The 116390-nt window shown below is 41.2% G+C and overlaps 1 protein-coding gene across 1 annotated transcript; it reads right to left on the bottom strand.

Moving 5' to 3' along the window:
• Positions 1-33615: 33615 nt before the first annotated feature.
• LOC131234453 (autophagy-related protein 13b) lies at positions 33616-68988 on the bottom strand. Its single transcript, XM_058231344.1, has 4 exons — positions 68796-68988; positions 67085-68526; positions 66810-66991; positions 33616-34320 (listed from the first exon to the last, which is right to left on the bottom strand). Exons 2-4 carry the CDS (start codon positions 68516-68518, stop codon positions 33900-33902), a joined length of 2037 nt encoding a protein of 678 aa, XP_058087327.1. The 5' UTR covers positions 68519-68526; positions 68796-68988; the 3' UTR covers positions 33616-33899.
• Between the last annotated feature and the right edge of the window lie 47402 nt (positions 68989-116390).

Below are 116390 nucleotides of genomic sequence, written 5' to 3'. Positions count from 1 at the left end.
ATGAGGTCACGTGGATATGGATGAATGGAAAAACAAATATTAGATTCGAACCGAGGAATTATAGGGTCTGGATCCAACAGAACATTGTACTATAGTGATACACGGTTCATTAGACCAGGTCCCATCTTTAGGTGATTCAAACCGTTGATCTTCAATATTGGAAGTTACTAGCCATCCAATCTTTGATTCATTACCTGGATTGTTGGATTTTTCAATAATCTCTGTAGACCACTGATTGAAGGGTTAGGATCATCCAATGTACAATTTTGGGGCATTCTAAACAACAGTTTGGTCCATCAGATTAATGGTCTGGATTATTGAGAATCCTTGTAAATCCTCCTCCATTGACCCACGGGATCCTCCTTGATTGTAGGAGATGTCACACAGATCTGTTTTGATTATTTCCTTTTATTGTAGATACCATAGCTGTGTAATTAGATTGTACAATTGAACAATATTATAAATAGAAATACTCACCCACGTAAAATGGTGTGGTGATTTGTAAACCTTTTCATGGTATCAGAGCCCTCACGGGTTCAACCTCCCACTGATCCCCATCGCTGTCGATTCCTCCAACTCTTTCCTTTCCTTCAACTCCATGATTCATATGGTGACCATTAAACTCTCTTCCTCAAACTATCTTCTCTGGTGCAATCAACTTATTCCGCTTCTTAACTGCCAGGGACTTCTTGGCTATGTCGATGGGTCCATTGTTGCTCCACCCACAAACTCCACCTCTGCTACTGAGTCTTCTACATCAACCCAGAAATACATGGATTGGAAACTTCAAGATCAGTGCATCCTCAGCTTGCGTCTCTCCTCCCTCACCGAAGAAGCTATGCCAAAAGTGCTCGATCTCACCACTATTGGAGACGTCTGGCTTGCCTTAGAAAACTCTTTCAGCCATTGTTCCAAAACACGTGAACTCCATCTCAACGATGAGTTGCAACTGATCAAACGAGGAAACCGCAGCGTCTCTGAATACTCTCGCTCATTCAAGGCGTTATGTGATCAGCTCTCGACGATGGGTCGTCCGATTGATGATATAAACAAATCTCATTGGTTTCTTCGAGGGTTAGGTGCTAATTTCTCCACATTTTCTACTGCCCAGATGTCGCTCACACCCCTTCCCCTCTTCACCGATCTGGTTTCTAAGGCTGAAAGCTTTGCCATTTTCCAGAAATCTCTTACGCAATCTCTTATTGTCCCTGCTGTGTTCACTGCCACCCATGGTTCCTCTTCTAACTCTCACGGTGGTGGTCACTTTAAATAGTTTCATGGCCGTGGAGGACACCAGCGAAACAGTGGACATGGTCGTGGCCATCGTCATTACAATCCCCGTTGCCAGATCTGCAAAACTGAGGGCCATACTGCTGATCATTGTTGAAATACATGGATTGGAAACTTCAAGATCAGTGCATCCTCAGCTTGCGTCTCTCCTCCCTCACCGAAGAAGCTATGCCAAAAGTGCTCGATCTCACCACTATTGGAGACGTCTGGCTTGCCTTGGAAAACTCTTTCAGCCATCGTTCCAAAACACGTGAACTCCATCTCAAAGATGAGTTACAATTGATCAAATGAGGAACTTGCAGCGTCTTCGAATACTCTTGCAATCCCACGCTTAGCTTGCAGGGGGTATTGAGAATTGACCCACGGGATCCTCCTTGATTGTAGGAGATGTCGCACAAATCTATTTTGATTATTTCCTTTTATTGTAGATACCATAGTTGTGTAATCAGATTGTACAATTGAATAATATTATAAATAGAAATACTCACCCATGTAAAATGGTGTGGTGATTTACAAACCCTTTCATGGATCACCAAGAAGGCTTTAATCATTTGCTAGTATGCTATTCGTGCATAACACCTGAGCTACATAAAAGGTGGGCCAACCTTGAAAATCAATTTCCTAAAAAATCATGCACATTCTTGCGTCAAGTGTAAGGGTAGTTTGGATATAACACATACCTCATGATAAGACCCACAGAACTTGCTGGCGCCAATACAAACAGCCACAACAGTGCTGCCCGAACTATCCAGCGGGCGGTAGTACTACCATTGCCGTGAAAGGAGGAAGCAGATTAGCTGGTGTATTGCACACCAACTATATAGCTGGTGTATTGACGTCAGCAAGTTCTGTGGGCCAATCATGAGGTATGTGTTATATCCAAACCGTCCATTCATTTGGTGAGCTCATATTAAGGCTTGAGACGAAAAATAAGGCAGATCTAATTATCAAGTGGACCACACTGTAAAAAGAAGTGGGGATTGAACGTCTACCATTGAGACCCTTTTAGGTGTCACAGAAATTTTGGATCAATATGAAATTTGTTTTTCCTCTTCATCCAGGTCTTTGTGACCTTATGAATTGATTGGATGGAAAATAAACGTTATGGTGGGCCCTACGAAATTTTTAACGGTGAAAATCAATATCCCTGCTGCTATTTGTGGTGTGGTCCAATTAATCTTTGGATATATTCTCTATTTTTTTGGATAATGCTCTAAAATGATCTCAAAATACGGGTAAATGTTGTGAATATAATAAATACATAACCGTGGGGCCCATGTAACTTTGATCTCTTTTGAACTGTTCCTACGACTTGGAGTTCGAGGAGGAGATTGAGGAGCGTCAGTGCTCTTCTTCACACACCGGCCAATCTGCTTCCAAAAGGAATGGTAGGGGTATTTTGGTCCGGTGAAAAGTCGCCCATACAGTAGGGGTGTAGTTTCGTATAGTAAGTTTGGACGGGCGTAATAAGGTAGGTGGCTTAAAAGTGAGGCGTATAGTGGGAAAAAAACTCTAATAAAATTATATGATTTTATTTCACATAGATTCTAACTATCATCAATGCATAAGTCATGATCTTCTATTTCACTCTCTCCCCAATGCTTTTTAAACATAGGCACCAAACACATTCATATAAATTTTTGTGGATTTCGGTATACACTACCAAACACAACAAGTTATTTTAATTCACATTAATTCTATAGTAATTGTCCACGCATGTCTAATACACTTTCCCAAATGACTCTTTATAGACACGATAGATGGTAAATAAATTATAGTAGGCGGCCCAATAAGGCTTTAATAGTGGGTGACCCATCTTCATTTTTTGTGGTATGACCTTTTTGAGGTTTGGGAATTTTTTTATTTTAGGCTTATATCCTGATGTAGGCTTGCACTAGATAGAGTGAATGTCACAAGGACATGAGCCCACAATAGGAGTGGCAACGAGTTGAGTTTGGGTTACGTGTTTTGTTTGCCTCTAAGTGCTGAGGTTCATAAGTAGTATCCTGTGAATACTGAATACAGGGTCGATCACATAAAGAAATAGTTTGGGAGAACGAAAAAATCAAATGCAAAACTAAATAAGTAATGGAAACTAAACGAATGCAATGATTTTGAAAGTTTTGAAGGTATAACTTTTAAACAGAATTCAATTAAATTAAAAACAACACCCAAGCTTTAGAGTTCCACACATAGGTTAATAATCCATAAATCATGATGACTTTGAAAACACAATTAGGATCCAAGCACCATTGTAACAACCCCAAAATTTTGATAATTAGTGCACACAGAAATGCTTCAAACAGAAAATAGTAAATGAATAGAAATATTAAAACGGATATTCATGTTCCTAGGAATAATAGAAATGATGAATTTCGAGGACGAAATTCCCTTTAAGGAGGGTAGATTGTAACACCCCGTACTTTTAGTACTCATGTATTACTATAAATACTTAACCTTTTTGAGTCATTCATCCACGAATCAAACTAAATGACTGTCTAGCTATAAAATTAATATTTAAATTTCCACTTAGACAAATCTTTAGACACATGGGACCAGTGTAAAGCGAATTCGAACAATTTATGTGTTGAACGTCATGATCTGACCATTGAGATTGAAAATAAATCATTAGGTTGGAAATTGATCATTAGATTAGACCTCACATCATATGATAAAAGATCCGACCATAAAAAAATAATAAAAATAAATAAAAAATAAATAAAATCAATACCAATTCGTAAATTATCATTGGTATTACTAATTTATCCCTTATGTAAGAAATTAGAGTTTAAGCTCTAAGACCTACACTTAGATCTAGATTGTTGGATAAAGGCCTAAAAATTTACATAACCTAAACCTTTAGCTGTAATCATAACCATATAAATTTTGTTATGTTGTAATCTAACCACACGAAGTATTCTAATTTTGTTAGATTTTGATCCTAGGGTATGTACAACTATCTCTAGCATTACCAGGAATGAACCGACTCTTGAAAGGTGAGGACTACCCTTCAAGCTTTTCTACGTCATGATAGTTAACTTAGTTCATTTAGTTGTTTATTTCTTAATATAGTGCAATGTGGAAATAATGATGAATGTCAATTCCATTTGAGTAATCCTTTATAAATCCAACATGTTTAGATTTAAATTCAAGTAATTTAATATGCTATGGATCTCTAGTATCCTTATTCTGATTTAAGATGTGTACCTTATATGTGTATGTGCTAACGACATTGTATGTGGCTTATTCTACCACTTGTGCTTGCCTAATGGTGTTTTTAGGAAATCCTCGAACTAGTGGCCACCTATGTTATGGATTAAATGAATTTACGTTATGGGTTTATCATCTTGGGGAATCATTTATGCCTACATGGCTTTTGGGGAATAGTCCCTTTTAATCACACCATTAGGTGGAATATTTGGCTCTTGTAGCTTTTATCGAATACTGGCCCTTTTGCGGCTTTAATGGATTATTTTATACAACCTTGCTATGGTAAGTTCCAATTGTTAGACTACGATTGGCCACTAGTCGAGTAGGTTACCTTAAAACATCTTATTTGTTAGCCTCATGAGCCAGGGATGGTGAAATGGGACACTATGCCTGAGCTATCAGCCTATGTTGGGTGACAAACCCTTCATAGTGACCTTTAAACTTTCTTAAAATGATTGTTTGAAATTAGAATAATAATGGTTGGGCTAATCATGCATTTTCATAGCATATGGTCTTTTCCGGGTAACTAGTTCTCCTTGGGCGTATCTTGAGTACTTTTTCGGGTGGCTAGATTTCCTTGGGCGATCTATATATTATTATGGTCTTTTCCGAGTGGTTAGTTCTCCTTAGGCGTACCTTGAGTACTTTTCTAGGTGGCTAGATCTCCTTGAGCGATATATATTATTATGGTCTTTTCCGGGTGGTTAGTTCTCCTTGGGCGTACCCTTGTGCACTTTTCCGGGTGACTAGTCCTCCTTGGGTGATTTATATATTATTATGGTCTTTTTTATGTCGTTAGTTTTTCTTTAGCGTACCTTTGTGTACTTTTCTGGGTGACTAGTCCTCCTTGGGCGATTTATGTATCGTAGTCCTTTTCTGGGTGGCTAGTTCTCCTTGGGCGACTTTTTACCAGCTCGATGTGCATCCCCAGGTCTGTGAGCATGTGCATACATCTATGCATTTAAACAAGATTATCTTGTGTGATTTATTTAATGAATGCGTATCTAATGAACCTTATCTGATTTTCATGAGAATCATTGTGCAATATTTGTTATACACTGCCTTTGTTAACTATGCTTAATTATCTTGATGTTGCGATAAATCTTGGGGGTTATACCTCACCGGATAGTCATTGACGCTACTGAACCGTATATAATGTGCAGGAGACATAGATGATATGCATACTGATGATCATGTGGATTAGGAGGAGCCAGAGGACCTTGCGACTCTCTTTCCTAATTTCATCTCATTTAAATTTGTACTATTTGTTTTGTAACAAGTTAAGATGTTAGTTTGTATAAGTTTTTGGGTAACCACTTGAAATCTTGGTTATGAATATTGGATTCCCTCTAACATCTAATTTATTTCCATCCTGCTATATTATTAACTTTGATAAAAGAAAAAAAAAGGTACGTGAAATTGGCGATCTTTAAAGGTTAACACTTGGGTTTTGAGAAACGAGTAGAGTACTTGGGTTTCAGGAACCGGGGTGTTACAATCATGGTCGGCCTAATCGAAAAATAAAACAGTTCAAATATTTTTAGTAAATGATATAAGAGATTAGAGAATCATGGATTAACACCATTAACATATATTCTCAAGTGCCAGTGATTTTAAGCATTTAATATCCATGAGATAATAAATCAAACAATGTAGCAGGTTGAGAATATCTCTCATTTAAGAAATCTAATTGATCCAAGTTAAGCCTAAACATCCACCATATGAATCTCACATGATGGATCAAAAACCTAAACCTAGATAATTGATAACATGCGTACACCATTCATCTCATTATAAAATTAAAAAAAAAAAAAGAATCAATTATCATAACTTAAAGAATCATTAAACCCAGGTGCTTCCCTTCTAGCTTGGGCTAGAGGGAATTAGAAAAATATAACTAAATAGCAAATAAAAAGCAATAAGAAAGCAAGAAAAAATTAATAAAGATCTAAAAAGTTATAAAGAAAAATAATTTCTAAAACTATGAAACTTGACAACTCTCTAAAAATCCTAGATATCCCCAGAAGTCTTTAGAAAACTCATATTTATAACCTTGTCCACATAGATTCTCAAAACTGCCTCAAATTTATGCAGTCTGGGTAAAATCTACGTAACGGTTCGATGTCATCGAAGAATGCATTCGGTTTGTTCAGTGACCAAACTCAATTTTTCTGTAATTCTTCAATGTCATCGAACAGCCTTCGATGTCATCAAAGACTGGCCTTGATATCATCAAAACTTCTTCGATGACATCTAAGCTCAGATTCTGTGAATTTCTGCACTTCCTTCTTTACTTGATTTTCTTGAATCTTAGGGTCTTGAAATCTTCAATCTTGGTCTCCAAAGATCCATTCTTTGCCTTGGTGATTCTTAAGCATCAAATCCATGCTTTTAACATTCTTTTTAATATAAGCTCTTAAACTCACCATGCAACACAAACATGTATAAAATATACTATTAAGCATTATCATACTCATAAAATCAAGATATAATTGGGGAAAAATATGTAATATTTGAGTCTCAACATTAAACTAGGCTAAGCTTGGGCCCGACCCTAGTGACCTAAGGCCCTAACTCAACCCAAGCCTAAGATGGGTCTAGCACAACAAGATAAGCCTGAGCCTAAAATTTTTTATTGGTTAGCCTGACCTAACACAAAAATTAATCAAATCATTATTTCCCACTTAAGTGTTCCTAATCCATTCATTGCTCAAGTGTGCCACACGTCTAGTGAAATTGACATTTTGGATAAATGAAATCAATAGTTTATATTGAATAGGATGTTTAGGATTGGAATGACATGTTTTAATATATGAGTTGTGTATATATGAAGTTGGGTCAGGTTGGATTGGGCTAAGCTGAGTCGGGCTAAAGTGACTTCAGCCAAGCCTAGTGTGAAATTTAATCAAATCATGCAAGCAAGGCTCAAGCCTAGCCCGTCGTCAAACCTAGTAGGTCCAACCCCAACCCAATGCTAGGTTAATCTCATCAAGTCATGCAGGCTAGGTAGCCAATTGTCACCCTTGCCCACTAAACTTTTGGTTACACAGGCTCTTTGTATCCATTATTCAAATTATTGTTATTATTACATGTGTCAATGATTGGGGATGCAGAAACTCTGTATTGATATCGCTAATGCTTGAAAAACTATCACTAATGAGAGCATTGGGGGAACATTGAAAAAAAGAAAGTGAAAATTTTCAACGAAACTTCAATAGATGTTAAAAGTGTTGGAGTAATTTGCTCATGTCTTACACTACTTTGATGTAATTCCAAGCCCACCATAAACCCATATCAATCCTGGGTATTAAAAAATTCAGATTTAATACTACTGTTAATTTGTGCACTTTGTAGAAGTATGTTCAATGAATATAGAACAATTAAAATGTCCAGGACCACCAAAACAATCAAGTAAACACAGAATACACCGATTTTATGTGCAAAATTCTTGTGGGAAAAAGTCACGGCACAAAAGCAACAGAGATATCTATTATAATAAAAAGTCTTAAAGTTTATACCACTCACTTTCTCCGATTACCGAATAACTCGATCCTCCTTGTGATGCGTACCTGTAACGCCCTGAAAATCGGGTGTCGAGTAAAAGTCCAACTCCCGAGTTCCAACGCATCACTTATGCAACATATTTAATGATGATTAAATGTTGTCTATATTAGTGCATAAAACATGAATAAGATTAAGCCAGAGCAGCAAAACATAATCCAGGGACAGTTGTAATACGCAAGCAAAAGACTTACTCAAATACGTATAGCATTATAACACAGTATAGGTTCCCAAAGTATGTATGCATTGCCAGGTCAATAATTACATGTATTGTTTTCGAATACAAAACGTAAAAAATGTAATAGTCTACTACAAGTATAACCCTGAAGCCCCGTCGATCCGGATGGCCTAAGCGAAACCACCGGAGAATTGCATATATGAGAACTCATCCAGATCGTCATAATAATCAGGCTCCACCTCCTGAGTCGCATCCTAATCTACAATTAAGACAGGGTCTGGTTGGTGTTTAGAACACCGTCCCGTAACGTGGGAGTGAGTAATCAACTCAGTGGAACAATAGAGCAAAGGTTAACATGTTATCAATTCAGTCAAGCAGTAATGATAAAGCAGACATATCAGACATTTCTAGATACTCTTATTAATGCAAGGATGAAATGTAAGCATGATGCATGCCCTTGCCTACACTCCCTCGTGCGACACCATCTTACAGTCGCGGCATGCTTTCTTCCCTCTGTGCTCTTCAACCCCGGGCACATGCAGTGCGATCGAATGAGCGTGATTACCGAGTTATTATTAGTCTTTTTCATACAGCAGGATTGGGAAGCTAAGGTACCTCCCTTATATCAATTCCCAAACAATGATCCATTCTAGGGTTGTCAATCCTAGTAAATCTCATATGATGTTACGGTTCTAGGTCGCTACAAATGGCTCATCACCTTATCATTGCAGGCTTAGTGTACTCTTGTTGCTACATAAGGGCTCATCGCTTCTACGCAGTCTTAGTGTACACTCAAGGTCACTACAAAGGGCTCATCACCTTATCAGCGTAGGCTGAGAGCTCGAATAAAGTGTCTCATACCACCGTATTCGGCTCACAACTCTGGGTTGCTCACTAGTCACTACGGGGAGGCTCGTCACCCCAGCGTAGGCTGACAGCTCGACCATGGTGTCCCATACCACCATGCCCGGCTCATGAGTTTTAGCAGATCGAGGTACCAAGGTTAAAGGGGTTTCCACTGGTGAGTTTGGTACCTTAAATTCAAGTAGTAGTGTCCATACATGGTGAACATACATCGGGTCAGTCGGGTTATTTGACGAGCTCGACTGGTACGAGCACACATCGAATTAATTGACATGAAGTGCACGAGCACTCCGTGTGGCCTAACCACTGTCGACAACCGAAGTACGGCTCGGATTCATCGAACACGTCAGCGAAAACAACCTTGGCCACCAAATCAGGACTTGTTACTGATTGCCTAGACTATATCATAGTCCCAAACACATTTAATTATAACGGATAATCATATAAGATATTTCGAATAGTAATGGATCAATAATTCCAATCATACAAGTATGTGAGCATTTGATGGATTTCAACTTAAACATGAATTCACACATATGCAGTCCCCAAGTAAACCAGACAAAGAATGTAAGTTACATGAAGGAAATCATATACATCATTAAGGTAGTTGAGAATTTTATCTCAATACCCAAATAAAGTACAATTTATTACACACTTTTTTATTCAGATATTTCTACAAACACTTAGACTACATATTCCAACATACATGACATATGTTGGTGATAGCATGTATTAGGGCAAATCCTTACACTAAAGAGTTCTCGCATATATAACAAGCATATATCCACAACAGATAATCATGTTAGGCACAATTCAAATTCCATACGTATTCGAATATCACAACATATACATAGAATACACTATATGTCACATAGTTCATATATACTTGTACAACGAAACAGACGACGCATTTCGCATATAAAATAGCACCCACGTCAGTTATAAATCATTAACCGACATTGAAAGCTTTGAAAACCAAAACCTATACGTTTATAGTCCGCACCTTTCACCAGTAGACTCGTAACGAACTCAGTTTTAAAGCTAAGTCTTTATCTACGGCAGATTGACAACCTACAACATAAATTAGGTTAGCTATTTCATAACTTACACTATCTAAAACCCTAAAATAGATTAGGGTTAGGTTTTTTTACCTAAGAACGGAATCGGAATCGCCTGTATAGTGATACAGGAGTGCTGGTTGAGTGCATGGAATAGCAGGATTGAATCCCAGGAAGAATCTCCAACTCTCACTCTCACTTTCTCTCTTTTCCCTTCTCTTCTCTCTCCCCTAAGGTTTTTCAAATTCGTATAGGGTGAGAGAGAGAGGGTTTAAGGTCCTAATATAGGCCCAGGTTTGATGGGAATGGCCCCAAGGCCAAGGTATACTTAGGTTATATCCAAATACGGACTGTTCTGGTCCAACGGAGCACTTTTGGTGGTCCCTTTTTCACGTGCGGTCGGACTTAAGCTCCCTGACCATGGATTTAGGTCAGGCTGAGTTTTCGTTCCGATCGAATTTACAGATCAGCCGTGACGGACCAGTTTCAGTTCAACGGTCACGGTCACTCGATCGGGGGCCACAAGTACATCGACATGTGTGAGACATTTCTCATGATCCGAGGGTGTATTTAGGTAAGATTCTGACGGTCTGAATCCTTATTTGGCCCGGAAGTGACACAACTCGGTTTACTTAAATTCAGATTTTATTTCTAAATATTTTCACGTTTCTCACACTCTTTGCTCCGGGCTCAAGTTGTACATTTATATAAACAATCAAGACTTGATTTCCGAGGGAGTTGTCAAATCCAGTAATATGGTCATATCCATATAGTTTCGGGATAATCGGACTTTCGACGTGTGGTCCAGGTTCGATACGGAGTTTCAAGGTGCTCGCAAGAGCAACTTAGTTTTGAGATGGATCCTAAGTTTCAAGATAATGTAGCATTAATAATTTTATACATTTTGAGTCTTTTAGTTCATATTTAAAGTAGTTCGAGTTAATTCTATTGATTGTTCAGTTTAACACTTAACTAAATCGTGCCCTAATTATGATAGAATAAGGTCTTAGGGCAGTTCTACGCCCCTTTTTGGCACTTTTAGTTTGTATATTATTGTAATTATTTTTCTAATAGTTCTTCATCAAGTCCACTTCATTCCTATCAAATTTCATTTGATTTTGTATTGTAGAAAATTTCTAAAAATTCCAGAAGCAGCTGCTGTCCAAACTAATGATTTTCAGATAGTTTTCAAAATGACCTATATTCAACTATATTATATATTTTATTATATTTTTTACTTATTTTTATATAAAACTAGACTTATCAAGCTTTAATCTAGCTTTTGAATCACCTAAATCGGAGTTATAACGAGGGAGATATGACTTTTCAAAGTTGGACGAAAGTCATAGAAATTTGTGAAAAGCGGATTGCCCGGCTCGATGCGGCCCGATCGGGCCCGCTGTACGGATGAGGCCTTGCCGGTCGCTGGACTCTGGGGTGATGGCTCACCCTAGGGGTGATGTCCTTCCCCCCCTGGGGGTGCCGGATACATGCGAGACCCACCTCGAGTCCCCCCGAATTATGTTGTTTGGGCCCTTGAGTCCGTCGAGGCATTATCAGGTCTCATTTGTAAAATAGTATGATTTATTTGATGTACAATATATGATTTTAGGGTAGGAGAAGCTAATCTATTTAAATAATCTATTTATTTCGTAAGATTCCAAAAGGTTAATAGTCAAAAGCCCATTTTATTTACGTATTTACCATTTACAGTAAGTTTTAGTTTAAGTATTGTTCTTCATCATTTAAACTTTAGGATTAGTATCTAATATGAAAGTACTTAGAAAAATTTGAAGAATAAGGTGGTGAAAGGTGAGATTTTTGAAGGAAATGGGAGATTTTGAAGGAAATGGGTTGAAAGGGGATTTGAGACTTTAGGATTGAGTTTTTGAGAAGTAATTAAGGTTTTAGGATCGACCCATTGCCTATGTACATCTAACTCTAAGTTGGCAAAAATCTGGGGTATTACAATCTACCCCCCTTAAAAATAATTTCATCCCCGAAATTGGCTAAGGGTAATAAGGATTCCATTATTTCTTTTGCCTAAACTTTATTGGTTTCAAGTTTATATGCATGGCAGGGTGTGCACTATCTATGCTAGTCTGGCTCATTTTAGTTTACCCTCCATAAAATTGTTTCGCCCTAAAATTGGCTAAGGCTCCTATTAAGTTCGCATTCAACAAGCACATTGTAGATACACTGACCTCGGCGATTGTAATTCAACTCGTACCCATTATTAGGCCTATTCTTTAACATGAATTAGTTTAATACTTGAACCCTAATTGCTTTCCTTCAAAGACTTCATTATAGACATTCTAAGAAAGATTCGGATCCTATTTAGTGACTTATCCCTTCGTACAGCCTGGATCAATTTCCTTCGCCCTGGGGGCGGAGGGGAGGGGCCCACCACGCTTCCACTGCGCCACTCTGATCCAATGGATGTATAGACTGATGTAACTAAATTGGGCTCATAATGTTCTACCCCCCTTAAAAATTATTTTTACTCTCAAGGCTCAAGGATCTATGTCCTGATCCGTATGTCAGAACAAGGTGTAATTTGGGACCTATCCTCGACACGAAATAGGAAACGATCTCTCAATACATTGGTCTTCCTTTCATCGATGAGGTGTACTATGGCGTTGGTACCTATGTTTATAGAAAGGAGCTAAAAATGATGGGTGTTGCATTTGATTTCGGGAACGGGTGCAAGTTTATGGCAAGATGCCTAATTCAACCAAGGAGTTTTGTCACGGTCCAGACTTACCCTCTTTAATCATGTCTAGTTTAATATTGTAAGATAATCTATACATTATTAGTACATAAGAAATTTGGACAAAATAGGTTAACGGGCAGACTATCCTTCTAAGTTCATATGCACAATATGTATGCCAAAATGGTCTGTGATTCGGGACCTAATTCCTAACTGTCTATTGCCCCATTTGAGAAATTACTTGGGCCTAAAAAGAAAAATCTCTATTGGCTATATGTTCTTAACACTTCTCAAAGACGAAGTAATAAACTTTAGTTGTAAGTGGTAGGGCCAACACGGAAGGAAAGTTGTGTAATGGGTCTGAGCCGGATACACAGACCTTCTGCCTTGCGAGGATAGAAAATTTGTCGTATCAGTTCTTAATCCTAGTTGATCCCTATCTTCTACTTGATCAGAGCATAGAGTTCATTGATAACTACCAAGATTGAGAATTCGATTCAAACCGCGAATACTTCGCTTATATATAGTTTCTCTACTCCGTGTTCCCGATTGTAACAAGTCCTTAAGAAGGTAATTCTAAGGGGTGTATTGATTTGACCTACGTTAAATCCAAGGGATATATAAGTTTTTTCTAAACGTGACTAGTTTTTAAGTCAAAACAGCTTCCTAAGAGTTATTAAAGAAGCCTATAAGTATTAAGGGGATTCAACGAAGGAACGGGGTCTCACTCTAACCTAATCAAAACAAATAAGTCTATATTCCAATTTTTCTTAGTATAATCGGTCCTTTTATATTCCTTATTATAACTAGTATCCTAGTCTTAACTTGGGAGTAGCTGTAATCCAATAGTTGTAATCCAAAGTGTATGCTCATACGCTAGATGATTTCATACCATTTCCAATACAAGAAATTGTTTTATCACTTAGGGTCGAAAGTTGTTTGATTGGAATTGAGTTGTCCGAACTTGAATGTATTTGCACTCGTGCACTTCACACATGACCATACCAGCTAGGGAGGTCCTAGGGTTTACGTTATTAACTTATTGAATTTCCTATACTGTCAGATCTTTCGAAATCTAGGAGTACCAACTATAGGTTCAAAACTCTAAATGTCCCAACATTTGATGGTCATTGTTGTTTATATAATCTTCATTCCCAAGGTCCTAGTTTGGATTATCATCTAAATGCATCGATTGATGGTCTAGAAAAGAACTGGGATCACCTTACATGATCACAGATCATATAGGTCTGATTTCAACGGTAAGTTTCGCCCATTGGCGAAACTTGGAATCCTACGATCGTTTCTACGTTTTAACGCTCCCTCCTAAGTCAAAGTACGTCAGTGTGCGTCGTGTGTCTATAACCCAGGTCCAATTTAATCCAAATCATGCTCTGATACCAACTTGTAACGCCCTGAAAATCAGGGGTCGAGTAGAAGTCCAACTCCCGAGTTCTAACGCATCATTTATGCAACATAATTAATGATGATTAAATGTTGTCTGTATTAGTGCAAAAAGCATGAATAAGATTAAGCCAAATCAGCAATACATAATCCAGGGACAGTTGTAATACGCAAGCGGAAGACTTACTCAAATATGTATAGCGTTATAACTCAATATAGGTCCCCAAAGTATGTATGCATTGCCAGGTTAATAATTACATGTATTGTTTCAAAATACAAAATGTCAAAAATGTGATAGTCCACTACAAGTATAACCTTAAAGCCCCGTCGATCCGGATGGCCTAAGCAAAACCACCGGAGAATTGCATATATGAGAACTCATCCTGATCGTCATAGTAATCGGGCTCCACCTCCTGAGTCGCATCATCATTTGCAACTAAGACAGGGTCTGGTTGGTGTTTAAAACAGTCTCGTAACGTGGGAGTGAGTGATCAACTCAGTGGAACAATAAAGCAAAGGTTAACATGTTATCAATTCAGTCAAGCAGTAATGATAAAGCAGACATATCAGACATTCCTAGATACTCTTATTAATGCAAGGATGAAATGTAAGCATGATGCATGCCCTCGCCTACACTCCCTCGTGCGACACCATCTTACGGTCGCGGCATGCTTTCTTCCCTCTGTGCTCTTCAACCCGGGGCACATGCAGTGCGATGAAATGAGCGTGATTACCGAGTTATTATTAGTCCCTTTCATATAGCAGGATTGGGAAGCTAAGGTACCTCCCTTATATCAATTCCCAAACAATGATCCATTCTAGGGTCGTCAATCCTAGTAAATCTCATACGATGATACGGTTCTAGGTCGCTGCAAAGGGCTCGTCACCTTATCAGTGCAGGCCTAGTGTACTCTTGTTGCTACGTAAGGGCTCGTCGCCTCTACGCAGTCTTAGCGTACGCTCGAGGTCACTACAAAGGGCTCGTCACCTTATCAGTGTAGGCCGACAGCTCGAATACAGTGTCTCATACCACCGTATTCGGCTCACGAGTCTGGGTTGCTCACTGGTCACTACGGGGAGGCTCATCACCCCAGCGTAGGCCGACAGCTCGACCACGGTGTCCCATACCACCATGCCCGGCTCATGAGTCTTAGCGGATCGAGGTACCAAGGTTAAAGGGATTTTCACTGGTAAGTTTGGTACCTTAGGTTCAAACAGTAGCGTCCATACATGGTAAACATACATCGGGTCAATCGGGTTACTTGACGAGCTTAACTAGTACAAGCGCACATCGAATTGATCGACATGAAGTGCACGAGCACTCCGTGTGGCCTAACCACTGTCGACAACCGAAGTACGGCTTGGTCTCATCAAACACGTCCTGTGGGCGAAAACAACCCCAGCCACCAAATTAGAACCTGTTACCGATTGCCTGGACTATTTCATAGTCCCAAACACATTTAATTATAACGGATAATCATACAAGCTAATCAGAACAGTAATGGATCAACAATTTCAATCATACAAGCATGTGAGCATTTGATGGATTTCAACTTAAACATGAATTCACACATAGGCAGTGTCTAAGTAAAACAGACAAAGAATATAAGTTACATGGAGGAAATCATACACAGTGTTAAGGTAGTTGAGAATTTCTTCTCAATACCCATATAAAGTACAATTTATTACACACTTGTTCATCCAGACATATCTATAAACACTTAGACTACATATTCCAACATACATGACGTATGTTGGTGATAGAACGTATTAGGGCAAATCCTTTCGCTAAGGAGTTGTTACACATACAACTAGCACAAACACATGACAGATAATCATGTTAGGCACAATTCCAAATTCCATACGTATTCAAATATCACAACATATACATAGAATACACTATATGTCACATAGTTCATATATACTTGTAAAACGAAACAGACGACGCATTTCGCATGTAAAATAGCACCCACGTCAGTTATAAATCATTAACCGACATTGAAAGCTTTGAAAACCATAACCTATACATTTATAGTCCGCACCTTTCGCCGGTAGACTTGTAACGAACTCAGTTTTAAAGCTAAGTCTTTGTCTACGGCAGATTGGCAACCTATAGCATAAATTAGGTTAGATATTTCATAACTTACACTATCTGAAACCCTAAAACAGATTAGGGTTAGGTTTTCTTACCTAAGAACGGAATCGGAATCGCCTGTATAGCGATACAGGAGTGGCGGTTGAGTGCGTGGAGTAGCGGGATCGAATCCCAGGAAGAATCTCCAACTCTCACTCTCACTTTCTCTCTTTTCCCTTCTCTTCTCTCTCCCCTAAGGTTTTTCAAATTCGTATAGGGTGAGAGAGAGAGGGTTTAAGGTCCTAATATAGGCCCAGGTTTGATGGGAATGGCCCCAGGGCCAAGGTATACTTAGGTTATATCCAAATACGGACTGTTCTGGTCCAACGGAGCACTTTTGGTGGTCCCTTTTTCACGTGCGGTCGGACTTAAGCTCCCTGACCATGGATTTAGGTCAGGCTGAGTTTTCGTTCCGATCGGATTTACAGATCAGCCGTGGCGGACCAGTTTCAGTTCAACGGTCACGGTCACTCGATTAGGGCCACAAGTACATCGACATGTGTGGGACATTTCTCCTGATCCGAGGGTATATTTGGGTAAGATTCTGACGGTCTGAATCCTTATATTTGGCCCGCAAGCGACACGACTCAGTTTACTTAAGTTTGAATTTTTATTTCTAAAACATTCACGTTTCTCACTCACTTTGCTCTGGGCTCAAGTTGTACGTTTCTAGATACTATTAGGACTCAATTTCTGAGGGGGTTGTCAATTCCAGAAAGGCGGTCATAACCGTATGGTTTCGGGGTAATCGGACTTTCGACGTGCAGTCCAGGTCCAATACGGAGTTTTAAGGTGCTCCTGAGAGCAACTGGATTTTGAGATGGATCCTAAGTTTCAAGATAATGTAGCGCTAATGATTCTACATATTTTGAGTCTTGCAATTCATATTTAAAGTAGTTCGAGCTAATTCTATTAATTGTTCAGTTTAACACTTAACTAAATCGTGCCCTAATTACGATAGAATAAGGTCCTAGGGCAGTTCTACGCCCCTTTCTGGCACTTTTAGTTGGTATATTATTTTAATTATTTTTTTAATAGTTTTCCATCAATTCCATTTCATTCCTACTAAATTTCATTAGATTTTGTGTTGTAGAAAAATTCTAAAAATTCCAAAAGCAGCAGCTGTCCAAACTAATGATTTTCAAATAGTTATCACAACGACCTATATTTAACTATATTAAGTATTTTATTATATTTTTTAATTATTTTTATATGAAACTAGACTTATCAAGCTTCAATATAGATTTTGAATCACCTAAATCAGAGTTATAACGAGGGAGATATGACTTTTCAAAGTTAGACAAAAGTCGTAAAAATTTGTGAAAAGCGGACCGCCCGGCCTGATGCGGCCCGACCGGGCCCGCTGTACGGACGAGGCCTTGCCGAACTGGCGAGCCCCTCGCCGGTCGCTAGACTCTGGGGCGATGTCCTTCCCCCCTGGGGGTGCCAGATACATGCGGGACCCACCTTGGGTCCCCCCGAATTGTGTCATTTGGGCCCCCGAGTCCGTCGAGGCATTATCGGGTCTCATTTGTAAACCAGAATGAGTTATTTGACGTGCAATATATGATTTTGGGGTAGGAGAAGCTAATCTATCTAAATAATCTATTTATTTCATAAGATTTTAAAAGGTTAATAATCAAAAGCCCATTTTATTTACGTATTTACCATTTACGGTAAGTTTTAGTTTAAGTATTGTTCTTCGTCATTTAAACTTTAGGATTAGTATCTAATATGAAAGTACTTAGAAAAATTTGAAGAATAAGGCGGTGAAAGGGGAGATTTTTGAAGAAAATGGGTTGAAAGGGGATTTGAGACTTTGGGATTGAGTTTTTGAGAAGTAATTAAGGTGTTAGGATCGACCCATTGCCTAAGTACGTCTAACTCCAAGTTGGCAAAAATCCGGGGTGTTACAGTACTTAAGAAAACTTTTGCCCATTGAGAAAATCCATTCCCAAGCATTTATAAGTGTGGAAAACCCTTTTCACCTTGCAAAATTTTCATGGCCTTTGAAATAAAACACTCGTATTTTCAAGCCATAATCGTAATTATGCTTAAATACCTTGATTTGTGCAAATCTGTGTAACTTAATTGGAGTTCGTCGAACCAATGGCACCGTCAGTCGAACTGACAAACCCCTATTAATTGGATTGACTTGTATCGACAAAACATGCTTTGTTCCTAAGAAAACCCACACTCTATTAATTTGATTGACAAAACTTTGTTAACCTGAATATAGAGTATTCCATACAACAAAAGATGTGTGCTTACACACTTAGAAACGAAAAGCATTAAAAAAAAAAAAGAAAAAAAAAAAGCTAAGTGCACACAATAAATTTCCATTTAATATAAGTCTAAACCATGTGTTATAAAAAAAAAAAAAAAGTAAAATCGTAATAATAATGAATTTATATAATTCACATATCATACAATTGAAGTAATAAAACATTTAAAAAAGTGATCGATATCATCCAAAGAACAAAATGAAAATATTAAAATGAATTTTTTGAAGAATTTCTCTTGAATATTTGAATGTCTTATAAGTCTATATGTGGTATCACGCCCCAAACTCAGAAAACGGGCTCACAGAATTTTCGATCGCTGAATCCGATGCCGACAGCCTTCGTAGTATCCCCATTCTCGGCTCCCAGCGCCCATACACTAGGTTCCGATAATGGGATCCTGCAGGGAGGATATTCAGTGTGATTTTTTTTTTTTGTAAATAAAGGAGCATAACCACAATTGAACCCAAATTATAAAGGCAACATCATCATCACATATCCACTAATATCAAAATCTTGAGTACAATACATGATAAATGCCAAAACCTCCAAAAGCTCTGCCGCACGCTCCTGCCTTAGCTCGACTGCGTCTTATCGTCACCTGCACGCATCTATCGTGCATAAGCTTATAAAAATCTTAGAGGGTAGTGTACATATGTGCGTGAAATAAGTGCTAAGCACACAAATATCAGCATAAACGAAATACTGACAAGAATATAAGTCATTTAATATCAGAGTATGCAATGCAGATCGGCTATGCAATGCGGAGTCATAATGAGCCAAATATTAGATACCGAGGATGTAATACGGTATGCAATTCTGAAGAGCCACGGATACCATCAGCCTCGTCTAGGCCATATAAATGTAGAAACGTAACAACTTAAATACCAAATGTCGTGGATGTAATGCAATATGCAGATCCTGGCGAGCCCATATATAACGCCCCGATTTTCGAGACCTGAGTATACGAATCGTTTCCAGAAACCTGGGTGTTAACTGATAATCAAAAAGATAATCAAACCAGATCAAAGTATGATTAACGAAACCAAGCGTAATATAAATGTAGCTCAAATAATAACAATATCCTGGGTCACTCAACTGGAGTCCATATACAAAACCTCAAGAACTCAATGTACTGAAATAAATCTAAGCAAATAGACTACTGATTTAATAAAAAATAAGCAGTCGCCTCCTGGTACGACTCCTTATCGTAAGGCTCCTCCTCGACTGTAGCCACCTCCGGATCCATTGCGAGTCCATCCGCCCCTGCATCCTCTGTACGGTTGAACATTGATGAATGAGTGGGCAGCTCAGTGTGATCTCCCTTCAAGATTACACACTGCCGCCCTAGACAAGAAATAATATAAAACATCTAGGCAACCCAAAACATAGTAGATGCAATTTTATTATATGCATGGATGCGTGAATGCAATCATCGCCTCGGGGATGCTCATCTGTGCGGACATTAGGCTCGTCACCCATGCAATCATCAACCTGGGAATGCTCATCCAGTCGGACAAAATACGTACATCACATATGATAGCAATAGACGCTGGTCTGTGCCATGTATGCATAATTAGCAAAACCATTATTAGTCCAGTTATAATCAGCCAGTTTAAATAAGCTCAAGGTCACTACGGGGGCTCATCACCAGCATAGGCCGATAGCTCAAACATAGTGTCCCATACCACCATCCCCAGCCCATGAGTCTACCGCCTTAGGGTGTGTGTAGAACCCATCAACACGTGGCCAATCAACTTTCCATGTATAGGATTACCACTATATGCCGACTAGGAATGAGATGTTGAAAACATTAAATACGATGGTTAAAGTGAGACGGTATGTATGATTCAATCGTGAATAAATAGTGATAGTAACAAGTGTTTAAAGGAGTCATTCCATATTCAGATAAGTGGAATCACTCCATAGATGGTAAACCTCATAACTCAATTGCCACTAATCATAACCTCCATGTTGAGGGTCTACTTTTATCACAATTCGTTCTGTTGCACCCTAAGCTCGGACTCTCTTAAAATAGGAGTTTCATAGAGAGGTTTCAAATAATGTATGACTTAGAACAATACAATCTTATGAAGTTCCAGGCATGCTTTGATATTTGAAGTAAAACTCATATATTCCTAACTTATCAAATTCTAAAGCATATGTCTCAAGTAAACAATCGAGTATTTTAGTAAATCCACATCATGCTTTCAAGTTAAACTAATCAACAATTTAATGAATTCCAAGAACATGTGGTAGAGTAAACAATTGCAATGGTTGGCCCTATGACACGTGGTGAAAAAAATCAAGGATTTTATTAGTTTTAAAATACATAAACAATTGCTAATCAATGGTTAAATGAAGTAAAAGAACATGTACTCAAACATATAAGTTGAATGATCATCCACTCCTAGGATATCATTTGCAACCATTATAAGAGACTACCCCTAATCCAGTTTAGAGGTGGAAAGCTTAAGGGGAAGAAAATCATCACCAGAAAAATCGTACTACGTCCCTTGATATGAATTCCCTCGAGAAGTTAGCAGCTCCACGTTACTCAAATAGTCTCCTAGAGAAGTTTGCTTGCATTAGACAATAAGTTCTAGAGCTTTAAGTACATAGAAAGTTGGTAGGGGTTTGGAAGGTCTCATGTATAAGGCTATTTGGGTCTGTCTTAAAGTAACTAGGCCCATTAGACTCTCGTCATAACCGGTGGAAAGCTTAAGGGGAAGAAAATCATCACCAGAAAAGTCGTACTATGTCCCTTGATATGAATTCCCTCGAGAAGTTAGCAGCTCCACGTTACTCAAATAGTCCCCTAGAGAAGTTTGCTTACATTAGACAATAAGTTATAGAGCTTTAAGTACATAGAAAGTTGGTAGGGGTTTGGAAGGTCTCATGTATAAGGCTATTTGGGTCTGTCTTAAAGTAACTAGGCCCATTAGACTCTTGTCATAACCGGTGGCCCGGCTTTGGGCCTAAGCCCATTATTAATTAAGAGCTGAACTGGGCTTAGGCCAGGCCCACCCACTGGCGTGCAGTAGTGGCCCTGAAGATAGGCCTATACTAGGCCAGATTTGGCCCACCAGCTATTAATGTGTGGCCCACCTACTGTTAGTGTGTGGCCCACCCACTGTATGATGAGGCCCATAGCAAGGGGGCCTGCTGCATCCCATGGTGAGGCCCACTGAACCTTTGGAGCGGCCCATCTGTTTATATGGTGTGGCCCACCCGACTCTATATGGTACGACCCACCTTTATATATAGTGAGGCCCACTGCATTTTAAGTGTGGTGTGACCTGCCCATTTTGAAGGTGCAGTCCTCTGAGATTTGCAGTGGGGCCCGCTATAATATGGTGCGGCTCACTGTAATATGGAACATGGCCTACCAACAATGCAACCCACCCGTTCACACAGTCCAAGGCTGGCCGCCTAGCCCACTGTCTTGTCTGGTGTGACCCACTATGATCTAGAACAGGGCCCACCAGCAGTGCAGCTCAATACAAAGGCTGTTGAAAGCCTGGTTCCAAGTTGAACTCACAGCCCAGTTGGAACTTGGTTTCAGCATAGCTTCAGGCATAGTTTTAACTGGGATTAAGGCCCAAATGAAAGCCCAACCGAGGTCAGGTTTGAGCTTGATTCAAGGCTCGGCTGAGAGTTCAAACCAAAGCCCATCTGAGGGTTATTTCCAATCCAACCAAAGCTCATTAGAGGACTGATTTCAGCCTGGTTTTAGTCCAGCTGAGAGTTCATCTTGGCTTCCCTTGAAGGCCCTGAACTTGGTTCCATTTGGAGGCTCTATTCGCTCCCAGAACATGGCTTAAAAATGAGCAGATCCTTGCTCGATTCGAGGCTTGTTTTCAGTCTTACTAAGGGGCGGTTTCAGTCCCCTATTTGAACCAGCAAGAGGTTGATTTCACCACCTACTTATGGCCCAAACATGGCCATTATCTGGCTTGATTTCAGCCCGAGACATAGCCATCATTTGGCATGGTCTCGGCCCAAAAATACACCCATCGCTTGCCTAGATTCAGCTCGAAACACAGCCATTGTTTGGCCTAATATCTGCCTGAAACATGGCCATTGTTTGGCCTAGATTCAATCCCATATCTAAGCCTTGTTTGAGAGCTATTTTCAACTCCTAACATGGCTCGATCAGAAGCCGCTTTTCCTCCACAGACTATGGCAGACGCTTGGCCTAAACACAACCATGGCGAGGGCTTGACTAGGCCTTGCATTGCTAACTACGATCCTAACGACTAGGTGTAGTTGGAAGGTAGGCCGTTACCTGATGGTTTCGGTTTTTGGGAGTGGACACAGCTCTCTTCTTCTCTCTCTTGACTGAGTCGACCCACAGACAGGCCGAGTTGAGCTGACCCGTTCACTCGGCTCACTCCTCTCCCCCCCCCCCCCCCCTCTCTCTCTCTCCGGTACAAATCCCGAGGTCTACAGGGCCTTTATTTATAGTGATGGGAGGGAGAGCTCTAACGGTTGGAAAAATGACCTACATTGCAACGGTTGTGCTCGAAGACAGTCATGCATGAGGCCAATCCAATCCTAGGGATGGATTACTGATGCCCTGACTCACCAGAAAAGTAACTTTTCTGATCTGGTGGGGCCTATCTCATGATCTCATTTGGATGGGTTATTGGGGAAGATGAGTGGCCTTTAATGTCAGGTTGTTACCTTATGTATTTTGACATGATCTGGTCTGATCGACGTGGGGCCCACTTTTTAGACCCCAGACATTAGTTTTGGTTTATCTCTTGAGATCGTCCGATTCTCACCGCTTTCTCACGAGATGAGATGTTTCTCACTCTCATCTCGTACTATCCTGAGGTGGAGGGCTGGGATGGTTCCACATGGCCCTAGGGACGGCTAGGAGCACGCCAGCAACCCATTCCCAAAGAGGGATAATTGCTTTTCGCTTTTTCCCTTGCTCGACTATTTTTGGCAGTGGGAGAAAAAGGTTCCCAAAGACGAATGGATGGTCGAGATTTCATGGCCAAGTCAATCCTCGATCGTCCATGCAGTCCCAGATTGGTCCCATGCCTCAAATCTTGACCACTTGTCAGTTTTTGGATGGTTCTGTCCAATCTCTTTTATCCTTATGCATGGGTTTAAAAGCCTATACGTTTGTGGTTAAGTGGGGCCCACGAACCTAATGGATGATTTTGATTGCTTCAAAAGTGCCCAGGGTGGGCCACTTTGGAGGTCATCGATTGTCTATTTTCAAATAGGGCACTGGCGGGGGAAATTTTCAAACAGGTCATCGATTGTCTATTTTGGTTTTGGATCGGTTAAGGCTGCTTTGACCGATTTGGTCGGTGCGGTGCATGTCGTGCACGGGCGTACATGGTGCACATGCATTTCGCATGGGGTCCACCGTGATGTTTGTGATAAATCTACCCCATCCATTCGTCGTGGGGGCCCCATATAGGGGCCCTGGCCCAGTTTGGGGTAGATGTGAGGCCCAGGTGGACCATATCACACGTCCCAACCCTTCATTGGTCAATACGCCTTGTTCCAAGGGTTGGATTAGTTTGAGATCTAATTTCAATAGCTAATTGGGGTTTTAGGTCACGTTGAGGGTTTGGTTGGCCACTAACTAACCCTCAAGAGTCGATTGTAAGTGTGTTGTGCTAATATTCTTTGATCAGGTGATTTATAATGGCTATAACTTAAAGTGTTCAGTTAAGCTTACCTTCCTTACTGATGTAGGGTTCATTTCAACTCCTGATGGATGGCCTTAATGTTGACCAGAAGTCCCCTCTTACACATGTTAAGTTCAAGTCGTCTAGTTAATGTAGATCCTGGTGTTACACCATAATGCCATCAACCTTATTCAGGCTATGCAATACAGAAGCATAGTAAACCAAATGCTATATGCTGAGGATGCAATGCAATATGCAGTGCGAAAGAAATGACTAAACTGGAGTGTGAAGTTGGGATGATAGTACGTAGTATCGCAAGCCGTGGGGTCCATCACAAGGGACTTCTATCCAAACTAGTCTCATACCTAAATTTGGATAGCTAGACTCAATGTAGCAAACTCCTAATCTCAGGTTGGTCGTGCGCCCTAATCGAAATCATGGCTATTGTGAAGGTACACGTAACAAATTAGTTGTGCACCACCAGCCCGAGTGGATAGTGAATGAATGCATGAATAATTAAAATGATGAGTATGCAACTCCAGGTTAATAAGTCCACATATCAGTACCGTACATCTATGAGATCATCGCCGGAGTCTAGTACACTCTACGCTAGCTTGCCGGCCCATCAAGCGCATAACTTGGTAAGTGGAAGAGACCTCACTATCCGCCTACTAATATTGGCCTGGCCCGTCGATAACAGACCCATTTATGAGCTGGTCAGACTCAGCCTAACATTGCCTACTCCCTCAAGCAGATAAGGCCACACCCCCTCCCAACCTACCACGATATAGTGAGAGACGCGACCTACTGGTATACGACCCTCATGCACTCATATATATCCACTCGGTCTAGACGTTGGGGCGTCCCCTGGCCTCGGGGTTTTAGGGATTTTTACCTACGGACATCTATCGCACCCGTATGCTAGAACCAAACATTTTCGGTGTCCCATCTGGCCATCCACAACATACTTGTGGAGGCCATGGCCCTGATGTCGCTAGTGCGTACGCTGGTTATATAACAAAATGTGAGATGCATGAGTCATATCATTCAGTCATACATCAAACCTGCGCATATCGCGCGCTCATATGGGGCAACTCCATCTCTCAGGGAGTCCCATAAACAATCAACCCAATGGCACATGCAATGCTCAATCACTCCTCATAACAAGCATGCGAATGATGCGTATGGGCATGTATCATGAAGTATACCAAGAATGATTATAATCACATACATTATAGTGGGCTTGTGTAAGACGGCCCATGGCCCGTATAGGTGAATGGGTGGTGTGCAATAATCACCTATACATGGTGGTCCTCACACATACAATAGGCCTCATGCATATGATGGGCCTCTTACATCATAATGAGCCTTATATAATCACAACGGGCCTCATACAATCACAACGGGCCTCGTACCATCACAATGGGCCTCATACAATCACAACGGGCCTTATATAATCACAACGGGCCTCGTACCATCACAATGGATCTCATACAATCATAATGGACCTCATGCAATCATACAATGAGCCTCATGCAATCACACAACGGGCCTCATATAATCACAACGGGCCTTATACAATCACAATTAAAATGACCTTATACAATCATATGCTATACTAACACATACTCAGTGCGTATACTAACATAGTTGTAATCAATAATCGACCTATATATGGCGGGGTCCATATAAGGACAACAGATCTAATCCATAACATGAGGATTGATCCTCAATAGTAGATATACCAAATCTAATACCACAGATTCTTCTACCTATGGTTAGAGGTGATGACGCATCCTCCTCATAACAAGTATGGGTCTAGATGGCCTACTCATGGGCCTAAGAGTGGGCTTCTAGGTTTGGGTACTTCTACTAGTATCAATGAGGACCTAAAGAATTGGGATATCCCAATAAGCTGAGATGTATCATACTAATAATAGTAGGGGCCCATCAATTTGGGTTAGCCCACTAAGGGGGAAATGAGAATGAGCCTAATACAATCACAAGGGGCCTCATACTATTTCAATGGCTTGTATCATGATGTTATACTAGCACGTACTCATAGTCGGCATCGATAATCGGCCTATACACAAGGCAGGGTCCATAGATGGACAACAGATCCATAACATGGAGGGTCAGTCCTCAACGGTAGATATACCAAATTTAATAACACGGATCCCTCCATTTATGGTGAGGATGAACTCTCCTTATATCAAGGTTGCGCCTAGGTGGCCTACCTATAATCCTAAGGATCCAGAACGGGCTTCCTTCAACATACTATCATATGGCCCGCTAGATGCCCTAGGGCGCCCAAATAAGTCCTAGATGGACTCCAAGATTAAAAAGAAATAATTCTACAAGCAACCAATGGGGGCCCAACATTATGGGCTATCCCAATATGAATAGATGGGTCATAAAAACATCAATAGGACCCAATGATTAGGGTCAACCCGTTTAGAGAAGGATGAGAATATGCCTAACAAAAGCCTAAGGGAAGGTCACAATGTAGACATTTAACTATCGTTGCCCATCAATGTGGTCATTTAACCAACATTGCTCCCAAAGAGTGGCCCATTTAATGCCAACTAGAAAGATGAATGGGCATCATGAACATCATTACATATATCATGGTGGAATCACACATCACAATGGGCCTTGTATCCATTACATTGGGCCTCATACAAGGGCCACATACACATCACATTGGGCCTCGTTCATGGGCCTCACATACATCACAATGGGCCACATCCCATGGGCCTCGAATATATCACGATGGGTCTTATACCTGGCCTCAAAATACATCACAATGGACCTCATATCTGGGCCTCAAACACATCACATTGGGCCTCATATACGGGCCATACATACATCACAATGGGCCTCATGCCCGGGCCTCATACACAACATAATGGGCCTCATATAGAGGGCTTAATATACATCATGATGAGCCTCACACAAGGGCCCATGAGCTAGGCACAAGGGATGGATGGGGGGTGTAACACATACATCATAGTGGGCCTTATGGGGCAGCCCATATGCTCCAGAAAATAAATGGACAACATGAAAAAATAGAGCATATACAATATGGTGGGCCTGAAGCCCCGCACGGGGTGAATAAAATACATCATGATGGGCCCATCTAATGGACAGTGTGTATGCAACACACAGATCACAGTGGGCTTGCTGGACGTCTAGCCCATGGACAGCTTGAACAAAACAGATACATCAGCAGGTCCCACGTCCGGCCCTTGGATGGCGTGAAATAACACACATCCATCAAGGTGGTCCCATGGATGGACGTTGTGCATATAACACATACATTACTATAGGTCCCACTATCCAGAGGTCTGGACGGTGTGGATACACACATAAATCATGGCAGGCCCCACAAAACTTGGTGACGTCATTACAACAGCTGTTTAACTGGTGGGGCCCACACTGATGGACAGTCTGGATTTAACACATACCTCAGATTAAACTGGCGTAATACAGCAGTTATGCAGCTCGTGGGTCCCCACCGTCTAGATGGACAGTGGGATATAAGATCAGACCCACAGAGCTATTGACGTCAATATACGGCAGCTATATAGCTGTGTAACTTACACCAGCCAATCCTCTTCCAAGGTAGGTGGGTCCCACGTGGGGCCCACCATATAATATTATTATTATTATTATTATTATTATTATTTTGAAGTACTCCAACGTCCAGGCCCTGGACATCTAGATGGATGACTAGGGATGAAATACATACATTAAGGGTGGGTCACACCGTCCAGCAATAAATCACATGCATCACGGTGGTCCCACGCGGGTGGGCCACATGTGTTGGATCAAGCTGATATTTATGTTTTCCCCTTGGTCCAGGCCAGTCCAAACGGACAGCAAGTGTGGGCCCCGAACATGGCAGCGAGATGGGCCCCGCTTGGATAGCGGTGTGGCCCACTAAATGTATGGTGTGAACAAAATGCTTACATCATGGTGGGCCACAAACAAGGAAAAGAGAGAGAGGGGGAACGTGTGGAGGGGAGGGACTTCGCCACTATGAGCCCTCCTTATCATGATACATAGCATACATCAAATGGGTCCCAAAACATGCGGGCCCTCAAAAAAAAAAAGGAAATCAAGGTGGGATACCATCCCCACCACAAACTTAAGGTCTAGATGACCTCTACATGTTGATCATCAAATAAACATCATGGTGGGGTCCATGGAGAATGGCTCTATCATGGATCTACGTATATGAATTATGGTGGGCCATTGGTCACACTTTGGGTCCCAAATAGGGTTCATACCATCAATCAGTAGGCCCCACTTGGCCTATCATTAAAATCACAAATCTAATCCTATAAACACCCACCTATGGTTCTCTTCTTTAGCTCCTTGAAATCCTAAACTCCTTGGCTTCAACTTTAATGGAGGATGATGAAGATTGAAGGGTTTGATGGTGAGATGTGGGGGTAGGAAGTGAGCCTTGATCTTTTCTCTCCTTAGGATTTTCTCTCTTAGTTGCTTGGAATGGTAGAGAGAATGAGAGGGAGAGAGAAGGTGATGGGATGAAAGGGATGGGATGGATGGGAGAGAGGGATGGTGTGGTGTAAGAAAGGGATAGGTGGAGAGAGAGAGAGAGTTGACTTTGGGAATGGGAGAGGGATGGGCCAGGTATGGGTTGAGATGAGATGTGTACTTGATTATTGATGTGATAGATTGGGTAGAGATTCTCTCGGGATTCGTAACTCGTAGCGTTTCCTTGAAATAAATGTGGGCCCACAACTCCTGGCCCGAGAATCGCATCGGTGCGAGAGACGTAGCGTTGAAATCGCGGTGACAGCGCGGTCGCAAGGGTACAAGTCTCGGGTTGAGTTGACTCGGGTTGACAGGGTTTAACTTAGGGTCGCGCGCAAATGCCGACTACAGGTTACTAGTTACCGAAATTCGACGGAGAGGATCATGGGGGTCTTAGGAACGGTACGGACTAAGATACGAGCCTTACATGCGGAATTGCATCAGATATAGAGATATAAAGAACTATAGGGCGTACCTTGTTGGGACATAATTGTTACTATAGGTCGGATGCTAGTCTTCCTCGCCTTACACCCTTAGAGAAGCTCTGATGAAATTGTTGCTTCTGTCGATGGTGTTGGATTGGGGACTTAGCCCTGATTTATAATGCAGGGGTAAAAGAGTTTGAAACCCATTAAAACTTTCTCCTTAAAGGCTCCACATGAATTGCAATCCCAGTTCCACTTGATCACTATACGTGTTATAGTTCTGGCATTCCACTCCTACACGAATTTTTGGATGTATCTCAACTTAGTGGGGCTTACTGGTACACCCGATCATATTATCCAACCCTTAGAACAATTCAGACCGTCGATCAATAAGGCCCACCTTATAATTCTTACGTGTCTCTCTGATAATGACAATACTGATGGTTTGTCAATAATATCACTAATATTTTTAATACCAAGAAAAGTATAATAGGCTCGAGCAAAAATATTAATGAAAATGATATCACTGCACAACATCGTTGATATTGTCAAATGTTTCAATGATATCTAAAAATATATAATTACCTGACGTTTCATTATTTCTAACTAAATGAAAATGATATTATTTGCGAGATCATTGATAAAATTATCAACAAGCCATATATTGTTGCGTCCAAGAGGGTAGGAAATTCCGGCTCTCATTACTACTAATGCCAATTGAGAGTCACTAGGTTGAACTTTGATATGATCCACCCCGCCTATTCGGCACGCTGGCTTAATCACTATGGAACCAAAAATCGGGATTATTTAACCCTTGGGTGGGCCATACCTAGGCAATGGCTGGGATTAGACGCCCTCCATTAGCTATGTATAAGGCCTACCGTGGTGTTAACATACCATCCAATCCATTTACTTGAAGTACATATGAAGATGAAAGAATTGCCCAAAAATAACAATACTCCATAATGTATAAAGTTTAAAGGTTTTGGGTATAAGTTTATGGACGCAAATTATGTGGTGATCATGTAAAGACATCCACGATGACCCAACATGGTTGGATTGAATTGGGCCACGTCGTACTATCAAGTATAAGGACCTGATCAAGTACCTAGAGTGGAATCCACTGTCTGCGTGATAAAGGGCAAAAAGGACGCGGATTTCCTGGAAATCCTTTCCAGGAAGTTCCTGCGCTGGAAAACTGGGTGGGGCCCAACGTGATATTTTTAAGAAATCCACCCCGTACATCCGTTTTCTGAGCTCATTTTAGGAGTTGAGACCAAAACTGAGAAGGATCCAAGACTCACTGATCTCATTGTTGGGTTGACGCCACCAAGTTGTGTGGGCCCCACCATGAGGTATGTGTTATATCCAAACTGTCCATCCGTTTGGCGATATCTTTGTAAGGCTTGAGAATAAAAAAAAATAAGACAGTTCTGAAGACAAAGTGGACCACACTGCAGAAAGAAGTGGGGGATTGAACATCTACCATTGGGGTCACAGAAGAAGTTTTGGCTCAATCTGGTAGTTGTTTTTTCTCTTCATCCAGGTATTTGTGACCCTATGAACAGATTGGATTGAAAATAAACATTATGGTAGGCCCTATAAATGTTTTAACTGTGAGAATTATTGTTTGCATTTTATTTGTGGTGTGGTTTGCTTGAGTTCTTGGGTTCATGATCTAAAATGATCTTACTAAATGAATGGACAGTGTGGATATAATCATTGTGTGTCTCACGTAACTTTGATCTCCTTTGAGCCGGTCATACATAATCGGACCTAGGGCTCTCGATGGGTCGGATCTAGATGGGATCCTGATGTAGAGCGGGTCGTAGATAGTTTCATGACCAAAATGGATCAGAAAAGGCCTGGTGGATGACAGAAGTGATCCGGACCATCAAAACTTAAAACGGACGTTATCTCGCAAATCAAAATGAACTATCAGACGTACCATATATGATTTTGGGGTAGGACAAGCTACTTTAGCCACCCAACTAACTATGTCAGGTTGCCCATACTGAATTTGTGAAACAACATTAGATTGACGGTTAAATTCATATTTTTATTTCATTTTTACTATTTATAGTAAGTTTTAGTTTGAGTGCAACTCTTTGTTCATTGCGCTTTAAGAGTTGCACCCAACATGAAAAGTGCTTAGAATAATTAGGAGAGCAGCATGGTGAAGCCAAATAGGACACTATTTTTTGCCAAAAACCATGCGCACCTGTCTGAATCATGATTGTCTATAAATAATAATTTACTATTTATAGTAAGTTGTGAATTCTATGAGTTTTAGTTGTAGTTTAATTCCAAAACTTCTTCCATGGCTTTTTTTCATCATCAATCAAATTATTTTGAATTTTTTAGAATTATTTCTATTTTATTCTCCTCATGGATTCAAAGTTTATCTGTGAGGAGTCCAGAAAAGTTCCGTGGATTTGGAACAATTATCCCTTGAGGAAGACGATGCTCGACCTCACTTCCTTCCTCACGTCAAATTCAGTTGCATTCGGCTCCAATTTTGAAATCGTAGTCGAATTCTGATTTAGATTTAGATATGACTTGGATAAAAAATGTGATATCCATACCCGATCTACTTATAAATAGCCATATCCATTTCCGATTCAAAAATCAACATAGTCATAGAATTCGGGTTGGATCGGGTCCGAATCTAACACATCACAAATATAGAAAGATATAAGATAATATATTTAATTTAGTAATAAAATAGTGCAATTGAAATATTTTCAATTTAAATCATGCATGAGTATTGAAGTATGAAGAGCATAAGTCGAAACAAAATTTACTACTGTGGAAGTTGAAATGGTTGACAACTTCAAGCCTACAATAGTAGGGATCCGATCGAATCTAACCACTAGATCCAGATTCGACCCGAATATGATTCGGATTTATTTTATTTTTATGAAACTGAGTATGCTCTATTTAATTAATCAAATCTATTTTAAGATCCAACTCCCTGTTATACGGGTTAGGAGCGAATCAAATATCGGATCTAACTCGCTCCATTAAGAGCCCTAACTAGACCTAATGCTCGTCTTTACATGGCACGCATAGGTGGTGCATGTATGGTACACCAGCCAAACCATTTCCCCTGTTATCAGGGTTATCGGTGGTTACTGATGAGTGGGATTTGATTGGGCATGTGATGTTGACAAATATGAGCTGGGCTCCATATCTGATTGTGATCAATCAAATCTCACCACATCATGTCAGGGCCCCTATTGTGGCAAGGTCACTACCTAATCTATCTGTGGTCCAGTTGCACAGATAACGCAACCCCTTTGGACCCACCTGCTTCATCTATCCGTTCGGTTCCTTGGTTTAAAGACACCGGAACAAATAAGAAAAAGGTAATATCACGAGAAACAATTGGAATTCAACGCAAACTATTGAAGGTTGAAACCTTCTTGAGGCTATACAACTTTACGTTTTTCCCTTTGTCAAGATTCACGTGAGCACATGCATTGACAACAAAAACATCACTGTTGAGGTAAAAGGTTTTTTCTACGATAATGAGGGACGGGGCCCTATCTTGGGACCTATCTTGTTTGGGTTGCCGTGATGTATGGGTTTTATCCATACGGTTCATCCATCTTGCTATGATGTATGGGTTTTATCCATACCGTTCATCCATCTTTCTATGTCATTTTATGGTACAATCCTAAAATTGATTAGATTGAAGGCTCAAGTGGACGACACCACAGGAAGCAGCGATGCTTACTGTAGAAATCTTCTTAAGCCCCACCGTGATGGTTAATTTCCATCCAACCTGTTAATAAGGTCATATAGACCGAGGAAAAATGTACATATCATTTTGATCCAGAACTTGTGTGGCTCGTAAAATGTTCTCGACAGTAGATGTGTTTAATCTCTATTGTGTGGTCCACTTGAGACTTGGAACTGCCTCATTTTTGGTATCACGTACTAAAATGATATGCTAAAGTGGAGGGACGGTGGAGATAAAAACCCATACTTCGGGGTGGCCTTGCAAAGTATCTGCTACTTCCTGTGACCCCGGAGACATATATTCCTGTGCCGCGGCTGGGTGAGACGTTCCGAACAAATTCACTCCCTATATGGCTATATCTATTTTCAAGGAGAAATTTACAACTGTACGACCCATTTATGGCTCATTTTACATTTTTAAGCCCACTTCTTTTTACCTTGCGAGAATAACCCCCATACGTACGGATGACTTGCCAAAGGTCGAAAATGCCCCTGCTTTTTCAGAAATATGATTATAAGCAAAGCGAACAAACACAACTGATAAAACTAAAATGAAGAAACCTTAAAAGTCTCAGCTGTACATTGCATCCATTAATAGCAACCACCTCTCAATTCCAATTACAGTGATATGATTACCGGCCCCATGCATAAGAGATGAAATCAACGAATGCATGCACATAGAAAAACCCTCAAAGATAATTACATTATAGATACATGGACTAGAGTTTCAAGGGCTGCCAGGCATTACCTTGTATATACGCATGAAAACTAGGGCGCTGTCAGTAAAGAAACTCTGTACATATGTACATAACCGAACTGGCATCATCAGAATTCTGTAGATCCTCGACCTAGGGTTTTTACCACTGGGGCAGCATCCAACGATTGGTGTCCACCTTGCCTAAGTAACAGTTCTTTCATTTCTCTATAACCCCTCAACTCCTCCATTGCTTCCTCTGTTGTTTTCAACATGAGAAGCCTGGATTCCGTGATCCCTGCATCTGAGGCAGCATTCTGAATGACAGCCTCTGCCCTAGGTTCTGAGTTATCATTGGTTTGAATCCTTTTGCTCCAAGATTCAGCTTTGGAGACTTGTTCCAAGTTAGAGCAATCCTGACGGAGGGGTGGTGCGGTATTTAGCATGTGTACAAGGGCGCCGACAGCAGCATCTTGGGATTTTCTTATTGGTAACAGAACTCCAGGTTCTAGTTCCTCGCCAACATGCCCTTTCCCATCAAATGATTCAGATCTGTAAGCAAGAAAAAAATGTCTCACATGTTAGTTGAGTGCATCCTGAAAGGTTAATTGCTCACAAGGAGCACTGTTTTTGTGTGTGTGTATGTGTGCGAGCGTGTGCTCGTGCAAGCTTCATGTGCAGGTATTATGAGAAATCTTCCTAGATCTTCTTGTATAACAAGTAGGGCTGCAATTTGGCTTTGGGTAAACCTGGACCCAAGCTCAGGTTGGGTTGTCAAGATCCTAAGTTCGGGTTCAGGTTGGAAAATGTCAATCTGGTTGGAAATTGGTTCGGGTTCGGGTTGATTTAGGTCAGGTTGGGAATAATCAACATGTATTTGTGTCGGGTTGGGTTGAGTATAGGAATATGGGTCAGGCACCTCAGGTTGGAATTCGGGTGGGGGCGGGTCGGGTTGCACGTTCAATGCTCTTGAGGTCAGGTTGACCCCCAACTGACCCAACCTGCCTGAGTTGGACCCATGATAGCGAGGGAGGAAGAGAGGGCCGCATCCACTACTAGGCTTCGGTAACAACATGTGGGGCCTACCGTGATGTGTGAGTGGCATCCAATCCCCCATCATGTGCGCCCCCCTCATTTTCAAATCAGGCGGATCCAAAACTTAGGTGGGCCACACCATTTAAAATCATGCCTTTAATCACATGGTGTGGACCACCTGAGTATTTTAATGGATGGATTTTGGGTTGTCCATTAATCCTTTCGGCGGCCGACCTTCTAATGGTTAGATAGTGTATACAAAAAACGGTGGCACAACACAATCTCGAATTTTTTTAATCATGTCCCCATCCGAACTGTTCCCTGTGGTGTGGCACACATGAGTTTTGTTTCAGCATGATTTTGGGGCAGCTATGAGAGCCTGAGAGCCCAGACATGATGGATGGATTGGATATCATGCACACATCAAGAGAGGGAGCCCACAAACATCGAGTTGTAGGTTAACCTTAAACTACAAAGCTAATGAAGTCGAGAAGTCGCATTAAGTTGCAAATGGGCCAGACCAGTCCATGTCTCGTATGTGTACAATCCGACGGATGAGGACCCAATTTAGGCCCAAAATACAAATGGCAGGGAAACCCAAATAGCCTTTTGGTATTGCTATTAGAACAAAATAAAGAAGATCACCCTTGTAACATCATTAACTAAAGAAACTCAAAGAATAACTTCAACTTAAAGCCATCAATTGGGCCTTGAAGCTTCATGTTTATTCATACCAAAGATTCTCGAATGAACTTAGTTAATTCATGTCATAGTTCATACTTATGGCCTCGTTGGCCTTTATATAGTTCTCAATCAATCTAGAAATCTTCTATAGAGTCCTATTGACCCCACATATGCCAGCCAAAATAATCGAACTACTCCGAATTAATCTTGGGGGAAAAAAAAAAAAGAAAAGAAGAAGAAGAAGAAAAGAAAGAAAAAAAGCAGAGAAAAGAAGAAAAGCTTAGTAGTGCAAATAAAAGAAACAATTTATAGAGTCCATGATCTACTAAAACCCCTTCTATATACAACTCATTGTTTTATATAGCCACTACACGTTCACCCCTCTTTAAGGCATGAAGCTTAAGCTAAGCATGTAGTGTAAGCTACATGCTACTTCTAGATTTTAAGTTAAGGTCATGCTTGGTTGTGCCAAATATCATGAAATTTCATGATATTTTGCACCAAATTAGTCTGATTATGAAATTTAATGACATTTGGTGCAACCAAACACAACCTAAAATAGTAGGAAAAATAGGTAAAAATTAAGTATCAAGGTAAAGGAATAGCAACCTGACTGCTTTATATTGTTACTTATATACTTTTACTAAAATCACTGAAATAACTAATTTTTGTTAAAAAATGAAAAATGTAACAAACCAATGGAAGCATTAATTGATTTTGATGTTTTAGTGAAAAATAACTTGTACTGTAAGCTATGTAGCGTGTACCATAGGCTATATAGTGTGTAGTGCATGCAAAATCAGCATGCAACATAGACTATAAGTAGTGTTAGAAGTATTGGCATTGCTTCATGTTTTGTTGGCTGGGGATACGGAAACAACATTGTTGTTGCTAATAATATCCCCAATTTCCAAATATGTGGGGAAACATGGGGAACCGTTGGAATTTTTCAGTGAAACTTAAGGAGATGCTAAAATACACATATTTGCATATTTAAGAATCAAATAATAGCGGAAAAAAAAGAAATGCATATTTACGTACTTATGAATCAAATAATAAGTTTCCCTTTAATGGGGCCTAAAAGCATGTATCGTTGACTTAGGGAAACATTAGAAAAATATGGGGAAAATGGTGGATCCATCCATCCATGCATGCACGCACGTGCATACATACATACAAACAAACAAACAAACCATCCAACCATGCATGTATGCACACACACACATCCATCCATCCATCCAACCATCCATGCAAGCATACACAAAAACACATACAAACATGCATTTCATCATAAACCATGCACCCATAAAAAAATTATATTTGAAATGATTTTTTTTTTTAAATAAATAGATTTTTGGCGATATTGATATAGTGGCCATATTATCGAAATATCGTTGATACATTGGTGATACAAGCAACACCTCGAATTTATACAGTTGAAAATGAAATTGCGTGGAATAGTATACCATGGCGCGTGCGGAAGCATGGCAGAGCTATAAAATTATGGTTAAGTCTTAGGGGGGGTGAGGATTAGGACCAATTTAAAATTCTACAATTAAGATTTAATTGCCTACTCTAACAACTTACCAATTTAAGCTAAGAAGGAAAAGTAAAACTAAGGCTTCCATGCCAAAGTGGGTCCAATCATATAGACTACAAAAGATATGCCAATTAAGCAATTAGTCTATAAGGGAGATAGTGATCTTGTTTGTGAGATGTGCTAATCATTCAACACCTAGCATTCATAATTCAACAGTTAAGATTTAATTGCCTACTCTAACAACTTACCAATTTAAGCTAAGAAGGAAAAAAAAAACCTAAGGCTTCCAAGCCAAAGTGGGTCCGATCATATAGACTACAAAAGATATACCAATTAAGTAATTAGTCTATAAGGGAGATAGTGATCTTGTTTGTGAGATGCGCTAATCATTTAACACCTAACATTCATAATTCAACAAATTAACTCATAACTATAAATAGAAATGTGCACAAATAACAATCCCAAACACAAGCATGTATAGTTGTTCGGTTTCCCTACTCTACTCCCGACGGACGCACTCTCCTCGAATGTACTGGTGTTCATTATCTTAAGAGTTTTCAATAGGTTCACCCCTAACCTTTACAAACGCACACTCCCGCTGGAGGTTTACACAAGGACTTACAAACATACACTCCTGTCTGGGGGGGGGGGGGGGGGGGATTAAGACCAATTTAAAATTCTACAGTTAAGATTTAATTGCCTATTGGAACAACTTACCAATTTAAGCTAAGAAGGAAAAATAAAACTAAGGCTTCTAAGACAAAGTGGGTCCGATCATATATACTACAAAAGATATGCCAATTAAGCAACTAGTCTATAAGGGAGATAGTGAACTTGTTTGTGAGATTTGCTAACCATTCAACACCTAGCATTCATCTAATTATGTATTCATAATTCAACAAATTAACTCACATGCATAAATAGAAATGTAAACAAAAAACAATTCCAAATACAAGCATGTATAATGGTTCGGTTTCCCTGCTTCACTCCCGGCAGACGCACTCTCCTCTAATGTACCGGTATTCACTATCTTAGGAGTTTTCAATAGGTTCACCCCTAACCTTTAAAAAAGCACACTTTGTTGGGGGCCTACACAAGGACTTATAAACGTACACTCCCGTCGGAGGCCTACACAAGGACTTTGACACATGTACACTCCCATCGGAGGCTTACACAAGGACTTATTAAGCGCACACTCCCGCTGGAGGTCTACACAAGGATTTACACATGTACTCATCTGTGTTGGTGGCGATACGATCCTACACAAGAACCTATGTGAGTTTGGGTCACAAACTCTATACTCAATCCTATATAAGGAAAAAGTATGAATAGACTTTACAAATGACATTTACTTGTCGGATTGAGCCTCTTTGTAGCGCCTTCCTTGGGTTGCTTGATCGATGCTCTCTCGTGCTTTAATTAGCTCCCTTTGTGCTCCCCCGATCGATGACGCCGATGCTTCAGCTCCTACAATCGTTCGTCTTGCATGTGATGTGCCAATAAAGTGACCAAGGCAAGAGAGGTAGTTGATTTCCTATGGAATTCACCTAGATGGGTGTTCTAGAGGATTTAAACAGAATTTTGACTATAGGTTTAGTATCTAATCTCTACAATATGGAGGAGATCAAGTTCATCTTCAAAGGGAGCTTAGAATGCTCATTCAAGTGATAAATCACAAGGAAGATAATTTAGATCTCTTTGGTTTAGAGGCTTAGGATGAGGGATATGAGTGGGGAATCACGTAGGCTTCTATTACACCAAAAACCCATCAAAATGCCCAAGAACCGAATGCCCATTTTATAGAGTTCATGTTGCAATAACTATAAAACGGCTAGTTAATAGCTCTTTCGATAGGATCGAAAGTCTTTTAATAGGATCGAACTATCCTTCAATCCCATTGAGAAAATCCAGGAATATTTCTATTAGGTTGCTAGATTGTTTCTTCGATTCCATCAAGACCCATTGACATTGAGGACCACTCGAAAACTGTTGTTTTGGGCTATGTATTTTACAACACCTTAGCACCTCTTTTAGCCTTACTTATCATGTTCAATTTGAATCCTAAGGCTAAGGGATGATCAATCAAGGTTTACCTATTAAGATTAGAATCATCTATAGGCTAGGTTGTTTTGGTTCTAAGGTTTGGGTCACTAAGGCACCTCAATTTATCTGTTTCTTCAGTCCTTGATGCTCAATGTCTTCATGTATCTTCGGTATTCAGCTTCCAAGGGCTTAACCAACTCACTGATACAGACACACGCGATTGACAAAAAGGTGCACAAATCAGTGCACTATTAGAAAATATTAGCGTTACATTGTTGTTACAAGCGACACATAGAATATATACAGTCGAAAATATTGGCGATATATTGCTGATACTTAGCGATATATCGCTGATACTCGGAATTTCTGATACCACAATTGTCATTGGTATCACCGAGATGGAGATCGGATAATATCAGGGATATTTTGCTAATATCAGAGATGCTCCGAACAATGGCTACACGCGACTTAAGCTATTTTCATGAGCTACGTGGTGTTAAGGCTAAGCTACGCTACACAACATAAGCTACTCATTACATAACGAAGCTATTTAAAACATTGATAAAACTATATGGGTATTTCTGGGCCTATGCGGCTGTACAATGCTCTCTCTCTCTCTCTCTCTCTCTCTCTCTCAAATGGCTTGTGTAGAAAAAAACTTAAAGAGGTGTAAGAGTTGGCTTGTGGCCTTAGTTGTCAAACTAGCCCGTTGAATTGGATATGTTGTTTGATAGATCTATCATACCGTTGACTCAATCCTGATATTTCATCAAGAGACTTGATCTGGTTGATATTTTCAATCAGGCCAACTGAACTGTTGATGTGATCCAAATATCAATGTGGACCATTGCATGGACCTGATCTTCAATATGGACCCTTGGTGGGACTGATCTTTAATCAGCCAACAATGGTATCCAATCTGGATCTTGATTAGATTTTCCTTTATGTTGCATCTTCTATGCTTGGTGCACTTGATGATGTAATCCTATGCGTCAGATCAGCTTGATGATCGTTGGGCTTCAGATTGTTGTGCATTATTTGGTTCTTTTGCACCTTTACGAGTAGAGATCTTCACTGCATTGTCCACCTAACTATTGATCTTCAATCCATCCACACCGATGGTCATTGGAATGGAATTAACAAATCACTCATGACTCAAGCACACTCCTCAGAGCTTGCTAATTTGACCATGGAGTTGTCCATCAATTTCTCAATCAATCTATTCATTGATGTACCCTTGTTTAGTTTCAATGCCATCCACAGATCCTTTTGTTGGTCCTCCAAATCACAAGTTGATCTATTACCGATGATTCCTTAATTGATCCATAAGTGAATGCATTGATGGATTAAAGAGTTGATCCATCAATAGTTTTAAAAAAACAAAAAAAAAAAAAGGAAGAAGAAAGAAAAAAGAAAAAGAAAAAGAAAAAGAAAGAAAGATTCATTGGTTCACTTAATCCATCTATAGAGTCATCAATGACCCATCCATTGATCTATCGATCAATCCAACATTGATCCTTCAAGTTCACAATAATGGATGTGATGCTTTCTTCAAACACACCTTCATTTTCATATCACACTTTCTTCAATCAGGGCCTCAAACTCCACCATAGCAACATGTTCTCTTTGAATTGCCACCTCAGAATAAGATTCACTGTGATGTTCTCTTCACTGGCCATAATGCAATCTTGGCACTGTTCTTTGAATTTCTCATCTTTTCACACGATCTTTGGGACAGTTTTCTGGCCAGCTAACGGTCAGAAACTGGAAGTGGACAGATTCTGGGACAGTTTTTGGGACAGTTTAATAAAATGGGTTAGGAGTTGGAGGTGGACAGATTCTCCGACAGCTTTGGGGGCAGGTTTACGGGATTGGTGATACAATGTAGGGCTTGGAGATGGAAGCAAAACAGTGGCTACAGTAGACTCTAAGAAGTTGGGTATATTGTTTGGGGAATTTGGGGAACTAGGGTTTAGGGTAGGGTTTGGGGAATTTGAGGACAATTGGGATTTAAGGTTTCGAGGTTGTGATAAAGTTAAGCACAATTCTCATTAGGAAACTCGCTCATCATCATCATCTAAACCTTATCCCAACTAATTGGGGTTGGATACATGAATCATGTTCCATTCCACTCTATCAAGGGCCATAACTTCAATTAGACGATAGGTCATCAAGTCTTTTCTTACTACCTCCACCCATGTCCTTTTGGGCCTTTCCTTGACCTTTTAGAGCCTTTAATTTGCACCAACTCACTCCTAACTGGTGCAGTTCTTAGTGTCTGTTGTCCATGACCAAGCCATGTCTACTTTCCTTCATCTTACTACCTATTGGTGCTACTCACAGGTTCCCTCGAAAGCATTCATTTCTAATTTTATCCTTCATCGTCTTGCCAGTGATCTATCTCAACATCCTCATTTCAACTACACTCGCTCTACGAACATCTTGTTCCTTAACTGCCCAACATTCTGTCCCATAAAGCATGTCTTGTCTTATAGCTATCCTATAAAATTTCCCCTTTAGTTGAGTGGTACACAAAGATGACATAAAACTCCCATGGCACATCTCCATTTCTTTTATCCAGCTTGAATTCAATGGGCAACATCCTTCTCAACCTCTCGACTTTCATGAATTATTGAGCCAAGATATTGGAAGTGATCATTTTGGGAACTTCTTGGTCAGTAATCTTAATTAATTGCCCATATCCACTCTTATTGTTAGTCTTAATTAATTGCCCGTATCCACTCTTATTGTTATGAAAAAATTGTAGTCCATATACTCTGTTTTAGTCCAACTACCTTTAAATCCTTTAGATTCTAAAGCACTCCAAAAATCTAGCTTTGTGCTTACGGCTTTCCTCGTCTTGTCAATTAAAACTATCATCTGCAAACAACATACACAAGTTGATCTCTTCCTGCAGATGCTAATGCAAAAAGGTATGGGCTTAATTCCGAGCCAAGGTGCAAGCTTATAGTAATTAGGAACTCACTCGTCTCTCCACTAGTGGTCCTCACATTTGTTACTGCTCCCTCGTAGGCTCATACATATCTTAATCACGTCAATATATATCTTCTTGAAAGTCTTTTCCCCCCCAATACTACTAGATTAACTCTCTAGGACCTTGTTGTATGCTTTCCCTAAGTCGATAAAGATCATATGGAGATCCTTCCTCCTCTCCCTATATTTCTCCATCAATTGTTGAAGTAGGAATATAGCTTCAGTGGTAGACCTCCTTGGCATGAAATGAAACTGATTTTCCAATATATTTGTCTCATGCCTTGATCTTTACTCAATCACCTTTCCATAGTTCCATAGCATGGATCATAGGTTTAATCCCACGATAGTTAGTGCAATCCTATATATCTCTTTTATTCTTATAAACAGGTACCATGATACTTTTCCTCCATTCGTTTGGCATTTTCTTTGATCTTATAATCTTGTTGAACAATTTAATCAACGAAATAACCCAATATCTCCCACGCACTTTCAAACCTCTATTTGTATACCATCTAGCCCAAGGGCCTTTCAAGTTTTCATCTTTCTCAAATCTTCTTTCACTTCAAATATCCTATTCCCAAGTACCTATGATCTCCGACGTCATTTGATTTTATGGTTACTCCTATCCCCATGCTCTCAGAGTGGTTGTAACTATAACAAATTTTGAAAATAGCTTCTCCACTTTAATTGATTTCATTGTCCTTGACTAATATATTCTGGTCATCGCTCTTGATGCATCTAACATGATCTAGGTTCCTACACTTCTCTCTCTCATTTTTACAAGTTCGAAGACATCTTTCTTACCTTGTCTCCAATCTATTGGACAGATCATCATAAGCCTTAAGTTTAGCCTCATGACTTTCTTAGCAATCTTTTTGGCATTTTTATAATGCTAAAAATTTTCATCATTTCTAGTCCCTTGCTAGGCTTTGAAACGAGGAAACTTGCTCTGGTACAAAAAATGATGTTGTAGACTAGAGAAATTGAACTTTAATTGAAAGAGTTGAACAAACTTATCACTTAGGATGATCAGTTCCTCCAATGGATGCACTAAATTGATAAAGAACACCCAAAATTGATGTTTATGCCCAAACTATGAACTACGAGGGAACCCAACGGCTTTCTAATTGATGCTAGAGCCTAGAACAAAATGAAGAAGGATCAGCCAGCTAACATAATTAACATCCTTAAAAAAAGAAGGCTCACCGTTAATGTCGTCATCCTTTAGTTTTAAAGTTTTTTTTTTTTTTTTAAATTTTTAAATTTTTTTTTTTTTTCCGTTGGATGAAGGAGATTAGGGAACGCGATCTTTGTTTCCTTTGTTCATGGTAGTAGGGATGCCAATGATGTAATTGATGATTGGCCAAGTTAGGTTCTAATCTCCAAATCCCTTGGTTTGAGTGTCCATTACCTCTTTTGTAATTTACTTTTATCATAGGTTTTTTTTTTTGAAAAGCAAATATATTATTAAGAAGGCCAAGAGGCCAAAACACAAAACAAAGGCAAACTAAGAAAAAAACAAACCCAAAAATAGGAATCCCGCTCACGAATATACATTGTAGCCCTTGTAATAGCATCCAAGAGATGACCGCCTCAATTCCGAAAACAACAATTATTCTTCTTTCTCCAAAGGGTCTAGAGATCAACGAGCAAGGCCAACCACCATCTCAATCTACCTTTTTCCAGTGGCCACCTTCATGCCAAGCGATGAAAAGACCCTATATAAAGCTTAGCGTCACCCAAGGAATTGAAAGATAGGCTAGAATTTCATCCCACACTCTTCTACCAAAAGAGCAGTGAACAAAAAGGTGGTCTGTCGATTCCTCATCTTCCATACACAAGTCAAATATTCAGAAGCACCATAGCCCTGTTTTGCAGGTTATCGATGGTAAGCCCCTATTTCTGCCGATGACTTGGGCAAAGGCCGGGGGGGTGGGGATGGCTCTATAATGCCAAATAAGGCCCGTGTGACTGCACCTCGTACCCACATAAAACTAGAGGATTAAAAAAAAAAGATTGCACCAAGAAATCTCTTGATTAGTCTTTCAACCAGATCATCAAATCCTTCACACTTGGAGAAGGTTGAATACCTTGTAGACAGGAGAGAAGCCGATCCAGGTCTTCAACCTCGATGTCTGAAAGAATGTGCTTACAAGGTGGGAGCCAAACACCATCAAAATCCAAGCCAATGAAGCATCAGGCTATAGAGAGCATCCATTCAACAACCTTGTACCAAAAGTGTTTAGCAGGCGTGCTGACATAGAGGGAAAGACCAAGATATGAAGAAGGAAAAGACCCTGGCCGATAGCCAAACACTTCGACCATTGTAGCGACTTCCTCCACAGACAAGTGAATCCTGAGGATTTTGCTCTTGAATAAGTTGTGGCCCTCAAGCCTAATACTGCCTCGAAGCACCTAACAAAATTTCTCAAATTTCTACCATAGGTTCGTTAGCCTCATAAAAGATGAGTGTATCATCAACGAATTGGAGATTGGGGGATGTGAAGGACGGCGTCCTCCACCTTGAACCCTCCAAACAAACCCAAAGACTAGCCATTGCTCAGCATCCTGCTGAGAGCTTTCGATACAACCACGAATAGAAAGGGGGAGTAGTTGATGAGGACAAGAAACTTTGTAGACCTATCATGGGCCTATATCCACTTCATCTATCCCCACATCCCATTTGGCCCAGCAAGTAGTCCAAAAACCTCTAGTCTATGTACTCATAGGCTTTCTACAGGTCCAACTTGCAAATTAAACCCCTTTTGTTAGCCCAATGACACGAGTCAATGCACTCGTGAGCGATTCTGGGATAAGCGCTATCAAAGAGTTCCCTATCTCTAGCAGAAGTTGGCCGGAATCAATGAACTCGATAGCAAAGTACAACAAATCTGACTAATCACCTAACAAAAACTTGGAAAAAATGCAAGGGGGAACCCATGTGGTCTCAAAACTTTATCTTTGCCATGTGCCACTAGCGCTGCCTTTACTTCCTCCTGTATGATGTAGGACAATTGAAACTAAACTAGGATGCAAGATGTGAGATCAATTATACATTAATTTCTGCATACAACATATAAACTAACCTCGGAACTTCCTCCTCTATTTTGTGGATATATTTGATTTTACAAGTTGATTGCTGAAATTAATGTGTAATTGATCTCTAATTTTGCATCTTAGGTTAGTTTCCATCGTCCTAAATCAAATTTGGTATCAGAGCCTAGGTCTAGCGTAGGGTAGGTGTTTGACAAATTTCCTATACCCATAGTAGAGCATCGCATATAGCTTGTTGAATTTTCTGTTTGGGTATTTTCAAAGTACTATATTGCTGGAATTTTCAGATTTAATGACTTTAAAACATCTAGTTGTTGAATTTTCAGTTTTAGCCTTATTAAAATCATTCTAGGGTTGTTTGTAGGTTTTAAGGTACTAAGGGTCATCATACATAAAATACATATGCATCGTATAGTATCACATTGAGAGTCATCGAATATGATTTTTGCACCGCATTCATCATATAGTACACATTCAGCTAGTTAGTCTCTCATTCGGGTCGTTTAGTATATACAAACGTGAACGGGTCATAGTGTTGGTCTATTCCCCACCATGAACCCGGATTAGATTATCGAGGCTCTAAAAAAGATTAACTGTCATTTGTCGGCCATTGAGACGCACAATAGGATCACGGCCGCGCAATTGACTGCTAGGTTTCAGCATATCACGCGACTAGATGTTACATCTTACGGTACCCTCGTCACCAAAGAAGACCACCAGTCTCAGGCAGCAGAGCTAGCGGATGAGGACCCAGTTGAGTAGGGTCCACTTCTAGTAGAAACCATTAGGGGTTGTAATAAGAACTTTGGTCAGGGAGTAAGTCATGTACAACTGCACGGCCCGTAGAGAGTTGCGGGATCGTTACGACCTTGAGGAACGGATTATGAAGAGCGTCAAAGTCGATGCTCCTAATTTTAATAGTCGCTTGAACCCGAAGCATTTCCTTGACTGGCTAGCTGACATGGACCGCTTCTTCAAGTGGCATGACATGTCAGATCATTGTCAAGCGATGTTTGTTAAGATGAAATTGATAGGTCAAGCAAAGTTATTCTGGACCAATACAGTGTGGAAGGCAGAGTGGCGTGGAGACGAACCCATTACATCATGGGTTGACATGAAAGAACTTCTTAAAGAAAAATACGACCTGCTCTACTACTGTGATTGCCTTTTGGATCAGTGGTAGTCCTTGAGGTAATGGTCAATGCCTATATCGGATTACATCGAGAGATTCGAGTACATGGTGCGATGTGACGAGCTTCTTAAGAAAGGGTTCATTCAGGAGAGCACGAGTCCATGTACCATGCCTGGCCTGCTGATGCTTAAGAAGGATGACACGTGGCGTATGTGTGTGGATAGCAGAGCAATCAACAAGATTAGCGTTAAGTACCGGTTTTTTATACCGCGTCTTGACGATATGTTGGACATGATGGCCAATGCCACAATTTTCTCCAAAATAGACCTCAAGAGTGAGTATCACTAAATCCGTATTCACCCCAGGTGATGAGTGGAAAACGGCCTTTACAACGAAGGATGGGTTGTACGAGTGACTAGTCATGCCTTTTGGGCTGACCAATGCCCCAAGTACATTTATGCGGGTGATGACCCAGGTGTTGAGACCCTTCATGGGGAAGTTCTTAGTCGTGTACTTTGACGACATCCTTATTTATAGCATTACTAAGGAACAACACCTCCACCATCTGAGGCAAGTGTGTGAGATTGTTAGGGCAAAGAAGCTATATGCCAATGTCAAGAAGTGTTCGTTATTTTCTAATAATGTCATCTTTTTAGGTTTTATCGTGTCATCTAAGGGCATGTTTGCGGATCCCGAGAAAGTCAAGGCCATAGTTAGTTAGCCTGAGCTGCATAGCAAAATATTCATGAGGTGCGTAGCTTTCATGGCTTAGCCACCTTTTATAGGTGGTTTATTAGAGGGTTTAGTTCCATTATGACTTCTATTACTGATTGCATTAAAAAAAGAGGAATTCTAATGGACTAAAGTAGCCTTTAGGGTGTTTAAGGAGATCACAGTCAAGATGTCTGAAGTTCTTGTCATGTGGCTTTCGGATTTTTCCAAGGTGTTTGAGGTTGCTTGTGATGCGTCTGGTGTGGGTATAGATGGGGTGCTTAGCCAGGAAGGGCACCCTGTCACTCACCCTGTCGCTTTCTTTAGAGAGAAGCTGAATGAAGTGAAACAAAAGTATTCTACCTATGACAAGGAATTTAATGCGGTAGTGCAGTCCTTGCGCCATTAGCGACATTATCTATTACTGCAGGAGTTTGTCTTATTCTTTGACCATGAGGCTTTATGCTATCTCAACTCGCAAAAGAAGAACTCGAGGCATGCCAAGTTGGTCCAATTTCTCTAGGAGTAAACTTTTGTGTTGAAGCACAAGGCCGGGGTTAAGAATAAACCTATCGATGCGTTGAGATGTAAGGTTGCGTTACTCTACTTCATAAGCGTCAAAGTCACTGGGTTTGAGTGTTTAAATGAAGATTATCCTAGTTGCCCAGATTTTGGAGAGGTGTATGTATCGTTGTTAAATGGTCAGTCTACGGGTAGTAGTGAGTTTATCATGGTAAGCAAGTTTTTGTTTAGAGGTGATAAATTATGTATACCTTGTACGTCCCTCCGTGACTTTCTTGTCTGGGAGTTTCATGCTGGAGGGATAGCTGGTCATTTTGGTCATGACAAAACTATGCCCTTGTTTATTGGCCAAGTCTCAAGTGAGACGTGGCTAACATTAAAGGGCAATGTAGGACTTGTCAGTTGGCAAAGCTGATGAAGCAGAACACTAGTTTATATACACCTTTGTCAGTTCCCCACGCCCCATGGGTTGATATTAGCATGGATTTCGTGCTTGGGCTCCCTAATACAATAAAAAAAAATAAGGATTCCAATTTTGTAGTTGTATACCATTTTTCAAAAATGGCTTACTTTCTCCCATGTTCTAAAACGTTTGATGCCACTAATGTGGATAAACTATTCTTTGGAGAGGTAGTTCATCTGCGTGGTCTACCAAAGACCATTGTGTGAGATCGAGATGTGCGGTTTATAAGTTATTTTTGGAAAACTCTATGGCACATGATGGGAACTAAGTTGCAGTTCTCTTTGGCATACCGTCCTCAGACTGATGGTCAGACGGAGGTTGTCAATCGAAGCTTAGGGAATTTGCTACAATGTCTGGTGGGAGACCATATTAGGACCCAGGATGTGGTTTTGCTCGTATCCGAGTTTGCATACAACAACTCCATCAATAGGTCCACATGAATGAGTCCATTTGAGATAGTATTTGGGTATAAGCCTAGAACGCCTGTAGATCTCATACCCATGTCCGTTTCACATAGGACATCTGAGTCCGCAGAACCATTTGTATGGAATATTCATGATCAAGAAGCACATTAATGCTAGTAATAAACATTAAAATCTCTATAGATTCATATCCTAGGTTTAAGGAGTTTCAGGTGGGCGACTACGTTATGGTCCGCATTAGGCCCGAACGATTCCCAGAGGGAACCGCGAGGAAATTGCATGCCCATGGTGCAAGTCCATATAAAATTTTGACAAAAGTGGGCCCTAATGCGTATGTGGTAGATCTTCCATCTGACATGGGCATTAATGCAACATTCAACGTGGAGGACCTTGTGCCTTGTGATGGACCCACACATCCATCTTCTAGTCTTCCTGCAAACCTCTCTCCTATCTCAGATGATGGTGTCCCTGACCCCGTCCCCAGCCCATGGCCTTTATCAGACCCTACTTCCCACCCATTGCCTTCTCTTCCATCACTACCTGGTTGGAAAAAGGAGATTAAGGATGTTTTGGACCACCAAGCGGTCTTTACCCGCGATGGAGGATATCAGAAATACCTCATGAAGCGGAAGAATAGGCCAGAGTCAGACAACACTTGCATTACAGAGGCAGAATTCCAACGCATTGATCCCGACCTCTTCGAGCGTTACAACAACTTTATTTCACCAGTAGTGAATTCTTCTCAGCCGAGGAGAGTTGATGGGGACATTGGAGGACCTACTCGGGCATACCAGAGATGGAGGCGAATACCCACATCAGCGCAACTCTATTTGTGGATGAGAGACGAGTTCCAGATGGGTCATTTTGAAGACCCACATGCATTGGACGTGCATTAGGAAGAGCCCACCTACGGATGATGCATGTGGGTTGCTTGGGAGAGTTTTAGTCATATGATTTTTATTTTGTGTTGATTCGACTGTTGGATCTTTCGATCAGGCCATTGGTGGACCACTAGATCTGGGCCCCTTATATCCTGATCTTGCTTGTTTTATGTGTTTTTTTTTGTTGTTGTTATTTTTAGGATTTATTTGACAGTTGAGATTAATAGTTAAGTGTTTTAGTTTGCTTATTTTGGATGATGGGCCATATCAAGCGAGTGGCATAGTTGTAACTATTTTGAAATTTCATTATAAGAGCATAGGGGGGTGGATGTCCAACCCTAATGGACTATTTTTTAGAAGGAAAAAAAAAAAGCTTTCTTTTGTGAGGGTGTTTTCCTCTTTGTTTCTTAGGGTTTGTGAGAAACCCTCCCTTCCAATTGAATTGTGGAAGGGTATATTTCCCAAGGTGCACTCTTCTTCTTTCTCTTTTCCAACCAGGTATTCCTTTTCTCTTTTCTTCCTCCTTTCCCTTCCCTCACAACCTCTCTAAACCTGTCAAAACCCTAACCCAATCCATCCCTTTTCTTCTCGCTCCCTACCCATCCACGTGTAGACCCGGCCCGCACGTACGCACATGTGTTCGTACAAACCTTCACATGTGGTCTCCGTTTCGTATCATTTCTCTCCTTGATGTCCTTCCAACCCTACATCATTCCTATATCCTTTAAACCCCTTGGACCCTAATTTCCAAACCTCAATTCATGAACCTAAAACCCTAACGAAATCTAATTTTTTTGTAAAACCTTTCCCAAACCAGAAATTTACTTGCGTCATTGTCTATTTACGTGGTTATTGCATTACCTATGCTAGATTGGAAGTCCCTACTTCCAAGTGGGCCACTCTCGAATTATTTTATATTTTCGTGCACCACGTATGTGATAGCCTAAGACCTTTGTATTACAAATCTGAATTTTTAAATCTATTTTGTGCATATGCTTGGTTTTACATGGTAAATGCTGAAATTAACGCGTAATTGATCTCAGATCTTGCATCCTAGGCTAGTTTCAATTGTCCTACATCAAATTTGGTATCATAGCCTAGCCTAGGTCTAGGGTAGGGTAGGTGTTCGACGAAATTCATATACCAATAGTAGAGCATATAGATTGCATATAGCTTGCTGAATTTTTCTGATTTGGCTTGTTGAATTTTCTGCTTTGGTGTTTTAAAGAGTCCTATATTGTTGGAATTTTCAGATTGAGTGACTTTAAGACACCTAGTTGTTGAATTTTCAATTTTGACCTTATTAGAATCATTTTAGGACTGTCCATAGGGTCATCATAAATAAAGTACATGTGTATCATATAGTATCACATTGAGTGTCATCAAATCCAAATTTTGAATCGCATTCATCAAATAGTACACATAAACGACCCTGATGAAAGGCAACCTAGCTGTATGTGTATTATATGATGAATGCGATGCAACATTCAGATTTGATGACGCTCAATGTGATACTATATGATGCACATGTATTTTATGTATAATGACCCCAAGTACCTTAAACCCTATTGACAGTCTTAGAATGATTCTAATAAGGTCAAAATTGAAAATTCAGCAACTAGGTGTCTTAAAGTCAATAAATCTGAAAATTCCAACAATATAGGACTTTTTAAAACACCTAAGCAGAAAATTCAACAAGCCTAATCAGAAAAATTCAGCAAGCTATATGCGATTTATATGCTCTACTATTGGTAAATGAATTTCGTCACACACCTACCCTACGCTAGACCTAAGCTATGATACCAAATTTGATGTATGACGATTGAAACTAGCCTAGGATACAAGATGTGAGATCAATGACGTATTAATTTCAGCATTCAACATGTAAAACCAAGCATATCCACATAATAGATTCAGAAAATTCAAATTTGTAACACAAATGGCCTGGCTATCACATACACGGTGCACGAAAATATAAAGTATTATGAGAATGACCCACTTGAAAGTAGGGACTTCCAATCTAGCATGGGTAGTGCAACAACCACGTGAAAAGACAATGACACCAATAAAATCAGGTTTGGGAAAGGGATTTACAAAAAAATTCAGATTTTCGTTAGGGTTTTGGGATTTAGGGATTGAGATTTGGGATATTTTTGGGAATTCCACTTGAAAGTAGGGACTTCCAATCTAGCATGGGTAGTACAACAACTACGTGAAAAGACAATGATGCCAATAAAATCAGGTTTGGGAAAGGGATTTACAAAAAAAATAAATAAATTAGATTTTCGTTCGGGTTTTGGGATTTAGGGATTGAGATTTGGGATATTTTTGGGAATTACGGATTTAGGGATTAGGTAGGGTTCGGAGGAGAATCAAGGAGGGAAGGTACCAAAAGGGGGCCCACACGTGGCATCCCGTACGGATGCACGTGTCCACATATGGATGGGTAAGGGAAAAGAGAAAGGAGGTGAATTGAGTTGGGTTTTGATGGATTTAGAAGAGATGTAAGGGAAAAGGGAAGAAGAAAAAAAGAAGTACCTTGTTGGAGAAGAGGAGGAAGAAAGCACCTTGGAGGAATCCACCACCAAGCAAGCCTTTACCCTTCCATAATTCAATTGGAATAGAGGGTTTCTCATAAACCCTAAAAACAAAGATGAAAATACCATTTCAACACAAGAATAACTTCTTCTTCTTCTTCTTCTTCTTCTTTTTTTCTTTTCTTTTCTCAAGCTCCCATTATGGTTGGACGTCCACCACCCATTTGCTTTTAAATTAAAACTTTAAAAAATTTACAAAAATGCCACTCACTTAAGTGACATGGCCCATCATCCAAAATAAGTAAAACTAAAACACTTACCATCAATCTTAACTGTCAAATAAATCTTAAAAATAACAAAAAACATAAAAACAAGATCAGGGTCCAAAGGGCCTAGATCTAGAGGCCCAATGGCCTGAGCAATAAGATCCAACGGTTGGATCGACACGAAATAAACATCCTATGACTAAAACTATCTCCTAAGCAGCCCACATGCATCACCCTAAGTGGGGTCTTCTTGATGCGCATCCAATGCATGTGGGGTCTTCAAAATGGCCTGGCTGGCCCCATCTAAAATTGTCTCCGATTCACAAAGGGACTTGCGTTGATGTGGGTGGTCGCCTCCATCTCTGGTACACTCGAGTAGGTCCTCTGCCGTCCCCATCACTCTAGGATAAGACACTCGAAGGCAGCAGCTTCCGCATCCAAGATCTGTTGAAACCCAGATTATTAAGGCTTGGTTGTACCCACTCCTCTCTCAAGAGGAGATCCGAGTAGAACTTGACAATTGCTTCTCAGATCTGGCCTTTGTCATCAACTCTCCTACCATTCGCTAAAAGGGAAGTGATTCTATTGACTCGAGCACGAGCACTGGCAATACCATAGAAGAACTTTGTGTTCTTATCTCCCACCTTAGGCTAGGTTGCTCTAAATTGCTATCTCCATTTGATCTCCTCCTCTTTGAGCCAGTTTCTATATTCAAGGGAGAGATTTTCCTTTGCAACTTTCTCAATGTCGGACAACACCCCTCCTTTTACATTGAGCTCTTTGATTGCCTGCAATATGTTGTCCGTTTCTTGTTCCCGCCACCCGAACACCTTTTTCTTCCACGCCTTCAGCTTAGCTTTCAACATCGTGAGCTTTTGGAAGAGCTTGAAACTTGCGACACCTTTGACCTCGAAGGAGGACACCATCTCAACCCAAGATCATGAAACCTTTCCACCTTGAGCCATAATAATTCAAATTGGAAGGGTTTGGGACCCCACTTGTCCTTAATGACCTCTAGAAGCACCGGGCAATGATTAGAGTCTGGTTTTGAAACTCCCATTTGATGCACATGTTGGAACCCCTCCACCTATGAAGGAGAGACTAGGAATCTATCGAGCTTTGACATGGCTAACCTCTCCTAGCCATTGGACCAGGTGAATTTCACACCCCGCATAGGCAAATCCATGAGCTCATGCTTTTGAGCCCAATTCGAAAATTCTTGCATGCTGCTGGAGATGTGCTCCCCATTGAATTTCTCGTGAGAGAATCACATGACGTCGAAGTTGCAACCCACACACCACAAAAGCTTCCATTTGTTGAAGGTAGTAGGCAACTCCTCCCACAACATCTTCGGAGAGCCGATTGGTTCGGCCCATACACCCTAAAGAAGACCGACCTAAATTCAGAGGAAATCTTTCTTAGGGCCACCGAAACAGAAAATTGGCCGCTCTAACAACCCTCTCTCACCTAGGCACATTGGTCCCACAACATGAGCACGCCTCCAGCCAAGCCCACCGCGTCCAATACCTCCCACTCCATACTCCTACGTCCCGAGATCGATTTGACCACAACCAGATTGACTTTCTGGAGCTTGGTCTCCGAGAGGACATTTAGATGGGCTTTTGATTTTTCATAGGCGTCCTTCACTTGAAACTGCTTTTGTTAGCTCCCAAGCCCTCTCACATTCCAGCTTAGGACCTTCATTAGGAGACCAGTCTGACCCCTCTCCTCCTACTTTCGCTTCTTAGAGTAAAATCTGCTTTGCTACTGGGAGACAGCCCTGGACCCAATAGCTCCCCACACCTTAGTAGATTTCGGGGACTTCATCTGAATATTAGCATTGGTCTTCTGGAGCCCTCTTTCTTCTATGAGTTGGAAAAGGGCGATGTAGTCCTCACCACAATGGCCAAACATTACATCGATCATTTCCCCCACGTGATTGATAGCTTCTCGTATCCATCTTTTCCCCCTCACCATCGCCACCAAACCCCCATCCTCTTTAGACAATTAAGTACAAGTTCAGAGGTTCCTTGAAGAGTCACCGATTAATTATTCGTAGATGGCTACCAATAGGGGGACACATCTAAAGCATTCAAGAGAAGGCTAGACTTGATTGCAGCTGAAGCTAGGGTTCGACACCACTGTAGCTTAGGACGACAAGATCCGACATTGCTAGGAGTGTGAGGGAATCAAACTCGGAAAACATTGCCAGGCTACAATCCTCGAGCTCCAAAGCTGGATTGCCTGAGATAAGCAGAGGAAGGGAAGGGGAGGAGAGAGTTAGATGAGATAGGGGAAAAGAGGAGGGAGTCACACGTGTTAACATTAGATATTCCTACCACATGGATGGACCCGCATCCTCCTTCACACATGGGACAATAATCAGGCGACAATTGTTCGGTCCCGATGCAAAGCAGGGGCCGCATGTCATCCGACATCTCTTCTCCATCGAATCCTAGAAAATCTCAAGCAGGCCACATGTCAATCAAAGGAGCTTCGGGATTGGCAACCATTGCTTCAAGAGAGATGTCGGTCACTAGGCTCCTGCTAGCGCATCCACTCATGTTAGAGCTATCCCTCCACATGTTGACCTCATTCTGCAGGGCATTGCCACGAAGAGGAGACAGGAGGACACATGTCATGCTCGACCTTAGCTCCATCATGACCCCAAGATGGGCATCAGGCAAGCCTCGAGCCTGCTACCCCTCCGCTGTCTCGCCACAGTCACTCGCTAAGACGTGCATCACCACAACATGATCACCACTTTACTTCCAGCCTGCGAAGCAATCTCAGTCATTCGTGTGGCTTCAATGACAATCGAGGCCATTGAAAAGGTAAGAGGGCAGCTTGCCTCCATAAAGGCGATGGGACATATGTCAAACAGGCTATCGAGTAGCTATCTGACCACCTTCCCTCCTGGAAGGGGTCTAAGCACGTGGTGCCTCAACCGGCGTAAGGATGTCTATCGCTTGATGAGAAATCTCTGTTGCACGCATGAAGTACCCAGGATCCGAAGCTCCAAGCGAGCACGGGACTGGAATTCCTTCCTCCTTCACCAATGGTCCATTCCATGTAGGGGGATCGGGAACCCCCAAACCAACTAGAGGCGGTTTCCATGACTAGATTGACATCCCCATTTTCACGAACAATTCAGACGAAGATTTCTCCTCACCGACCACCAATGGAATAGATGTTAGCACAGGGGCCGACTTCTTTAGTCTAATGTAGGCTCTCGCAGACACAAGGTTCTCCTATCACTTCATCCCTGGATCAATTGTGACGACCTCGCTGATACAAGAACCCACCGCCACTAGCACCTCCATGCATCACAGCTCAGGGGGGAGCTCCCACAGTTGAACCCAAATGTCGACCATCCAAACCTCGACTAGTCAACCCATTTATTGATAGAGGTGACCATACCATCCAGAAAAACATGGCTGGCGAGGATGAATTTATTGATATTCTCTGTTTGATGCAGGGAAATCTAAACCTGACTCACTAAGAGGGTGCAAAACTGTATAATCGTCCCCTAGGTCACAACAATGGTCTAGTCATCTCCCTAGATCGATGACTGAACCCCCCCTTCCTGATGTAGAGTGGGTTGCGGACAGTTTCATGGCCAAGTGGATCAGAAAAGGCCCGATCGACGACAGAAGTGATCCGGACCGTTGGACCTTAGATCGGGCATATCTCACAATCCGGAATGAGTTATCTGACGTAAAATATATGATTTTGGGGTAGAACGAGCTACTTTAGCCAACCAACCTAGCTACGCCGGGTTGCGCAGCCCGGAATTGCGAAAAACCCCTTGATCGATGGTCGTTTCCCTGTTTTAATTTCGTTTTTACTATAAATAGTAAGTTTTAGTTTGATTATAACTCTTCATCCGTCGGGCTTTAGGAGTTACACCCAACGTGAAAAGAGCTTAGAATAATTAGGAGAACGGTTTGGTGAAGCCAAATAGGACACTCACTATTTTTGGCCGAAAACCTTGCGCACTAGTAGACATCATGACCGTCTATAAATAGTAAGTTGCAAATTCTAGGAGTTTTAGTTGTAGTTTGATTCTGATTTCTTTCCCATTGCTTGGTACCCCTATTTAAAGGGTTGTGAACTCGTTTTTATGGAATTAATCAATTTCGAATTTATTAGAATTTATTTCTATTTTGCTGCTTTCTTTCCTCGTGGATTCGAGAAGTCTCTGTGAGGAGTCCAAAGAAGCTCCGTGGATTTAGAGTAGTTATCCTCTGGAGGAAGACGGTGCTCGACCTCACGTCCTCCCCCGCGTCAGATTGGTATCAGAGGGAGGTTTTTCCTCAGATAGATGACTTCTAACGACGGGTCGGGCAACAATCCCATGGGCGGTGTTCCAGGGAATTTACCTTTAACGGCGGCAGCTTTCGAAGCAGCACGGTGAGAGAATCAGCAAGTCATGCAAGGGCTGCAGGCTTCCATCGATCGCATGGCGAATCGTTTGGCGGAGGCCCTATGGCAGCTCCGTGTTCATGGTGGTGATCCACCATCAACCATTGCTAGAATTCGTAATCATACTGATTGTAGGGCGACGCTATCAGTGAACCATAGGATCACTCCTGATAAAGTGGGATCTAGCGACATGATTTCACAGCATCCTAGACGAGGCATTGATCAGATGGATCGGATGGATCAAGAATTCAAGATGAAAGTCGATCTTCCTAGTTTTAATGGTCAACTCTACTTCAAGGACTTCCTCGATTGGTTGCTTAAGTCGAACGTTTCTTCGACTACATGAACATAATGGAAGAAAAGAAAGTTAAACTCGTGGCTTACAAGTTGACGGGCAGAGCTTCAGATTGGTGGGAACAACTTCAACTTGAGCGAACGAGACGGATGAAGGCGCCAATCCACATGTGGTCATGGATGAAGAAGTTATTGTGCATGCGATTCTTCTCTACCAATTACAATCAGGTATTATTCCAACAAAATCAAAATTATGGGCAAGATAATTAATCATTAAAGGGTTATGTAGAGAAATCCTATTATTTGTCGGCGAGAGGTGACCGGGTCAAAACGGAGTTGCAACAGACCACAAGATTCATCAATGGCGAACATGTGACCCTTATGGGAATGGTGAACCAACTCAAGACTTCTAAAGTGGAGGGACAATCTCTCATGACTGAACAGGCCTTTGTTAAACAATCTAAGGAAACGGGAGATATATATGCATTAGTTGAAGAGAAAAAATATGTGAAGCCTGTGAATATCCTAGAGGATTTGGAACTAGTATCGCAGGAGTTCAAGGGGGTTGTGCTCGATGAACTCTCTAATAAATTACCTCCCATACAAGATATGCAAAATCACGTTGATCCCATCGCAGGGGCAAGTCTGCCTAATTGCCCACATTATCAGAAGGAATGTGAAATCTTGAAGTTAGAAGTGAATGAACTGATTCATACTAGCCAAGTCAAGGAGAGCATGAGTACATGTATTGTGTCAACTCAAGAGCCTAATGTCATGTACAAGGAAATGACTAATAAACATCGGCATCAAAAGTTATCTCAGAATCATGAACCAAGTCCCTTGAGTAACTCGAGGACGAGTTTTTTCTAAGCAGAGGGGTCTGATGTAGGACGTGTCATAGATACATTCCTAGCATGGTTGGACCAAAGGAAGGTGGACTATAAATTGATCGTAACTTTTGATTCGGGTATCTTTACTAAGCACTAGACCGAGTATCATGAACCGAAGCAACACGAGAACTCGAGGACGAGTTCTTTTGAAGTGGAGGGGACTGATGTAGAGCGGGCTGCAGACACTTTCATGTCCAAGATGAATCAGAGAAGGCCCGATCAGAGACAGAAATCATCAAGACCGTCAAAACCATAAAACAGGCATATCTCGCAAACCGGAATGAGTTACTCGACGTACCATATATGATTTTGGGGTAGGACGAGCTACTTTAGCCAACCAACCCGGCATAGCCGGGTTGCCCACGTCGAATTTGCGAGATTCCATCCTATTGACGGTGAAATTCTATGTTTAGTTCCGTTTTTACTATAAATAGTAAGTTTTAGTTTGATTATAACTCTTCATTCGTTGGGCCTTAGGAGTTGTGTCCAACATGAAAAGTGCTTAGAATAATTAGGAGAATAACGTGGTTAAGCCACATACGAAACTTACTATAAAAAAGTAAATTTACTATTTATAGTAAGTTGCGAATTTCTAGGAGTTTTAGTTTTAGTTTGCTTATGATTTCTTTCCTATTGGTTGGTATCCCTATTTAAAGGGTTGTGAACTCGTTTTTATTAATCAATTAATCAATTTCGAATTTATTAGAATTTATTTCTATTTTGCTGCTTTCTTTCCTCGTGGATTCGAGAAGTCTCTGTGAGGAGTCCAGAGAAGCTCTGTGGATTCGGAGTAGTTATCCTCTTGAGGAAGACGGTGCTCGACCTCACGTCCTCCCCTGCGTCACTTCCTCAAGGAAGCGACCATGCTCCATTGTAAGGCTTTCCAAGTGGCTTCAATCACCTAGGGTTGAATCTTCACCTCCATGGCGAACGGGGAGGTTACCTTTGTCACTCAACTGCTAGCTTCCAGTGAGGGGTTGGTATGACCCCAGTTGACAACAACATAAGGCTCACTTGCAACTTCTTGTTAGCCTTTTTTGCACACCACACCATCTTCTGGTTTCTTTGGGACTAAGGCAAAAGATTTACCTCCTGACTTCGGGACACCCTGCAGCTTCTTATCAGCCTTTTCTTCACCTCCTGGTTCCCTGCTTCTGTGCTACGGTGTGCCTTTTGAACATGGATATCTCTCCCTCTGAACCTCCTCCCCTTGAGCCCCTCCATCACCATAGCCAACTCTTCTGGGCAGCTCATTCGAACAAAAGCAAAACCCCTGATGGTTGATGATTACCAAACCCTGGGGATAACCACCTCCCTCATTGAGATGAACTGTCCAAAAACCTTGGAAAAATGGAGGTCCATCCATTCCTTGTAGAAATAGTCAACATAAATGGTGGGGAACTCCTGTGATGAGTCCACCACCCTTGTTTCCTCATATTTGGATTTCCTTTTCCCCCTTTAGTAACCGGGATCAACTCCTTGCCCCCGCCACCTCCACCTTCTAGTTTGCTTTCCAAAGATGTTTTGACTACTCCTTTCCGCTTCGAGAGAAACCTGCTCTAGACCAACAAGCTTATCGAATTCCCTTTTTTTTTTTTATGAAACAATAATCAATTTTATTAGGAAAAGGCCAAAGCCAAAGAATACAAAGAAAGGAAAAAGGAAGAATGCAACTAAAGACCCATTACAACTTTGACCAACTATTAGGAAATTGATTTTTTTTTATAAAAAAACTAAAATATTTACTGCTTGTGCGCATTCCTTAACATTCCTTTTTGCCCAATTGAAAACTTCCAAGAGACGGCACCATCGATTTCTGAAACACCGATTGCTTCTTTCCAATCAAATGCACCATAACCTTGCTAGTAAGCACAAGTGCCACACCCACTTCCCGACTTTACCTTTGCCTCCTCCATGCCAAGCTAAGAAGAACTAATTAATCGAAGTTGAAACAACCCATGAAACTCCAAACAAATTGAAAAAAACTATCTCAAATCTTTGAAGCAAAAGGTCAGTGAATAAAGAGATGGCCAACTGATTCCTCATCTTGAAAACATAATAAACAAACATTTGGAATAATCATATGTCGCTTAAGCAAAATTGTCCAGTGTGAGAACCTTGTTTCTTCTCACTAACCAAGCAAAAACTGCCACTTTTAAAGGAGCACCATAGCCAAACATGGGCTGTATGATACTTGAATTGCTCACTATAACCCCCAACAACCATCTTATAGAAGGATTTTACTGAGAATTTTCCAGACTTCTCTTTTAACCGCACCAATGAATCTGACTCTAAAGAAGACAAACGGCTATCAGAGAGCATATCTAACAACCTAACCAAGTCATCCACTTCATCATCTTACAAATTTCTTCCACGAGGCGGCGCCCAAATAATTTCCTTACCTTGAATGAGAATCAATGATCAACTGAGATATTTGGCTCTAAGGATGTACTTGCTAATTGAGGAAACACCCCATTTAACTTTTGATCCCTAAACCACAAATCCTCCCAAATCGAATTTTCTCACCATCACCTAAAGAGAAATCCACCACCTCCCAAGCCTTACTTTTCAATAAATTCACTGATTTCCATATAGATAAGGCCCTATACAGGGAAGAAGATTTAGTCCATCTACCCCCACCCTCAACCCCATACTTTCTCCCCACCACCTCTCACCTAATCTTTTCCAACTTAACCATAGCTGATTCAGAGCATTAAAAGTAGACATAAAATAAATCGGGAGATTAGACATTGACAATTTGATTAGTGTTAACCTACCTCCCAAAGAGAGATACATGCCCTTCCAAGATGCCAGTTTTCTTTCAAACATTTCTATCACTTTATCCCATAGATGCTTGGATGGTTTGCCTATGTATAAGGGAAGACCAAGATATGAAGATGGAAAAGAACCTGCCTTACATCCGCACAGAGCTGTGAAATTCTCGACCTCAATCTTAGAATCACTCACCCCCAATAATTCACTTTTTCCGATGTTGACCTTTAACCCCGAAACCACCTCGAAACATGTTATAATTGACATTAGATTAACCACTTTCAAAACATTTGCTTCACAGAAAAGCAAAGTGTCATTCTCATATTGAAGATGAGAATTGTCCACCCGAAATCCTTCCACCAAACCTACCTCAACCCCTTGTTCCATCATCCATCCCAAAGCCTCCATTACCATAACAAATAGATAAGGAGATAATGAGCCACCTTGTCGCAAACCTCTAGATGTTGAGAAGTACCCTTTGGATGCACCATTTACTAACACCGAATATTTTGCCAATCGGATACAAACGTGAACCCATGCCCTCCAATTCTCCCCACATCCCAAACGACCCAACATATAACCAAGAACATTCCAATCCACATGATCATATGTCTTCGCTATATCTAAGTTGCATATAATACCCTTCTTTTCTTTTCTATAACAAGAATTGATACATTCATGGGATATTTAAGTCATTTGGCAACTTGATCTCATAGGCATTACTATCAAGTTCCTTTTAACTTGTTGTTCTCTTCAATCTTCTTTATATTAGCTTGCAAGTCTAGGATGTGTTCGACAAACCGATTAGCATTGTCCCTTACTTGATCTTGTACCGATACTGGTACTAAGTAAATGACGTGGACTCCTCTGTTCATGATCTCCAATGGGGATTTTCTTGTTGTATGATTTATTGAACCATTATAGGCAAACTCGGTTTGGGATAAAGCTAAGTCTCACTGCGATACATTTCACTCTAAAAAAAATCCTCAAAAGGCACCAAGGCACCAGTTGACTATCCCTTGATCGTCTGTTCAAGAGTGATATGTGCTAAAGAACTGAAGCTTAGTTCCTCAATGCTTTCATAAAGTGCACCAGAAGTGTCCCACAAACTTCAAATCATAGTATGTAGTAATAGTTCAATAGCCTGTGAATTGTCTTAATTTCCTTAAAGAAGATGTTGGCGATAGTGAGGTGCCCATCTAGTGAACATGAATTTTTCATGTATGTCTGGCTGTCTGTATGTATATTATATTTACTTGCAGGTGTGGTTTCCTTCTCTCCTATCACTGCCGACTTTCTAGCCTACTCAACTTGCTAAAACCATGCACTCATTTTATAAATTCAATCACAACTCACATTGGAATTCTAGAATCTAGTAAGCCTTGGCAAGCTAATTTTATATGCTTTCAAATGAGATCAATTTTGGGACATTCCGATGTCATTTTATGCCCAAAAGGTCACCCACAAGATCAATGTTGACTACTTTTTTAGCCCCCTTTTCTGGCACGGTAGCCTCTACAAGTCGTGCCTCTACGCCAGCGCATACACTTCCAAACTTCATAAAAATCAGCCCTCTTCTCCTATATGGTAGCACACTCCCAAACTTCCTAAAACCATTCCTCTTCTACTATGTTGTAGCTTCTACAACCATGCCTCTTTGGCCAGCACATACACTCTCTCGAACTTCCTAAAAACCAGCTATCTTCACCTATATTGCAGCCTCGACAAACCATGCCTCATTTGCCAGCTCACTACCTCTTCCCATCTTCCTTAAAATGGGTCATTTTCCTATGTATTAGCCTCTATCATAGGCTAGCCTTTATCATGTAGCCACCTTCATTCGCTGGCCTCTATTATCGATGCAATTTCTTTCTTATACACCTTCTTGGTCTCTATTATGTACATATTGTCCTTTTTATCTGATGCATAACCTCTACTATGCTTACATGACCCCTTACACACACATAGAAAGCCCCCACCACATGTATATGGCCTCTTTCACATGCAGTCATTATCATTGCCGCATGTGCATGGCCTCTCTCACACATGCACAAGCTTTTCCATGTGTGTATGGTGTCTTTCATGCACTGCACGGCCTCTTGCTTATGCATGGACGGTCTCTATCATGTATGCATAAACTATTTCATGTGCATATGTCCTATTCTAGGCACTCTCATTAGAATCCTTTTTTCCTTCTTCAAATCTCTATCTTGCATACGCATGACCACTTGCATATCTATGGCTTCTTCAACTATTCTAGACACTACTATGAATTCCTAGATGCCTATTGCAAATGCATGGCCTCTTGCACACGCATGGGTGGCCTCTGTTATGCATGCATAACCTCTTTCACGTGTCTCAATCCTCCAATCATTTCCTAGCGCAAGGTTAATGGCTTGCTAATTTGTGTTATTGCATATGCATTACTTCTTCAAGTATTCTGGCCACAATTCCTAGATTTATTCTCCTATCCCCTTTAATGGCCTCTCTATTTTCTTTATATTAAAATAACAAAACTAACACAATAGGCTCAGGTTAAGACATCTTGAAGTATCCTGGGAGTATCTAGTATTAGTATCGGCATCATGTAATGTTAGAACATGGTATCTTAGCAAATTGCTTCCAAACATCATCTCGTAAGCAAGAAATGGTTGACATAGATCCTCTATTGTGAGAGGTAAGTTAAACAGTTTATTTCACCTTGTTCTTCTATCTTTAAGCCATAAATTAGGGCATCTTTGCCTCTTAGTTATGGTGTGTGGTAACAGTGATGGTGGCAACTGTTACACTACACATTATAGGGTCGTAATGGCCATAATGGCCACTACGGAAAAAATGACCCTTAACGGCTGTTACGGTCCCTGCAATTACAGTAACAGTCCGTTACATGGAAGATATAAGTTTTCTTTAAAATAAATAAAAAATAAAAAATAAAAAAATATAAAAAACAGAGAGAGAGAGAGAGAGAGAGAGAGAGAGAGAGAGAGAGAGAGAGTCCATAACGGCTGTTACATCCTTTATCGTAACAGTATCGGTAACGGTGGTGGCCATTATGGCCACCGTTACCATTATGGAATACCTATTGTATTCACTCGTTTTAAGTGTTGACTACCAAGGGTGTTTTCATATTCAAGTTCTTGGATAATAAAAAATTAGTAAGTTTCGAGACCCATTTCTTTGTTCAGGGTTGTAGTTCAAGTAGTGTAATTCCATCAAATGCTTGACAACTTGCACTGAGTTACCATACCAGGAATTGCATATTGCCCGGATAACACATATAGGCATAATTTAGGAAAGAACTTTGTTAGAAGTTAAAAGAAATACTTGTGGCTCACTTGAGCGCAACCTTTGTGCATGGGTACTTCATGCCTAGCGGTTTGCTTGGTACCTACCCCTCCAGGACCCTAATCTGCCTGCTTGCCTTTCGGGCAAAGCAAGTGATGGTTGACTGGGAATCAAATCAGGGGAGAACTGTGATGCAGGACAATTAACCACTTGCTTTAAAAGCTCGAACTGTTAGAGCATGGCGAATTAATCCTTTTGTCTCATAGCCCTGGCCCCACATCGCATGGGTTAGGACCCCGACCGAACCCCCCTCGTGGGCCCCAAATCACATGGGTACCACCTCACACGAGTCGCCCACCCCAAGTGTGTCCCCACATCTCACATGCTACCCCACTCGAGCCCGGTGTGAAATGCGCATTAATCACCCCCGGTGAGGAGTCTCGAACACGAGACCTCCCCCGTGGGCCCCAAATCACATGGGTCACCCACCCCGAGTGTGTCCCCGCATCCCACGGGCTACCCCACTCAAGCCCGGTGTGAAAATGCCACTGCATTAATCACCCCTGGCGAAGAGTCTCAAACACAAGACCTCTCGCTCTAATACCAATTTGATGCAAGACAATTAACCACTTGCTCTAAAAGCTCGAACTATTAGAGCATGACAAATTAATCCTTTTATCTCATGGCCCAGGCCCCACATCGCATGGGTTAGGACCTTGATCGAACCCCCCTTGTGGGCCCCAAAGCACATGGGAACCGCCTCACATGAGCCACCCGCCTCACACGGGCCACCCACCCCTAGTGTCCCTGCATCCCACAGGCTACCCTACTCGAGCCCGGTGTGAAATGCACATTAATCACCCCCGGTGAGGAGTCTCGAATACGAGACCTTTCCCATGGGCCCCAAATTACATGGGTCACCCACCCCGAGTGTGTCCCCGCATCCCACGGGCTACCCACTTGGGCTCCGTGTGAAAATGCCCCTGCATTAAATTGTCTCGGCAAGTGCGTGGTATCAGTGTGTGACTACCAATGCCAGTTCCAAGAGCCTAGGTAAAAGAGAGGCTGATATCTGATAGGCAGTCAACCGTTAAAACTTTTTCCCACCTACCATGTAAAAGCTAACCCTAGACAATTGGGAGAAAGGCTAAGATGATGATAACCTCCTCAAAAAATAAATAAATAGGTAATTAAAAAACAGAAGAAGCAAACACTTGTCTGGTTGAGTCATTCATACTTCCCAAAACATACTTCTAAAAACTCTGGATTTCAATGTGCTAGGTAGAAGCAGTGTTTTAAATATCGATGATATTAGCCGATATATCCCATGATATATCTTGTATCCCACCTGTGCGATACAAAACACACAAGTAGTGCCGATATATCCCACCTATTTGATCCAATAAGCATTTTCGATTTTTGATCCATGTTTTTTGTTGTAAATCCCGTTAAACCAGTGTCAAATGGTTACAAATCTATGATTCTTCATGTTTTTCATGAAAAATCATGGATTTGGAACTTCGATTTCAAGATTTGGGGGAGATGGGTCAAGTTGCGGAAAATTAAGAAAAATCGAATTTTCTCAATTTCTCGCAACTCAGTTGCAATCTTTGTATCCAAACACAAAATTAAACATGTATGTAACCTGATCCAATGATTCTTCTTTTGCTTTTGAATGTATTGCTTGTGTTTCCATACATGTCTTCTTATGTTTATAAATTATATGAATAGACTTTGAATATACTTGCATCAGTTCAGTTGGAAAGCGCATATATTAGGACCCCATACAAAGGAAACCCCTATTATGTGCATTTCTTTTTTTTGTAATGTTTTGATTTCTAAGTGTGTATTGATGTTTTTTTTTCAACAATCCCTGAAGTTTCATTGAAAAATTCGACCAATTTCCCAATGTTCCCACATTTCCCAACAACATCGATACATTACGCGATACAGCCGATATATCCCATGCGATAACCGATATGTATCCATATCCCAAGGGTGCGATACATTACGCGATAATGATATTTAAAACATTGGGTAGAAGAACTTTGTCTTCTATATTATAGGGACAGACACACAGGAATATATATGTCAAAATTTCAGATTATGTGCTAGAAAGAACTTCTACCCACTATATAACTATGGTTAATGGTGCAGGTACATGTATGAGGCATGCTAAGGGCTTTGATCACTTTTTTTTTTTGAAAGTTAACACTACCAGGGATTGAACCCTGGATCACTCACACATGCTACATTGTCTCTACCAGCTCATATAACGAACAGGAGACCTAAGGGCTTTGATCATAAATTATTCTTCATAGAAACCTTGCCGATCAACCATTTAAAAGGCAGCCCCAGATTGCTGGGAAAAAAGGCTATACAATGATGATGACCTGAAACAAAAAAAAAAAAAAAAAAAAGAAAAGAAGAAGAAGAAGAAGAAGAAGAAGAAGAAGAAAAGAAAAGAAAAAAGAAGCAACATTCGTTGATTAAATCATAGATACTACTCAAAAGTCTTAAATCATATCCATCTGCTAGGTAAAACTTTCACTTCTATATTGCATGCACAAATAGATGTGAATATACATTTCAAAGTCCAGATTCCATATGCTAGAGTTCAGAAGAATAAGGTCCTAGTTTGGTGCCACAGTAAAATCATTTCGTTTTGAATCTGCAGGGTTCTCGCACAGTTGGCTGCAAAGCAATTTGGACCCCTTTTAGAAATGAGTTAGACACACTTCTTTCTTCCTCCTCCTTTCACACATGACAATTAGGCACGCATGTTGAGGATCCAAACGATCCACATGCCACAAAATGAATTGAAAGTACCATGTCCTCGCAATCAGGCGGGTTCTAAATTTAGGTGGATGACACTATGCATGAGAATTGTGACTTATCATGGCTTAGCCAACAGATGCTGACAACTATAGTAGGTAGCACCTATCTGCTAAAAAATTAGTTTAATCAATTTTTTAGTGACATCCTAACAGGCCCTAAGGAGCTTCACATAACGCATCTATGCTAAATTTCTAAAAGAATCAGCATCAATGGCGCGCGTGCGCACACTCTAAAGGACAATTCAAGATTGTACCTGTTACTTGGATCTGTTATGTCATCATCATCCACAGCAAACGGGCAGGCAAACTCGGAATCATCAAAGTCATCCTGGAAAGACAACCGACTTGAACTCCTAGAAGAGATCCTCGGAGAACTGCAGGACGATATCTTTGCTCCAGGGAAATGTCCAACCTCATCTTTCCCGAAAGAGAACACCTACAGGAGACAAAGAAAGGGCCTCAGCAATGACTGAGAAAACAGCCCTGAGATGAAACACCGTAGCAATGACAGGCATCGCAAATACAATACCTTCTGAACTGCCATGCCAGCCCGTGACTCTCCTGACCTTAATGGGTCTTGCTTCATAAGATATTTGCTTTCAGGTGGAGAGCTCTGAGAAATGGAGACCCGTGACACTTGAGGCCTGATGTTCTCAGAGTGGGGTGAGCAACCAGGCCTCAAGCCTTTAGGCGAAGGAGATGGAGGCAGGACATGGTTGGCCAATCCCAGATTCCGGCCAAGCCCGACTGACGGTATGCTGACGGGAGCACTCCCTGTGCGCAAAAGAGCCTTCGATGAATGGCCGCTGAGCAAATGTGTCGGTGGAGATGGTGAAGGAGACAGTGAAAATGGAGGCGACGGCCATGAGTCATCGAAACTGATGTTCTTCTTGTGAGCAGAAGACACGTCACTGGATCTTGGAGTTTCCACCGGATGATGCGGCAAGCTCAAGGGGGGCGAAGGATCCATGTTTGGGTGACTGCGAGGCGGGAGGCGATGGGAATATGAGTAAGTGGGTGAAGGCGATGGAGACACTGAAGGAACGGCAGCTCTGTGAAGGTCATTACTCCAGCTATGCCGCCTTGCAAACACAACAGGAGAGGGCGACGATGCCAACCGTGCGAAAGGAAGAGATGGGAACCTCTTAAGAGGATCAGTCGTTGGGCTCCCAACATAATCTGCTATAAACTGTGTGAATATCGGCGTTGAAGGTTCTGCATTCACATCCAGCAGTTTTGGGCGGTACACCACAGACAGACACAGCCGGCCGCAATAAGCATCGACAGGAGCGAAGCCGAAAGACTGCATCTCTGCCTCCTCTCTACGACTGAATGGTTCCACAAGTGATGAGACTCTGTAAGTAAGGCTAAATGGGCTAATCTGGCCCGTCGAATTGAGGTCCCGAAAGAGCTTATATGCAGGCAAGAGCCTAACAGTCAAGTACAATGACCGCAGCAGTATCATCGCTCGCTTGTATGTCTTCATATTATACACAGCCCGCGACTCTGAGCAATGCGAACCAGTACTTCCCATCTTCTTCCCACCTGATTTTGAATCCTTTCGGCTCTCAAACTGTAAAACCCACCTCTCGATAACCTTCTCTCTCGTCATCTCCACATGATGCGGGGCAGCGCTGGGATTCTGAGACCGATAGACTAGGACAACATCCAAAATCAACGGCTCGTGATAGCTCTGGCAGCTCTGGCGCCAGAAATCCAAATTGTCGAGAGACACCGGGCACTCCCGGAGAGCTAGATTGAACCATTTATCTCGTGGCCTGACGCTCGATGATGACGATGACGACGACGGAGATGACACTGTCTGCTCACCGCTGTAGTTACGGGAAGAGGCGTATGGGCATCTCGACTCGAGTATGATATGGAGACTCTTCGAGAAGAATCCAGTAATTATCTGCTCGATCTTTGCGGGCTCGGAATGGGAATTACTCTGAGAAGATGCCATAATTCTCTCTAAAAATGCCAAAAAAAAAAAAAAAAAAAATCAAAACTCGGTTTGAAACTAGAAAATCTGAAAACAGCCCTATGAATAATCAGCTAATTTCAACAAGAAATATATATATATTAAAATACTTCTTAAAACGAAGAAAATTGAAGAGATTCATGAAACTAGAGTCAATTTTCTTCTCGATTTTATTAATTATCTTCATAAATTTTGCAGAGACGGAAAGAAAATCATTTTAAAAATAATAATAATAATAAATAAGGAAGAAAAGGCTTACCGAGAAAATCGTTTATGAGGATTGGAAATCAGGAGAGCAGAGAAAGGAGGAATTGTTAGGGTTTTTAGAGGGCTTCTCAGTAAATTCTGCATAAGTTGAAGGGTATTTTGGAGGAAGAAGAGGAGCTGAGGAAGAAGGACAGTCGGGAGTTTGATAGGGACTCGAAAAGCGAAGGCATGCGAGAGAGAGAGAGAGAGAGAGAGAGAGAGAGAGTTGTAATGACTTACACCGTCTATGATGATCTTGGCCGTTCATCCTGTGAGACTCCACCATTACTTGGGAGAGTTCCTGATGTACCAAGCTCTGTGGGGCCCACAGAGATGTCCGTGTGAGTTCCGCTCCGTCCTTCAGTTTCGCCTGCTCATCTTAGGACAACAGCTCAAAAATTGGGCAGATCGAAAACCGTTCATGAGGTAATTCTGATCAGGATGAAGATGATCAGCATGATTGAAAACTGCTGTGGGTCACGAGAAGGTGAATGGTGGGCTTTCAATCCCCACTGTTTCCATGGTGTGGCCTACTTCAGTTTTAGATCTACCTCATTTCTTGTTTTTTAAATCATGAGCTAAGCATGAGCTGATGAACTGATATCTGATGGCGGCGAGTGGATGTCATATGTCACATGGAGATCAGTGGCCCCACAGTGCTTTGTATTACAGGAAATCTTAGGGCCTGTTTGTTTTCGCGGGTGTTGGGTGAAACACCTGTGAAATGGGTCATAATGACCACTTCCCTTGTTTAAGTGACGGAAAGACGGCGTGCATCGGGAAGAAGGGAAATCCCATTTCAACATAGAGGGATTCACTGGGAAATCTCAGATATTTGGCGCATATCTCGGAAACAGGACGCACCATTTCTGTGGTCCGCAGAGCATCGATACAAATGCACCACCTCGTCTATATATCGGTGGAAAATCTCAAATGGAGGTGTGTCTCCCGCAAACCTCCCTCGCAAGTATGTATTCTAGTAATTCTTCTTCCTCTGATATGATGAATTTCTCTTATCTTCGAACTCGCAGACCCCGCATTTGCAATCCCGCCGGACTTATCTTCTTCCTATTGACAAGTTTACTTTCAGTGCATTTCGCCTTTCGTGCTTCCTCGGAACCCGGCCGGTTGCAAGGTAGAGACGTCCGGCACCAACCACCTCAGTCCAAACCTCTCCACCGTAGACTCAGGTACGTGGTGTGAGAATCTATCACCAACTATCCACCTCCGTCCGAACCTCTCCACCGTTGGTTCATTTTAACCCAACATCAGTGGAAGATCTTGGTCTCAAATGGACCACACCGCATGAAACAGCGTTGAGAAACCCATCACCGTTGAAACCTTTTTACGTCCCACAGTGATGTTTTGCTTCCATCCAACCTATTAATAAAGTTACATTTACCTGGATGAATCGAAAACAAAAAAATCAGCTGCGTCTTCCACCTCTGTGGCCGGCAAGAGGTTTTCAACGGTAAGAGTTTAATCCCCATTGTGTAGTACACGTGAGCTCTGGATCTGTATTTTTTGGGCTTAATATCAGAAAATGATAAGAAAAAATGGATGCACGGTGTAGAAGACGGGCCACTCAAAACTGTTGAAAGCTTCCCAGAAGAAGACGGGCAATTGCAGGGGAATGGATTGCCTACTCCCCACGGCACCGGGCAATGGCAGGGGGTCGGTGCTCTGTGGGCCCCACTCTGATGTATGTGTTTCATCCATGCCGTCCATCTATTTTTCCAGATCATTTTATGGTATAATACAAAAATTGAGGTATATCCCAATCTAAAATGGACCACGTTATAGGAAACAGTGTTGAATGAGCATTGACCATTAAAAACCTTTTGGGGCCATAAAAGTTTTGAATCAAGCTGATCTTTTGAATCTTCCCCTTCATCTGGGCCTGTATCACCTAATCACTCTGCTTGGGGCACATAGGATGAATGGATTAGATGGCTTATAAACACCACAATGTGCCTGCACAAAACTAATGGTGACATTCCATCCCAAGTTTTTCATAAGGTGTGGCCTGTATGAGTTTTGGATGGTCATGATATTTAGTTTCCAACGTTAAAATTAGGCAATGTACCTGATGGATGGGGTGGATTTCATAAATATTCTATCCACATGGCTATCAGCATGTGAGTACTCAACCGCCATAAGGAACCCCACGGTGGACTGCTGTTCTCGTACTAACAGCCGTCCACCCATAGCAGAATGATTTAGGTGCCTAGATTCTCCTAAAGAGGAGATTTGTAAAAAACGGTCCATCTACTATGGAAATACCATAGACCCATGGTCTGGATCATCAGATACATGTGCCATGTACACAAGACAGGAAGGGCTGGCATGACATACGTTTGCTGTAGATTTGAACAGAGACTGTAATCCCTATAAACATGTTCCACGAGTGTGTAAAAGACCCCGGTCTGTAGGGCCCACTATGTTATGTATGATGAATCCGGTCCAACTCGTTACATAGGTTTGATGAAACATTCACCCCATGGTCCGGTCGAAGTTGTCATCTATGAAAGCTTTTTCAGGATATTTCTACCATTGTAAGCTATGTTTGGCCCACCCGCGATGTTTATGGAAAATCCACTCCATCCATTCATTTTGGAAGGTAATTTCAAGACATTAGAAACAAAAATGGACAGATTTAAGTGGACCACATGATTATAAACAGTGGAAATGAATTGCCTACCATTCAAACTTTTTAAGGATGCGTGTTTTTATAGAATCCAAATTATCTATAAAGTGGCCCAAATGCTCGTAAACTCCTTATCATGGGGATGGACTGAAATAATAAAAATATTAGCCTGATCCAAAGCTTCTATAGCCCCATAAATGTTTCAAGCGTGGGCATATGATCTCCATTGTTTTCTGTTGTGTGGCCCACTTTAGCTAGAAAATCAAATTGATGTGGGATGGTTATCACACGTTGCTATTCCCCAATTAAACCCTATAGTATCAAACAATGGAGTATCAAATATCTGTCCATAAACTAATATATTAAGATGGGCAGACGGACTACAGTTAGCATGGTCAACAATACAATTAGTCATCCCCAAAAATTTTAGTCATCCTCAAAAATTATCATGTCATTGTTCTAATCAAATTCACATGCATCCCATATAGACAGAGGTGAATCACTATGGCTGGGAGCGACTAGACGGACGAAGAGTTGGAATTGGCTGCGGGATCTGCTGCAATAGCAGCTGGGGAGTATTGTCGCACTTACCTCTTTCGAAACCCTCCAAGGTCTGCTGATTATGACCGTACCCGTATTATCAATGGGATTATTAGGGCAAGGGAGACCGATTGTGTTTCGCAACTAAGGATGAAAAAGACCACGTTCTTTAATCTTTGTTCAATTTTACGAGATAAGGGTCTGTTGGCGGATGCGAAGCATGTAAGTATGGAAGAACAGCTTGTCATGTTCCTCCATACACTAAGTCACAATGTCCGGAACCGAGTGATTGGACATCATTTTATAAGGTCAGGCGAAACAGTAAGCCGATACTTTAATCGAGTCTTGGATGCAGTCATTTCTTTATATGGAGATTACGTTACACTCCCTACAATAGAGACCACAGTGGAGATATCATCAAACCCACATTGGGCTCAATACTTTCAGGTATGACATAACATATCTTACTTCCAGTTGATAATGATCCTTTGTCTTCAAATTACAAATGTCAATATCACCTAACGTATGACAAGTTTAACGTAGGATTGTATCGGTGCGATAGATGGGACACACATTCCTGCTTTTGTACCATCTACAGATAGTGCTGTCTATCGAAATAGGAAAGGATACATATCCCAAAATGTCATGGCAGCTTGCAAGTTCGACATGAAGTTTGTTTACGTCTTAGCAGGGTGGGAAGGTTCCGCATCAGATGCACGTGTTTTGCAAAGTGCTTTAACTTACTCAGGCGATCCTTTCGTAATACCCCATGGTAAACCCATGGACATCAAGTACTCTGATAGCTTTATAACATCAAATGAACAAGAATTGATATTGATTAGAAATTATTTTCAAAATGTAGGTAAATACTACGTAGTGGATGCAGGATATGCACACTCACCTGGATTCATGGCCCCATATCGCGGTGTGCATTACCATCTCAATGAGTATCGTACTGGTCGGAAACCATCCAATGCTCGGGAGTTATTCAATTATCGTTATGCACAACTGAGGAATGTAATTGAAAGATGTTTTGGAGTTTTAAAAGCTAGGTTCCCAATTCTGAAGACTGCTCCACAATATCCTGTACAAACTCAAGTGAAGATAATGCTAGCTTGTTGTGTGTTACACAACTTCATAATTCAATTTGGAGATGATGACATGTTTGATGTTGAGGAGTCATCAAGTTGTGATGCCGATGGTGTGACCCCATCACCTACAGAAGTATCCGTCCTCGATGAAGGTCGTGTGCTTTTGAATGTCACTCAACAAGAAAGAGATGAGTGGGCCAGAAAACGCGATAAAATAGCGTCCATAATGTGGAACGAAGCTCATCCAGTGAGTCGAACAAACTAAATACATTGTATTAAAACGAACATCACCGATGGTTTTTGGATTAGCGTTCAATAATGACCCAATTAGATCACCAATGCCGACTGTTCCATATATATATATATATCTATATAATATGCAAGCTCCTTTTTTTGAATCTTTTTGTTGAATAGTTTACGATTCAGTTTATAATATTTAATCATGGGGTAGATTAATGTTTTAAACTTGTATTCATAATTTATCTTCTCACAGATTGAGGTAGACCGAAGTGGGTCCATGTCATCGAATAGACGATCCGGTCTATCTACTCCGACCAAAAATCACCTGGGATCACCTAGTAGTATTCCACAGAGATCACCCAGGAAGCATACACTGAACAGTGGAATTGAGGAACAGTCCTATGGAGGTGTTCTTCGGTGGATGGATGACATGGACGACATCCTCATCGACGGACTAATGGAGCTAGTCGTTTCCAGAAGAAGAAGTGGTGCTGGCTTCAAAATAGAATCATTTACAGGAATCGCAGAAAATATGTTGTTGAAGTTAGGCCTTAAGGTCACTAACGCGAACGTAAAGAATCGCATCTGCACAGTAAAAAAAAATTTCTTCACTGTCAAAGATCTGCGGAGTGCATCTGGTTTTGGGTGGGACCCAGACCTACTAATCGTCGTGGCATCAGATGAAGTGTGGATGGACTATATTAAGGTAATACTCGTTTACCAGTTATATCATATGTCATCATACAAAGTGTGATGTTAATGACTTGAACTTATTTTGTATTGTGTGTAGTCTCATCTAGATGCTGCTCAGTTCCGTGGCAAACCCATGCCCAGATATGATGATCTCGACTTCATTTTCGGAAATGACAGGGCTACCGGTAAATCATGTGCCACTGGCAACTTCCCTTCCTGTGCAACTACTCCTCGACGGAGAGATACAGATGCGTCATCCAACCACACTGTTGATCTGAATGATGATATTAACATAATATCTTCTGAAGATCTTGGCGATGATGCACCGCATATCCATTGGTCTGACAATAGCCCTGGAGGCAACAACATTCCTCATCCGAGTCCGACACAGCATGCGAATGCATCCGGCAACACGAATTCCACAGTTAATTCTAAAAAGAGATCGAGGGGGGAGCGACCTGTTGACATGATTGGCACCGGTATGGTTGATATTGGGGGTGCCATGAAGTCAATTGCTATTTCAATCGATAAGGGTAAGAACTTTGGTCGGATGGCACAAATTATACCGGCTTTGGAAGAGTTAGAGGGACTTACGAATGATGAGGTCTTATGGGCGACAAAGTTGCTATCGAAAGAAGAAGCGTATGGGGCCTCCTTCCTTAACTTTGCCAAAGAGAAGAGAATATCATTCATAAGGATGCTGCTGGATGGGGGTGGACCCCAAGTATGAATGAATATTTTGCCTAGTTTGACTGGCTGGAAGCAGTTAAACATAGGCTTTGCCTTTAAGATAATTTTTAACTATAATACTTTTTGGAATTGTATAAGTTAATTTTGGAGATTTCTACATGTTTCTTGTCTCACTTTTGGGTAACATATCACACGTTGCTAGTAAGCACGTGCATACTTTTGGATTATTGTAACTAAGTTGAACAACATGCATGTTTGATGTGCACGATGTATATGATAACTTGATAGGTGCTTCAATATGTGATTTTGTTCTCCAGGTATGATGGGCTTTATTTCGTTGCATGTGCAGATGGGTAAAAAGATTTATGTTGTTTTCAATGGACGGCGACCTGGGGTGTATTATTCATGGGAAGAGTGCCGGGAGCATGTTGATGGCTACTCAAATGCTCATTTCCAGGGTTACAAATCTGCGTCGGAGGCGTTCTTTCACTGGTCAGCTTATTGTGACTCTTTAGAGCGTACAAGTGTACCTGTACGGTCAAATGAGAAGGAAGAGGATAATCTTACGTTGAACAGTGGACTGTATCCCACCACCAATTACATGATCCCTCCAGCTACTGCGCCGAGACCATCCTGTTTCAGTCCGTACACCGACTACACACTGAAACATCAAGAAGTTGTGGAAGATACACCAGATGCAATTGCAGCACTGTTTCGGATAATCGTTGGTTGTCTGGCTTTCATTATCACCGTTCAAGTCATGTATTGGCGCTAGACTGCAGTGGATGGATTGATATGGACTTTGTAGTTATAGATTATCCTATTTCGGTTGGGTTCTTCTTATCGTTTATAACTAGTACTGTTTTTGGACATGAAGTAGATGTTTAAAAATGTGTATGCTGGTAGGGAGGACAGTGTCTTCTCCAATTTTGGACATTGAATTTGTGGCTAGCATGACTTTTTGCACTTAGCTGCAATTGTCAGACTCAGTAGGTTTATGATAGTAGATGTTTTATCAGGTAGGTGTTTTCTCCACTTTTAATTTAATCATGTTTTTTAATTTCCTATCATATTGCGGTCTTGAAAAACTGATGGACAGAATGGATTTTACAATAGGCATCTCTGTTGGCCCCACACAACTGGACCCCACTACTATTGTGACGTCAATACTTGAATGGAATGACCGCGCCATACTGATCGATAGTGTTTTTATGCTTTTGAACATGCAATACTTGAATGAAATGAATGCGCCATATTGATGATCTTCCCAAGTGGACTGGACGACTTGTATGGGGCACGAGGAGTAGATACTGTCGGCTTGAGTAGAAAAAGTCGCTACTGAAGAGACGTCACATCATTGTGGATCCCACTATAATGCATGTGTGGTATCTGCAATGTCCATCCAATTGGACATTTTGTTTCACCTCATATCGGTGGAGAATTAAGTAGACCCAATGCTTTGGTGGACCTCACCACTTAAATCAGCGGATGCCACTGTTGACCACCGTTGAAATGTTCTAGCAAACCTTTTTAGCCTTCAATTTTTTTTAACGGTGGTGTCACTCTTCCCCCCTCGATTTATGGTGGGATCCACTGAAGCTTTGGATGTGATTCATTGCTTGGATATTACCCTAAAAATGATCTATCTAGACGGATGGACGGTATGGATACATACCGTACATCACGGTGGGCCTACATATCATGCCTGTGATGTCACTTCAATTATTAGGGGACTGCCGCACCTCCATAGACAATATCTCCGTACCATGGTGATCGCCAAAAAAACAAACGCGCTTATCTGCATTTGCATTTTCGCCGGTTGTTTTCAAACAAGGGATTCTGTGATAAATACCGGCTACAAAACCGATGCATTTCCCTGAGCATGTCATAAATGCCCAGGGAAACTGTAAATGCCCGTGAAATAGAAAAACAAACAGGCCCTTAGCAAAGCGCGCTGGAGAGGGACAGGGGCTATGAGGGGCCATCATGACTTATGGGTTTTATCCACACCCTTCATATATTCTCCGTATCATTTTTTAAGGGTACAAGGCTAGAAATGAAGAAGATCCAAGGCTCAAGTGGACCACACCATGAATCAATCATCGTAATGACACCCACTGTTGAAACCTTCATGAGGCCCACGGTGAGAGTTAATTGCCTGATTATAAGTTCACATGGACATAGATGAAAGGAATATTCAAGTATCACCGCCACTGAAAAGTTTTATTTAATCCCTTCTGTGTGGTCCACTTGAACTTTTTTGGATTTATGCCTTAAGATAATATTGCAAAATGTATGTATGTTAGGGATGAAACCCAAACATGCCTAAACATTCCTTGTGATGCCCACCATCATGTGTGTGTTTTATCCAAGCCATTCATCCATTTTGCCAGCTCATTTTAAGGCATGAAGCCAGATCCAAATTTCAAGTGAACCACATCACAAGCAATAGCAGAGGATTAAACATTTATCATTTAAAATTTTCTGGGAGTTACAAAAGTTTTGTGCTAAGCTGATATTTGTGTTTTCCCTTCCTCTAAATATTTGTGTGATGTTATCAATAGGTTGAATGGTAAATAAACATTACACTGGGGCTTAGGAAGTTTTTAACAGTGAAAATTCATTTCCATGTTTTCTTATAGTATGATCCACTTGAAATTTGCATATGCTTCATTTTTTGGATCATGTCCTATAATAAGCTGATAAAATGGACAGACAACATATATTGAACACATACATCATGGTGCAGCCCACAGACCTTTGATATGAGCGACCTAGCACTGTTGGGGTCACTAGGAAGACGTAGCTAGGTAGCGTAAGGACTCTGTAAGCCCACCATGATACATTTGCTTTATTCATGCCGTTAATTTGTTTTACCCCCTAAGATAACCTAGTTTCAACACTAAGGTCTTAGTATCTATTCCCAAGTGGGTTGTGCCTAACAATAATGTGTGTGTACTAACATGCTAATTAATAATAATAAGAAGAAGAAGAAGAACCCCCAAAAATGATGGACAACTTAGAAAGAAGCATGTGTACTAACATGCTAACTAATAATAATGATAATAATAATAAAGAACCACATAAAGATGGACAGCCTAGAAAAAGCACATACAATCCCTGTCTCGTGGAATCTAATTGATCTATCCTGGTGCAAGTATATGGGTGAACCCAATCGGTACATCACCCTTCCATGTGTGGCTCTACCGTATCAACTCCTATTTGGCCATTGATCTGACCGTTGATCTTCACTGAATTTTAAGTTCATGGGCCACCCATTGTAACAATGACGTGGATCTCACCTACACCGTAAGCTACCTGACACTTGATGGACCATAGTAGAGATTGTTTTCCAAGGCAGACTAGGGGTGGCATTGGGCCGAGCTGCCTTGCCAAGGCCTGTAAGGCCGGTTTTGTGTCGACCCAAGCTTGAAATCTAAGCCTGGTGTCCCAGCCGGGCCAGGCTGCCTTGGCCCATTAGTCGGGCTCAATAACCAAACCTGTTTAAGGTGGGACTATATTCTTAGATTGGATGGTTCCAAACCGTTGATCTCTTACTGGTTTCTCATCCACATGCACGCATGTCAATCTAGACCATCCTACTTGTGGGACCAGAACAGATAAATCATACGTTGAGAATCACACTTATAGTACAATCCTAAACATCCAAATTCTATCTATCAAATGTAAGGCTGTGATATCGTCCCGGCAGATTCAAAGTGTGAAATCAGATGGTTAGGATCTTCCTCATCAGTGTGATTTTCAAGTTATGCACCCTCAACAATGTTCCCCATAATTTCAATGGTTGGTGTTGCTGCATATGTGTATCTCATTTATAATGGATAATTGTGGCCATTGAATGTTGTGTGTAAACTGTAAACCTAGGATACTCTTGCATTGTTACTGACGTTACTTCACTCATGGATCACACACGAGGCCCCTGTTAACTAAATTGTCTAAGTAGAGGCTAATTCAGATCTCTACTTGATATGTTTTGTGTAGGAAGGAAATACTCTAGCCCACAGTTAATTTTTTAGGTAGGTAAATATTGGATGTTTAAAGAATACGAAAAGTTATTTTAAATGAAGTTATGGGTATTTTGAAAACTTAAAAATATAAATGATTGTCTATGTATACTTAGGATCTTAGTCATATAAGGTTAACAAATAGTGTAGATTTTATCTAAAAAAGGAATTAAAAAGAAGAAATGATGTATGGAGTGGCACCGATACATTCCTATCATGGTTGGAGCAAAAGAAGATGAACTGTAAATTAGCTGTAAGTTTTGATCCAGGTATTATTATGGGGCAAGCAACGTATCAATCTCTACTGTAACGAGCCATTTGAGGTCACTCGACCCACATATTAGGTCGCATTTATCCGCTTCGCTAGAAAATGTGTGCTTTCAAATCAAAAATGAAATTTTAAAGAAAAAATTATTTTTTTTAGTAATTTTGATTTTTTAATAATTTTTTTTAAAAAATTTTAAGATTTTTTTCTTTTTTAGAAATAACTTGTAATCATGCTAAAACTATTTTAGCAAAAGCTTATTAGAGATTTTTATTTTTAGAAATTAAGCTATAGAAGAGTTTTATTAGAATTAAAATTTTATTAAAGTTAGAATTTTACTATTTTTGATAATTAGAAATTTTGATTTTTTTTTTCTTTATCAATCATGTAATAGAGACACATATAAAAAAGACAATTTCAATCAAATAAATTTTGAATTTCTTAGAAATTATTTTTATTTTCTTATTTTTCCCTTGGATTCGAGGAATCTTTGTAAGGAGTCCAGAGAAGCTCCATGGAATAGGAGTAATTATCTATAGCGCCGCGAAATTCAAGGGCTGAGTAGAAACTCGGCTTCCGAATTTTTGAGTGCCACGTATGCCCTAACGGGCCTCATATGCAAATAAATATAAAGTATCCTATGGGCAATGGAGAATTAAACCAAGCATAGAGTAACATTAAATCATACAGAAAGTTAAGTACTGCTAATAATGTAAATATCCAAACATAAATCCAAAATATCCGAAATAACATCCAATCAGGGATCTAGTCCGATCCATACAATAATCCCCAAAAGACTAGGGCCCTGGCCCAATCTTGCGATCACCAACCGAACTACAAAAATCCACTAAAAGTCTGGAAGTACGTCCGCTCCTCCTCGTCATCCACACCGATATCCTCTAGCGCGTCCAGCTCTAGTGTCCCTGCATCAATGCTAGATTCTAGTTGGTGTTTTAGAATACCGTCCCATAGTGGGAGTGAGCAGCTAACTCAGTGGTACCATTAACAATAAGTTACACGAATTATAATACATAAGAGTAAATTTAGTGAACAACATACATCTATAGAATCCTAGATACTCTGGTTAATACAATGCATGATTTAATGACATGATGCATACCTTTAACCACAATACTCCCTCTTGCGACACCATCTAACGTTTGCGAACCAACACTCTCACAAGTGACCACGACTGTCAAATCGCAAAAAGTAACCAATGCATATAGTGCACATGTTAGCCGAGTTGATTACTTAGGTTCATTCATTCAACAAGTTGGGGAAACCAAGATACCCTGACGGAAACATTGCCCTAATCCGATTGCGCGACTCTAATGGCCATGGCCGTATGACTCTCGCGATGCTTAGCCCTCATGGGTTCGTCAATCTCATAGCTCTTAAGCTCCTGCTCACGGTCACTATGAGGAGGTTGTCACCCCAACATAGACCGACAACATGGGGATAGTTTTCCATATCACCAATCCCCGGCTCACGAGTCTATAGTGTTTATTGGTTACTATGGGGAGGCTCGTCACCCCAATGTAGGCTGACAGCATGGGCATAGTGTCCAATACCACCATCCTCGCCTCATGGGTCTTGTGGGCCGCAAATCATGATCAACAGTAGGCACAAGGGTCACAGGGTACCTCAGGTTCAATCAGGCGTGTACAATCATAGTTAACATACAAGGATGGCCAATCAGTGGGCTAATATGCCCCCACAAGACGAACCACAGACTGTACAACTTGAGAACAACGTCTCGTGTAATCCAACTACGGTCGATAATTCGCGGTTCGACTAGTCGGGCTAAACTTGCCCGTGGGTTGACCCAATGGAAAGGTTGTCCAAAAAAGAATTCTGGTTGATCAGCTGATCTATAAGGGGACATGTGCACAGGTAAATAACATATATTCAACAATTCCAGGGACAATTTCACAAGTGACACGCATATTTTAGTATTACAGTTATATGGACAGCAACACACTAAACTCTGCCCAAGCATCCACATGTGAAAGAGTCAATATTACAATTTCAGCAGTAATGGAGATCAAGATCAACATATTCCAGCAATTTAGCAAAGAGGGACAATCATACACCCACTCACAATAATTTAATTTGCATGTGCCAACATAAATCATAAAATTTAGCAATGTAGCGGAAGCCAAGCGCAACAAATTCAGCAATTCAACAGGTAGACAAATAATTCACCCATTCTACTCCTAATAATTTGCATGTGACGAAGTTCAAGATACCAAATCAGCAATATTTGGAGAATTGCACACGTAATTCCCTAATAGACCAACAAGCTGACATTCCACACATCAGGGAGTTCTTGAGACCTAAATCCCTCTTCCAATTTTAGGGAAATCATATGCATATGTTCCAAATCAAGAAATTTCAAAAATTCAGCAACATGCAAGTACATACACCACTCAAATTCACTACAATCTACGTTAGGCATGATAATTGGCCACCTAAAGGTAATGGTCCGCACCTATTGTCGATTGGAGGGCCTTAAAGTCATTCTAGCGTCGGCGGGTCCACAAACTTGACATGTTGGGACCTTGCGTCACATGAAGTTCGTGGTAAGGTGCATGCATGTGGCTTATTGTTAGAAATAGATGGTTTGAAGTCTGAATCTTACATTGGATCGAATGTAGCTCATCCGGACGACGATCAAGTCGGGATTTTCGGCAATGTGGAGGTGAATGTGCGGAGAATTTCGGTCCCCAAGCACAACAAACACCCACACACAACACTCTCCCTCTCTTTCTCTCTCCTCTCTCTCTCTCACAACTGCTGGATTTCTATGGGAGTGAGAGAGAGAGGGCTGAAATGGGTTATATACCCTAATTTTTGATCAGTTGGCTCTGGGTTCTGTTAATTGCTTCAAACACATTGTAAGGCCCATTTCTGGCTGTAGGGGCTACCCTGATGCCCCCCTAGCCCATCTAATTCATGGGACAGGTGCCGCATGGCCCGATGAAGGGTTGGATAAAATTTGACAGTAAACGAATGCCGAGTTTTGTCGCAATGGTTCGATTTGCAATTAACGGTCACCGATTCTTGATTAATGGTCAGATTTCGTGGGTGAGTACAATGAAATATCTTCAGCCTTTGGTGTAAGTTTAGAAAAGATCCGACAGCTGAAATACCCAAATTCACAGACTCAAGTAGCGGGGCCAATTGATTTAAAATTTCAGATTTTTATTCCCTAGGCAAGGCGACTTGCGTTTTCCAAGTGCTGACCGGACGATACAATTTGTCCATTTCCGGGTGTAGTTTGAGTCTGTTTTCCGTGATGGACCACAAGCCTAGTGAGGCCCATGGCCTCCCCAAGTTTTGGAATCTTTGGTTCTTCCTTGGGCGGTGCACGGCTCGTACAGACCGTTGCCAAGTACAATTTAGCTGTCTGGTTCTACAGCCAGTGTTCGGCTTGAACGCAATTGGATTCAATCGCATTAGTAGTTTAATCCGGATTAATTTACCGGTAATAAATCCACACGTGTGATCGGATTGTACGGCTCTACGTCAATTGACACGTGGACACCTCAGGACAATATTCCGATTGGGTTGGGTGTTACATTATCTCCTTGAGAAAGACCGTGATCGGCCTCATCACGTCTATCCCTACATCAAGAAAGCACTAAATTTCTCTTCATGCGTGATCCACACAGTCTCTTTGTAATGGGTTTTGATAAGGAAATGATGCCAATGGTATCACAAACCTATATAGGGTGGGTTTTCGCCATTGGATTGAATTTTAAATTTTTGAAAGGATGATTATATAGGATGATGAATTTGGAACTTTGAAAAAGTAAATTTTTATGAGCTTGTATTCAAATATAAAAAAGTCAAATGTCATGATCATTTGTGAAGCATGAATAAAAGATTATAACTTGTATAAGATAATAATGAGAACATGAATGGCTCATAAGATCATTTTAGAAATAACCTTGCATGAAAGTACACACCAATGGTACTGGGACATGGACCAAGCGCATGTACAAGTGCTTGCGTATCATCCATCATACTCAGCCAGAGTATTAAATAACCTAGTCTCTCAACTCCTCTACTTACTAGTAAAAAGTACGTGTGAACGCATCCAAAGCACTTTATTGTAAGCAAGCCCACTTGATGGACAAACCTCACTCCCTAATTGTAATTGATGATCATCTGTTGGACTATTAGGATAATTAGGATCCAACGGTTGGTGATGAGTCCATGATTTGATTGGCATACATGTATGCCACATGTACATTGGATGAACTGGCACCACTTGGAAATTTATGAAAAATGAAAATCATGGTCTTGTCAAGGTTTTAATTGTAGTTTTTGACAAATGTTATACATTGTGGGGCCCAGTGGCTAGTCCTTTTCTATAACAGGACCCGCTTCATTATTGGTCTGGTCCATTTATCATTGCTCTCACAACAACCAATCTGATTTTTAGGATATTGATTTGACTTTGATTACAATGGGTCCCACAATTTAGATGGCTGAGTTAAAAATGATACTTATATAATGGGCATGTGAATCATCACTCTTTGACTCAGTACCAAATAACTCCTCTCAACCAATTCTTTTTTACCCATGACATCATTGGTGTACCATTGGTGACCCTGAAGCGGATCTAAGACATTCAATAGTACTGCCTTAAAAAAATAATAATAATAAAAAATAAAAAAATCTCACCTAATCATGGATCTTACGTTAAAGGCCCACTTGGATACCATCCAACAAATTACTTTTTCTACTTACAACAGTAGATATATAAGTGACTTATTTCAGATAAGTTTAGTTTAAAATTAGTTATAAATAATTTTTTTTATTGAAAAGTACTTAATCACCTAAACTATTTTATTTTTTTATATAGCTTTTTTACTTTTTGTAATTTCCTAAAGAGATCATTATAGGAGAGACAAAAGAGAGAGAGGAGAAGTTGATAAGTATGTTGTTTACCAAACATATTAATTATCTTCTTAATAAGTAGAAACTAACATAAGTTACTTGTGACATAAATAGCTTATCGTAAGCAACTTACATCCAAACACCCCCTGAAATACAACGATATATCAATCTTCATCTTTTGTCATGTGGTAAGAAGAGTACTATTACGACCAACCTTGCAAGTGGGGGAGAGTAGGGCCTATTTGATTGTTGGGGAGTTCACTCCTTGGTTTTTGCATTGTTATTTATCCAAGGATGTTGAAATTGGCCTAATATTTCTTTAGGAATGATTAAATATTATTATGTTGATTAGAATAGACTTTTTTGAGAAAAATTGAAAAAAAAGGTGAAATTCTATATTAAAATTTCAGGTTTTCCATTTAACGTGTTTTTTAAAAAGAAAAGTTAGGGAATGAAATTCTTTAGGAAAAAATAAAAAGAAGAAGAAATAAAATTAAATCAGATATATTATTTATAAAAAGCAAGAAATTACTAGACCGAGAAGTAAGAAAACCAGCAACTAAACAACCCCTAAAGAGTGAAACTCTACTATTCTCTCATTCATTAAGTAAACAGATGATTGCAAACTAGGATTGAAGATTTTCAATCAGAATCGTATTTTGCACACCTAAAATCTTGAATTTCATATACCACTTGGATTGAAAATCCTCTTTTCTTTTAAGGCCCCTAAGTCAAAATCCAAAGTTGCCAACTATAAAGGCTTGTTTGGATGCCTGTAACTTTTTTAAGTTGTAAGAAAGTTACATGTAACTTACTTACAGATGTAAGTAAGTTATCTGTAAGTAAGTTACGAGTAATCCTGTTTGGATGTAAGTTGTAACTTACTTACAGGTAACTTTGTTTTTATGTATGGAAAACCTGTAATTTTGTTACAGGTAATAAGTTGGATATTCACACTAGATAGAGTTGAAATGGAGAATTGTTGAAAAATCAGATTGACACATAAAAAAGATGGGATAAAATTATTCCATTTTATTAAGCCCAGGTAAATGAATAGTTTGGCCGATTCTTAAGCTAAACTAATCAATAGATGGGCCAAAAAAGTGGGCCCATGTTTTCAAAATGCTAGTAATGTGGGCAAAAAACTTGAGCTACATGTGTTTTTGACATCCTAGCTAACCATCAGATGGGTCCACTGTGTCCCATGACTAACCTATACAATTAGAATGGTCAAGTTATCAGAAGGCCAACTTGTACACTGAACATAGACCACTGAAACAATCCATCTGCCAAGCAAAATGGCCTATGTTTGGGCCAATACATTTACACAAGGGTGCCGCTTGATGCACGGCCTGGGTCTCCCATACATGACAAGTTGGCATGTATGGCTGCATGTGTAGGATTAGCAAAGCTCAAGGTAACGATTTCATTAACAAAGGAGAATAGCCAAATACAACAAGTATAACCATAAACCAACAGTGACTTGATTTGCAAATTTTTTAAACAATGCTATCACTATAAGTAAGCCATGAAGGCTATGTGACGTGTTATGTGGGCCCACTATGATGTATTTGTTTCATCCACACCATCTATCCATTATTCTATATTGTTTTAAGTCATCAGCCCAAAAATAAGGTACATCAAAATTTTGGGTGGACCACATCACTGGAAACAATGTTGATTGAAAACCCAACATTAAAAACTTTTTGTGGGCCACCAATGTTTTCGATCAAAATGATATTTGTTTTATTCCCTTCATCTAGGTCTTTATGACCTAATCAACAGCTTGAATGTGAAACAAACATTACAGTGGGCCCTAGTAGTTTTTTAATGGTGGACTTTCAATCATTATTGTTTTCGGTGGTGTGGTCCACCTGAGATTTAGATATCCCTCGTTTTTGAAATCCAGCCCTAAAACGATCCAAAAGAATGGATAGATGGCATGGATAAAAAAAATACAATATGGTGGGCCTCACAGATCATCAGCCATTATCCATGCCACCTCACTAAGCTGCGTCTGTCAACGCAGAAGCAAAAAAAATAAAAAATAAAAAATAAAAAATAATAAAAAAGAAAAGAAAAGGGAAAGAAAGGAAAGAAAGGAAAAAGAGAGAAAAGAGGTTTCCTACCTTGCGGAAGCTCGATGGGAGAGGGAGAAGTAGACTGAGAGAGGGAGAAGGAGACTTGAGAGAGGGATGTTTCTTCAATGCATGTGCGATTCTTCCCAACGATTTTCATTTCAAAATTTTTAACCGTATCAAAGATAAAGGTAACTTGAAAAACGACTCAAGCGCCTGTAAGATTTTCGTCTCTTTCTCCTGTAAGAAAGTCACAGGTTGAGAGAAAGTTACCTGTGACTTTTCTCCCCTAAACACCAATTGTAACAAAGTCACCTGTAACTTTGTTACATTTTAGAAAAGTTACAGGCATCCAGACAGGCCCTAAAGTTTGAATTCCTGAGGTTAAAAATGTAGGCTGTCCTACTCAACTGAAATAATGCAAAATTCATATGTGAAAATTCAAGATTTGGATTCTTAAATGATTCAGATTGGCTCTCCAGACTTCTCTTATATTCTGCACATGTACTATTAAGAAAAGGCTTTCGTAAGAAAATGGCCATTTAAACACACTTTCATAAATAAGGGTTTTCATGCCCACTTTGGGCAGTAGATGAAACGAGATTTATGAATGTGCATCCAAACACCCAGATCCATAGCTCAACTGGCAAACTGAGTGGAGATACCTTGTTTCATCACTTGAGGTCTTGGTATCGATCCCTGGCGGGGTGGCTAACATGGAGTGTGTTTACACACGTGGGTGTGTACTAACAAGCTAACCCAAAAGAGTGCATCCAAACAGGACCCAACCTCCTTAGATTTGAAACCCTTGTTTTCATTCACACGAAGAGCTGTCCATTTGTTTTTAAAAATATACAATGGCATCAATCTATCTTATTTTAACGGTTGAAAATCCATCTACAGTATGGTATGGATAACTTCCAATCGTTCATTGCACTTTTATGTTCCATGTTCTTTGTCATTATATATATATATAGAGAGAGAGAGAGAGAGAGAGAGAGAGAGAGAGAGAATCATGCCCAACTGCGTACCTTTGCACAATGTCATCGGCTTCTAATCCAAACAGTACATGTGATGCGGAATCCCACCCAATATAAAATTCTGGTGGGACATAAAAAAGAGAAATGCATATCATGAGAGGAAACTGTTTTCACTTTTCATGGCCCACCAAAGTTTTGGATCAAAGTAAAAATTGGGCTCGGGGGCTTTTTATGAACTGCTGCTTCACGTTGACCATTCAGATTTTGGAATCACATCACATATGATTTCTCAGAAAAGAGATCCGTCCATCTGCAAAGATATGTGAAGATGGTGGCCCCATGTAAGAAATTAACTTATACAAAATCAGGGAAAGGGAAACGGATTGACTACTCCCCGGACACCAGCCCGGTGGCTGATGGTTGGTGCTCTATGAACCCCACCATGATGTATATGTTTCATTTATACTGTTCATCCATTTTTACAGATCATTTTATGACTTAATCCCAAAAATGAGGGGGATATAAACCTCAGGTGGACCACACCACAGGAAAACAATAGTAATTGGATACCCACCATTAAAATCTTCCTAAGGCCAAATGTACTGTTTATTTGACATCCAATCTGTTGATTAGGTCATATAGACCTAGATAAATGGAAAAAAAAAAAAAAAAAACTTTTATGGCCCCAAAATTATTTTAATGGTGGACTTTCATTCAACCGTTTTTCCTGTAATGTGGTCCACTTAAGATTGGGTTATACCTCATTTTTGGTCTCATACACTAAAATGATATAGAAAAATAGATGGACAGCATGGATGAAACACATACATCGTGCTGGGGTCTGCATAGCACCGACCATCAGCCACGGGGCTGGTTGCAAGGGGAGTAGCCAATCCGTTTCCCAGACAAAGGAGAGAAATAAACAGCTCCGGGCAATGACAATCGGGCAACTGCAACACGTGTTGATTGCCTGGTTGTGCTTTACGTATAGATTTTTATGCATGTGAAAGGTGATTGTATGGTGAACCTAACACCACGTATCTACATGGTGTAAGGATCATGTGGGGATGTATATGCTTTATCCACACCGTTCATCTGTTTTGCCTCTTATTTTAATGCACGGGATCAAAGCTGAAGCATATCCAAAGCTCAAGTGGACCACACCACAGGAAACAGTGGGGATTGAATATTTACCGTCCAAAACTTATTGGGGACCACAGAAATTTTAAATTAAGCTGATATTTGTGTTTTTCCTTCATCCAGGCCCTGTGGGCCTTAGGAAGGTTTCAACGTTTGATGTGGTGCGGTCCACTTTTACTTTGGATACGTTTCAATTCTAGGCTTATGCCCTGAAATGAGTTGTAAAAGGGATGGACGGCGTAGATAAAACACATACATCAGATTGGGTCCCACAAAGTCCTTACACCACGCACCTACGTGGTGTTGGGTTCACTGTACAATCCCTGACTCAGCCATCTCTCCAGTCTCCACAAGACACGTGGAGCAAATCAAATCCGTCCACATACAAGATCCTGTCATGGATGTTTTGATCTCGAAAGTCACACCTACAATACATCTTATCTATCTGATCCGTGACCGTTAAAGTGACGGTGGAAAGTAAAAAGAGGTAACGGTTTGATTAACAGCAGGATAAACCGTAGAACAAAAAATCAAGGGATAGGATTGTCTCATGGGTAGTAACTGATCTGCTCCGGCGTAAAGTATATGGTTGAACCCGATCAGTACATCATCCAATAGGTGGCTATTGATCCGACCGTTGATGTTGATGGGCCACCTATAGGAACAAAGACGTGGTAAGCTAGCTGGCACTCCATGGACCGTGGTGGAGATTGTTTCCATTTCAGACTAGCTGTGGCATTGGGCTGAGCTGCCCGGCAAAGGCCTGTTGAGTCCCGGCATGGGTCGGCCCAAGCTTGAAAACTAGGCCTGGTGTCCCGGCCAGGCCAGGTTTGGGCGAATGATGAATGGCCCAGCTCGGCCTGTTGGTCAGGACCAATCATCATTCCTTGCACTCAAATGATCAACCCCATTTATATGGTGGGACTCATTGTAGATAGGAGGGATATTATTCGATTGGATTGTTTCGGGCCATTCATCATTTCACTTTTTCCACCCTTAGCTGACAGTATGCGCTGGATGGTTACTTCGGTACGGCACTCGGTAATCTTGCTTTAACAAAAAAAAGAGAGGCGTTTTCCACTATATATATATATATATATATATATATATATATATATATATATATATTACTTACAGGTGTCTCATCCACTCTTATGGCCAACATGCATGTATGTCAATCCAGACCTTTCAACTTGTGGGGCTTGGAGCTGGGCATGGGACGACTCGACTTGCCTAACTTGACTCGTCCGACTTAAGCCAAACTTAATGGGTGAGTCGGTCCGAACCGAGTAGGCTTCACCCAATTTGAACTTAAACCGAGTTGAGTTCGAGTTATGCAGAAACTCAACCCGACTCGACCCAAAACTCGATCCAGTTAGGCTCGAATTGATCCGAAATTGACTCGACTCGACTCGGATATATATAAAACATAAAAATAAAAACCTTAATTTTTAAGTATTTCTAACCCTACACGCCGCACCCGACCCACTCCGACCTGATCCCAAACTCTCTGTTCCTCCCTCATCCTCTTCTGACGCAGAGAAGAACGTGAGGTTGAGTACCGTCTTCCTCAGGGTATAACTGTTCCAAATCCACGGAACTTCTCTGAATTCCTCATAGAGAAACTTCGAATCCACGAGGAAAAGAAAATAGAAATAAATTCTAGAAAATTTGTAATTTGATTGATGAATGAAATAATCAAGTTTACAACCCTTTAAATAGGGATATTAAGCCATGAGAGAAATTTTAGAATCAAACTACAACTAAAACTTCTATAATTCACGACTTACTATAAATATTAAACTTACTATTTATAGATGGTTGTGATCTCTACTAGTGCACATGGTTTTTGGCCAAAAAATAGTAAGTGTCCTATTTGGCCAAATCATGACGTTCACCTAATTATTCTAAGAACTTTTCATGTTGGGCACAACTCTTAAAGCCCAACAAACGCAGAGTTATACTCAAACTAAAACTTACTATATATAAATAGTAAAAATGAAATTAAAATAGAAATTCGACCGTCGATCTGATGGTATTTCATAAATTCGACGTGGGTAACCCGGCATAGCGGGTTGACTGGCTAAAATAGCTCGTCCTACCCTAAAATCATATATGGTACGTTGAATAACTTATTTCGGTTTGCGAGATACGCCCGATTAAGGTCTTGACGGTCTGAATCACTTTTGCTTGCGATCGGGCCTCTTCTGGTCCATCTCGGCCATGAAATTATCAGTGACCCACTCTACATCATCTTCTAAGCCCGGCAACCACCCACCACCATCACCACCCTCTCTCTCTCTCTCTCTCTCTCTCCTCTTCCAAGCCTGACAGGCACCCACCACCATCACCACCCTCTTCCTCTTTCTCCCTCCTCTTCACTCCCTCATCTCTCGATCCAAATCGGTACTTTTTACCAGGTTGGACTCGGTCTGGATTAGTCCAGGCTAGACTTGGATTCGGATCGGTTCAGGTATGCTGGAGTTGGTATCGAGTCGAGTCGAGTTCGGGTCATGTGTATTTCAAAACCGGATCTAGTCGGTTCAGCCCTAACTCGGTCTGACTCGACTCGATGCCCAGCTCTAGTGGGGCCAACACGAATAAATCATATGATGTGAATCACAGTCATAAAACAATACTAAACATCCAATTTCTGTCTATCCAATGTGAGGTGATAAGGTCAGGTGTTCTGATTCAGAGCGTGAAATCAAATGGTTAAGATCATCCTCATCAGCGTGATTTTCAAGCTATGCAGCCTTAACGATGTTCCCCACAATTTGGATGGTCGAGATTGCTGTACATCTATATATCCCATTTACGATGGATTAGGATCTAACGGTTGGTGATGAGTCCATGATTTGAACGGTCTTGATTGGCATACATGTATGCACATGTAAAATGGATGAGTTGGCACCACTTAGTAACTCATGAAAAATGAAAATCATGGTCTTGTCAAGCTTCTTTTCGTAGTTTTCCACAATTACTTTGTGGGGCCCTGTCTTCATTCCTTTTGAATAACAAGACCTGCTTTTTTGCTTGACTACATCAGGTCCCACAATTTAGATGGCTTGAATTAAAAATGATGCATGTGAATCATCACTCTCAGCTGACTCACTACCAAATAACTTCTCTCAACCAATTCTTTTTTGCCGATGAGTGTACTGATGGCGATACTGATGGTGGATCCAAGACATCCATGTGGTGGGCCCCTTTCTTATATCCATTGAAACTTTGGGTGAGGATAGTACCACCCTTTTTTCCTCGTCTTCGTCAATCTTACATTAAGAAAGATACAATGATCAACTGGTTGGCTGATCTTCATCACGTGAGAGGAATAGTATGAATATACATGACAATCCTTGCAAGTTGGGTGAGTAGAGCCTGTTTAGCTGTTGGGGAGTTCATTCCCTGGTTTTCATGTTTCTTTCGTAATGTGGGGTTACTTAAATTGTTTGTTTGATAAACTAGATTTTCCTTTTTGAGGAAAATTGAGAGAAGTCTAAAATTTTATTTTAACATCTCATGTTATTCATGTAGTACCTCTATTTGGTAGGCCCCACTTGATCATCAGGCTAGATGGTATGATTGGAGTATTTTGATAAGCATACCGGTGGGCCTCACTAAATGCATGATTGGTAAAGATAACCCAAAGCAGTTATGCCTGTGTTGTGTTACTATTCACAACAATTTGGATAGTCTTTGAACTCTTAAGAATGTAGAGACTTTCTGATGTATGACGTGGAGCAAGCACGTGCCCATCATAAATGAATTAGAAGAAGTTCAGGAAGACGTCAACAAGGCTTCAGCATATTTCGATTGAGCAAACCGATCGAGTCAATCAATCAAACGATTGAAATTCGAATTTAGATGAAAAGTTTGTTGGACAATTTTTACTTAGTTCGATCGATCGACACAAATTCAATTTTATGAGTTCTAGTCTTTGGACGTTTTGTGCCATTCCGATCGATTGATGGAATGTAGAAATTTGCACATTTTTCAGTTTTTGCTTACTTATTTGTTTAACTTTTTTCTAATTGTGTCTTAGAATTTGTTTAAGAGTATTTAAGCATTCAAACTCGTTTATTTAGATAGCTTTTAATAAAAATTCTTAAAATTTTTCTTATTTCTCATGGATTCGAAAAACTTCTCTTGTGGATTCAAGGTATTTATCATTTGAGGAAGACGGTGATCATCTTCATCATGCCCTTTACTGTGTCAGTTTGGTATCAGAGCGATGCTTTTCCTTGAATTCATGACTTCTAATGATAGATCGAGCAATAATCCCGTGGATAATTAACTAGGGATTTATCCTTTAACAGCGACAGCTTTCAAGGCGGCACAGTGAGAGAATCGACAAGTCATATAAGAATTACAGGTTGCTCTCGACCACATAATGGAGGCCTTAAGGCAACTCCATGTTCGTGGCAATGATCCGCCTCTGGTAGATTTTCTTAACTTTAATGACCAACTCCACATTGATGAATTTCTCAATTGATTGCTTGAAGTCGAGCGCTTCTTCAACTACATGAACATCCATGAAGAGAAGAAAGTTAAACTTGTGTCTTATAAGTGAAATGACAGAGCTTCAGCTTGGTTACTAATCCGCAGATGGCAATGGCTGAAATAATTGATGCATGCATGATTCCTCCCCAATGATTACGATAAAGTATTGTTCCAACAATATGAAAAATTTTGGCAGTGTAGTCAAGCGATAAGGGATTATGCAGAAGAATTCTACCATTTGGTGACGCGAAATGATTTAGTTAACACTAAATCGCAACAAGTCATCCGATTCAATGGTGATTTGCATGTTACAATCCAGATTCTGATTCCGATCTAACCCGTTTGGACGATAAATGAAGCAATCAAGCTGGCCACCCGAGTGGAAGTGCGGCTTGAATGGTCCGACACACAGACCTATCCTGCCAATAGGGTAGCCAGGTCCTTCGTAGGGAGCACTACAGGCTTAAGGGAAAGAACCTGTAGGGGGTGTCATCAACCTCCTACACTTGCGAATCGAGAATTAGGAAGCGGACAAGTGAGACCCCAAAGAGCCACAACCACTGTTGCCAGCCTGAGTAGGATCCCAATCCCCAACGGTCGGCCAAGGCCAGACCATTGTTACTAATGTGGTCAATCAGGTCAACTATTAAACACATGTTTTTAGCGACAAGTGGCTAACCTCGCTATTAATGATGGAAGTGTTAAAAATACAGAGAAAGGCCCAGAAATTGATGAAGCGGAACATGTCGTAAATGATGAAGTGGATGAAGTCCTTAATAGTGAGGTGACTATTGTATACACTGAATAAGGAAGTATATCCAAAGCGATATAATATCTTTCAAACAACGTGTACAATGAATTGAAAAGTTTATGATGTAATCATAGACAACGAGAGCAACAATAATATTGTCTCCAAAGTCATGGTGGAGAAGTTGCAGCCAAAGACAAAAAGACATCCTTCCCCATACACAATCTGCTGGATTAAGAAGGTCAGCAAGATGAAGGTAACTGAATAATGCATTCTCTTTCTCAATTGCTAAACATTATAAATACTAATTAGTATGTGACGTAATTGACATGGAGGCTTATCACATATTACGTGGTCAGCCATGTCAATCAGGTCATGATGCCACTCATAGAGGCTGAGCTAATGTATACATTTTCGTCAATGAATGCTGAAAAATCATACTCAGCCCTATGGACCTAGATGAGTAGCTCAAAGCTTATAAAGTAGAGGGCGTTCTCTCCTGGCCATACGAAACTTTGTGGAGGAATCCAAGAAAACGAGGCAAGTTTATGCATTGGTTGTGAAAGGTAAAGAGGTAGAGCCTATGATTATTCCTAAAAAATAGAAATCGTTGTTGTGAGAATTTAAAGCAATCTAGCCCAATGACCTTCCTGATGGGTTGCCTCCCATGCAGGACATCCAACACTATGTCAACCTTGTCCCAGTGTAATGATCTCGATAAATTTTGATCAATCCATCCATGCATGCATGTACCAAACCAAACCACACATACCATACAACCTTCACATATGCGCATATGTGACACACAAGCGAAAAACATAAGAAATAAATGAATATAAATACAAGTAAAAAATATATATCAGAAGAAATGTGGAGGTCTAGCAAACCACGTTATTTTAATTTGTTTATTTATTGAGATTACGTTAGAGACACGTAGATAATGTTAGAATACCACACTCTTTGCCCATTTGGACCATTCAAATCTCATTGTACTCACTTTCATCAACTAGCTAATGTATCCTCACACTAATCTAAACTATCCAACCAATCAAAACCATCCAGTGGTGAACCATATTGTCAGGCACGTATCCTAGACTGTACTGTTCCATAGGCTTCCGCGGTCCTCCCGGTCGAATTCTAGCGACCCGCGATGCATATATAGCAATTGCGCGCGACCTTGAGTCGTATCCCATATTCAAGAGTCAGCTCGACCCGAGACTTATACCCTTACGACCGCGCCGTTGTCGCGGTTCCGACACCATATCTCGCGCATCGAGGCAATACCTGTGACGCCCCGTCACTGTGGCTACATATGGGCGGGCACACGTGGGCGAGTGCACATGTGGGCGGGCCCCAAGATGGCTATCAGGCTACTGTGTGGCTAGCAGGTTACTGTGCTTGCAGGCTACTGTGCACACAGTGAAAGTGAAACTTTGTCCCACATCGGAAGTGTCGTCTGAAGTAATGGTAGTTATATGTGGAGTTGTCACCCTATACTGCATGAGGCCTTTTGGGGGAGTTCCCCAAGAACAAAATCATGCAGGGCTATGCTCAGAGCAGACAATATCATACAGTATGGGTATGGGCTGTTACAAATGGTATTAGAGCCGAGGACGGCTCTGCCCTCGGTGGGGGATATTGTGACACCCCGTCACTGTGGTTACATGTGGGCGGGCCCCAAGATGGCTGGGAGGCTACTGTGCTGGCAGGCTACTATGCACATAGTGAAAGTGAAACTTTGTCCTACATTAGAAGTGTCGTCTGAAGTAATGGTAGTTATATGTGGAGTTCTCACCCTATACTGCATGAAGCCTTTTGAGAGAGTTCCCCAAGAACAAACCGTACGGGCTATGCCCAGAGCGGACAATATCATACAGTGTGGGCATGGGCTATTACAAATGGTATCAGAGCCTACGTTCAGTTCGAGAAAAACACAGCGCGTTGCAAAACCGAAGAAGATATATCCCATCAATTAAGTACATATCACACATCAAATATCAAGTACAACACCATCTCCAAAGTCAACTCTTTCTCTTACAACCATTACCTATCAAGTACACCCATCACTCACTCCCCATCACTTCATCACTCACACCCATCCCATCCTCTCTCTCTATCTCTCTCTCTCTCTCTCTCTCTCTCTCTCTCTCTCTCTCTCATTTTCTCCATTTTCAAGCAAGCAACCCACCGTCCAAGCTAGCTCCATGAGAGAGAAGCTAGTATGGCCCACTTTCCTACCACCCAATCCCACCCTCCAAAGATCATCTCGACCGTTGGATCGCATCCATCGGAGCTCTAGAACGTGTTGGTGGAAAAAGGAAGAGGAGATCAAAGGTGGGTGTTCATAAACATTTGGTTTTGATGATTTGAGGGCCCACTTATGGTGGGACCCATCTTGATATATACATTGTATAGAGGGGCCCATAGTGGCGAGGTCCCTCTACCATCCGATGTCTCTCTCTCTCTCTCTCTCTCTTTCTTTTCTTTTAGGTGGTGGTGATGATGTGAGTGGCCCACTTGTGGCGTATGTATTATATCCATACCGTCCACTTTAGGATGTATGGAGCCCACTGTGACGAAGATTAGATCCACACTGTCCATCAGCGGGTCACATGTATATGGGGCCACCTCGGTGTATGTGGCTAGTGGGCCACGTGTACGTGGGCCCCACGTTGATGAATGTATTACATCCATACGTGGGACGTACTAAACTGTGTAAAGAGAAAGCACAACAATCATTTTAAAAAAAAGAATATATATACTATAATATATATAATAGTATATGTGATATATATGTGTGTGTGTGTGTGTGTGATGGTGGGACCCATGTAGGAACCCACCTTTGCATCCTTTGAATGAGGGCCGTCCATTACTGGATGGCCAGTAGCGCTAGTTGTTGTATTGGCGTTGGTAAAAAAATTAAAATAAATAAATAAATATAAAAAAATAATCTATATATATATATCTATATATATATATATATATATATAGATATATATATATATATATATATATATATATATATATATATATATATATATATATATATATAATATCTTGGTGGGCCACACCCACGTGGGACCCACCAGATGCATGTGTGTGTGTGTGTGTATATATATATATATATAAATATATTTCATGGTGGACCACACCACATGAGCCCCACCCTGATGGATATGTTGAATATCCACTGTTCATCTGGGTGGCCCACCGTGATATATGTGTTTCACCGTCCATCCATTCCATCTGGACGAGATGTGAGGATTCATCGTGATGCATGTTTTGTATTCCATGCTGTCCATTTGTTTTGATGGTGGGCCCGGTGCCGCTGCCAGATGCTGCTGCATGTGTAGCAGCAGCACTCCATGCTGTGTGGATCCACACCGTCCAGACCTTGGACGGTGGGACCCACCATGATGCATGTGTTGTATCTATACCACCCAACCATCTTTGGGGATTGTTTTATGGCACGAGGAAAAGAATGAGTCAGATCTGAAGTTCTAGCAGACTTACCATGATGGACGTGTTCCACCCAAATCGTCCATCCATTTGGCAAGCTCATCTTAAGGCTTGAGATAGAAAAATGAAGCAGATCTGATGATTAGGTGGACCACACTGCAGAAAACAGTGTTAAGTGAATGTTCACCATTGAAACCCTCTTTGGGGTCACGAAAGTTTGGATCAATATGAAATTTATTTTTCCTCTTAATCCAGGTCTCTGTGACCTTATGATCAGGTTGGATGGAAAATAAAATGGTAGGCCCCATGAATTTAAACAGTGAAAATCATTATCTCCACTGTTATTTGTGGTATGGTACAGATGATCTTTCGATATGATTTATTTATGGATATGCTCTAAAACGATCTTTAAATTAGGTGAATCGTGTAGATGATGCGTCCCAATTTGATGTATATGAGGCCCACATGATGCAACACGATTTGATGTATTTGAGGCCCATTGATGCTGCCCACTTGATATATATGAGGCCCATTGGCGCAGCCCATTGATGCGGTCTACTTGATATATATAAAGCCCATCAGTGTGGCCCATTGTTCCGGCCTATCTTGATGTATATGAGGCCCATTGGTGCAGCTCGATGCAGTCCACTTGATGTATATGAGGCCCATTGTGATGTATGTGCGGCCCATGAGGGAGGTCCGATGTGATGTATTTATGGCCCATGTGCCGAGGCCCACAATGATTCATTTGAGGCCCATTGTTGTGGCCCATTGCAATGTATATGAGGCCCTGAGATGTGGCCCATTATGATGTATATGCGGCCCATGAGTGAGGCCTGATGTGATGTAATTATGGCCCATGTGCTGAGGCCCATTGTGATATATATACGGCCCATGAGTGAGGCTTATAACGATGTGTATTAAGTCCTTGTATGAGGCCATGGGCCCATGATACGTCTGGCTCTATGTGGGTCACTCCTTGGGAGCAATGATGGTTAAATGTCCACATTGTGACCTTCCCTTAGGCCCTTTGTTAGGCCAATTACCGATTCTGATTGTCGAGGTCCTTTGTTAGGTCGATTATCAATTCCGATTGTCGAGGCCAATTCCGATTATCGAGGCCGATTCTGATTGTCGAGGCCGATTGTATAGGCTGATTATTGAGGTTAATTATCGGTGCTAATTGTCGATATCGATTATGAGTATGTGACAGCATAGCATCATGATACATGCCCATCGATACCAATTATGAGTATGTGACAGCATAGCATCATGATACATGTCCATTGATACCGATTATGAGTATGTGACAGCATAGCATTATGATACATGCCCATACGCATCATCTGTATGTTTATTATGAGATGTGATTGACCATTGCATATGTCATTAGGCAGGTTGTTATGAGACTCCCTTATAGGCGGAGATTGTCTCATATGAGCGCATGGTATGCGCAAGATTGATGCATGACTGGATTGTATGACTCATGCATTTTGTATTGTGTGTTGTGATTACTGTACGCCCTAGCGACATCAGGGCCGTAGGCTCCACATGCATGTCGTTGATGGCTAGATGGGGCATTAAAAATGTTTGGTTCGAGCATCTGGGCACTTTGTATGTCCGTGGGTGAAAGTTCCTAAACCTACGTGGCCACGAGACGCCCCAACGTCTATATCGAATGGATACATGGGCGTCCGAGTACCGAATACCAGTAGGCCGCGTTTCCTACTATGTCGTGGTCGGTTGGGAGGGAGTATGACCTTACCCACCTAAGTGAGGGGGCAATATCTGGGTTGAGTTCGACCAGCTTAAGAAATGGGTCCGCTATCGATGAGCCGAGCCCGATATTGGCAGGGGGATAGTGAGATCTCTTCTACTTACCTAGTTGTGTGCTCGGATAGGGACGGCAAGCTGGCGTAGAGTGTAATAAACCCCGGTGATAATCCTAGAGATGTACAGTAATGATATGTGGACTTATTGAGCAGGGGTTGCATACTTAGCATTTTACTCATTCATTCGTTCATTGACTATCCACTTGGGCTGGTAGTGCATAACTAATTGATATGTGTACCTTCTCAATGGTCAGGATTTCAATTGGGGCGTGCGACCAACCTGAGATCAGGAGTTTACCACATTGAGTCTGACTATCCAAATTAGGTATGAGATTGGTTTGGATAGAAGTCCCTTGTGATGGACCCCATAGCCTGCGATATTACGTACTATCATCCTGACTTCACACTCCTGCATGGTCATTTCATTCACACTGCATATTGCATTGCATCCTCGGCATCTGATATTTGGCTGTCTATGTCTCTGCATTACATAATTGATCTGCATTGTATACTCTAATATTGTATGATTTATAGAACTGCCAGTATTTCCGACATTGTATGATTTATGGACCTGCATTGTATACTTGGCACTTACCTTGTGCACACACTTACACAATGTGAGACTCGTATCCTAGCCCGTACCATTCTGTATGCCTCTGCGGTCTTCCTGGTCGAATTCCGGTGACCCGCGATTTGTTATCGGTGTTTGTGCACAATCTTAAGTCGTGTCTCGTATAACAGAGTCAGCTCGACTCAAGACTTATACCCTTGCGACGGCGCCGTCGCCGAGGTTCCGACGCCGCGTATTACGTACTGAGGCGATACCTGGACCAGGAGATGTGGGCTCGCGTTCGGTTCAAGGAAAATACCGCGCGTTGTAATTTCGAGAGAATCTCTACAAAATGTCCCATCAATCAATCCCATCAACTTATCAATCACCTCACTTGTCAAAAGTACACTCATCACTTAATCCATTACTCTTTCCATTCCTAAGTACAAAAAGTAACCTCAAAAAGTCAACTTTCCCATCACCTCATCATCCCTCTCTCCCATCACTCCCTTACATCGCTCCTCTCTCTCTCACTTCACTCCATTCCAAGCAACCCATGAGAGCCAAAGTCCACCTCTATGAGAGAAAGCTTGGTGTGGCCCCACCTTCCTATCTCTCATCCCCACCCTCCAAAAACAATCTCAACCGTTAAAGTTCGTCCTTTGGAGCTCTAGATCGCGTTGGCTGAAGAAAGAAGAGGAGATCAAAGGTAAGTGCTTTTTTCTAGGATTAGATTTGTATCATTTTGCTTGGATTTGATGATTGAGGGCCTACACATGGTGGGACCCATCTTCACATATGATTTGTAAGAAGGACCCATAGTAGCGGGGTCCCTCCGCTCTTCCGATCTCTCTCTCTCTCTCTCTCTCTTTCTTCTCATGTGTTGGGGCCCACCTGATGAATGGGTTGTACCGACATTGACCAGGCCTTGGGGCCGTGTTGCTGTCCACCAGATGGTCCACCTTGCTGGACTGTTTGGGCCGATGTGGCCAGACAGGCCCAGATTGGACAGTAAACACAAGTTTCAGCTTCATTCATAACTGTTGGTGGGCCACACCACGTGGACCCACCTGATGTATATGTTCCACCCGTGCCATCCACCGTCTAGTCCCCCTAGACAACTAGACGGTGGAACTTGCAGTGATGTTTGCACGTCGTCCATCCGCTTTCCATCCAAGCCGTCCATCTGCTCAGCTTCATGGCAGATGCTCTGGCGTCAGCAACCTTTGGTGGCCCACTCGTGTGGACCCACCTCATGCATGTATGCCACATCTGGGCCGTCCATCTGTTGGACGGTCAGCTGCTACAGCTGCTGACCTGACGCAGCAAGGGCTGTGGGGACACCAAGATGTATGTATTGTATATATATACCGTCCATTCATTTTTTTTTAATGATGTGGGACCACCCACACGTGTGACACGTGTGGGGTAGGACCCTTGAAGTATGCGTTTAATCCACACTGTCCGTTTTGGACGGTGGGCCAGTGCTGAGGACGTCAGCAAGATCTGTGGGTCCCCACGGCGGCGTATGTGTTTCACCATGCCAACCATCTGTTTTGATGCTGGGACCCACCTGCCAAGTGGCGTCAGCAGATCCTGTGGGTCCCACGTGATGTGTATGTATATCTAAGTTGTCCATTGAGGTGGGCCCCACTGTTTTCTGGTGCTGTATACGCACCGTCCAACAGCAGTCGCTGCTGGACATTGGTAACCACGAACATCAGCTTTCTCCAAAGCTGTGGGTCCACACGTGTGAACCTACCTCAGATGTATGCGTTCTATGCACATGGGACCCACCTTACATCCTAGCCGTCCATCCATTTGAACGGTGGGTCCCCTTCATGATGTGCTCGTGATGTCCAAGCCGTCCAGATGTGGGACCCATCTGCTGATTAACGTCAGCAAGTTCTATGGTCCCACGTGTGGATGTGTTCCAACCTAGCCGTCCATCCATTGACAAACTCGTTTAATACTTGGGACTAAATTGAGGGAGATTCAAATTTCTGGTGGGCCATTGCGTGGACACCACCATAATGTATTATTTCATCCACACCGTCCAGATTATGCTGGATGGTGCTGGACAATGTTTGGATGGCACTGTCTATTGTTTAGGCGTACTGGACAATGTTTGGGCAATGTTGATTTACATGGACAACGTTTGGATGGTGCTGATTTACAGGGGAAATATTTGGATGGTGCTGATTTATTTGGATAATGTTTGGACAGTGCTGATCATTATTAGTGGGCCATGTGCCCCATTGAATGATAGTGTACAGTGATGCACATGTTGCACCTGCAACCATTGAAATGATTTTAGATGTAATCCAAGCTCCCACTTGAGGCCCACCTTGATGTATTTGTGGCCCATCCATGAGGCCCACCTTGATGTATTTGCAGCCCATTCATGAGGCCCAATGTGATGTATATTTAAGGCCCACTTACGACGTATTTGAGGCCCATGTGTAGGGCCCGCCTATTGTGTATTTGAAGCCCATGGGTCGTGGCCCATTGTGATGTATTCGAGGCCCATGGGCGAGGCCCGTTGTGATGTATTCGAGGCCCATGGGGCAAGGGTTGATGTGATGAATTTATGGCTTATGTGCTAAGGCCCATTATGATATATTTTCGCCCCATGGATGCGGCCCATTGAGATGTATTTCTGGCCCATGTGATGCGGCCCATAGTGATGTGTATGTAGCCGTTGTATGAGGCCCATTGCGATGTATATTAGACCTTTGTGCGAGGCCATGTGCCTACTTTATGTTTGACTATGTGTGGGCCACTGCTTGGGAGCAATGTTTGTTAAATGGCCACATTGATGGGCAATGATGGTTAGATGTCCTCATCGTGACCTTCCCGTGGGCCTTGTTAGGCCCATTCTTATCATTCTCTTAGTGGGTTAACCTAAATAGGTGGGTCCGATTCGCCATAGACCGATGGTTTCATGCTATTGGATTTGACATAACCACGGCTGAGGGCCGATCTTTATATTATGGTTGATTGGCTGTTTACCTATGGACCCCGCCTTATTTATATGATGATTATCGGTGCCGATTATTGATTTCGATTGTTGAGACCAAGTATCGAGGCCGATTTCGATTGACGTGACCGATTTGCCGATTCTGATTATCGATCGATTCTGATTATTATGACTGATTGCTGATTTCGATTGACATGACCAATTTACCGATTCTGATTATCGATCAATTTCGATTATTGTGACCGATTGTCGATTTCGATTGACGTGACCGATTTACCAATTCTAATTATCGATCGATCCCGATTACCGTGATCGAGGCCGATTTCGATTGACGTGATTGATTTGCCGATTCTGATTATCGACCGATTCCGATTATTGTGACCGATTGCCGATTTCGATTGACGTGATCGATTTGTCGATTCTGATATCGATCGATTCCAATTATTGTGACCGATTGTCGATTGCGATTGACGTGACTGATTTGCCGATTCTAATGATCGATCGATCCCGATTGTCATGGTCAATTGTCGATTTGCCGATTCTGAATATTGATCAATCCCGATTGTCATGGCCGATTGCTGATTCCGATTGACGTGACCGATTTACCGATTCTGATTATCGATCGATCCCGATTGCCGATTCTGATTGACGTGACCAATTTGCCGATTCTGATTATCGATCGATCCCGATTGTCGTGACCGATTGCCGATTCCAATTGACGTGACCGATTGCCGATTCTGATTATCAACCGATTCGATTGTCATGGTTGATTGCTGATTCCGATTGACGTGGCCGATTTACCGATTCTAATTATCGATATATTCCAATTGTCATGACCAATTGCCGATCCTGATTGTCGTGACCGATTCGCTGATTCTGATTATCGATCGATTCCAATTGTCAAGACCGATTGTATAGGCCGATTTCGATTGACGAGGACGAGTATCGAAGCTGATTTCGATTATCGAGGACGATTGTATAGGCCGACTATGATTGTCGAGGCTGAGTATCGAGGCCGATTCCGAGTGTCGATTCCGATTGTCGAGACCTATATGATGTATATGCAACCCGTAGTTGAGGCCTACTGTGATGTATTCATGGCCCATGGGTAAGGCCCATTGTGGTGTATTCATGACCTATGGGCAAGGCCATTGTGATACGTATTAGGCCCATGATGCATGACGCATTTGATGTATTTAAGACCCATGTGTAGGGCCCATGGGATGTGGCCCATTCGATGTATATAAACCCATGTGATGCAGCCCATGTGATGTGTACTAGGCCATGAGGCGCGACCCATTATGATAGTATGAGGCCCATTGTGGTGCATTTGAGGGCTAGGCTATGAAGCCCATTGTGATGTATCTTAGACCCATGTGAGAGGCTCATTGTAATGTGTATTAAGCTCTTGAGTAAGGCCCATGGTGTTGTATATTAGGCCCTTGTGCAAAGCCATGGGTCTACTATATGTTAGGCTCTATGTGGGCCATTCCTTGGGGCAATGTTGGTTAAATGTCGACATTGGCAAGGCCGATTGTTGATGTCGATTATTGATACCGATTATGAGTAAGTGATAACATAGCATCATGATACATGCCCATACACATCATCTGCATGTTTGTTATGAGATGTGGTTGACCATCGCATGTCATTGGGTATGTTGTTATGAGATCCCTGATAGGTGGAGGTTATCTCACATGAGCGCACGGTATGCGCAGGATTGATGTATGACTGGATTGTATGACTCATGCATCTTGCATTGTGTGTTGTGATTATCGTACGCCCTAACGACATCAGGGCCGTAGCCTCCACAGGCATATCGTGGATAGCCAGATGGGACACCGAAAATTTTTGGTTCGAGCATCGGGCTGCCATAGATGGCCCTGGGTGAAAATTTCTAAACCCTCTTGGTACCAGAGGACGCCCTAACGTCAAGACCGAGTGGATATATATATGAGTGCATGAGGGCCGTATACCAGTAGACCGCATCTCCCACTGTGTCATGGTCGGTTGGGAGGGGGTGTGACCTTACCCGCCTGAGTGAGGGGGCAATGTCTAGGTTGAGTTTGACCAGCTTGAGGAATGGGTTTGCTATCGACGAGCCGGACCCGATATTGGCAGACGGATAGTGAGGTCTCTTCCACTTACCCAGTTGTGTACTTGGATAGGGGCAGTAAGCTGGTGTACAATGTAATAGACCCCAGTGATGATCCAAGAGATGAATAGTACTGATATGTGGACTTGTTGAGCAGGAGTTGCATAATCATTCATTCATTCATTCACTATCCACTCGGGCTCGTGGTGCGCAACTATTTGTTACGTGTACCTTCGCAATGGCCAGGATTTTGGTTGGGGCGTGCGACTAACCTGAGATCAGGAGTTTACTACATTGAGTCTGACTATCCAAATTTAGGTTTGGGACTGGTTTGGATAGAAATCCCTTGTAATGGACCTCATAACCTGCGATACTACGTACTATCATCCCGACTTCACACTTCAGCATGGTCATTCCATTTGCACCACATATTGCATTACATCCGCGACATATGGCATTTTGGGTTACTTGTGTTTCTGCATTTATATGGTTCAGATACGGCATCTGATATTTGACTCTTTATGACTCTTCATTTGTATAGTTGATCCGTATCGCGTATTTTGATATTGTTCCTCATTTGTATAGTTAATCTGTATTGCGTATTCTAATATTGTTTGACTCATGGACTTGTCAATATTTTCGCTTACTCTAATAACATATGATTCATGATCTTGCACCTATTTCGACATTGTATGATTATGGCATTGTGTTGAAAACTTAGCACTTAACTTGTGCACACACTTATACCACCCTCTAAGCTTTCTATAAGCTTATGCACGATAGATGTGTGCAGGTGATGTTAGGTTGCAGTAACGTGGAGCTTGGAGTATGTAGCTGACTTCTGTAATTTTTATATATGTATTTCCCTTTCAGCATTGTATTCAAATGTTTATATTAGTGGATATGTGATGATGATGTTGCCTTTGTGATTTGGGTATACTTGTGGTTATGCCTATTAAGAGTTAAATGTACAAAAAAAATAAAAATAAAAAAACCTCATTGTAGGATCCCAGGATTGGAATCTAGCGTACGAATGCTAGGAGCCGAGAATGGGGTACTACGAAGGCTGTCGATACCAGATTTAGCGATCAGAATTCCTGTGAATCCGATTTCTGGGTTTGGGGTGTGACACACAACCCTCTAAGCTTTCTATAAGCTTATGCACGATAGATGCGTGCAGGTGGCGTTAGGTCGTAGCAGCGTTGAGCTTGGAGCATGCAGCTATCTTTTGGAGCTTTGATTATTGATATACGTATTTCCCTTTCTGCACTGTATTCAACTGTTTATATTAGTGGATATGTGATGATGATGATGTTACCTTTGTGATTTGAGTAAACTTGTAGTTATACTTATTACGAGTTAAATGTACGTTGAAAAATTCTCCTTGTAGGATCCCAAGATCGGAATCTGGCGTATGGACACTGGGAACTGAGAATGAGGTATTACGGAGGCTGCCGGAACCGGATTCGGCGATCGAGAATTTTATGAGCCCGGTTTCCGAGTTTGGGGTGTGACATATATCATCTGGACTGTTGAGTTTGAATATGCAAGTGGACTGCCTATCTAGAAATCTAAGCCATTCATTATCCAAACCTTCTAAATATAATGAATGATATTTTAGCCATAGAGCTCTCTTATTGTAACGTCTCGGAAAAATCCATACAAAGACCCGAGTACCACCTCAGGCAGGAATCACATAGGACCAAATCCTTTAGAAATTAAGTGGGAATTAACTAGTACTTGTCTATGAAATTAGCATTAATCACTTTAAATGTGATCAGCAAGACCCAAATCGTGCAAAATCATTACCGCCACATTACCTTAAAACTTAAGATCAATCTCAAGTCCCGGTTGCTCTTAGGAGTGTTTTGAAACTTCATATCGGACTTGGACCGCACGTCAAAAGTCCGATTAGCCTGAAACTATACGGTTAAGACTGCCTTGCTGGACCTGACAACCATCTCAGAAATTAAGTCCTAATTATACCCAGAAACGCACAACTTGAGCCCGAAGTGAAGTGTGTGAGAAACGTGAATACCTTTAAGAAATAAATCCAAACTTAAGTAAACTGAGTCGTTCACTTGCAGGTCTAAATATACGGATTCAGACCGTCAGAATCTGACCAAATTACACCCTCGGATCAGGGGAAATGTCCAACACATGTCAGTGCACTGATGACTCTGATCGAGTACCGGTGACCGTCGAATTGAAACTGGATTGCCACGATAGATCTGTAAATCCGATCGGACCGAAAACTCAGCTTGACCTAGATCCAATGTTAGAGAGCTTAAGTTCGACCGCACGTAGAAAGGGGGCCTCCAGAAGTGCTTCGTTGGACTGAAACATACGCCCTTTGGATATAACCTAAGTATACCTTGGCCCTGGGGCCATTTCCATCAGACCTGGGCCTATATAAAGGCTTAAACCCACTTCTCTCTCACCACATACAAATTTCCAAACCCTATGAAGAAAAGAGAGAGAAAAGAGAAGGAGAAAGTGAAGAGAAATGAGTGAGAGTGGGAGTTAGTTGTTGGGATCTTTCCCTGACGCTCCACGTGCTTAACCACGATTTCTGTATCGCTACTCCAGCGATTCCAACGCCGTTCTTAGATAAGAAAAACCTAACCCTAACCTGTTTTAGGGTTTTAAATCATGTAAGTAATGAAATAGCTAACCTATTTCATACTGTAGGTTGCTATTGTGCCGTAGACAAAGACTCGGTATACAAACTGAGTTCGATACTTGTTTACCGGCGAAAGGTGCGGACTATAAATGTTTAGGTTATGGTTTTCAATGCTTTTAATGTCAGTTAATGATTTATGACTGACTTGATTGCTATCACATATGTTAGATACGATGTTTCCATATATTACACATATATATATAAACTATGTTGCTTTTAAATGCATTCCATGTGTTTGTTGAAATGTTTGAATGGATGCGGAATTATAAATTGTGCTTGCCATGATTATTGCATGCAAATACATAATCATTGTGTGCTTTACAACTCCTTGGTGAAAGGATTTGTCCTAATATATGTTGTAACCGACATACATCATGTATGTTGAAAGGTGTAGTCTAAGTGTTTGATAAAATGTCTAAAAGAGTAAGTGTTTGTTGAATTGTATTTTCTAAGGGTGTTGAGATGAGATTCTCAACTACCTTGGTTATATGTATAAATTCCTTCATATGACTAAAATCTAACTACGTGATTTATGTATGAAATACATGCCTAGGATAACATGTTCAATATATGTCCTTATAAAATGCTCAAATGATTGTAGTACTTGAACTATTTGTTCATTATTGTTTTGACTATCTCATGTGATTACTTGTTGGAATTCAGTGTGATTGGGACTATTATATAGTCCAGGTAATCGATAACAGATCTTGGGTTGGTGGCTGAGGCTGTTTCGCCACACCGGATGTGTTCGACGAATCCGAGTCGTACGTCGTTTGTCGACAGTGGTTAGTCCACCTGGAATGCATACGCACTCCATGTCGATCAAGTCAACGTGCGCTCGTACTAGTCGAACTCGTCAAGTAACCTGATTGACCTGATGTATGCTCACCATGTATGGACACTACTTCTTGAATCTAAGGTACCAAACTCCCCAGTGAAAATTCCTTTAACCTTGGTACCTCGATCCGCTCATGAGCCGGGCATGGTGGTATGGAAAATTGTGGTCGAGTTTTCGGCCTACGCCTCCCCGTAGTGACCAGTGAGCAACCTAAACTCGTGAGCTGAATACGGTGGTATGGGACACTGTATTCGAGCTGTCGGCTTACGTCTAGGTGACGAGCCATTCGTAGTGACCTCGAGTATACTCTAAGACTGCGCAGAGGTGACGAGTCTTTCCATAGCAATTAGAGTATAAACTAGGTCTACACTGATCAGGTGATGAGCCTTTTGTAGTGACCTAGAACCGCAACATCGTATGAGATTTGCTAGGACTGACGACCCTAGAATGGATCATTGTTTAGGAATTGATATAAGGGAGGTACCTTAGCTTCCCAATCCTGCTGTATGAAAAGGACTAATAAGAATTTGGTAATCACGCTCATGCACCGCATTACGTGTGTATTTGGCGTAGCAGGTCAAGCACTGAGGAAGTGTTTCATGCGCGATCGTGAGATGAAGTCGCTGAGGGAGCGCAGGTGAGGGCATGCATCATTATTTCATATCATTCTTGCATTAACAAGAGTACTTAGGACCTGTTTGTTGTATTGCGTTATCATTACCGCTTGACTGAATTGATATCATGTTAACCTTTGCTTTATTGTTCCACTGAGTTGATCACTCACTCCCACGTTGCGGGACAGTGTTTTAAACACCAACTAGACCCTGTTGTAGTTTCAGATGATGGCGCAGCCTGTGAGGCGGAACCCGACTTTGAGGATGATGAGGAGGCATTCTCATATATGCAGTATTCAGGTGGATTTCTATACACCGTTCTGATCAACGGGACTTTAGGGCTTATATTTGTAGGGCTTATATTTGTAGTGGACCATCACTTTTGATATTTTGTATTTTGAAACAATACTTGTAACTATTTGACTTAGCAATGCGCTCATACTTTGGAGGCCAATGATTTATATATTTTATACATTGATCACAGTCTTCCGCTTGCGTAAATTCAACTATCCCTGGAGTATGATTTGCTGATTTAGCTTAATATTTAGCTTAATCTCATTCACATTTTATGCACTAACATGGACAATATCAAATCATCATTATCTATGTCGCATAAGTGATGCGTTGGAACTCGGGAGTTGGGTACCTCTTGACCCCCGATTTTCAGGGCGTTACACTTATGTGCAAATTATTTTAGTTAGAAATAGAGGTATTATCACGAGCCTTAGCATGAGAGGTGCTTATGTAGGATGAACCTTTTAGTATTGGCAATAAATGTAGTATTGAAATTAGCATTGATGGTTGGATTTTTAGAATTCTTTTTTTTTTTTTCTTTTCATGTGTGAAAACTAGTATTAAATTTAGCTTTAAAAACTCATTTGTAATTAGAGTTAACACTCATATTTTTCTTTACAAGTGAAGCACGTGCAAGAAAACTTATGGCATAGGACAAATAGTATAAAATGGGTTTAGACATGAGCTTACGACATAAAGTGAAAACATAGGTCGAGTATGAGTGTGGATCCATCCTTAGAATTATAAGACAATAGTCAGTGTGTGCATGGTGCATAGGTGTGAGTTGGTTAAGTCTCGATTTTAGACATTGTGCACGTTAAGCATATACGTTTGGTGTGTACTTGATGCAGGGATGAACGTGATGAGGTCGAGCACCGTCTTCCTCAAGAGGATAACTATTCCGAATCCACGTAATTTCTCTGGGCTCCTCACAGAGGCTTCTTGAATCATGAGAAAGAAAGCGAGAAAAATAGAAAATAAATTCTATAAAATTGGAAATTGATTAATGAATGAAATAAATAAGTTCACAACCCTTTAAATAGGGATACCAAGCAATGGGAGAGAAATTAGAAGCAAAGTACAACTAAAACTCCTAGAATTCGTAACTTAATATAAATAGTAAACTTACTATTTATAGACGATTGTGATGTCTACTAGTGTGCAAGGTTTTCGGCCAAAAATAGTAAGTTTCCTTTTTGGCTTCACCAAACAGTTCTCCTAATTATTCTAAGCTCTTTTCATGTTGGGCGCAACTCTTAAAGCCCGACGGATGAAGAGTTATAATCAAAATAAAACTTACTATTTATAATAAAAACGGACTTAAAATAGGGAAACAACCATTGATCCATGAGTATTTCACAAATCTGCCTTGCGCAAACTGGCATAGCCAGGTTAGTTGGCTAAAGTAGCTCATTCTACCCCAAAATCATATATTTTACACCTGATAACTCATTCTAGATTGTGAGATATGCCCGATCTAAGGCCCGACGGTCCGGATCACTTTTGTCGTCGACCGGGCCTTTTTTGATCCATCTTGGCCATAAAATTGTCCGTGACCCGCTCTATAACAGTCCTCTCTATTTCAAAAGAACTCGTCCTCGAGTTCTCGTCCTGCTCTGGTTCATGATACTCGATCAGGTCCACGACGTTGAAAGTCCGTGAGATCGCCATGTCATCTAGAAGATCAACAACATAAGCATTGTCATTGATCCTTCGGATGATTAGGATTGGTCCAATCTTCTTACTTTTCAACTTGTTGTACGTCCCGGTCGAATATCTCTCTTTGCGTAGATGGACCATAACGCGGTCACCCACCTCGAACACTTTTGTTGCCAATGCTTGTCCGCTTGTTCTTTGTACTTCTCATTCGAGATATGTAGCTTGGTTTTCACTTTTGCATGGATGTCCATGATTCTGTCTACCATATGTTCTGCTGCAATGCTTATGCTTGCGAGCTTGGGTAGAGGAACCAAGTCAAGTATGTGGCGAGGCATTCATCCATAGATAATCTAGAATGGTGATTTCCCTGTCGAGCGATTCACCATGTTGTTGAATGCAAACTCTGCTTGAGATAAGGCCAAATCTCACTGCTTCGGTTTTTCTCCTAAAATACAGTGAAGGAGGTTTCCCAACGTGCGATTCACAACCTCGGTCTGCCCATCACTCTGTGGGTGGTAGGCGCTACCGAATTGAAGTCATGTATCGAATCGTGTACACAAAGTCTGGCAAAAGTGGCTAATGAATTTCATGTCACGATCAGAAGTAATGGTCTTGGGGAGCCTGTATAGTTGTACGACCTCCTTGAAGAATAAATTCGCTACGTGTGTTGCATCGAGGGTCTTCTTACATGCGATAAAGTGCGCCATCTTAGAGAAACGATTTACCACCGCGAACACCAAATCCATGCCGCGTTGTGTTCGTTGGAGACCAAGCATGAAGTCCATAGATAAATCCTCCCAAGGATCGTCAGATACAGGTAACAGGGTGTAGAGGCCTGTATTATGAGATTGTCCTTTGGAGGTCTGATAAACATGACAACATTGTATGACTTTTTCTATATCACTTACTAATTGTGGCCAGTAATACAGCTCTTCCACAAGAGCTTGCATCTTGTCTCGCTTAAGGTGTCCACCGAGGTCACCTCCATATAGTTCCTGAATAATCTGCTCTCTCAGCGAACTTTGGGGGATGCACAATTGATTCCCTTTTGAAGAGGAAACCGTCCTGCATATGAAGGTCACTGGGGTGACTTTCTTGGCACTTCATCCAAGAATCTTTGAAGTCCTCATTCTCGACATACAGCTCATTGAGACAGTCGAAGCCGACCACCTCGTTGCTCATCATAACAAGTAGTGATGCACGACAACTAAGTGCATCAGCCACCTTGTTCTACTGCCCTGACTTGTGCTTCAGAACGAACGTAAATTCCTATAAAAATGCAACCCATCTACTATGCACATGATTCACGTTAGTCTGACCATTAATAAACTTTAATGCTTGATAGTCAATGTATAGAACAAACTCTCTTTAAATCAGATAATACTGCCAATGTCAAAGCGCTTGAACAACTGCGTACAACTCAAGCTCATAAGTCGACAACTTCTTTCGGGCTTTGCTGAGCTTCTTGCTGTATTGGCTTGCCTTCCTGTGATAATACTCGTCCAATTTTGACGTATGAAGCGTCACACTCAACCTCAAACAGCTTGTCGAAAGTAGGAAGCACCAAGACTGGTGTTGTAGACAAACGATGCTTGATCTCATGAAAGCTCTTGTCAGCTTCATTGGTCCACTGAAATGGTCATTTTTTCTTGCAATCTATAATAGGCGTGACTATTGTGCTAAAATTTTACACAAATTGACAATAGAAGGTCGCTAACCCATAAAAACTCCTCACCTCATGAATGTTTGTCAGGATCGGCCATTCCCTAATGGCTCACACCTTTTCATTGTCCACATGGATGCTTGTGGACGTTATAACAAATCCTATAAACAACAGATTGTCCGTTAAAAAACTACACTTCTTCAAGTTGAGGTAAAACTTGTTAATTTGTATGACCTGTAGCACTTGCCTGAGATGTTTCCTGTGCTCTGTCTGATCCTGGCTATATATCAGTATGTCTTCAAAATATATTGTGTCGCTGTGGATGTAATTTCTTCCGTGGGGTATACAGTTATCGCCTCACAACTAGAGATTCGCCACGATCCTCGTCCGTTAATTCATCACCATCTGTTATTTCCTCAGTGGCTTGTTCTTGTTCATTAAAGTAAGGGTCTTCTTCTGCGGCCTCACATTTAGTACTTCCTTCGTTTATGGTCAAGTGTGCTGTGGGACGTTGAGGACATGTGTTTGATAACTGGCTTGGGTGGCCACAACGGTAACAATATATTGTTCAATCTTAGCTGAACGTAAGGATTTAGAATTCTACTCGGGCCCACCGTTGTGGGTGCTACACATTGAGGCCTAGATGAGCCGCTCCTTGTATCATGGTTTATGGTTGTAAGAGGTTAAGGATGTTCTCCTACTGGTTCTTTTCCTTGTGCCAGCACTGGATCCTGTGCGAGACCCGTTATGGGGGTTGAGTGAAGGATAAGGCCGATTTAAAACTCTTGCAAGCTACGTTTCTACCTTACATGCCAACTAAACTGCTTCATCCCCAGTCTCGATCAAGTGCATCTGAACTCGATCATAAATTGTCAATCGTAACCCTCCTATAAATCGTGCCACCTTCTGTGACTCAGATTCTGACAGATTGTTTCGTGTTCCCAACTACTGAAATTCTTCAGTGTAATCTGTGACGGTTCGATTTTCTTGTTGGCAATTCTGGTATTGCTGGAATAATATCTGCTCATAATCACTGGGGAGAAATTGTGATCGAATAAGACGTCTCATCCGTAGCCATGATGAGATAGGCGCCTTGTTCTGGCGGGCTCGTGAGAGTTGTAATTGCTCCCACTATGCAGAAGCACTAGATTTTAATTTAAACGTTATTAAATTTATCTTTTTATGATCTGGCATGTCCATATAATCAAAATATTTCTCTACTTCAGCTAGTGAATCGAGGAAATCTTTTATGTGTAATAAACCATTAAAACTAGGAAGTTCAGCCTTACCTTGATAGTCTCTTTCAGCACGATCTAGTTGATCGTCTCTATGGATTGGTCGTTGGACAAAACCTTCATTAAAGTCTTCGTCGCTAGAACTTGAATCATTTAGTATAACCCTACTATTTGCCATTAGTAGTGCTCTACGAAAATTAGGGTTGTGTCGTATAGCAATCATGGGTGGTAGAATAACCATAAGCGGCAAAGCACCGCCTAGGGCTCCAGGCGGAAGTAGCACATCCACAAGACGGTCAAGGGTTGTCTATAGTCCTTGCATGGTCAACTGACTCTCTCGGTGGAAAGTTTTTATTCTTTTCGCAAGATCACAAATTCATGTATCACCGTCCACAGGATTTAGGCTCATACCTACATTGTTTGTTGTTGGCCCGAGGGGAATTCGCTTTGATACCAATTAACGCAGGGATGAATGTGATGAGGTCGAGCACTGTCTTCCTCAAGAGGATAACTATTCCGAATCCACAGAATTTCTTTGGACCCCTCACAAAGGCTTCTTGAATCCACGAGAAAGAAAGTAAGGAAAATGGAAAAAAATTCTATAAAATTCGAAATTGATTAATGAATGAAATAAACGAGTTCACAACCCTTTAAATAGGGATACCAAGCAATGAGAGAGAAATCAGAAGCAAACTACAACTAAAACTCCTAAAATTCACAAATTACTATAAATAGTAAACTTACTATTTATAAATGGTCGTGATGTCTACTAGTGCACAAGGTTTTCGGCCAAAAATAGTAAGTGTCCTATTTGGCTTCACCAAATGTTCTCATAATTGTTCTAAGCTCTTTTCATGTTAGGCGCAACTCGAAAATCTCGACGGATGAAGAGTTATAATCAAACTAAAACTTACTATTTATTGTAAAAAGGGAATTAAAATAGGGAAATAACCGTCGATCCGGGGGTATTTCACAAATCTGGCTTGCGCAACCCGGCCTAACTGGGTTGGTTGGCTAAAGTAGCTCGTTCTACCCTAAAATCATATATTTTATGCTTGATAACTTATCCTAGATTGTGAGATATGCCCGATCTAAGGTCCGACGGTCCGAATCACTTTTATCGTCAACCGAGCCATTTCTGATCCATCTTGGCCATGAAACTATCCGTGACCCGCTTTACATTAGTACTGCATAAGCTTCGGTCCAGCACTCTATATCACGTAAATGATCTCAGCTTAAAGTTTAAAATTTTCATCTTATTTTTTATGTCATTTTATTTCAAGATTTAATAATAATATTACTTAAATTAATTTCAGATTACTTATACAATTATTGATGTAATTGATAAATTTTTTAATTAATATTTATCTATTTATTTAGTTTAATTGTTGAAATTTTGAAATATACCTTGAAATAACCAATGAATTAAATCGGTTTCGTTCATAGTATAATTCTAATTTAATATTCAAACTGTCACGCCCCAAACTCAAAATTCGGATTCACAGGAGTCCCGATCACCGAATCCGATACCAATAGCCTCCGTAGTACCCCATTCTTGGCTCCCAGCGTCCATATGCCAGGTTCCGATCATGAGATTCTACAAGGAGGATTTTTCATTGTACATTTATCTCGTAAGAAGCATAACCACAAGTTTACCCAAATCACAAAAGTAACATCAACATCACATATCCACTAATATAAACTTTGAATACAATACTGAAAGGGAAATACTTATGTTAAAGCAACCTAATGTTACCTGCATGCATCTATCGTGCATAAGCTTATAGAAAGCTTAGAGGGTGGTGTAAGTATGTGAGCAGTATATGCGTGCTCAGAATGTAATATCAGAGTAAACAGAGGTACTGATAAGTCTACGAATTATACAATATTAGAGTAATCAGAAATACTGACAAGTCAATAAAAATATCATCAACCTTATCTAGTATATGTAATAAAAAGACAGCAAACTAATGTCAAATACTAAGAACATAATGTAGGTCAGTTATGCAATGCGGAGACATAATGAGTCAAATATCAGATACCGATGATGCAATACCATGTGAAATTCTGAAGAGCTATGAATACCATGAGCCTTATCTAAGTCATATGAATGCATAAACATAGCAACCCAAAATGCCGGATGCCGAAGATGTAATGCAATATGCAATTGTAGTGCAAATGAAATGACCAAGCTGCAGTGTGAAGTCGGGCTGATAGTATGTGGTATCGCAGGCTATGGGGCCTATTATAAAGGACTTCTATCCAAACCAGTCCCATACCTAAATTTAGATAGATAGATAGATTCAATGTGGTAAGCTCCTGATCTCAAGTTAGTCGAGCGCCCCAACCGAAATCATGGCCATTGCGAAAGTGCACATAACAATTAGTTGCGCACCACCAGCCCGAGTGGATAGTGAATGAATGATGAATGAGTATATTGCTGAATATACAACTCATGCCTAGTTAGTCCACAAATCATTACTGTACATCTATGAGATCATCACCGGGGTCGAGTACACTCTACATGCAAATCGCCGCCCACCGATGCGTGACCATGCAAGTGGAAGAGACCTCACTATTCACCTGACTAGTAGTCAGCCAATATTTACCCAGTATGTCGATAGCGTACCCATTCACGAGCTCGTCAAACTCAGCCTAGCTATGCCCCCTACCCTCTGGTGAGTAAGGTCACATCCCCTCCCAACCGACCACGACATAGTGGGAGACGCGGCCTTCTGGTATTCGGTACTCTGGCGCTCATGTATCCACTAGATCTCGATGTTGGGGCGTCTCCTGGCCTCGGAGGTTTAGGGACTTTCATCCATGGACATCTAAAGTGCCTAGATGCTCGAACCAAATATTTTTGGTGTCCCATCTAGCCATCTACGACATGCCTATGGTGGCTACGGCCCTGATGTCGCTAGGGCATATAGTAATCACAACACACAATGCAAGATGCATGAGTCATACAATCCAGTCATGCATCAATTCTGCACATATCGTGCCCTCATGTGAGACAATCTCCGCCTATCAAGGAGTTTCATAACAACCGGCACTATGGCATATGCAATGGTCAATCATATCTCATAACAAACATGTAGATGATGCGTATGGGCATGTATCATGATGCTATGCTGTCACATACTCATAATTGGTAT

Source organism: Magnolia sinica, chromosome 19 (assembly GCF_029962835.1).
Source record: "Magnolia sinica isolate HGM2019 chromosome 19, MsV1, whole genome shotgun sequence".
In the NCBI taxonomy this organism is placed as follows: Eukaryota; Viridiplantae; Streptophyta; class Magnoliopsida; order Magnoliales; family Magnoliaceae; genus Magnolia; species Magnolia sinica.
The sequence above is the reverse complement of the archived record's forward strand: the minus strand, read 5'-3'. Positions and strand labels throughout refer to the sequence as shown.

Bases quoted from the DNA above. Each gene is read 5' to 3' on its own strand.
- LOC131234453 (XM_058231344.1), bottom strand. From the start codon at position 68,518: ATGGCATCTTCTCAGAGTAATTCCCATTCCGAGCCCGCAAAGATCGAG. The intron at 66,992-67,084 runs GTATTGTATTTG...TGTCTCCTGTAG, and splicing joins CTGGCATGGCAGTTCAGAAG to GTGTTCTCTTTCGGGAAAGA. The intron at 34,321-66,809 runs GTACAATCTTGA...TCTTGCTTACAG, and splicing joins ATAACAGATCCAAGTAACAG to ATCTGAATCATTTGATGGGA.